The 139,442-nt window shown below is 51.4% G+C and overlaps 4 protein-coding genes across 6 annotated transcripts in view; all 4 read left to right on the top strand.

Moving 5' to 3' along the window:
* The window catches only part of LOC134506865 (lamin-A-like), a 40,545-nt gene extending 1,972 nt beyond the window's left edge, over positions 1–38,573 (top strand). The window contains exons 2-12 of the mRNA XM_063317232.1: positions 26,277–26,433; positions 27,581–27,706; positions 27,973–28,143; positions 28,465–28,590; positions 29,492–29,712; positions 30,221–30,434; positions 31,545–31,652; positions 31,858–31,977; positions 32,664–32,762; positions 35,271–35,519; positions 37,110–38,573. Of these exons, the coding sequence (XP_063173302.1) occupies positions 26,277–26,433; positions 27,581–27,706; positions 27,973–28,143; positions 28,465–28,590; positions 29,492–29,712; positions 30,221–30,434; positions 31,545–31,652; positions 31,858–31,977; positions 32,664–32,762; positions 35,271–35,519; positions 37,110–37,136 (1,618 nt within the window). The 3' untranslated portion in view covers positions 37,137–38,573. The remainder of the gene's footprint in view (positions 1–26,276; positions 26,434–27,580; positions 27,707–27,972; positions 28,144–28,464; positions 28,591–29,491; positions 29,713–30,220; positions 30,435–31,544; positions 31,653–31,857; positions 31,978–32,663; positions 32,763–35,270; positions 35,520–37,109) is intronic.
* A 14,361-nt stretch (positions 38,574–52,934) lies between these two features.
* Positions 52,935–113,636, top strand: SEMA4A (semaphorin 4A). Of its 3 annotated transcripts, none has more exons than XM_063317226.1 (15): positions 52,935–53,053; positions 81,852–82,018; positions 91,439–91,599; positions 93,768–93,830; positions 94,319–94,417; positions 99,333–99,444; positions 100,281–100,397; positions 100,629–100,768; positions 104,497–104,666; positions 104,830–104,980; positions 105,582–105,771; positions 107,068–107,183; positions 109,128–109,285; positions 111,815–111,933; positions 112,825–113,636. In XM_063317226.1, the coding sequence occupies exons 2-15, from the start codon at positions 81,922–81,924 to the stop codon at positions 113,499–113,501; spliced, it is 2,370 nt and encodes a 789-aa protein (XP_063173296.1). In that variant the 5' UTR covers positions 52,935–53,053; positions 81,852–81,921; the 3' UTR covers positions 113,502–113,636. The 3 variants fall into 3 exon arrangements, with proteins under 3 accessions (XP_063173296.1, XP_063173298.1, XP_063173297.1); XM_063317228.1 differs by lacking the exon at positions 52,935–53,053 and adding an exon at positions 68,338–68,696; XM_063317227.1 differs by lacking the exon at positions 52,935–53,053 and having other exon boundaries at positions 81,833–82,018.
* Positions 113,637–120,808: 7,172 nt separating this feature from the next.
* Positions 120,809–131,401, top strand: SLC25A44 (solute carrier family 25 member 44). The gene is made up of 4 exons (XM_063316634.1): positions 120,809–121,050; positions 122,899–123,531; positions 125,708–125,835; positions 128,043–131,401. The coding sequence occupies exons 1-4, from the start codon at positions 121,038–121,040 to the stop codon at positions 128,232–128,234; spliced, it is 966 nt and encodes a 321-aa protein (XP_063172704.1). The 5' UTR covers positions 120,809–121,037; the 3' UTR covers positions 128,235–131,401.
* PMF1 (polyamine modulated factor 1) lies at positions 130,114–139,009 on the top strand. Its single transcript, XM_063316732.1, has 6 exons — positions 130,114–130,123; positions 133,077–133,323; positions 134,798–134,903; positions 137,053–137,153; positions 137,491–137,686; positions 138,884–139,009. Exons 1-6 carry the CDS (start codon positions 130,114–130,116, stop codon positions 138,935–138,937), a joined length of 714 nt encoding a protein of 237 aa, XP_063172802.1. The 3' UTR covers positions 138,938–139,009.
* Positions 139,010–139,442: the final 433 nt, after the last annotated feature.

The following is a 139,442-nucleotide window of genomic DNA, read 5'->3' as shown; positions in this document are numbered from 1 at the left end:
ACAGGATCGGCAGCGTGCGTGGTCTCATTTAGAGCACAGGGTTCTATGTGGTTTGGGCTGCACAGTCCTCCCTGGTGGGTCTGTTGTGTTACATCGATTGGCCTACACTAGGGTTTCCCAAGCGTGACAGCTTTAAGAGGCTGGCTGGGGAATTCTGGGAGTTGGAGTCCACGCCCCTTAAAGTTGTCAAGGTTGGGAAACCCTGATCTACACCAGTGTGGGTCAGGAGAATGGAGCTGACTGTCCCAAACTGCACAAAGCCCCCCAAAACTTGGAACCTCATGTTGAGTGCGTGTGCATAAGATATAAAATTAGACCTGAGTTTAGGTGAGGTGGTAACATGCCTGACCTTAAATACCCTCCTGAGCGGTGGGTTGATTTGGGCTTCCCGCTTTCCGGTCTGATTCTCTGGGAGGTCTGGCTGCTGTAGCCCTTACCTGTTTACTCAGAAGGAAGCTCCGGCTGTTCGAGGGCGGTCTGCTCCTGAATGCTGGGTACTTAGCTGAGCTAACCCGGCTTCGTCTGTGAGATGGAATGGTAATATTAGCACGTCTAATCTGGGAAATGGGCGTGGAGGTCCTACAAGGACGCTGGACGTTGTTAGCGGTAGGTGTACTAATGGAGAGTTTGCAAATAAATCCACCCCAAATGCAACTTTCCTTTTTCTGCCCGGTCCTGCCAGTACGTTTGCGTGAAGCTCTGCCCGGGTGCTTGGAGATCTCTGATGCTTGTTGTACTGGGCGTGGTGCTGTTCATTCAGCATCCATAATTAATCATCCTGCCACATTATAGGTGGGCCACTATGCCATTTCCCTCCTCCCTCTGCCCCTGGCTGGGCGATGACACATTGGCTTTGGTATGCTTCTTCCAAGGCTGAGCCTGCTCCAGGCTCGCTTAGATAAAGTTCGAGGACTCGCTTGGCTGGCTGGACCACAAGGCACAGTTGAAGTTCTCCGTGGGCTGCTAAAGTGGATGAGCCTTTCGCGTTCTCGCAGTTGGCCATGCTTTGACAAAAACGCGTCTTGTAACTTTCTGTTGGGGGGGAGGTGACTCTGGCTTTTATGCATTTTGATGCTTTGCCTCAATGGGAGTGGAAAATGTATTTGGGGGGAAAAGTCCCATCCGGGTATGCCAGCGTGCCCCAGGTGGATGTGAGCTTTGCGGGGCAGACAAGGACGAGGCTCCAGACTAGCATATTTGTGCTGTAAACCCGGGGCGGGTCTCCCTCTCCCCTCCCCACATGTATTCCCACCCGGCAGGTTACTGTTTCTCTACTTTCTTTGGCTGAACGGTCAGCCATGTAAATGGACTTAAACAAATAATGAATAAATATGGCTGGGCTGCTTTCCAGCGGTCCTCAGCCCTGGACAGACATGGAAGTGCGAGTATTTGCATGAATTGGGCAGCACCTTTCCAGACGAACACATCTGATTAAAAGGCACGAAGCTTTCCTGAGCTGCGGCTGGCTGCCTCCGATGTGAAAAAGCTTCTGGCTCTTAATCAGATGCATTGGTCTGGAAAGGTGCAGCCGGACTCCTCCTGAGTTTTGGGTGTTGCACAGCTCCCCTCCTACAAAATATTTGCACATGAGTCAGCAAACGAGTAACTCATTGACGTCGGACGGCGAGTAGACATTCCAGGGGAAGAGAGGGATTGTGTGTGGGCGCAGCTGGGCCGGATCTCCAGCTCTGGGGCTGCCTGGGGAATACGAAGGCAAATGGAGGAAGGCGTTTTCCTGCTTCATGGTCCCCTTCTCTCCCTTTTGGTCATTGCGGAGTTGCCGGAGGTCCCACATATTTGGCTCAGAGCTGCACCGGGGTGCCTGGTGAGAGTCTGCCGCCTGGATGAGGCTGCAGGGATCCTTCCCGGCTTCCCCGTGGCATTCCTTGGGGACCACTAACCTTGCAGCCCTGTGGCTTTTATCTCAGTTCCCCAGGCTTGGTCGGGGACCTGCAAAGTGGTTATCTGCGTGGAGTGGCTGGTTTCCTCCTCCTGTTCTCTGTACAACCCCTTTTATTTAAAAGTCAACAAATGCTGACGTCTGGCGAGGGAGGGCTGCTCTGATGAGATTCTGGGAAACCAGCAGGCTTGGCTGAGGCCTGATCATGTGCCCTGCTTCTGATCCTTGGCGTTTTGCTCCCAGGGCTTCCCCGTTTGCTCTAACGACCCACGGGGAAGGAGATAGATGGAGCTGGTATTCACAGGAACATGCCATGCTGGGAGGAGCCCTCGCTGCCAATTTGGCTGGCATGGATTCTTCTCCGTAGTCTGGAACAGTCGCCCAAGCTAGGGAATAAGTCAGTGTTTTTGAACCTTGGCAACTGTACGATGTGTGGACTTCAACTCCCAGAATTCCCCAGCCAGCATGGGTATAAAGGCAACTCTTTGAGAAATCTGAAGCCCAAGTTATGGATTGTTATTCCAAGTCAGTTTGGGAACAAGCTAGCCTCTTGCAAACATCTTTGCAACTTGGCCATTCTCTTTCCACCTTTGATGGAGGTTCCTCCAGCTCCTTGCCATTTGCCCTCGCTTAAACCCGTCCCAGGCCGCAGTTAAACCCCTGGGTCACCAAATGCAAGCTTGCTGAGTACCCAGCTGGAATGTTTTGTATGTGTGTTTCTTCATTAGCAGCTTTTGGAAGTAACAGCTGCAGGCAGAGGCTTTGGGGAGGGGCACATGAAGATGGTTTCTCCCCTTTTATCTTTGCAAGCCATTTGCGGCCGGGCATTCTGGATTGCCCCTGCTATATCACTCACCCTGCAGTTCCTGCTGACGGTAGAAAGGTGGTGGGTGCAGCTCCCGGCAGGGGGGATGTGGAAGGCCAAGGGGTGCTCCATGGAGAGCTATTGGTTTGGGTGGCCAGAAGCCAGATACGCTGAGCAGAGCTGCAGGAACAGTCCTCCAGGCCTGGGGAATCTGCATTCCTCAGTGAGGAGAGAACTCGCTTTGCTTAGGCCAAAGATAGCCCTCCTAAGCTTACGTATTGCTGCTCAAAAGGGATTCTGAGCTTGCATCAAGGGCTAAAACTGTCGGCTCCATTCTTGAGGCCCTTCCAGAATTCCTCCTAGCCCAGGGCCCTGTTTCTGGGGGCTGCTCGGAAGATGCTTCCAGAAGCCATTAGCAGGGCAGGAGGGACCCCATTCAGCTCTCAGTAGCCCCACTTGGCTCAGGGGTTGTGTTTTCAGGATGTTTCAAACATTCAGCAGTCCTTAATTTTCACAGTGTGATCAAAGCATGTTGTCCTTCAACCATCTGGCGATGTCCTTTAGAAGGTGCCATCCGATTCCTGAAATAGCCACTTGGCCCTCCCTTTGTGCCAACCTCACCAAGGCAGAAGCCGAAACCCAAGAGGCGGTGCAGCCTGTGAGTGGCAAGGCTCGCCCAAGTTGCCAACTGGGTAGAGGGTGCTCTGCCTCACCCACGCTGAAGGGGAGGGCCTCCCCCTCCGCCCCAGCTCCCTTGAACGGGCCAATGGCAGCGGAGGGCTGCCCTGCAAGGTCTGGATTGGCTGTCCGGGCCTTGGTTTGGATTTGAACGGCAGAGGAAGCGCCAGGGAGGCCCGCTTCTGACTCACGGCCGCCGCCAGTGCCCACCACTCCCACAGAAGTGATTATTCCTAGTCTGTGATTCATGAGCTGCTGGTTCTTTCCAAGCCCATGGAGCTGCCAAGTGGGAAGGGGCAGAACTGAGGCTGGTGCCCACTCAGTGGGACGGGCTGCAGAGGAGGCCGCCCTGCGTTCCGTGGAAGAGCACTCCCTGCCTGATGGAGCTGTGCTGCTTGGGCCGGGAAATGCTCTCCTGAAGGTCCTGTTATTTTTAGCCTTTCTTCCCCAAGAGATCTGTGCTTTCCAAGATGTAATTTGCTTGAGTACAAAGCAAGATCTGGTGGTTTTCCATGATGGGGATCCCAGGCGAGCATCATTCCTTTGCCTCTCCGTAACAGCTCCAGGGTCCTCCTTAGCATTTCATTGCATGCTGGCCACAGAACCTCCTTGGGCCATCCCTGTCTACCTCCCTGCAGAGAGGGCAGTTGCAGTGGCAGTTATCTTCCCTGCTCTGGCCTTGGAAGTTTTGAAGTTGGTGCTGCGGCCGCAAACGTTTTCTTCAAACTTTTACAAGCTTTTGTTCTTGTGATGGGGACGGCTTTTGTGCTGCGTCTCCCAGGCAAACCACTGCTCCTCGCAAAACCGTGTGAAAGGTACATGGAAGAGGGCACTGCTTTCCAAGCAGAAAAGTACCAGGGCTTTGGAGGGCAGCACTGGTAAGTGACAGGTTGCCCCCTCCTCTGCTCGCCAAAGGTTTTTCTTCCCAATCCAGCCTTCCACAGAACCATGTTCACCTTTTAAGGACACACCTGCAATCCTGCAGGGGCAAAAGCAGCTGGGGTGGGACTGAGGCACGGCATGGGAGAAAGCGTAAGCGGCCCCCCACCCACAACACCTGGGATCCCTGTCTCCAGCAGGCTACCCTTCTCCTGCGGCTGCTTTGATGATTAAGCAAACGCTTTTATGTACGTTTCCTTGGTCTCAGGGCTGCTTGCGAACAAATGCATACTGTCACAAAATACACAGGGAAACACCAAGAGCAGGAAGCCACTGGCCAGCTAACTGCCAGGCAGCCTTGGCACCCTCAACGGAACCGCCCTGTGGAACCGCCAGGTCTTAAGAGCCTTCCTGCAGTCTGGGTTTTTTGCTGCTTGGGAAGTAGGGGGTCCAAAGTGTGGAGGACCCCCAGAGCAGTGTTTCCCAACCTTGGCCACTGTAAGAGGCGTGGACTTCAACTCGTGGCCAAGGTTGAGAAACACTGCCCTAGAGGGAACAGCATTAGGCCCCCAACCCCTCCCTCCCGTGCAGGGTGGGGAGCCTCGGCAAACTCTCCCAGCAGGCTTACCAAAACTTGGCCAAACCTCCAAGGGCGATGGTCCTCCGAGCATCCAGGAACTGGGCTGAGTAGACTTGAAGGTGGTCACCAGCCTTTGAACTGGACCCAGAAGCAGAGCAGGGCAGCAGCTGCAGCTTCAGGCTTTGCAATGTGTTGAGAGGAAACAAGCAGCTTCTTTCAGCTGTGCCGAAACCTAAGTGTAATATGTAGCGTGCCCCCAAGCCTTCAGCAGGAAGTGGGGACAACTCTGAGAGCGAGTGGATGCCAGGGAGAGAGGCGCACTTTGCTCAAGGGGTTCTTGCTTGCTTGGGTGGACCCTTGTTCCCTTTAATCCACTCCTCCTGCCGTTTCTCCTTGGATCCCAGACCACAACTGGGAACAGCTGATTCCTCGCCAGGGTTATGCTGGCTGCACATCTCAGCCAGAGAAAGGAGGTGGTGGATTTGGGTTTCGTGCCCCTCCCATTGTGAGCATGTTCATTTTAGGGGGGAACCTCTCTCAAGAGTGGGTCTTTAATTTAGCCAACAGATGTCTTTAATTCCTTAGCTCCAGAGCGGTCGTAGCTATTATCTTCCCAATCCCACGGCAACTTGGATCCAGCTCTGTGGGGCTCTTCAGTGCTTCTAAAAAAGCTCCACCATTCGTTGCAGTAGAATTCTTGTCTTCTCGGTCGTCCTTTTTCCTACATTGCTGTCCAGGAAGTTTTTCAGGTCTGGAAAATGAAGGCCTGTGGTGGGGTGGGGTGTATACACGCACGGGCACACACAGTGTAAGCTTTTCAAAACAAAGTTTTCCCAGGTGGCTTACAAAACACATTAGAACCACTATTAAAAACAGGCTAAACGGAGCCGTTAAAACTAAGGGACACGTGAGCAATGGCAAACCATCGGGCCTTGGACCGGATTCAGGAGAGACCCTTGGAATGTGCAGGACAGCCAATGTAACAGTTGTCTGCAGCAATTGTGCCATTTTTCAGGGTAGGGCAGCTGCCGCCGCCAGGGGCATCTGCAGCAGCTGCGTGGTCCTGGCAACAGAGGTGGTCCCTTGAACGAGTCGCAGGAAGGGTGGTGGTCCTGCTTCTGCCTCTTCTGAGCCCAACCTGAAGCATTGTGCAAGCCTAGCAAAAGCGCCTTTCCTGAGCTGGGTCCTGCAGATGGGGCGAGATATGGGTGCCCAGCATTTTGGGCAATGGGGCTGCACCACTGGAAGCTTGGAGGAATAGAAGGACCACTGGCCCCACAGCCTTCGCAGCATTTCTCCTGTTGGCCCTTGGTATTCCTGCTAGTAGAATTGGCATTTATGTTGGGGGTGGGTGGGAGAGCTGGGAAGCGATTCCCTTCCAGGTGCGGGGAGGGCCTTCTCCTCGGCTCTCTCCCACCCCGCTTTAGGCTCAGAAGGATGGGGATTCCAAAAAAATCTCTCCTTTTTGTAAACTGCCTTCCCTTCCAGCCACACTTGGTTTCAGAGAGAGACCAGACTGTCTTCCTCTCCCTCCTCAGCTGAACTGCTTTCTGAATTACGGGGCTTGACCTGTTTGGTTTGACTTCGCAGTTCCTCCTTGGCCTCCCCAGCTCCAGCCTTAATGGAGAAAAATGGGCTCAGCCTGGATTTCTGTGGGTGGATGGGGGGACAGGGGCCTGAAGGACAGACAGTGGGAGATGGAGGAACAATGCCTAGGAATGGATGGTCCCACTCCTAAGCAAGTTACGTTGGTTGTCAGTGTCTGGGTTCACATGATACGCTAAACCAGTGTTTCTCGACCTTGGCCACTTTAAGAGGCGTGGACTTCAACTCCCAGAATTCCCCAGCCAACAAGGAATTGAAGTCAACGCATCTTAAAGTTGACAAGGTTGAGGAACACTGCACTAAACCCCGCATCTGGGTTGGTGTGACACAGTGGCTTTCTTCACAGAACGTGTTTTGCCTGAACCAGGAAGCCACAGGACGATGCTTCAGCATTTTTGCCCTTCATTCCCCAGAATTTTTCCATCAGTGGTGGGAATTCACCGGAGACTTTCCGCCCCAATGGCTGCACAGGGAGCAGGGGAGAAACCTGCCTCTGACTTCCAGGAACAAGCTGCTGTCTCTGGACCTGGATCAGCCCATGCAAAGCCACAAACACCTGGGGGGCGGGGGGGTAGATTTTCAGTGCTGCTGCTGCTGAGTTTGCAAGAGGCAGGCTCTTCAGGCAGATACCGTGGTTTTTATGCGCTCTCTGTTCAAACGGCTTGTCTCAGCAGCTGGAGCCGTGCTCTCCAATACTCAGTGCCCAGAGACCCGAGCAGAGGGCAGGCCAGCGTTCGGCTGCAAGCTGGGAGAGAGATTGGGGGTGTTGGGGCACTGACCGGAGGCAGCAGGCCTCCTTTAAGCAATAGGAATGCGGCACGGCGGGGAGGGGATTCTGGGCATGCTCCCCAGGCTTGGAATTAAGGAGGGAGAGCGAAGGGTGGACCAGAGGGGGTGTTGGGGATGAGCCTTGGAAGGACAGTGTCCTTTCCTCCCCAGTAGCCTGGACAGGTGGAAGGCACTGGAGGGTGGGTGACCTTGGGCCAGTCACTCTCAGCCCAGCTCACCTCACAGGGTTGCTGTTGTGGGGGAAATAGGAAGGACTGTTAGGTATGTTCGCCGCCTTGAGTTATTTATAAAAACGATAAAGGCAGGATAGAAAATAAGTAAAATAATAACAACAACAACTGCCCGCCCTCTGGCCGCACAAGGGAGCCATGGCAAAGCCAAGAGGGAGGACTCTGACATGCACCATCACGCCCTCCCTTTGGTGCTGGCAGAGGGACTTGGGACCAGCTTCTGCTCCAGGGTGCCTCCCAACGGGCTCGTCTGCAGCTCCTGAAGTTCTGGGCCAGGTGTGGAAGTCCCACTTGGTTTTGCTGCCCAGTTCTGGGTCTCCTTGTGTTTGGTGACCGTCTGCTGCTGAAACAGGTTTTTCAAGTGCCGCTGGAAGCTCGGAGGAATTGCACCGAGATGGGGATCTGATCAGCTTGTGAGCAATAAAAATGAGCACGCAGGAGGGCTGTTTCCTCTTGCTAAAGAATTGCAGGCCGTGCCTTGTAAACACGCACAAACACTGTGGGAGGAGAGCTGCAGTTAGTCTGTGGCGGCCCTCAGTCAGGAATCTGGCAGCGTCTTTTCCGACTTGCATATTTTATTAAAAGGCATCAGCGTTTGCGAGGTGCAGCTTTTGCATCAAAAAAAGCTGCATGTTTCTTCCCCTTCCTCAACCGGCATGTCAGGGCAGAGATCTGGCTTGGGTTTCTCGGGGCTGAGCTGTTTTCCTACCTGCGGCGTCAGTCCAAGGGCCTTCTCCGCCTGCCAGCTTCTGTCTCTTGGGCTCCATTCAGGATGAGAGGGGGAGGCTGTGTGCGTGAGATAGATGCTCAACCTGTGGACCAGGACCTGGGGGGTGGGGCTCACTTCTCCATCGTGGGCATCTGATCAACAGGATGTGAGTCAAAGGAGCAAATGGACTCCTTGGCTGGAGGAAAGGGTGGCCGCTGCCTCCCGCTTCTAGCTGGTGGACTCGGGGGCGAGGAAATGGGTAGCCTGAGCCACAGCAGTTATGGGGCAAGAGGCTGATGCCAGGGACTTGGGCTGCCTGGCAGAGGCAGGGGGACATCCCTAACGCCCACCTTTGCCAGGGACGTCTGGAAATTGGGTCACTGCCATTAGCAGTCCTTGGTCTTGAACAGCTTCTACTTGCATCAAAGGGACCTAATGCGGGTGCCCTGCGTGCAGTAGTTCATTGGCGCCCCAAAGCCGTGAAATGTCTCCAGGGCGCTGAGTAGCGGAAAAGGAATATTTGTCCTCAGAGGAAGAGGGACTTTGTGGAAGCAAGTGGCCTATTTCCAGGATGGACTTACCCAATTTGGGGGGGGGGGGCGAGGCAACCTTACAGCATCCCATGGTGGGCAGTGTGGCACTTATCTGATATAACCCCCTTTCAGAAACCTGGCATTTGACTTTCACATTTTGCTTCCCCCCACCATCCCATGGAAGCAAACCCAGATGAAATTATCTGAACAAGGAGCAGGTTATAAATAAGTTAATTTGAAATAACGTGGGGCCTCCCTCCCAAAGGCAGCCCTTTTGGTAGCTTTGTCCCCCCACCGTTCTTTAAATTATCCTTGACCACAGTGTTGACATCTCTTCCCTACAACCCCCTCCCTTCCTGGGGGAGGGGCCAGTTCAAAGCTGCCCACCTGTCAGCACAACTGGTTCCTCTCCTCTGCATATTGCGGGGGGGGGGGGTTGCATTGTCTGGGCAGGAGCAACTGGCACATTGCACTTTTTCTTTCTGTCCTCCTTTGGAGGCCGAGATGGGGGGAAACATGAAACTAAGCCCGCCTTTGAAATTGACCCCCCATCCCGGTCTGGTCCCTCAGGTTCTTCAGTCCGGGCTGCGGTGGGTGGCTGCTGCAGGACTCTGTGCTAAATGGGGGGAGAAGAGGCCACCCATCATTGTCCTGGGAAGGGAGATGGGGGCATTGGTATGGGTTGCCAGGATCCACCTTGGATTGCCCCTTGAAAACAAGATGCTTTTTACGTGTGAGGGAGGGGCAGCCTACTGTTTTCCTGGCTAACCTCTCTGCCCCAGAGGTACGGAACAAGCTCATCCATCCAGCCAAGCAGATTGTGGTGGAGCTTCTGCTAAAAGGGGCTTCTAAATTAGAGGCTTATTAGACAAAATAAGGGCTAAAATAGGAGGCCAACAGCTGGTGGAGCAATCACTTGTAAATTTCGCGCTATAACACCCTTTCAAGTACTGATGCATGTATTTTCTTTAATAGGTAGGAAAAAAAGTAAACAGATTTTGCAGCTAAGGTTGCTAAAAAGAATTAAAAACCCGATCAAATTATTTTCTGTGGAAATAATCCAAATGTGCCAGTGGCAGAGTTTTTTCCTGCAGAATTGACGTAGCATTGCCAGCTGCTTTACCGTGGAGAAGGAGCTAATTTCCTGCTCATGGACTGCTGGAGTGTTTATGCTTTTTGGAAAACCAGATTTTTCCACAGCTCTGAAGAAAGGCAGGTTGGCAGCTTGGAGTCAGTCCTTCAGAGCTACCCTGGCGCAGCCAGCGAACAGAGGGTGAAAGTGCCCTGGAGCTGAGCTCGGATTGGTCTTTTCTCTGCAGCGATGTTAGGCCCCTCGGCTGGCCGCCGTTGCTTCAAAATCAGGCTTTGCTTCTTAAATGTAAGCAGCTTCTTCCCTCTACACCTCCCAGCGTAGGGTGGAAGGTTCCTGCAGCCTGCCAGGATGGGAATAATGGTGGCTGGGAATTCTGGGGATGGCTGTCCAAGGGGAGGCATTTATCGATGGAGCACTTGCTGTCTGGATGCCCAGAGTAGCCTGTCCTCGTCAGGATGACCTGCTCCTTGGCTTGCATGCGATCCCTGCTTACATCCAAAGCTTTCGTATATGGGGTTTTTGCAAAAATATACTGTGGCAGGTCTGCCCCCTTCTGTCTTTTCAGAAGTTTCCTTAAACTCGGTATCAAGTCAAAACAGGCGCCAAGCTGGAACCTGAGCTGAGAGCAGTGCAGGCAGAAAGTCTTGGCGACTGGGCTCCCCCACCCGAGTGTTCTGCAGCTCTGCTGCTGGCCAGGCTGGGGTTTTTGGTCTGAAACTTGCAAAAGTGGGTTCTCAAGGTTGATACTCTTGTCTAGCATGCATGCCCTAAGAATTACATGGAGCGGCTTAGTTGCTGGGTTTTTTCTACACTTCCGTTTCTAGTTCCTCAACCCCTGAATCCGACAGCTGGAATACATCGGACTGTTCCCAGGGAAATCAGTTTTGCAGGTGGAAAGATAGAGGAAGGCGCTGTGCCTTGAACCTCTGGCTGTTCCCCCTGCTGCTGGTTTAGCTCCTGGGGTCAACCACTGTGGCTGGAGGTAATGCAATATGTCATGGCCTAGATCAGCGTTTCTCAACCTTGGCAGCTTTAAGATGTGTGGGCTTCAACTCCCAGAATTCCCCAGCTATGCTGGTTGGGGAATTCTGGGAGTTGAAGTCCACACATCTTGAAGCTGCCAAGGTTGAGAAACACTCGCCTAGATGATATAACTTGCTAAGAGAATGACTGGGTTATTACAGGATCCTAGATCGCCTTGCTTCTTCTTCATCCTAGCCTGCCGGGCTGGGCAGATGTAGCCTAGTTCTTCAAACCTTGGCAGACACTAGGAGGTGAGGTGTTTCTGCGCTTTGCAGAAGCTGTGCAAAGCATGTGAAAGAGGCATGTTGCCTCCAAGTGTTAGCCAGCCTTTGGAAGGGCCCCGTGGCTGCTTCAAAGGCTGCTCCTGGCTGCCTGTGTGAGCCTGTGCGGGCAACTGGCAACCGTCTGCCACCCCCAGCATGTGCAGACAGCCGGGCGTAGCTTTTGAAGGAGCCAACGGGCGTTGGCAAAGGGTGCGGCTGCCTGGACATGTGGAGGAAGGTGCATTTGGGAGAGATTTTCTGAGTGCTTTGCGCCTTCTGATGATTAACCTCTTTCAAGTTTGAGAGAAGAGTCGAGAGATTGGCTGTTTGTTTGCCATGCTGAACAAACTGTAGTTTATTAAGCTAGGTGCTTGGTGTAACCGTACCCTGCAAACAGACAGTCTTTTAACAGATGATCTGAAGATTTAAATCGATGTTTCTGCTTGAGGCACATGTCTAGGAACTCAAAATATTAGAATGGACTATCCACCTACTGATTTAAGGGAATCGGGTTGTCCACCTTTCCCTTCAGTAACTAAAATGCAGCTGAGTTTTGAACGTTGGCAGTGAGTTCACTTATCTCCCTTTAATGGAAGTGGCTGGCAAGGAAGCACGTGGCCACTTGCTCGATGTGGCTTTGTCGTGCGGAGCTTGCAAGCAACAGGCCTGGAGATGAATGATGTGGACTGGGGGGAGGAAAGGACTCGGCGGCCCCCTTTCTTGCTCAGAGAATGTGGTGCAAGCCAAGTCTTGTGAAGAGCCGGGATCAAGCAGGAGATAGCAGCTGCCGGCCTCCAGAACCCACCCAGCAGGCCTGTTCTGTCCATCCCGTTGGCACAGACCAGCCCTTGACGTCAGCCACGGCCAGGAAGAAAACCCTGCTTTGTTTACTGGCTCCAGCAGGAGGTCTGCCCTGAATTCTTACACGGTGGCAAGATGCCCACTGCGCTCTGGCCCCCTGCCCACCCACCCACCCAGGAGAAGAGGCCCCCGGGGTGTTGTGTCACACTGCAGGGACGGACAGCTGTTTGGGATCTCCTGTGGAAGTGGGGAGAAGAAGGTGACCTTTCTCTCTCAGGAAAGAGCAGGGGTGTTGTGGGAGAACAGGGACTCTCAGTCACATGGCGTATTTGTGCGTCTGCCTTCTCCGAGCCTTTGCCAGGAGGCTCGGCCCACGCCCAGTTTCCTTGCAAGAGATCGGTGGCTGAGTCACTGCACTAAAAGTTTTTAAGCTGTCCAGAGGGAACGCTGTCTAAAATTACCTTTAACTTTGGCGCACAATCCAACTAATCCTTCCTCTTTTTGTGTTTCGCCTGCCAAGGGAGTTGGGTGGTTTGTTTAAGCCTGGAAGTGCCTTGAATACATCCCTAACGTTTTCAGAAAAGGGGCCAACAATCGTAGTTTGCTTCATTGCCCCAACCTTAGGCAGACCAAGTCTGAAACCTGTGCCGCCTCCCGCTTTTCCAGCTAAATTTATTTTTATTTTTATTTATTTATATTTCGAATTTTGTCACCGCCCATCTCACTCGAAGAGCAACTCCGGGCAGTTTACCATAAAACTAAAAACAAAAATTGCTGTGATGCAGGTTTTGTAACTTTTGCATCAAGGAAGACTTTTTATTCCTCCCCAAACCTTTTTTTTGTAATATGGGATAAAGAGTTCACACGACCTCTTCCAATGCTTGCTTTTTATTCTTGTTTATTTTTTGGAGCTCTAAGAGTTACACTATTCCCCTAAGATACATTTTGGCCTCTTTTCTTAGGACTGTTGCTATTTCCCCCAATAAAGAGATGATCAATCCTGGCTATGCAGCTTTTATGTAACCATTTTCAAAAAGGACCTCCTGGATTGAACTCAGGGTCAGTCCAGTCAACCCACCAAGCAGATCCTTTGTGGACTCCCTTCCCAGCCCTCTCTGATCTCTATCCTTGGGGTCTGGAATTCTAAGGTAGACTTCTGTGGAGTAGGAAGCTTCTGTTTTAATGCCTTAACCGTAGAATGTAGCACATTCAGAGGTGCCAGATTTGGATATGCGGTCTATAATGTTGGGTGCCATTTTTCTATGTTGCCTAATAGTCTTTAAGCTGTGTTTCTCAACCTCGGCAACTTGAAGATGGGTGGACTTCAACTCCCAGAATTCATAGCTGGCTGGGGAATTCTGGGAGTTGAAGTCCACTCATCTTCAAGTTGCCGAGGTTGAGAAACACTGCTTTAAAATATGTATCTGCATCTTTTGATCACTTGCCAGAAGGCATTCTGGGCGGTGCAGTATACCTTTTTCTGCACAGCTGGCAATCTTGGCAGCGGGCTCCTCCCCATCTCCTCCCACCCTTCGGTGGGCCTGCTGCAGCTCCCACCCCACAGACTGATTTCGTCAGGCCACTTTCTCCTCAGCTCGGAAAACGTTCTCCTGTCTCCGCAACGAAAAGCTAGCTCTCCCTGCAAATAACATTCCCAGGTTTTGTCCAGTGAGCCAAAATAATGGAAGTTGGGTTTTGTTGTGAGCCATCTGTTCAGACAAGGAGCCGACAATCCGCTGCTTCTGTCTGGGAGCCAGACGGATTTCGGCTGCGAAGGGTGTCGGTTGCAAAGCTCCTCCGAGGGGGGCAGAGAGCAGCTGTTCCTTCCTTCCAGCTGAACGGAAGGCTCCCTGGCCCTGAGGGACACGTGGGCCTTTCCCAGCACCGGGAAACCCAGATCCTTCCAGCTGGAGGGGTGGAAGTTTTCCGCCCTCCCCTGGACCACAGACGCCTGATTATACACGAGGCAGACTGTGCGATGTCCGATGTCTCCTACATGGAGGTTCTTTAAGGGCAGAGCATATGCTACTGGGTGAGCTTGCAAGGCCACTTCCCATGCACTGAAATATGGCCAGGGGTCAAAGAAATCTGGCCAAGGGAATGGGCCCTGGCATTGGAGAGAACCTGCATTTAGGAGGAAGACTAAATCAGGGCCCTGGGTCTGGAGTGGATGTAATTTGAGAAAGGAATATGCCTTTCGTGGTTGACGTCCCAGTCAGAGTAGCCGCCTGCCTTTCTCCACCTCCCGACGTCCGTCCTCGTGACTTGCTAAAGCCACGTTTCCAGAGCCCCAGTTCTGGAGGCCCGTGCTGCGTTTTCGGTTGGTCACTGACCCTACAGGAGAGGAAGGGCCCGCTTGGGGAACGAGGGAGCTGCCTGCTCCCTGAGATTAGAGGGAGAATCTTGCCCAGAAGATGCCCCCTCCTGGACCCCACCCGGGCCATCGGGAAGCAGCTATGCCCCAGTGGGCTGGAGGGGCAGAGGGCCCCCCCTTCGGAAAGGGAGCCCCTGGGTGTCCCGTTGGGTTGTGGGTGCTGAGCGCTGAGGCTTGAGCCATGGCCCCAAGCCGCTGGGTCTGCCACCGCAGCCTCCGTCTTTCCAGCAGCCGGGAGTTGGGCCGGGCTGGGGAGACTCTGCCCCTCCCTCCCCCGCAGGGCTTTCTGCCTTCTCCCATTTGCTTCAGCCCTCCGGAGCTTCCTGCAAGCTGGTGCAGGGGCTGCAGCTCCCTGGTTGCGCCCGGGCCTTGCCACCTCTTTTGCGGCCTGCGGTGGTGGCCTTGCGGCTTCCCAAGAGAAATTGTGAGACTTCGTGTTGGGCTTCCTGGATGCTCGGGCGGGGAGGGGCAGGCCTGAGGCTGAGCGCCCCGGAGCCCCTGCGGAGGGGTGCCAGGGTCACTTCTGCAGCCAGAAGAAAAGTCCGCTTGTGAGCTGCCCTCCGGGCATCTTTCCCAGGACAGCAGCTTCAGGGTCTCCTTCCAGCAGGGTGGGGGCGTGGGGCATCTGCACCCACTGCCAGGGGCAAAGTTTTTTCTCCCTAGAAGCCCCCCCAGGCACCCAGTGCAAAAGGCAGATGTTCTCACGTTCCTGCCAAATTGTGCCTGGCCCTCGCTGTTCTGCTCCCGGCCCCAGTTCACTGTCCCCAAAGCACCACTCCGTACAGTGGTGCGTACCAGTTTGTGCATCCTTTTGAATGTTCAACATTTCTGCATAAATATGCCCTGAAACGTGATCTGTTTCCCACACAAGTCCCTCCTCGGGGGGGGGAGGGGGGGAGATGGGTGGTGATAAAAATTTGATAAATAAATAAATGAACTAAATAAAGGGAACCCAAATGACTCCAAAACGTTGTACCTGTTCCTTTATTTATTGAGGAAGATGACCCAAGGCTACATATTTGCTGGGACTTGGCTGAGCAGGAGGAGGGCCTGTTCGGGGTGGTGACGGGGAGGCAGGGTCAGGCCCTGGTGCCGGCCAAAACACTGCTTATTTTTGGGTTTCTTTTCCTCCTTAATGCAATCTTGAATATCTTGTTTCCTGTATCTGGTCAGCTGGCAATGTCGTCACAGGCAGAAAGATGCATTTGTGGATGGAGAGTGCAGCTGCTGCTGCTGCTGCTGCAGGGAATGGCTGTGCCCGTAATCCGAAAGGGTAACCGAGCCAGTTGCAGCCCCGTTGCATTTGGGCAGGATAGGGAACCTGGGTTGCTGGCAGGGGCCCAACAAAACTAATGGAGACCAGGTGTTCCTAAGGGCCTCTTTCTAGATTACAAACGTCTGACCCCCGTCAGCCCATTTTTGATTTCCTGCATCAAAGGATCTTATAGCCCCTTGAAGACCAACCTGTTTACATTTGCTTGAATTCTGCATCCAATGACTGTGATCCACAAGGGATCACAGTTTTATTTAGATTTATGCAGATTCATTACAGCGTAAATTTATTTGTTTATGCAGATTTATTACTGCATTACTTGTGCAGTAATAAATCTGTTAATAAGGGGGCACAAGACTTTGTTACCTTTCTTGCAGTTAATTTTTGTGATAGAGGGAGATTCTGAAGATAATCCAGACATTTCTGCCGTTACAAACTCGAGGCTCTTCAGGTAAACATGAGAACAAAATTAAGACTGATTCCATGAAACTAATATTCAACGAATACATAATTGTACATTTATATTTTGTATATTTCATGGGCTTTAGAGTGTGTGTGTGTGTGTGTACACACACTGTAAACCAGTTGAAAAAACACCAATTTTCATTTTACAACTTTGAAATTAGACTGAGCCGTTTTATTGTGCATGCACGCAACAAAATATACCCAGAGCCGAGGACAAGCAAATTACTTACTCTAGCGAGACGCTTAAGCGGCCCCAGTTTCTGTTGGAGGATCTGGGTGGGGCACTCAGTGCCAACCAACTTAGGTTCTTGCCTTCAGGAAGAGCACTCCCTAGAAACGGAAGCAGGCCCATTTTGCTCCAACTTGCAAGGGGGTGGCGCTGGGCATGTTCGCTCCACGTTTCTTCCTGGCTGTTTGGGAATGGAATGGGTGAGTCAGAGGGCAATGGGGGCGGGGACTCCCCTTTTGCTTCCATCGTGCAGAACGCCCCACAGGATTTCTCCTGCCTGTGCCTTTCCTGCTTTCCCCAAAGCAGCCCAGCTGGTTCTCCCCCCCCCCTCTCCTTTTAACCCCTTTCATTTTGAATGAAAATGCAGCATGCTTGGTAATTCACCTGGCTGCAGGGATGCTCATGTCCCAGGCCAGCAAGTCGGGGTGGGGGGGGGATGGGTGGAGGAGGAGGGAGAACCCCACTTCCTGGCCCAGAGAGATGTTGCGTTTCACCCCGCACTTCTGGCTGTGTTGGAGCACTGGATAGGAGGAGATTTCTGGCTTACGATAGGACCAGTGCAACAGCGCGAGAGGCGCACAGGATTGGGAGGAAAACGAGAAAAGCATTACAGGTTGTCCTCGTTTAATAACCGCCATGGGGACTGGCCACTTGGTTGTTAAGCGAAGCGGTTGCTAAGTGAAATTGTGACTGTGTTTACAGTCTGACTTCAGCTTTCCTTTGCTTGACTGACCTACGAAGGTCATAAATGTGAGGATCGGTTGCAAAGTTTTTTTTATCACCGTTGTAACTGTGAATGGTTGCTAAATGAGGCAGTCGCTAAATGAGGACTACCTGTATGGAAGTAGTTGCAACTAACAGAAAGCAACAATTGCCCTGCATAGCAGGCTCAAAGCAGAGAGTGGGGGGTTGGGGCACAGTGCAAGAAATGCCACAAATTCTGCTCCTGGCAGAGTTGGCTTGCCACCCCCTTCCCCATCGGTTGAGATGTGCAGTTTACACAGTGTCTGTTGGGGGGGGTGTTACCTCCACATCCTGCCCCCCCTCCCCGATCCGTGGTTCTGGATCTCCAAGATGTCTCCGCCTTGCGGCTAGTGCGCCAAGCGACGGGCAAGGGATGTGCGCTCCTCGCCAAGGGCGCGCCAGAAAGCGACCCACGAGATTTGCGGGCTTTTCCAGGATAGCCGTGAGGGCACTTGAACTGGGTGTTGTGTTGAGCGGAGGCCGGCAGTGAATTGCTCGGCCTCAGGAAAGGAACCTTCTGATCGTCCGCGATCAGCCCTTCGGTACTGTAAGTTCTGAGCCAGCTTTTCACACTGGCAGGAAGGGAAGTCTCCTAAACCCAAAATAGGAAGTCATTTTTCCCACCTTCTTGAGAAGCCTCGTGACTTAAAAGCGAATGACTGTGAGATTCCACTTCCTTCTGCAAGTCCGGGGAGGAATCCCAGTTCTGGCAAAGCGGTGCAGGAGGGGAACTGCGGCTGTGGTTGCCGGAAATGCTTTTGAAGAAACGGCGTTGTGGGTCTCCTTGGCAATCCTTCTGTTTGGGTGGCTGCGTCTCGAGGCAAGCCGACCCAGCATCTCTACCTGGAAGAGAAGCTCTGCCTGAGGAGCGGGTCATGAGGACTAGAAACGCCTCCTTGCTTTTGCAACACAGAGCCCAAGATTCTCGGACTGGGCAGAACGGCTGCAAAGTTCTCACCTTGAAAAATAGATATCCCCAAGGCTGGCAGGTGCCCCTCTTCGCCTTTCAGTGCCAAGTGCCAGCAGCTGAAAGGCACAAAGGAAGAAAACTCGGTCCACGGGGAATGGGTGTGGGGGTTACTTTCAGATTAATCTTTCTAATACAGGTAGTCCTCCACTTATGACCACAACTGGGACTGGAATTTCTGCCGTAAGTCATTGTGGTTGTAAGTTGACTCACCACGTGACCAAACCCGATTTTACAACCGCTTTTACGATGGTTGTTAAGTGAATCCAGATTCCCCAACGGACCAGCAAACAAGGTCGCAAATTGCAATCACGTGACCGCAGGACACTGCAACCGGTCGTAAATGCAAGCCGGCTGCCAAGTGCCCAAATTGTAATCACGTGACAGTCATAAGTACGAGTACAGGTTGTAAAGCACTTTATCTGAGGCTGTTGTAACTTTAAACTGTCGTTAAACGATCGGCCGTAAGTCGAGGACTACCTGTAGTTCATCATGGTGATCTTAAATTTGTAACACTGAGTTTCATATCCATTTACATCTTATAAAGCCAGTGTAACATCAGAAACACGCATGCCCTCACACACATCGCAACTACTTGGCATGTACAAGCCTGTATAAGCATCATTCCTGACTTTTCCAGCTCTTGGACAGAGACTCAGGCATTGTCCATCCTCCCCTGCCAGTTTCAGTTGAGCTGTTTTCTGGCATTAATCTGTTTCAAGAACCACAAGCCTATGCATTAAATTGTAACACCAGCACCGCCTTTCCAAGTGACCAGAGATTTCCCCTGCCTAGCCTATCCCTGTTGCCAGAAGCTTCCCCGGTGAGCACCCCACTGGGGTCCCAGGGCTCGGTCCAGTATTTTGGTGAGGACGATGCCCAGCTGGCATCGTTCTAGGAGCTGAATGGCACCGGGCCTTCTCTTGCTTCCCTCCACTGTCTGTCAGATTCTCATGTTTGAGGCTACAGGGGCCAGGTACTCAGCGTAAGCCGGGCAAGGCAGCCTGGCTTCCTCCTCCATGCCCCAGTAAAGAATCCCTTGGCTGACGCTTGGCATAGTAGCCCTGGGTAGCCACTGGGGGGCTGTCTGGCTCCAGCTTCTAGCATTCTCAGGGGGCTTCGGGGTTTGAGCTGGCCCACTTGGCTGGGCCTCTTGCCTGCCCAGCAGCTTCCCTTTGGCATCTCTTGCTGGCTCTGCTGCCCAGCATTTCTGGGTGGGAAGTCCGGAGATGAGACCCCAGGAGCCTTATAGCTGGGCTGAGCGGGAGGAGGAAGATGGCTTTTTCGGGGCTGCCAGGCTGCAGCCTTCTGTCTTCAGCAAGCGCTTGGCTCAATGCGGAGACCCCCATCCGATTCCAGCCATCTCGGGCTCCCAGTGAAGAAGGTGATGCAGAGCTTGCTCTTCCCAGCCCGAGGAAGGCCACCGCTGGCCAGTCCCACCACTGCGTAGGGTCAGCCAAAAAGGGCAGCCTCGTCCGTTTAAGAAGGGATGGTGTTCTGTGCATGTTGGCGCATGGCTGGGCTGCCCAGCATGGCTGCGGCCTCTTCCTGGCTGTTCAAAGGCTGCGGTCCGCCCCGGTTTGCAGCCGTCCAGCCCCACAAGCCGCTCGGCCGTCCGGCTTCGTTCTCTTGCTCCACGTCAGCTGCTGAGCAGGCGCTGGCTTTAAGCAGCTGCAGTTTTAGCATCTGCTTGCATCTGTCTTGGCACGAAAAAGGAAGAAATGTAACGTAACCGAGTAATGGAGACTTGGATCAGAGCTCCGATAAACATTTGAATTTTCTCCTCCTTTGTCTGAGTTTTCCCTCTCCTTCCTAAATTAAAGGCAAATGAAACTTTTTTTTTAAGTTGAGGCCCCATTTCCCCTGCTTTTGGAGAAGGAATTTCCTGGGCTGCTTTGCTTTCTCTGAGTTGGCATGCTGCGTTTGATTTAACGGGGAGAGTTGGAAGGGGCCGTTCAGGCAACTGAGCCCACCCCCTGCTCCCTGCTGGATTCGCTGGACCCCGCTCCGTGGACCCCACCCTCTAAACAATTGGTTCTTAAAGCCTTGTCAAACGAGGTGGCGCCTGCCAGCCGAGAAAGCAGCTCCTGATTCCCGTCACGATGTGGACACTCCGTGGCCCCCGTAAGCCATTGCAACCGTCTTTTTTACAAGCCGGCCCACTCAGCAAACTCGCATCCGGTTTCACGATTTTTCCGTGTGTGTTGCTCCCAGGCGCACGATCCCTCATCCTGAGTTTAGCATTCCAGAGGGTTGTGCTCACTGATCCTTATTGATTTATCCGTACGTTTCATACTGCTGTACTTTTCACCACTCCAGGCAGTTGGCAGGATAAAAATAAAGCACTGAATATGCTTAATAACGGTATAAATGTGACCTGGTGCAATGTGGTGCCCCCTGGTGGTCAGTGTGGCTGAAAAATGCCACATTTATTTACTTATCTATCAGATTGATCACCACTCATCTCCCTCACAAGGAGGGACTCTGGGCGGTTCACAATAAGAACCTTCAACCACAATAAATATACAACAATATCAATGACATAAAAATATAAATATATTAAATATAATAAAATCCAGATGGCTAAGACATTCTCTCCATCCGCAAGCAAACAGGCCAATTCTATGGAGCTAACCATCCCCAGGACCTATTTTCTTTCCCGCCCCAGGCATGTTGACAGAGCCAGGTTTTTAATCTTTTTTTGGAAGTCCAAGAGCGAGGGGACCTGGCTCAACTCCGGGGGAAGAACATTCCAAAGGGCAGGTGCTGCTGCAGAGAAGGCACGCTTCCGCGATCCCACTAGATGAAACTCTTTAACAGATGGGATCTGTAGCATGCCCTCTCTGCATGCCCGGGTAGGACGGGTCAATGTAATGGGGACTAGATGGTCCCACAGGTAGCCTGGTCCCATGCCATGTAGGGCTTTAAAGGTCATAGCCAACACCTTGAATTGGACCCAGAAGCAGACAAGGTGTTATATGTGCCACCTTAGGGGCACCTAAAATTACCCATGAGGCTGCATTCTGGACCAGCTGTAGCTTCCAGATACTCTTCAAGGGTGGCCCCATGTAGAGTGCATTGCAGTAGTCTAAATGGGAGATAACCAGGGCATGAATGGCTGTTCGAAGGGTCTCTTGCTCCAGGAAGGGGCATAACTGGCGCACAACATGAAGTTGTGCAAAGGCCCTCCTGGTCACGGCTGCCACCTACTCTTCGAGCAGTAGTCATGAGTCCAGGACAACCCCCAAGTTTCACACCGGGTCTGTCTGGGGCAGTGCTACCCCATCCAGAACTAAAGATGACAATTTCCCAGAAATCGAGGTGCCATTAATCCACAGCCGCTCCGTCTTACCAGGGTTCAGCTGAAGCTTGTTGTTCCCCATCCAGGCCCCCACAGCCCCCAGGCACTCGGAGAGGGTGGTCACGGCATCACTTACTTCACCTGGGATGGAGATATAATTGACTATCATCTGCATATTGATGATACCTCATCCCATGGCGACAGATGATCTTGCCCAGTGGTTTCATGTAAATGTTAAAGAGGAGTGGAGAGAGAACTGAGCCCTGTGGCACCCCACAGAGTAGGGGGCACGGGGTGGATCTCTTGCTCCCTATTAACACCAACTGAGACCGATCCTGGAGGAAGGAGGGGAACCAGCGCAGAACCACGCCGCCCACCCCCAACTCCTTGAGTCGGTCCAGAAGGATACCATGGTTGATGGTATCGAAAGCCGCTGAGAGGTCAAGAAGAGCAAGGATGGATGCACTGCCTCCATCCCGCTCCCGCCAGAGGTCGTCCATAAGTGCGACCAATGCCGTTTCCGTCCCATAACCGGGCCTGAAACCTGACTGAAAGGGGTCTAGTTAATCCGTTTCATCCAGAATCCTCTGGAGCTGCCAAGCCACCACTTTCTCAACCACCTTCCCCAAAAAGGGGAGGTGGGAGACTGGGTGAAAATTGTCCGGTATAGTAGGGTCCAGCGATGGTTTCTTGAGGAGGGGGCGCACCAGCGCTTCCTTGAAAGCTGTTGGGAACACCCCCTCCCTCAAGGATGAATTCACCACTGCTTGGACCCAGCCACATGTAACCCCCCGAGCTGCTTTCACCAGCCAGGAGGGGCATGGATCTAATTGGCAAGTGGTGGCATTTACAGACCGAAGGATCCTGTCCACTTCCTCAGGTTCCACAGGATCGAACTGGTCCCAGATAACCTGGTAAGTACGTTCCCTGGGTATCTCCTCCGACTCTGTCTCACGCTCGGAGTCCAACTTGCAATTTTATCCTGCAGATGCCCAGCAAATTCCTCAGCACGGCCCTGGAGATGGATTTCTGAATCCCCTCTCCCCAAAAGGGATCGGGTAATCTTAAACAGGGTTGCCGGGTGGCATTCCACTGACGCAATAAGAGCGGAGAAATATTGGTGTTTCGCCGCTCTTACCGCCACAAGGTAGGCCTTAATTGTGGCTCTAGCTTGTGTTCGGTTGGATTCGGTCTTTGTCTTCCTCCAGCGGCGCTCTAGACGTCTCTTAACCCTCTTCAGAACCCTCAGCTCCTCCATAAACCACGGGGAGTGTCGGGTTTGGATGGACAAGAGAGGCCGCACAGGCGTGATCCTATTCCAGGCAGCAGCCAGGGCCTCCGCTGGACCATGCAGCAGATCCTCGGGTATAACCCCCAGCTCCCTCTGAAACCCAGCCGGGTCCATCAGTCGCCAGGGACGGACCAATCGAATGGGTCCAGCCTCCCTGCGGAGGGGGGTGGCATGAGAATCTCAAGGCCACCAGGGCGTGGTCTGACCATGACAATGGGGAAAGGTGTAGTTCTCCCCTCAGATCACATTGCCACTGCTCCGACAAGAAAACTAAATCCAGAGTGAGGCCACTGTCTTGAGTCGGGCCCAAAACAATTTGAGAGAGGCCCATGGCCGCCATGGTGGCCATGAACTCCCGAGCCGCTTCTGAGGCATGCCCCAGGGAAGGCAGATTGAAGTCCCTCAAGACCATAAGCCTGGGGAACTCCATCGCCAACCCCGAGATGGCCTTTAGCAGTTCAGGCAGGGAGGCTGCTACGCAGCAGGGAGGCTGGTACAATAGTAACGCTCCCAACTGCTCTCGGAACCCAACTTGAAAACCAGTCTCACGTACGGCCACTTGTGGAGCAGGGCCCCTGAAGGCCACAAGAAATTCCCGGATGACAACAGCCACCCCTCCCCCCCTGCCCTGAGGTCTCAGCTGGTGCCAAACTTGGTATCTCCGAAAGAGGAACCCCTCCTTCCATGCCCAGCCAGGTTTCGGTAATGCACGCCAGGTCTGCCCCCTCGTCCTCCACATATGAGGGGGGCCTTGTTAATTGACCTGGCGTTACAAAGCAGCAGCCAAAAGTCAGGGCAACCACAAGTCCGCTGTCCAGGGCCTGGGTTTGTGCACGGCGGGCCGGAACACGCCACAGGTAATAAACACCGGAGGCGTCTTCCTCGAAGGTGACCTGCCCTCCGGCTCCCGTCATATTGTCCCCTGCCCGTCACCACCTTAACGGCCTGCCCCACCCTAAAACCCCCAGAGTCTCTGAATCCATTGGCCTCCACTCCTGGACTCCCGAAAATACTGGTTGAAGACAGGGGTCCCTCCATTCACTCATGCAGCCTCACTCCCAATCAATCAGCCACAAGGCGATGGAGGGCCTGCCAGCGCACCAGTTCGCACTCTCGGCGCTGCCAGGGACCAACCACCGCCCATACATTCATTCACTGTGCCCCCCTCAACCTCTCCGGTTGGTCGGGGGGAGGGCACCCCAGCCGCTACTCCTCAACCCCCGTCTCTCACTCGGGGGGTGAGTGTTCTCTCCCTCCCCATCCAAACCTGTACTCCTCACGTCTCTCACCCCAAGAGGGACTGCACCATTCGCTAGGAGGGATACTCAGTGACTCCAAATATATAGCACCAGGACGGTTAACAAGGGATGGCCAGCTAGATTTCACTGTGGTCTTAATACCGCTGTTCCAAAGTCCTCTGAATGCAGTTAGTCGATCTCTCCCAGGAGAGACCTAAATTAAAGGCTCTTAAGGCCTGAGGTCTCAGTCCAGGGGCCACCCAGATTGTCCGTCGGATTGCAGTTCACTATTAAACCAGACCATCAGCCTGTTAAAACATGGGATTTCCACTGTGTAAAAATGGAGAAATCTCCCCCCTTCCAGAGATGGGGGGTGGGAGTCATGGAAGAACCCCATACGTGGGGGCATGACATAATGAAACATCTGTCTCACTCTGTTCTGAGAGCTTAGGGGGGGTGGACCGTGCATGCTATTTGGGGAAGTGCCCCTGTCTGCCATCTGCCCCCGAAGCCTGTTGGCACCAGATGGTTTTCCCTGCTGGGGCTCCCCTTAAGTCGAGTTGGGGTGCCCCTTGATGTGCTCCTCTGGACCTCCACCCCCTTAACCTCACGTGGGTGGGTATCCAGCGCAGCCCCCCTCAGGATGGATATGGATGGTGGGCAGATTCTGGCTAGGAGAGAGCTTGGCAAGCACATGGTGCCCAGCCATGATGAGCTTTAAAAGTTAAAACCAGCACCTTGAACTGGGCCTGGAAACCAGCCTCCGCGTAGCAGTCATGCTGACAAACCGGCTCGTCCTGAGAGCAGGCCGCTGTGTTTTGGACCTGTTTATTGTAGCTCTTTCATCAGTTTTACAGGCACTCCAGTTGCGGCCAACTCGGAGCAGCGCACGTTCCAAATTCTGTAAACTGGTTTAAAAACAACACAGTGAAAAAAAGAAATCAGCGGCAGGCATGGATTGCAGCTCCTGAGATCTTCAAGGGCAGCCCCATGTGAAGTGCCCTGCAGTGATCTAAAGACGGGGTGATGAGGGCGTGCGTCACTGCTGCAAAGGCCTCCTGCTCCTTAAAGGCCCTTCCTTTTTTACATCCATTGGCATGATTTCTTAGCTGATTATCACTGCCAGCGGCCGAGATGGGGCTGGCAGAGGGGCAGCACTTGGCCCAGGAAGGTTGGCAGCCGAGGGTGGGGCATTAACTGTCCCTCCACGTCTCGGCCCACTGCAGCCCTGGCCCTCACTTCGCAGAAGGTGTTTCTGAAATCCCGGTCCCTCGCCCTGAACTCGCCCTGAACTGCCGCTCTTGGCAGGCGTCTTTAGAGGAATCTCTCCTTTGCGGTCAGAAGCAGGCAAAGGGGCTGCCCGTTTCCTCTAGGTCAGCTCAGCACTTTGGGATGGCCAACGAACCTGGCTTCCCTTCAACACCTTAATTAGCTCTGCGCATTACGTGAGCATCCCTCTCTGAACTAAACTGGGTTGAGCAAAGGTTGCCTGTGCCGAGCCTGCTTTTGACCACTTTCTTCTCATTTCCGGTGAGGGACCCCACCGGACCCAGGTAACCAGCCCCACAGATTAAAGCTAGTCCCTCTCGATGGGTTGCTGAACGCTTCGCGCGTTAGATCCGAACCAATTTAAAGTTACTGCTCCTGCATGCCTGAACTTCTTTATGTCCAGGGATGGCATTCATTGCCTTACAGGTAGTCCTGGCTGAATGACCACAATTGGGACTGGAATTTTGGTTGCTAAGTGAAGCAGTCATTAAGTGAATCCAACCTGATTTTACATCCTTTTTGTGGTGGTGGTTAAGCGAATCACCATGGGCATTAAGTGAACCAAGTGGTTGTTAAGTGAATCATGTGGTCCCCATAGATTTTGCTTGCCAGAAGCCAGCTGGGAATGTTGAAAATGGCGATCACATGACCGTGGGATGCTGTGACGGTCATAAATGCAAACCGGTTGCCAAGTGCCCAAATCGTGATCATGTGACTGCGGGGACTCTGTGATGGTTGTAAGCATGAGGACCAGTTGTCAGTTTTTTCAGCACCGTCGTAAGTCTAAACCATCACTAAACGAATGGTTGTTAAGTGAGGACTACCTGTACAGCCGTGCTCCGCGTTTCGCCCGCAAGAGCCTGGGCAATGCCCAGGACAGCCAGACATGAGCTCCAGATTCCCAGAGAGTGACTCTATTTGCACGTGAGCTGGTTGGGTGAACTGGATCAATTGAGGTTACTCAGTCATAGCTGACCGAGCCACAGTTCGGTGAGATGTGTGAATGGAGTCATTCCCTTTACCCCGTGCCTGGGTTCGAATCTGGGTAATGTTCTGGGAGGAAGGTGCTCCGGAGTCCTGTTCCCATGGGCACCCTACATCCGTGTTGCCAACCTCTCCCAAAGTCCATCCTGTCTTCTGCTGAACCGGCTGCTCCTGCTGGTGGCCTCGGGAGCGATGGGCCACCGGGAACGTGGGTCTCTCCTCCTGACCAACCGCTGCGTCTCCCCCCCACCAGGAATGCCAAGAAGGAAGGAGACCTGCTGGCCGCCCAGGCCCGGCTGAAGGACGTGGAGGCCCTGCTGAACTCCAAGGAGGCCGCCCTCACCACCGCCCTGGGAGAGAAGCGCAACCTGGAGAATGAAGTCCGCGACCTCAGAGGCCAGCTGGCGAAGGTAGGCCAGGCGCCCTGGTCCCTGGGTGTCGGCCCTTGCATTTGATTGAATGGAGAGCAGTGGGAGGGGCTGTTCAGGCGACTGAGCCCACCCCCTGCTGCTGCTGGATTCACCCGACCCGACCCCGTGGACCCATGCTCTGCCCCGCTCTTGGGGGACCCTCGAGGGGGGAGGGTGGCTGTTCCATCTTCTGCGCCTCCGCCCTCTGTCTCCGGACTACGGGTCCCAAAATCCCCTGCCAGCACATTGGAGGAGGAATGCGTTTGCCGTGCTGAGGTAGACGATGCCTGTGATGTCAATGCCCCGGAGCTCGGAGCCCCTCTCGGAGCCCCCCTCTCGTGCAGCAGAGGAGGGGTCCCTCTGCTAGGAGGCCACCAGCCTGTCACCCCCCTGGCAATCCTTTGTGCGCCAACGCCTGTTCCTGGAGATTGCCAGCCAAGAGCCCAGACGTGGCAGGGCCAGGATGAGGCTCTTCTGCCTTATTGGGCTCCCAAACTGAAGGCAGCCTGGCGTTCAAGAGGGCTCCTGCTTCCAGTTTGTTTTGTTTTGTTTGTTAGTTTTTCTCCAACAATGGGTCAGTTGGGTGCCTTGATGATTTTTATTTGGCTACGCTTTATCTTTTTTATGACTTTTGATGACATAAATGTAATATGTGCTGTAAGGTCTAGAAGGACCACCAAGGCACTTCAGAGGTAGACTGCTCCTGGTCGCGGAGGTGCCGTCCCCTGCCATGAATTCAGCCCCTTAATCTTTTGGGTAACGCGGCTCAGGTGATCCCTCCTCGCTCGAGGGATGCCACGTTTGTCGCGATGGGAGACAAAGACATGTCTCCCGCTTCAGCAGATGCTGTCTCTGTGTCGGCCCTGTGTGAAGAAGAATGGAGCTGCCTCTCTCTCTCTCTCTGCGCTGCCCCCTGGAGCTATCTTAATTTTGCCGTCAGCCTAATTTTATCGTCCGTCCGTCTGCCCCCCTCCCTCCCCGCAAACTGGGTGGCGGCTGGAAATCTCACCTCTGCAGGAGCCGCCTGGGCCCAGCAGGTGGCGCCCGAGCCCACTGTTGGCCAGGCAGGGCTCCAGTGGGCAGGAACGTCCAGTTGGTGGCAGTTCCAAAGTGGCCCTTGTGTGTCCCCCCGTCTGTCCCCCTCCAGCTGGAAGTTGCCTTGGCTGACGTCAAGAAGCAGCTCCAGGACGAAATGCTGCGGCGGGTGGATGCGGAGAACAGGCTGCAGACCCTGAAGGAGGAGCTTGACTTCCAGAAGAGCATCTACAGCGAGGTGAGTCCCAGAACCCTGGACTCTTCCCCTTGGGAGGGACCTGGGAGGCCTTCTAGTCCAGCCCATCTCGGGCAGGAATCCTCGGCGTATCCGGGACGTTGGCTACTCAGCCTTGGCTCGGAAATGGCTCCGCTGCTTGGCACGTGGAGGAGCAGGGCCTGCTGGATCGGGGGGGGGGGGGTAGTACAGGGGGCTGGGTCGGTTGGGGGGCCTGCCTTCTTGCCGACCCCGGAGCCCCGGCTCAGCCGCTGCCCCACTTCCCGCAGGAGCTCCGCGAGACCAAACGCCGCCACGAGACCCGTTTGGTGGAGATCGACAATGGCCACCAGCGGGAGTTCGAGAGCAAGCTGGCAGATGCCCTGCAGGACCTCCGTGGCCAGCATGAGGCCCAGGTCAAGCACTACAAGGACGAGCTGGAGAAGACGTACGCAGCCAAGGTACCGCAGCCTGGGCGAGTGGACTCCCGCCCCCATCATCCCCACGCGGGCATGCTTCGGGTCTGCCCCCCCAGGGGTGTTCTGCTTTCCTCCCATTTAGATCCCCCAGATAAGCCCCCCCCCCACTCACCTGCAGCCTTTAAGGGGACTGCAGGCCTGGAAGGAGGGATGCTGCGACCGGCTCTGCGCCTTTTAAAGTTCAGCTCCTAACCTGGGGAAACGCCGCCTCTTTGATTCGCTGGGGCTGCGCTGGGCTTGGGGAAACTAAGCCAGACTCCCATCTCCCGACCTTGGTCTTGCTCACGGATTGAATCCCGGCAGCTGGAAAACGCCAAGCAGTCGGCTGAGAGGAACAGCAACATGGCCGGGGCGGCTCACGAGGAGCTTCAGCAGACCCGCATCCGCATCGACAGCTTGTCGGCCCAGCTCAGCCAGCTGCAGAAGCAGGTGAGGGCTGGGGAGGGGCCGCTGTTCTGCTGCCTGCTCGGCCTGCCGGTGGGTCTCTGGGTAACATTGTGGCACCACCAGCTGTGTGGAGGAATCGCTCCTTGAGCTCTGTACACACGGAGTGCCATCCAGGGTGCCTCAAGCACCCATTTCTGGGTCCCCCTTCCCTCTGTGAGGCCCCCGCTGTTCCCTCCCATTCCCGGGGGGGGGACAGCCCTATCTTGCGAGCCTTCCTGCATGTTAGTGGGCCAGGGGGCATCCTGTCTGGCTCCAGAGCCAGGGGGCCACATCCTCCGGGCCCTACTCGTAACATCTGGGGACAGATGCAGGGCGCATCTCTGGGGCAGCCCTCGCTGCATGGGGGGATTCTGCTTGCACTTAAATGTTACAGCACCCCAGCGTTTCTCTTTTCTTTCCCCAGTGCTCAGTGTTGAGGGTTGGGAGGAAAAGTTGAGGACTTTCAGGGGGTGATTTGCTTCTTTCTGGAGAGAGCGCGACCTGGCCTGTGCGTCAGACAGAGCCGTGTCTTGCTTACAGATTCCCACCACTGGGTTCACATTAATGGATTTAACCAATTGCATCCCAAAGCCTGCTGAGAACAGATTAGAAATCTGCTGCTTAGCGAGAAATGTCTCAGCTTCGCTGTAAAGGTTAGGAAGGCTCAGTGGAGTAAATCGTCGTACCGATTTCTGGGTAAAACGCAGAATTCACACGGCCCCAAAAGCCAGCGTGCAAACGGGACCCAGCCACTGCAGTCTGCCAGCCCCTCATTCACACATCATGCTGAGCTCGGGGCGAGGCGGGTTTGCCAGGGCCAACCATGTTGTGGAGCTCGGGAAGGGGGGTCACTTCCCCGGGCTTCCGGTCCAGGCCGCCCACCCCTTTGCTGACATCCTTCCAGCTGGCAGCCAAGGAGGCCAAGCTGCGTGACCTGGAGGACGCCCTGGGCCGGGAGCGCGAGACCAGCCGCCGCATCCTGGCGGACAAGGAGCGGGAGATGGCCGAGATGCGGGCCCGCATGCAGCAGCAGCTGGACGAGTACCAGGAGCTGCTGGACATCAAGCTGGCCCTGGACATGGAGATCAACGCCTATCGCAAGCTGCTGGAGGGCGAGGAGGAGAGGTGGGGGCGAACGGGACAGCCCAGCCTTTGCGGTTCCCTGCGGGGTACGGCCGGTGGGACCAAGCCAGGCGGACGTTTGCCTGGGGGGCCTTCACCAAGCAGGAGCTGGGGAGGGGGCGCCAGCCATGGGCAGTCCTGGGCACCTTCAGGCGAGGCCCTGAGCACCTGCTGAAAAAAGGCTGCCTATCTGTGGTTTCACTGTTTGGATTTAGATTGGATTTGGACAGATCTAGCATTTGTCCGGCTGCCTCTCTTTGGGGGGAGCATTTCCGGTGCCCCTTGGCTTCTAGGACGGTTGGCAGGCCCTCAGAGTGTGCCTCCCACTGCCAAAGTTCAGCTCGGCTTCGGCATTTCTCCTGGCACCGCTGGGACAGCTCTGCTCCTGTGGCAGGCGAAACGGGGGGCAGCCAGCCCTACGCAAAGGGAAGCTTTCTGTGTGCTGCGGGGAGCACGATGCACCCGTGGGGAGGCAGCCCCCCCATCAGTCACTTTGCCTCTCTTCCCCCAGGTTGCGCCTCTCCCCCAGCCCCTCCTCGCAGAAGAGCGGCACGCGGATCCGCGTGTCCCACTCCACCTCGCAGGGCTCTGCCAAGAAGAGGAAGCTGGAGGACGGCGAGAGCCGCACCAGCTTCTCTCATCACGCTCGGACCAGCGGCCGGGTGGCCGTGGAGGAGGTGGACCTGGAGGGCAAGTTCGTCCGGCTCAGGAACAAGTCCAACGAGGTGGGTGCCGGTCCCCGGAGGCAGCGTGTCCAGAAGTCCAGGGCAGAGAGGTCTGGCAGAAGCCGTTCAGCCCCTGGGGTAGGGTGGGGTGGGGGGAAGTAAACTCTTCCTGGGCCCAGCCGACCTTCAGAGCTGCGGGAGGCAGCCGCGTCCTTGTGGGGTGGGTCCACCCAGGCCCCACGGGCAGCCCCTGCGTCTTTTAACGCGGCCCCGTAAACGTCATTCAGGCCTGAAGGGATGCATACGAATGGAGAGCAGTTGTGCTAACAAAAACCAATTCTAAATAAAGATTATTTTTATTTATTTATTTATTTAAATTTATTGGCTGCCCCACTTTCATTTCCCAATGAAAGGGAACCCAGCGTAGCTTTTGCTCTGGCCTCACTGCTGCTTTTTAGAGCTGAGCAGAGGCCTGCTCTGCCACCCACCGGGAACATTGGAAAGGAGACAGCGTAGGCTCCTTCCAAACGCTTTGAGTTTGCAGTTGCAAGCCAGGATGGCTGGACTTTGGCTACAGTCCGAAGTACTTGGCAGGATCAGGGTTGTCTCCCCCCCTACGGAGAGCCGGCTGCGCTTCCTGGCTCCCCCCAACAAAGTCTCCCCAGCTTCTGGTCAACAGAGATGGAGAACTTGCAGGAGAAGCTGGGCTGATGTTCTTTGGGACCGGGACCAGTCTGGAGAAATTCTCTCCGTTTGACTTCAAGCTATTCTTTTTGGATTTTACGGATCTTTGACCAGTTTCCACAATTGTTGGCAGTGTTTTAAGCATCAGCCCCCAAATGCAGAGCTGCAGGCAGGTCTCTCCCAAAATGCACGGCCTTCGGGACACAAATGCCATAGTCTTTTGAGACATTCTCCCTGCAACAAAATGGTTGTAACTTGGAGTTGTGGATTCTGAGAAGTGCAAGGGCTTTTTTAAATTTATTTACTTTTCAAATTTTGTTACTGCCCATCTCCCCCAAAAGAGGGACTCTGGGCGGTTAGGGGTGGGCGAGGTGTTTTGGTCCCATGTATTTGTGGGGGCCAAATTGGGTCAGTCTGTGGAAAGCTCTGAATTGTGTTCCTTTTGCTGTGGACTCCTGCCACTGCCTCCCTTCTGTGCCTCCTCAGGACCAGTCACTGGGAAACTGGCAGATCAAGCGCCAGAATGGAGACGAGGCCCCCATCTGCTACCGGTTCCCCCCCAAGTTCACCTTGAAGGCCGGCCAGCTGGTGACGGTAAGCAGAGCGGTGGGCATTGCAGGGAGGAACGGTTGGGGTCCCGGGATGGGGGAAGTGGCAGGGGAGGCTGGACGCCAGGAGGGGGCCCTCCGCCCCTCTGGTGCCATGCCAGCTGTGGGGGGTACATGGGGCTGGGCAGGATCCTCTGTGGTGCTGATGTATCCTCTGCTTTTCCTCCCCCCCCCCCCTGCACCTTCTGAAGATCTGGGCTGCTGGCGCTGGGGTGACCCATAACCCACCCACGGACATGGTGTGGAAGAACCAGACTTCGTGGGGCTCCGGCGACAGCTTGCGCACTGCGCTCCTCACCTCCAGCGGAGAGGTAAGGCGGCCCAGCTTCAAGGGGGGGGTGGGGGTGGGGGGACCACGTGGCCACCGGTTTCCCACAAGGCTAGATGGAGCATTTCCTACCCGAAGGCCGCCATGGGGGTGGGGAACGGGGTCGACCTCGGCTTTGGGGAGGGGAAGGGCATTACGGGTGCTGCTCCCCCTGCCCCCCTCTCTGTTGTCCTTTTTCTTCATCGGATGGACGCGACCCCCCAATGGTTTTCTTTCCTGGGTGCGAAAGCATTTTTGGAAATAGAGACAATGCCTCGGGCTGGCCCCTGGCTCTGCAACCTTTTTGATTCCCGTTCAATTTGGAAGCAATTCAGAGCGGGTAAAAACAAATAAAGCCAGGGGCGGCATCCCTTGGGGATCCCCTCACGTTGAGCTCGACCCCTGGGGGCTCGGCGGATGCGTCCTGGCACTTTTTCTTGGGGCCAGCGTGGAAGAGGCCTTACCCGCCTGGGCACCTTCCCATGCAGTGGGCTGGGAGGGCACCGGTTGGGGAAGGGCACAGGGTGTAGCCCAGAGCTCTGCTTTCAGGTGGGCTGATGATGGCCCTGGGCAGAAGGCAAGAGCCCCCGTTCCTTCCTTTTTTCCCAGCCTGGCTACCCCCCACCCCAAATCATGCTGAGGTGAGGTTGGCCCCGGGCAAGTCCTCCGTTTCTTCTTCCCGCACTACAGGAGGTGGCCATGCGGAAGCTGGTGCGCACGGTCATTGTCAACGATGACGATGAAGAGGATGAGGACGAGGACGGCATCCACCACCGCCACCATCACCATGTGAGTTTGGGGGGGCACGGGGTGCCCTGAGGGAGGAGTATTAGGTCTGTTTGCCGCCTTGAGTTATTTATAAAAATAATAGAGGCGGATAGAAAATAGAAAATAAAAATATAAAAATGTCCTAACAGTCAGGAACCACGCTGAGACGAGGACTAAGTCTCTAGTGTTTTATTACTGCTACATTAGATAGAAAATCCTACCAAACTGAAGAAGCGTGGGAAAACCCAGACAGATAAACCCCAAAAGCCAAGGTGGGTCTGTTCTGGGTCTCTTTGAATGACAGCTCAAAGTCTCTAAACTACACATGCGTTTCCCCCCCTGGATAGGGGCCCCCTCCTGCTCACCATCCGTGCTCATGACAAAAAACTTGCTACTCTGGGGCTGAATTAAATGGGAGAACAAGCCGTATTCAACATCAGTTACAGATAGTCCTCAGCTTACGACTATTCATCTAGCAACTGTTCGAAGTTACGACAGTGCTGAAAAAAGTGAGGTCCTCGCACATACGACCATCGCAGCGTTCCTATGGTCACATGATCAATATTCAGGCACTTGGCAACCGGCTCGCACTTAGAACAGTTGCACTGTCCCGGGGTCACATGATCACCATTTGCAACCTGCCCAGCCGGCTTCTGACAAGCAAAGTCAATGGGGGAAGCCGGATCTGCTTAATGACTGTGGTAATTTGCTTATTGACCACAGTGGTTCACTTAATGACTGCGGCAAAAACGTCATAAAATCGGGCGCGACTCACTTAACCACTGCCTCACTTAGCAACAGAAGTTCCAGTCCCAATTGTGGTCGTAAGTCGAGGACTACCTGCATGGTGATTTTTGAAAATGCAAACAGCTTTATTGTGGGGGAGGACTCCCAACTGTAACTCTTTTCTGCCTTGTTACCTGTGGGAGAAACTCTTCCTCTGGTGCTGTCTGGATTTCTCCCCACGCACCGCTCGTGTTCGATCTCCCTTTATGGGTTCGTTTGTTACGAAGACCAGGAGTGCCTACGGAAGATAAAAAAGTCTAATGAGACCCCTCACTGAAAGCAAGCATTGGGGTGAAATAATCCTCGATTCTAAGGATTATTTTAGTTATCCTCAGGTATACAAACTGAAACTTTTACGTACCTCTTCCCGTTTTAAAGAAAATTGCAAAACCGTTTACCATAAAATTTCAAGCTGTACGTTCAAGAATTTGACAGAAGCCTACATTAAAATTTGAAAACAAAAAGTGAAATAAGCACCCAATAAACCGAAACTATAACGGGCAGCAGAAGCAGCAACGCAAAGAGTAAAATATCACCGCAGCGCAAACACTGTATTAAAAGGCCTGCAGAAATAAAAAGGATGGGGCCGGGGGGGCCTGACTGGGGGGGCATCCAGAGGTGGGCGTTAACTGGAGACGTCCTGCTCCCGCACGCCCCCCCCCCCCAGCAGACCCTCCGAAGGGGTTCGGAAAGCATCAGTGGGAACATACGGGAGGGGGGACGTGGCTTTTCCTGCTACGGGGGTCTCAAAACGTTGAACTGGTTTGGAAAGAAACTGGGAGCCAGTGAGGGTCGTAAAGGACCGGTATGATGCACTTGTGTTCTTTTGCCACAACATTTTTCCCAGTGGAAGTTTCCAAGCCCTCTTCCAAGAATTCAAGACTCATCGTTAGAAACATGTGTTTGCGGTTAGAAACTTATGCGTTTAATGCCGCGAGAAATGTATGGAAATGTGGATAGGCTGACAGTGCTGTGATTTGTTTGCCCCTGAAAAACTCACCACATGAGCCTTAGTTTAAAAATAACATCCGAATCAGATCTTCGGGCAAGCTTGGACCTCCCGGAGCAGGATTTGGATCAAGTCTGTTCTGTGGAAGCCATTTTTAAAAACTTTTGCTGAATCGTTTTTGCGAAAATGAGATTGTTTTGCCTCCGAATGCTTCTTGGCTGTTCGTTGTTCAGTGTATTTGATCCAAATCCTGTTGCTGCTTCTGGAATTACACAGGGATTGGAGAGTTTGGAGTAAAGGCATATCCCTTTGCATAGAAAATGGATGAAAATGATGACCCCTGGAATGGCAAAGTGGAATCTCCCCTCCTGCGAAAAGAATGGAGGGCCCCTTTAAAAAGCATGATCCAAAAATGAGATCAGAACAACAGACGTTTTTCCTTGGTGTATATCGGACACCTCAGACAACGTTGGAAATACAGCTTAGCATTCAACTGGTTAACGTGCTCACATTTAACGTGCTTGTAAATTTAACAAGCACAGTAAATACAAAAATGCGTTTAGCCTCCATTCCAGTTTAATCCTGCATTTTTGGAATAATTAAGTTTAGCACTTTTCAGCGCTGGGCTCTTTTTGAGAACGCCTCCGTCGGCTTCTGAGCCAGAGCAAGCCGGTGTGAACAGCGAAAGGGTCCTTGCGACACAGGCTGGTTTCTCCAGCGCCAGGTGCTGGTGGGGGGGGGGCTTCCTCTGGGCAGCCCAGGCTCTGCTCCTCACCGCCCGGCTTTTTTTCCAGAGCCACTGCAGCACCACCGGGGACCCGGGCGAGTACAACCTGCGTTCCCGCACGGTGCTGTGTGGCACCTGCGGGCAGCCTGCTGATAAGTCGGCCGGGGGCACAAATGCCGCAACCACCACCATGTCCTCCGGGTCCTCCTCCTCCAGCTTGACCATCACGCGCGGCTATCGTGCCAGCGGCACCAGCCTCGGGGAGAGCCTGCTGCCTCGCTCCTACATCCTGGGCAGCTCCAACCCGCGCCAGCAGGTCAGTGTGGGGGCCACCTGAGGAGGGGTGCAGGGGGGTCCTGGGCCTGGCAGGCCAGGAGGGCTGGCTTGTGGCAAAGAGCCTTGACTGTTTTTCTTTATGGACAATGGGCAGGTCAGGGCAGAAGGTACTCTGCAGACCACACCTTGTTTGTGGTGGGAGTCCTCAAACTGCAACTTGCCACCCCTCTCCTCCCCTTGCTTGTACAGCTGGTCCTCACTTAATTACCACAATTGGCATCAGAGTTTCGGTTGCTAAGCGACGCGGTTGTTAAGCAAATCTGACCAGATGTTACGACCATTTTTGCAGCAGTCGTTAAGTGAATCACATGGTCATTAAGTGAATGATGTGGTTCCCCATTGATTTTGCTTTCTGGAAGCTGGCTGGGAAGGTGTAAAATGGTGATCATGTGGCCACGGTGGTCATAAGTGTGAGGACCAGCCGCAAGTCATTTTTTCCAGTGCCGTTGTAAGTCCGTACTGTCGCTAAAAAAATGGTCATTAAGCAAGGACTACCTGTAGTATGTGACAGCAGGGGAGGTGTGCGTAAATGTGTGTTGGTGCGTTACGAATGCCTCCGGGCAGGCAGAGAGTTGACTGCAGGCATCCCTGAGCTTGGTGTGCCTCGCAACCCTTCCTGGCCTCTTCTGCGCTGCCCAAGGCTTCCTCAGCCAGTGCATTTTGGAAAGTGGGAGGATACCCACTGAAGAGGATATGCGGGGTGGGTTGAAAACCCCCAAATGTTGCATTTTGTGTCTGTAAAGCTCACCTGGGAGCAGCACCTCCAGTTGACCTTGTGTGCTTGTGTGTATGCATGCAAGCCCTGTTGGGTGGTTGTGTGAACAAGGAAGCGTAGAGTCTAGGTCAGTGTTTCTCAGCTGCGGGCACTTTAAGACGTGTGGACTTCAACTCCCAACATTCCCCAGCCAGCACGGGAAGTTGAGGGCCACACATCTTAAAGAGGCCAGGGCTGGGAAACACTGGGCTGGTATTGATTGTCACCCCTTGCTGAACTGCATTGCTTGAACAGGGGTCAGACTGCATCTTGCAGCTGGAAACTCCCCTGTGTCGGGGTCTGGCTAAAGCAGGTGGTCAGGGGTGGGGGGGCAGAGCCAGTCTGTGTAGGCAGCACACCACGTTCCCCCCCCCAGGCAAATGGAATTGGGGCTTCTCTGGGCCCATTCGGTGGCAGTGGCTGGGACACGCTTTGCCTAGGGAAGGCTGGTTGGGGGATATTTTATGCAGAAGATCCCTATTTTGCCCTCTAGAAAATTGTTTTAATTGTTCTTTCCCCTGCTCCTGTCTGGCACCGCTGAACATCAGGAGCTGGTGCAAATTTGGGCCGTTCTGTATGGACTTTGGGCGCAGAAAGGGGGCTGGGGAGGCTGTTTTTCCTCTGGGGGGGGAGGGAGGGAGGGAAGGAAGGAAGGAAGGAAGGAGAAAAGGAAAGAAAGAAGGAAGGAAGGAAAAGAAAGAAAGAAAGGAGGGAGGGAGGGAGGGAATGTGATACTGTTATTACTAGATATTTTGATTTTATCTGGCCTTAGGGCTGTAATGATTTGATTTGCTCTCTCTCTCTCTCCCCCCGCAGGGCCCTTCAAACTGCAGCATCATGTAATCTCCCAATGTCTCCCGCCACGCACTCACTGCCCGCTATACGAAGCTCTCTGTCCTTTACATGCGCAGAAAAAAAAAAGAGAAAAGAGGAAAAAAACATTTTTAAAGAAGTTATTTTCTACTGCAAGAATTTATACTTTATTATATATATCTCTATATCTATATATCTATATAAATACGCTAAAGATGCTTCAGGGTTTTTTAAGGGGGGGAAAAAGTCCTTTTTCTATAACAGAAGTTTAAAAGGAGCCCTGCCAAAGAGTTTAATTTACTATTGCCAAAAAAGAAGTCCTATAATTTTAATATTTCTTCCACTAAGGGGGAGCGTGCAAATGTGTGTGTGTGCACACGAGAGCGTCTTTGTGTGTGTAGATAGATTTCCTTGAATACCAAAGCTTAGGTCCCTCAGAGTTGAGACCCTCCAGGTTCCTCTTCTCCTTCTAGGTTGAGCTCTAATTTTTTTGCACTTACTGTCTCCCTGCGAGGAGCGTTGACCACTAACCAGCTACGGTTAACTACCGCCTCCCTCCCCAGCTGTCCGTGCACTTGCGACAAAGGTCCGACTCTTTCGAAGCGCTTCACGCAACGAGTTGACGCTTGTTTACATTCTGAGAGCGGGTGGGAGGCTTTTTCGTTCTTAACTCATTTCGGTTTGCAGTTATCGATGGGGATGTGCTGCGTTTAATCCAACGCCAGTCCAGTCCAGTCCAAACCAGGTTGCTTAATACCTGCAATGAAACACTTTAAGAGGTAGGAATTCGGGGATTCTTGAATTAAATTCCAAAACATCCTTAAATCAGGACCTGTTCTGATTCGGCCCCATTGCCCGCTGTTCAAAAAACCCAGGTTGTGTTTCTTGTAACATCCAGCTGGTTCCATATAGGATGCATGTGTACCTTTGAAACAAAATCTGATTTACTCTCCCCCCAAAAAGAAAAAAGCTTATATGTTGTCCAAGCCTATACACATGATGCCCCACTCAATAGTTTTAGGGGGAAGTTTACAGCCACTATTTGCTTCAAGGGACGTTTAGTAGAAAGCTGGGAAGCGCCTTGCTTTGAAAACGAGCATTTCCGGTCCCCCTCTGTGAGGAAAGGCAGCTGGCCTTTCGATGCTTCTGACCCGCTTTGCTTGGGCAGCTACGCTGACCTCCTGCTCAGCCCTACGGATGGCGTGCCGACGTCAGCCCTGAGGGGTAGGCTCTGTGCTCTTCTTTGTTGGCAAGTGCCTGTGCATGTCTAGAGTGCCTTGCAATGGTGGGGGACATGGAAGTGGCCTGGCAGAAGTGCCTGCGAAGGCTCCCTGGGTCTGGGAGGGAGGCAGGGGGGCGGGGGTCCTGGCTGCCTCAGGGCGACAGAGCTGTGACTTGAGAAAAGTGCCTTCAGCTCTTTGCTGGGATCAGCTGGGCTTTTAGCCAAAGCATCAACTCGGGGCGGGGGGGTGGGGTGGAGAGATGTGGGTCTTTGGTCCCCCAGCCCCTGCTTTGAGATAGAGCTGGTGCCCTTTGGCCTTGGGGAGGGAGGGAGGGATGGGTCAGGGCTTGGCCCAGCTACACTTTCTGAAACGGGCACTGCTCTGCTCTGCTCTGCTCTGCTCTGCTCTGCTCCACCAGGAGGGCCCTTCCACACCTTCTCCTGGGCTTGGAGCAGAGACCAGGGACCCAGTTTGGTGCCTTAAGGCTCAGGCTGAGTTGGGAAAACGCAGTTCTTCTCTTTGGTCTGGGACTGGAAGTACTGTTTAAGGCAGCCTTCTTCATTCTGACGCGCCCCAGTTCTTGACTTCCAGTTGGCCTCCTGGCGGGAAGCCCTGATCCATGTATCTGGGGCATCTGCCTGGGAAGGCTGGCCCACGGCATCTCCCCCACCCCAGAAGATCTGGTTCCATTGATGGGATCCCCACATTGATACAAAAGGCCAAGAAGGGAAGCCTGGGGAACCCCCTACTCGGTCCCTTCAAAGGGGCTGTTCTGGGCCCTTCCCATTGGGGAATTTGCCGAACTGGAAAACCTCTTGGGGAAACCTTGGCTTCTTACGAAGCAGAGCAGCATTTTTCAACCTTGGCCACTTTAAGAGGTGTGGACTTCAGCTCCCGGAATTCCCCAGCCAGTCTTGCTGGCTGGGGAATTCTGGGAGTTGAAGTCCACACCTCTTAAAGCGGCCAAGGTTGAGAAACAGCAGAGGATCGATAATCTTCCTAATTTGACCAGTTGCTGCTTTGCCTCCGGACACGTAAAGTGGCTCCGAGGGAAAGGAGGAAGGCCTGGAGACCCTCGCAGAGGGGCACCCCCAGGGATGCTGCGTCTTCCCTGCTTGGCCTCCAGGTGTGCTCCACGCGCCTGGAGGGGGCCAAACCCGAGAACCTCCCCCAGGCTGTCCTGTCAAGAAAGCAAGTTGGCCCAGAGTAGACGGTTCTTCGTCCCCAAAGTGGGAAGTGGCCATGAATCTTGGGCTTCTGCTTTTCCATCACATGGGGTCTCCCCTGCCCACCTTGGGGCAGCTCCTCCTCCGCCATTCATCTCTGTTTTGTGCCTAGAGAGAGGGGCCCTTTTGAAAACTCTTCCAAGGGGCACCAAAGCAGAGTTGGGGACCCTCCCTTTAATGGGACAGCAAACTGGCCTTTAAATTGGGGGGGGGGAGGAGGGGAAGGTGCAAAAGCAAAGACTAAACCAGCAAGCCACTTGGCTCCTGCCTGGTGCAGATGCTTGCGGGGGCGGGGGGGGGTCTTCTCCACCAGGAGCTGCTGCAGCTGGAAACAAGCCCTTGTCGCTGTCCCCCCCACTGTCCTCCGGCCTCTCCCCGTCCTTCAGGGATGGTCCTTCCTTCGGAGGAGCTGCTACCTTCCCCCGTTGCACTGTTCCTTTGGGGTGCTGTCGGGTGGGTCTGCCAAGGCCTGCTTTGCTGATCGTATGGCAATTGTGCAGTATTTCTGTATTTTCTTAAACCAATACACTTACCAAAAAAAGACGTCTGTTGTGTTTCTTGGACCCGCGACGTGCGTGAGCTTGGTGGCCGGGGTCCACTTGTTACGAATCGCTGGGCTTGGGGTTAGCACGGGGTCTGAGCCCAGACTCGGCCTCCATGGGGTGTGTTTCACGGGCCCTGGGGTTCTGCCCACACTCCACATGGTGCCCCACATGGTGGGTGGGTGGGCACTCTCGTCTTTGAGTCCGAGTTGCAAAACCTCACCAGTTCGGATGCTGTGAGATGGCGACGGATCCTGTCCCTAGAAAACCGCCTTTGGTGTGGAGTTGAGGCAACGCTGTCCTTCAGAGGGTGGAGGAACTCCAAGACCTGACACGATCAGCAGGGAAGATGTGGACCGCATCCCCACGCACACCAGCCCTGGTGCCGAGGCGGCCTGTTGGTTGAGCAGTGCCAGGCTGCCACTGAAGCTGGTTGAGGTGATCCGGTGGGAAGACGCCCTCCCCCCCACGTGGACCCTCTGCTCACCTGGAGGAGGAACCCGAGGGAGGTCGGCGACGTGCTGGGCCCCAGGTGGCCTGTCTCCTTCCATCTGCCATGCTTCCGCTGCTGTGGCTGCAGAAACTGCAGAGCCTCCCACCAGCCATGGGTTTCCGTTCTGTCTGGCAGGAATGGGGGTCTTCCATGAAGATGCGCTTCTTCGGGACCTTCCCTGCCCCTTCCCACTGAGGGGCCCCTCTCTCCTCGCAAGGGGGACCCGTGGCCCTCCCTGCTCCTCAGCCGCTTCGCCGCCGCTGCCCTGAAGGCTTCCCCTGTCTGTCCTCTTCTCCCCCCAGCCCTGCCCCCTTGGAAAGAGGGCAGTTTGGCCGGGAGAGCAAGAAGGGAGAGGCTGCGCAGGGGGTGGGGGGGCAGCAGTTTTTGAGGCAGGTCCTCGAGGGTGGGAGGGAGGTCCTCAGCCAAGGAAGTGGGGGGACGAGGTCGGGGGAAGCGGCCGGGGAACGCTGGAGGGTTTGATCTGAGGGGAACCCGGGATTCCCAAAGCGGTAAGTCGGGGGAGAGGAGGGGAGGGAGTCCTTGGTTTTCAGCTGAGCGTGATTGGACACACACTGGGGGCTTAACCTGGAGCACTGATAAAAGGCGCTCCTGTTCCTGAAGGAGATGCCAAAGGCAAAATGGCAAACAATCCAGCGAGGGGAAAATGCCGAAAGTGCCCGCGTGGCTCCCCTAAGAGATCTGGGAGTGAAAAAGGGAACACAGAAATGGGAAGTCCAGACAAGTAGCTGGAGCTGTCGAGTCTGTGTCAGAAAAGCGAAAGCTCGGAGTGGTTGGGCAAGAATGCTCAGAATAAAAAAAAGGACTCTCTAGATGTATTCAAAATAAAAATAGTGGATGTATAGCTATTTAATGAAGTCAGCAAAACATTGACAGTTATCAACAGGAAAAGCAGATCTATTCAGCCCCCATTTTGGTCCAGTCTCACCAACAAAACTTCCACGAAGAAACTGAAAAACAGGATTACATGTAGTCCTCACTTAACAACCACAATTGGGAACAGAATTTTGGTTGCTAAGTGAAGTAGTCATTAAGTGAATTTGACCTGATTTTATGACTTTTGTGGCAGTCATTAAGTGAATCATAGTGTTAAGTAACCCATGTGGTCGTTAAGCGAATCATGCAGTTCCCCATTGATTTTGTTTGCCAGAAGCTGGCTGGGAAGGTCAAAAATGGTGACCATGGGAAGCTGCGATGGTCATAAATGTGAACTGGTTGCCAAGTGCCCAAATTGTGATTACGTGACAGGGGGGATGCTGTGATGCTCATAAGTGTGAGGACCAGTCGCAAGTAGTTTTTTCCAGCACCATTGTAAATCCGAACCCTCGCTGAACAAATGGTTGTTAACCGAGGACTACCTGCAAAGTTAATCTCGACTAGTAAGGTAGCCCTGTCAATCTCGAAACACAGTCAGGGCTCCTCTACGGATGAGACGAGCTGCATCTAAGACACAGAAGGGTGGTCCCGGGGTCTGGCCGACCCCGCACGGGTCCTCTTTGAGAACTTACGGAGAAGAGCTGGAGGGTCAGGATCTTGCCAAACTGGCATCTCATTTTCTCATCAGATTGTGGGAGTGTTGCAGGTGCTGATTGATTATGTGCCATTTCGTTGTTTTCGACCTGTAGAGACCACACAGCTAGATTTTCTCCCCGATGGTCTCCGCCCAGCCTGGTCTGCAGATACACCTTGACTTTATCAAAGCCTTTGACGAAGTACCCCACGACGGGCTGATCAGCAAGCTAGTGAGGCGTGGAAGGACACGTCAGAGGCTCAAAAACTGAACTCCGTATTTATCGGAGGTTCCACATCAAGTGGGAGAGGTACGGGGCGTGATGCAAAAGCGATTCAGTCCTAGGCTCCCCTTTCAACAACTTTATTAATGATGGTGGAAATGCAGATGACTCCAGTAGGGTAGCTAATACGCTAGAAGACAAAAATAAAACAGTCCTGGCAAGTTGGAAAAAAGTGGCTAAAAGTAACATAATGAGATTCAGCAGAGGCAAAGGACAAGGTTCTTTGCCAGAAGCATCAAGGATGTGGTCCAAAACGTCAAGATGGTGGCCCCGATGGTGCAAAGTGAAACTCGGCCGTTTGTTATGTGCAATGCCATCTTGATGTTTTTGAACACACCTTGTGGACGCCCGACTAGGGATTGGTGGTTTCACAACTGGGCTAATAATCAAACTAATGAGAGGTGCACATTTCCTGTAGATTCTCTGGCTGTATTTTCCAGGGAAAGGAAAACTTCTGAATCTTCCAATCACAGAAATTATTGTCGCCACTAAAAACAATAAAGAGATCCATGATTTTGATGTAATATGTATTCTTTCTCTTCTGAATTAATTTCCCCAGGGTTTCCAAATGTTTAAAAGGCACTTGGGTGCAGCCTGTGATTATCGTACACAATAGTGTTTGTCGAACTTGGCAACTTTAGGACGTGTGGACTTCAACTCCCAGAATTCCCCAGCCAGCAGTGCAAACCAGCTAAGAATTATGGGGCGAGTTTCTGCTGATTTTTCGGAAAAGAGAATTAGAGAGTTAGGGCATTGCATCCCCAGTAGCCTTGATGCACACCCCCTGCTCACAACTTCCTCCATGTTTCCAGCCCACCCTTTCAGGGCTCTTAGTGGGGGGGGGGTTTTTTCAAAAAAAGTGTTTCTACCTACAAAAAGTATTTGCCCACCTCACTCCCTAGGCTAGCTGTTAGGGGAGAGCACTTACTTGCTGTAGAGATGAAGCAGGGATTCGTACAATTTCTTAATGTCTTTATTTGGTTTGCTTATAGATTGCTCAACCAACATGGATCTGTTGCATTTCCAAAAAATGCAGTGTAGTTTCTGGCAATTGATGAAACGTGTATTTGGGGGCAAAGGCTGTACACAAAAGCATATAATTAAGAGATTGTACCAAATGTATTATGTAAAAACCACTCTTTGCAAAAACGGAGTATGCTGCAAAATGCCAGCGACTAATGCAGAAGTGAAGACGTGTGCACAAAAGTCCGTACATATTTTAGGGCAACCTGTAACAAATTCTCACTGAACCTGACCTTCACAGCAAGGAGAAACGCAAGTGCTGGAGAGCTCTTTCGATCAGGCAGAATGAGGGTTCAGGGAGGGGCAATAATGCCCAGCTCCCCCCGGCCCCCCACAATTGCTCTTCATTTCAAGAAAGTCTGAATTTGCAAAGGGCCTCCTGGGTATTTACCACTTGTGGCCACGAGAGGTCAGGAGCTCCCTGGTCTGGATCCTGTGGGGTGGGGGGTGACGTGGCCCAGCTCATCTGGAGGGAACAGCTGGAGGAGGAAAGGATGGCAAATTTCCAAGGATGGAAACTGAACTTCCCAGCTTTCCCCAAGACCTCCCCGAATCACCTGATGTGCGAAGCTCCGGCTGCAGACTCGGCGCGAATTTATTCCCCAATTCCTGGTCAGGAGCATTTGCCTGCCCCACCACCTGCCTGACCTCTACCCCCCCTCCTAAAAGCGAGCGAGCCCACAAGTGCTGCCTACGGAGAGTCCCAATTTCTCCTGACGTTTAGGGGTGGGGGGCAGAAAAGTGCAATTCCCTTCCTTTCTTGGTCCAGGATACTTCTCTCCACAGCACAGTTTACCTGTGGAACTCTCCGCCACCAGTTTTGGGGCGGGTGGAGTTGGGGGTGCAACTTCGGACTCGCCCCTGTGCGCGGCCGCGACGCTCGAGTCGCGAAAGCGGCCTCTGGAGCGCTGCGCTTCCTCCGCGCGCCCGTCCTCGGCGGTCCGAGGTAGCCGCGGGCGCTCCGGGCTGGGCTGGGCCGGGCCTGCGGCGGGGCGGGGAGGGGGGCGCAGGCGGAGCGGGGCAGCGGCGGGAGCCGAGTTTGCGCTGCTGCGTCGCCCCGTCCGCGGTTCGGATCGCGGTTCGGTGCAACTTCGGATCGCGGGGCGACCTTGCCCGCGTGTCTCCGCCCGGGCCTCCGAGCGCCGCCGCGGAAGCCAGTCGCTCCCTCCGGAGCGGGCTCGGGCCGCTGACCGCCCGCCCCTCGAGCCGGGCGCCCCCCCAGCCTGGCCGGCGCCGCCGGGAAGGGTCTCCACGCGGCCCTCGGATCCCGCGCAGCGGCGCTATTCGACCCGAGCAGCTGGAGGGCGCACTCCGCCCCCTCTCCGCCAGCCCTGGCCGGAGGGTCACGCGGGGGCGGGCGCCGAGCGGCTCCCGGGGTGCGGCGATAGGCGGCCGGCGCGCGGCTGGTGCCGGCCTTGCAAGCAGCCGCGGGGGCGGAGGGGGGGCGGGCGGCGGGCGGCGCTCTGCCCGGCCCGGCCCGGCCCGGCGAACGGCAGCCCGGCAAGGGGCGGCGGAGGAGCAGCAGCCGCGCCAGTCGCGCAACTCGCCTGCCGGCAGCCCGCCAGGTCACCCAGGTGGGTGGGCGCCGCGGGACGGGAGGCGGGGGCGCGCGGGGCCGCGGAAGGGGTAAGGCCGTGCTCGGCCGCGGGGAAAGGAGCGCGGGAGCCCCTCCCCCGGGATGGTGGCGCAGCTTGAAGGGGTCCGCCGGCGGGGGGCGGGGCGGGAGGCTCTCCGTGGCCCCAAGGACGGGCGCGCACGCCCCCCACCCCCGACCCGGTGCGAGAGCGGCCCTGCCCGGCCGGGGGGATTCGGTTTGGCCGGTTGGGGGTTCCTAACTTCGGAGCGGAGCCAGCTGAGGCGGGGGAGGGGAGCCTCCGGCTCTCCGGGGAGGGCTGCGCGTCGTGGGTGGGTGGGGGTGTAAAAGCTCTCAGCAGACTTTGGGGCTCAGCCTCCCACGTGAATGCCTTGAGCGGGTGTCGGATCTGTCTGCGGGAAGAGCCTGCTGGAGTTACGGGGCGCCCTGCGGGTGCAGCCGCCCCCGGGGCCTTTCGGCGGAGGCCTCGGCCGTTTCTTGCAGTTTCGGGGTGTCTTTCGAGGTGGGGAGTCGCCCTGGAAAGTCCACTCAGAGCAGCTCAAGGCCTGAGCACAGGAGCCCCAGGCGTGGTAAGCCGCAGTCCTTGGTAATCCCCGAGAGAGGTTGGCACAGCAGATCCGTGTCCCGCAGGTGCAGCTTTCCTCTTGCAAGGGTGAGGTGGGGGGGAGGAAGAGAGAGGCTGGCAGGGATCCGGAGACAGGATCCCGGGAGAGCAGGAGAAGAGGTGTGTGGGGGAGAGGGGGGAGGTGACTTAACTCAAAACTGGGCAGCATCGCTGGGCTGGTGTATTCTTTCAACGGGCACTTGTGGCAGGTTTGCCACTTTTCTGCTGTTCTGGCCAGAACATCTTCCTGTCCGAGACCCAGACCCAGATTTGTGGGAGGAGGAAGAGGGAAATGGACTTGCAGAACAATGCAGAGTTCTGGCCACTTTTAAGCAACAGCTGCCCAGCCCTCTTGCAGATCCAGAGAGTTAATTTTACTTTTTATGTGTAGAAATGATCTACCGCCTCAGCCCTCACGGACTCTGGGCAGTTTGCCCTGCATTTTTATTTTTAATATGGTGAAAGGGAAACATGCAGAGGAATCATATTGATTGCAGTTCCTTAATGTAAGTTAAATTCACATACTGAATGCAGATCAGCTGTGCCCTGCTGGACCAGACCCTCTAGTCCTGTGTCCGTTCTCACAGTGGCCACCCAACTGCCCAAGGAAGCCCACCACAGGAAGAAGCAGGGTCCCCCCACCGCAGACAGCTGGCAACCGGGTAGCCCTTTGCTATGGCAAGGGCGGTTAATGCGTGGGATCAGGATACTCACTTTTTGTTAATAAATACTCTGTATGTGTCAGACCTGAGCCGAGGCCCTAGGGAGATTCTGGGAGCCCAGACCTTGCTGCCGTCAAGCCCCAGGGTGGGCGGTAGCCAAGCGCCCGTCCTGCCACAGAGCCACCGCTCCCTCGCATCGTGCGGCCGCTTCTCTCGTGGAAACGCAGCTACAAGGACACGTTCAAAGCAGAGGTATCAACGGAGGCTTGCAGAAAACAGAAAACGTAAATCTGGGTGACGCCACAGAGCTCTGACAGGTTGAGACTCGTTGGCTGGTTGCGTCGCACGACTGTAGATGCTGAAGGGAAGAAGTGGGCTAGACGTGCAGAAATTAGGGACCCTCTCCTGGTCAAGGGGGTAGAAGAGGAGGAGGAGGAGGAGGATGGAGAGAGAGGTGAACTATGGTGAGATGTTGCAGAGATGTTCAATCTGCACATCGACTGCAGGGGATTTCGTGGTTTGCAGAAATTAACTGGAGGGAAGGAAGAGCTTGCGAGGGAAATCGGAAAACACGGAGCAAAGACATTTGGGCCTTGGCTGTTCTCTGGAACATCTGGCCTGGCCTGCCTTCTTGGCTGCAGCCGTGTTTCCTCTTCCCCCGCTGCTGCTCCCCGCCGGCTCCCTTCCCTGAATGTGGCTTCAAAGCCTGCAACCCTTGGGGGGGGGGCGTGCCCAGGCAGGATTCCTGCACCCCTCGGGGGCCCTAAAGGAGGGGGGGCGCTAGCCGTTCCTTCTTGGGCTTCCCAGGAAACAGCACTTGGCAAGAGAGCCCAGATTTTGCAATGTTTTCCCTTAAGCTTTGCCTGTTGAAGAATTTCAGTGATGACCAGGAAGCAACTGTTGAGATGGAATACAGAACAACTGAATAGTTCAGAACGAGGGAAAAAGTGCGCCCCGGTTGCATCTTGTCCACTGATTTATTTAACGTATACGCACACTGTATGATCACAAATGCTGGACTAGAAGAAGTGGAAACTGGAATTAAAAGTGCTGGGGGAAACATTCACCGCCTCAGCGGTGCCGAGGAGCCCATTTTGAGGGCTGGAAGTGAGGAAGGCTTCAGGAAACTGGTTGAAGGGGGAAGAAGGGAGTGCAAACTCCACCTGCTGATATATATATAGGGGCGGGGGGGGGAGAGCGCAACAGGCAGTACCAACTCAACGCGAGGAGATGGAGAAGTCGCAGAAGCATCAGACCACAGATGGTGACGGCCGGGTGGAAGCGCAACGCCTGCTCTTTGGGAGAAGACCGAAACAGACCGTCGTGGAGCAGAGACGTCGCTCCGCCGCTGAGGGGCTTCTTGCCCAGACCGTGGTTCTCCCGCTTGCAGAGGGAGACCCCGAAGGGCGGGCTGCAAGGAAGGCCGGAGGAAGACCGACGGACGCTTCTGAGCCGGGTGCTGGAGGGAGGACGTGGCTGAGAAGGCCCTGGACCGCCGGGAGAGCCGCTCCTTCGACAGCAGGCGCAGGAGAACCAGGCTGCTCACTGGAAGCCCCCGGAAGGAAGCCCCAGCTCGGAGATTTGGGGCATCCCCAGAAGTCGCTGGAGGAGAGCGCCGAGGGCTGAGAGAGGGCAAGGCAGCTGGACCCTGAGGACGCGGCAGGAGTTCACAAAAACTCGAGGAACCTGGGACTGATAGACCGTCCTGGAGAGAAAATGTGCATCAGGTCACAGAGAGTCAAAGAGCTGGAAATGACTGAATTCATTGCTGCCTTCCCTCCAGTGTAATCAGTGGGAGCTGTGGGAGTCCAGAGTAGGCGGAGCATATTTTTCCATGCCCTCTTTCTGCCAGCTGCTGCTTCTGCCTTCTCTCTCCATCATTCCCTGCCCAGAGGCTATCAGGGAAGTAAGATTGCCAGCGTGAATTCTTGGGAGGGCTTTGCTGTTTGCTGCAGGCCACTTGAAGAGGCCCACCCTGGTGCCCGCCCACTTCCCCTCCTCTTTTCCCTGTTTATTGGGGCATTACCAGCCCTGTTTTCGGGTCAGCTCTGGTTGCATTTGCACAAAGCGCTTAATCTGGTGGGCAAACTAAGCACGTTTTCTTGGTTGGCACAATGTGAAGTTAGTATTTCCTGGGTTTGGTGCATAGACCCCGCCTCCAGACTGAATCAAGGAATGGAGCCTAGAATGTTGCAGAGGCCCTTCGACTAGGACGGTCCGCTGACCCACTGGCCCGTGTGGTGTGAATTGTCCCCGTCCTGAAGGTCCCTTGCATGCTTGACTTGGGAGAAACCTCCGTGGTTCTCCATGTTCGCACGTGGCCTCCACGTGCCTGCCCACCCTCAGGTTCACTGAAGGGTCTGTTGTAACAGCAGAGAGTGTGCAGATTAACAGGCAGCCCTCCTGTAAATTGAGTGCAGGGGGCTCCGGGGAGTTCAGGAGAAGAGAGCATCAAGGAAGGGATACAGGGAGATTCAGAGGATCACTTTTGGCTTAAATTGAGTTAAAGGGCCCCTTTAGGTTTAAATTAAATTGCCAGGAAAGGCTGCAACTCTGTCTGGATCCTACCATTTCAGGCTACAGTAAAGGAAATGCAAACTCGGTGCCCGTGAAGCCTCCATCTCAGGATGAATGGCGTTCCCTCAGGCTGATGCGTTGCCCAACATTACCCAGATGTCTGTTTTCCATCTGCAGCTAATTTGCTCGCACGAGGGAATTAATCCTCCGTCACAGGAGCCATGCTGTTCAGCCCAGAGCGATGCAGCTCAGAGATGGGCTGATGCTCTCCGGGATCAGCTGGGCCTAAGAATGGAAGGTCCCTTTCGTTGGAATGACCTCCTTTCGGTTCAGAATCTTCTTCTTCCTTTCCCTTTTTTTCTTTCTGGCGTCTGCTCCCCAATCTTTCTTGAGAGGCTGCTTCTCAGCAAGGCAAAATGGAGAGTCAGAGGCAAAGTGAAGGAAGGGCTGAACACGGTGGCCTTGCAGGGCTGCTCGGCCGGGAGGAGGAGGTGGCTGGGAGGCTCTTGGTGAAGAATAGCTGATACAGGTAGTCCTCTTACAACCATTTCTTTAACGACCGTTTGAAGTTATGACAGCGCTGGAAAACATGACTTATAACCAGTCCTCACTCTTACAACATCACAGCGTCCCCACGGTCACATAATCAAAATTCAGGGGCTTGGCAGCTGGCGTGTATTTATGATGGTTGCAGCGTTCCAGGGTCATGTGATTGCCATATGTGACCTTCCCGGGGGGCTTCTGACAAGCAAAGTCAATCGGGGAAGCCAGATTTCCTTAATGGTTGCGTGATTCACTTAATGACCGCAGTGATTTGCTTAGCGACCATGGCAAAAAAGTTTGTAAAATCAGGTGTGGCTCACTTAATGACTGCATCGCTTAGCGATGGAAGTTCCAGTCCCAGTTGTGGTCATAAATCAACGACTACCTGTAGAGCAATGTTTTTCAATGTCTGAGAATCCCCCAGCTGGGGACATCCTCCTCCTGTCCAAATTCAGGGCCCTGGATACAAGCTGCCTGTGGAAAAATACAGTCCTTGCACACAGAACCTGGTCAGGAGCGGGAGAGGAGATCTAGCATGGTGTTACCCTGGCAAGATTTACTTTCTCTCTGCAAAGAATCTTTTTGCAGCCTTTCTTCAAGCGTGATGCCCCCGGTAAGGGAGGAGCATTTGAGAATTGGGGGCTTTCCTTGCTGTAGAAGGGGACGAGATTTTGAGTTTTCCTGCCATTTACGACTGCCCCTGGGAAGGAGAGCGAGGACATACATCAAGCAGATCACTTTCAGATCACTTTCCGTGGGTTTCCTACTTACTTCTAGGAGCTTACCGGGCGGCGCTGGCTTCCTGGGGTGCTTTGCGTTCCTCATTAGAAGCCCAAGGGTGCGGCTCCCGTGAAATGTTGCTGGCTGGAAGACTTTGGCTACACTTCATGTGCTTTGCATGTTGAAGCTCCGGCCTTCTCCTGAGGCTCGGGGGATTTACCCATCATGGCTGAACGGAAAGGCCTTGCTCCACACTTGCTGTGGTTGTGGGTGTACGTTCGCTCTTTCCCCCTGTCTATCTTGTGAATTCATGGGCATCACGGTTGACTAATTTGGGACTTCCATCTCACTGCAACCCGGTCCAAATTTACATAGATAATTGGGTTAATGATCCTTAGCCAGAAATTATTCTACGTTATCCTCAATTTGCTGATGAATCTCTCTTGAGTTTCTCTTGGTTGTGCTGTTGGGGGGGGAGTTTTTCCTGGTTGAAATTAGGAAGTCTGCACTGTATTTCCTTCTCTGTTTTTGATCTCATGCCTGCCCTTTTTTTGCATTCCTGTTTCCTTTCTGCGCTCTGTGCAGTGTTGCTTACCCCTAAAGCGGGGAGGGTGGTGGAGATGTAGGGGTGTGTGGGAATGCAAAAACAGCTCGCAGGAGGCTGTGATGCCAGGAGGTGTCCCGGGCAGCCTAACGGAAGGGTGGTGGAGAGAAGTGTGCACAGTGAAGATGGCCTTTGCACACCCACTGAACACCATGCCACCTTCTCACTAAGGAAGTGCAAGAACAGTAGGGCCACCCATGCGAATGTCTCTGAAATTCTCTTTTCCTTGGAAAGCAAGTTTGAAAGGGTTCAACTTTCATTCATCAGACTGAATGAAGATGGTTAGGAAAAAAGGTTGGGGGGATTTGGGGCACGGCACGTAATCCTATGAAATAACCACCATTCAGAGCTAGCCAGCACCCCATACTGCCAGGGTTCACAGATAGTGATGCGTTAGGACAGTGATCCTCAACCTGGACCGCTTTAAGATGGGTGGTCTTCAACTCCCAGAATTCCCCAGCCAGCCAGGTGAATAAGTGATGGTTGGCTGAGAGTGGAGGCTTCATGACATCACTGCTCTGTTCCTCATTGGCCAGTCAGGCCCCAGGAGGTTGGTTGCGCTGCTTCAGCCAATCAGTGCTTGGGTGACGTGTCCTCCACTGGCAGGCTCGGCCATTCCTTCTCAAGGGGCTGCTCTTTCTCTTCAGCTCTTTTTCTTGGAGGACTGGAGAGGCCAAACATGGTTGTCCAACACAGCTGAGTCAGTGGGACCAGTTTAACCTTGTGCATCTTAGTCTGCTGTGGTTGCATAGAACCCCTGGCTCCTGTGGCATGTCAACACCTGCCCCAGTGCAGCTTCTTGCGGAGGGAGCCTTGCTCTGACTGCGAGCCAGCAGAAATCTTCCTGGCACCCCCGTGGATGTTGGTTGTTGGAGGCCAAAGGGTCTGCTTGGAGGAAGGGGCTCTCTGGCCAGATTCTCAATGCAGTAGCCAAAAAATACCAGACTTGCATTACTCTGGACTACAAAGAGCCAGGGGGAGGTGTTTTGCCCACCAACATGGCAGAATATTAGCAAGTCGGAGGGAGGACTAGATCCACCCCCTCTGGGTTCCTTTGCCTGAGAAAATCTGACGTTATTTTTCCCAGCCTCCCTTGGCACAGCCCAGACTCAGGTGAAGCCCATGAATGAGAAGAGGATCTTTCAGGTAGCTAGAATACAAGGAACATTGGCCTGGTTAGCCAGTATGCTAATGTGCGTTTATTCGGGATTTATAGAAGAAATCATCGTGGCTGGATTGTGGTGTGTTTGGTTTGGCTTGACCCTGCAATATGGACCTATTCATTAGCTTGCTGACTTCCTAGGGGAGAGAGGGGGGGCGAGAGAGAGAGGGAGATCCTATCTATCCATCTATCCCATCCCATCCATCTATCCTATGCACCTATCTTCCTGTCCTGTCCTGTCCTGTCCTCTCTCTGTCTATCTGCCTATCTAGCCTGCCGATAGATAGATAGATAGATAGATAGATAGATAGATAGATCCATCCATCCATCCATCCATCCATCCATCCATCCATCCATCCATCCTGTCTATATCTCTATCTCTGTATCTGTGTCTATCTACCTGTCTGTCCTGTCTATCTGTCTCTGTCTGTCTGTCTGTCTATCATCATTGATTTCAACTGCATCTGTTTTATCCCTATTTTGATGTTACTGATTTTTAAAAGGGGGGGGGGCGGCATATGAAACATAATGCCAAGAGATGAAATGGGTAATTGGAGGTATTCTTACATGCACAGGTCCTCCCTGCGCCTCCCGTCCGGATGGAAAGGGTCTGTATTTGGTTCTAGGATCTAAATTGTCCATGTTTTCTTCCTTACCGAACCTACATTTGGGACGGGTAGAAGATCATTGACTCAGCGGGATGGTTTGCATAATTCCCGGCATGTTGAAAGCCGGAGTTTCCTTGAGGAGATGCTGTCTGTCACGCTGGCTGGAGAGAACATCTGGCAGCCAGCCGATGTGGCGTGAGGGAGGCGAGTGAAGAATTAACGAGTGTGCCTCTCCGCGTCTTCCCAGTGGCGAGGCGACGAGGCCCTTGTTGGGGAGGAGCATCCCTTGCTGTTTTCTGCTTGATGCCACATCTGGACGGGGGACGGGAGATCGCTGGCACGCCGTTTCTGCCCGATCAGGAGCAGGAGTCTGGACCACGGCTGGAGGTAAACCGTCGCTATGGCAACCCCAGGATGTGCACTCAGCATAACTAGTGGGGCTGGTGACTCAGGGATGGGCTTTGACGGAGGGATTTTCCTTTGCAGGGCTGTCGAGAGGGAGCCAGTCGGTCGCTTTCCTCGTAGCCCCAGGAGATGTTTGTGGCTGGCCAGGAGACTCCGCTGTCGCACCCCCGCCACAATCAGCCGAGCATCTGGATCCCCCTCAGCCACCAGGTACAGCTCCTCTGTCTCCTTTTTAAATAGTTTTGTGGAACAATGGAAGGAATTTGCCTGGATGTGTTTTAGGAGAGGCATTGGAGGCAGACAAGGAGGATAAGAATAATTCTCTCTTTCTGTTCGGAAGGGTTTTCCCAGCCAAAAACCTTTGTCAACATAAAGTCTGGTTCCTTGGCATTTCCGACACCGGCGGAGCTTTATAAATGAATGAGTTACAAAAGCCCAAACGGCAGGAATGTAAATGCACGTGCTTCTTTCCCCCATAAGGGAGTTTCCCCACATGCTAGTTCGGCTCTGCATGTGAAATTAAGCATTTAGAAGATATCCCTGAAGCTCTTGTGTGTTTTTGGGGTGGATCCTTGGCGGGGTGGGCTGTCGGGTTCACACTTGGGTAGCCAGAGCTGAATTTGGAGTGGGGGGATGAAGGAAGAGGTGAGGAACCGTCTCATTTGGTAAAAATCCAGGTGGTGGTGGTGGTGGTGGTACAGCAGGACAGGGATGGCTAATGAAATGCAGTGGTGCAACAGGGTGCCTTCTCCCCAAATTTGGTGAAAAGCATTTGGTCTTCAGACTGTCTGATCTCAGCAGCCACATCAGCCACGGAGAGCCGGAGGGCAGTGTAGGAATTGTGGGGAAACAAGTGTGTTCTGGCTCAAGCGCAGGAGCTTCTGGCTGGCTGGGAGATGAAGCAGAGGTGGGGGCACAGGTGGGGGAGGGCTGCATTGGTGTCTTGAGAAGCCAAGAGCTTCAGTCCAGAGGCCCAAGGAGGCAGGGGAGGGAGGGAGGCTGCCCCGAGGCAGGGTGAAGTGGGTGAGGGCCAGACCGGATGGGTCTGGGGTCAAGTGGTCCAGATGTTGAACACTAATTAGCCAGAAAGGAAAGAAAGAAGGGAGAGGGTTGGGGTAGGCGAGCTGATGAAGTAACATAAACCCAGAGTCCCTGTGGACATTCTCTTGAACGCCTGGGTCGTTCCTCCCCACCCCACCCCTTTGCAATCAGGTCCTCCTTCTCTTCAGATCTCTCTGTGGCCCTGATCGTTGGTCCTGTCCAAGAGACAGTCTGCTGGCCAGATTCCAGAAGCTTCCAGGTGCCCGTAGGGTCAGCGGTCAGAAACCACAGTGGCCGGCCCTTGTAGAAAGCGCTTTCTGGCCTCCTTGATGGGGCTGTTGCTGGTCACCTTTGGCAGCGTGTTTTGGGGACTGAACTTTGATGTTCCTGTGGCTGGGAGGGCTGGCGAAAGGGCTTGCTGCCCGTTCGGACCGGTCAGCTGCTGCAGGCACCCAAAGGCTTTCCCCTGCGTCTGCTGTTGCGTGTGCCACAAGAGGCTAGACTTCGCTTTGCCAGTTTCATTTTTCCTCTGGGACAGGCTGAATTCTTGTCTGTCTCTTGTGCGGGGATCTCATCATCTCTGCCCTCTCTCAGGAGATTTTTGTTTCGCTGTGATGACTGCGTATGATAGATAATTTGTGTATGTTATAAACAGCACCTATGTCAAACACACAAGGCTCTCCACAAATGCTAACCTTCCCCCACCTGGCACCTTCTAGAAGTGCTGGACTACAAATCCCATCATAGAACGTCAGCAGTTCTGAGTCTGCAAGGTATCACCCCGTGTTTTGTTATTTCTGCCGGAACAGTCAAATCTTTGAAACCCAAACCTTTGCAGATGTGGCTTAAATGCCAGGCATATTTATTCTTGCTTCCCCCATTTTGCCTTTTACTTTCTTTTTTAAATCAGCTTTTCGAGGACCTGTCCCTGCTACTTAAAGTGTTTTCCTTCCATCTTTGAGACAGCAGAATACTAGCACTAAATTTGTGGCCCCCTGATCTATTGTCTCTTCCGATTCACTGCTGAAAGGTGCTGTCTTGACTTTGTGTGTTCAGCATGAGATAAGCAAAGCAGTTGGTTGAGTCCTCCAGCTTTGTTATCCATCCTTTCCTGCACGTCCCCAGCTGTGGGAAGAAGTCTGCACCAGACATGGCGCTGCAGCAGGAACGGGACGGGCTGCCTTCTTGTGACCTTCCTTCTACAGAGCATTCTCGTAGACTCTTAGGGTTGCGAGGGACCTTAGAGGTCTTCTCATCCAACCCCCTGTTCAGGGCAGGAGTTTTCGTTCCATCCCAGACAAACAGATGCCCAACTTTTGTTTGAAAACCTCCTGTGATGGACCCCACAACGCCAGGTGGCAGGCTCTTTCACCACTTAATAGTTCTAAGGGGCAAGAAATTCCTCCTTATTTCAAATTTGGGTCTCCAAAGCTTCCACCCATCGGTTCTTGTCCTGCCTGTGGATGCTATCAACAGCCTTCTCCCTGGGACAGCCCTTCAAGGATTGGAAGGCTGGAATCAGGTCTCCCCTTCGCTTCCTCATCTTGAGGCTAAACTTGCCCAGTTCTTTTAGCCATTGTTCCTGGAATTTAGCCCCCAAGCCTCTCATCATCTTCGTTGCTCTTCTCTGCACTTTTCCCAGTTCTTCAGTATCCTCCTCAAATTGTGATGACCAAAACGGGATACAGTATTCCAGGTGTGGTTTGACCAGTGCCGGGTAGAGCTGTTATTCTTGACATTATCTATCTATCTATCTATCTATCTATCTATCTATCTATCTATCTATCTATCTATCTATTTTTTTATTTTTTTATTTTTTACTTATTTATTTATTTTTTATCGACAGCTCAAGGTGGCGAACATACCTAATACTCCTTCCCCCTCCTATTTTTTATTTTATTTATTTATTGCTTGATAAATAAATAAATAAATGAATGAATGAATCCATCTGCTAGTGGGACCATCCATCCCACATTGTCCCATTTTATCAAGGAGGAGGCTCTGGTCAACTCTGTCAGACGCCTTATGGGAGTCTAGGTGCACCACGTCCACCTAGCCACTTTGTCCAAAAAGGCAGGGAGGTTTGCCTGGCACAGCCTGTTTTTAACAACCCCATGCTGGCTTCTGGTAATCACCTTGTTCCTGTCTAAGTGCTTTCAGACCCACTGCTTGGTGATCCTCTCGGGGGGTTTCCCAGGAACTGAAGTCAAGCTGATTGGTCTGTAGTTTCCTGGGTCTACTTTCCCCCCTTTCTAAAATATAGGAAGAATATTGCTCTTTTCCAATCTTCTGACACTTCCCCTGTATTCCAGGAGTTCTCAAAGATTGCAGTCTGTTGTAATTCTGTTGTAACCTAAGTAGGAAAAAAAGAGAAAAGGACAGAACTGTGGGCATCACATAGGGAAGTGAGCCAACTGATTTCTCCCATCTTCCTTTCCTTTCTTTATAGAGGCAACTAACGCCAGACTCGTTCCTGCTCTGTTAGGGAAGTGGCAGGGGGTGGGGGTGTCCCGCCATTCATTCCAGTCTTATCTATTTCAGCCTTGCGCTAAAAGGGTCAAGGCACTTACGGGGTTGCTGGATGAGCGATTCCCATTGCACAATTCTGAGAGAGCACCGTTTCTTCGCCAGTGGCTTCAAACCCAGCCCCCCCAGATGTAAAACAGTGATAACTACAAATCTTGTGCTAGATAGGCAGATGTGTGCTTGTGGCTGGGAACTCTGCATGCCACCGCTGGAGGGACCCAAAAGAAACCCCCGTAACTAAAATTGCAGCTCTGTGATACTTGTGCAGATCTGGTGATCACTGGTTCAGCACTGCTCCACCTGCCCTTTGGGGGGGACAGAGGCAGAATGGGGGTAGGTGAGAAGGGCTGTGCCTCCCTCAGCCCCGAAGAGTAGACTCACTTGATCCCACCCACTAGTGCTGTCCTGACATCACCCCCGTTGTAATGGGTGGCAAAGTGGATCAGGTTTTACACACCTTGCCCCTGGATGTTATGACAGCCTAAGTGGGAAAACACAACTTTAACCCCGGCACTGCTGAGGATGACTTGAGCCTGTCTCATTCAGGGGCTGGGGTGGGATGAAGGCAACAGTAGTGGGTCTCAGCAGGAAGAAGACTCGCCAGGACATATTTCTTAGGAACCCGTGGGGACGTGGGTCTGATGGAACAGCTTTGAAAGGGACAGCTGTGTTACCTTGTTGCAGACTGCTCTATTAATGAATACTTCTTTGAAAAAAATGAAATTGTTCCCAAGCTATATGTCTAATTCAGTTACTCCCTTAATCAGTATTTGGGATTTAAAAAATAATTAACAATCCTAAATAGAAATGAGGTTTAGAGTATGTGTATTTCCAAGCATGCTGGCTGGGGAATTCTGGGAGTTGAAGTCCACACAGCTTAAAGGCTGAAAAAAAAAACTGTGCTCGTCTAAGCCACTTCCTGCTTTGCACAGCATCCTCTGCTAAGCTAAAATGGGGTTGGGTTACATAAACCATTAAGAACTTAAGTCAGAAAAGGTTTGATTTTTGGGGAGGCGGTATGTCATGTGAAGACAGTGGCTGTGCTTCACTAAACCAGGTGTTGGGATCTAGCATGTTGTGTGAACCCAGGCTCTGTCAGTCAAGTCACCTTTGGGGTTGGTATTTGCAAAACCATCTCCAGAATCCTGGTAATGCGGAAGGCAGAAGCTTTGAACGGATCGTCTTCGTTAGCCTGAGATACGACGGGGCCTTTAATTTCCTCCCCTGTGGCAAAGTTCCAGGACGAACAATAGCTGCCTTTGTACAGGCCCTGTTTCTCAGCCAACGGCAAAAAGCAGACTGTGAAATCTGCTGGGCTAACCTAGTTTTCCTGCATTGCTACAAGGGACTTTCTGTCTCTGTTCTGGGGCTCCTCAAGTCCCTCCCTCCAGCGCATCGTGTACCCGATTGGGACAATGTGCCCAGCGAGGCACATCCGTGTTGAGGAAGGCAAGAGTGGCCAAGAGGATTGGATCCCTGCCAAAGCATGGAGGGGCAAAAGAGCAGAATTTCTACTTTCCTTTTTCCCTTTTCCCTTGTTTCCTTTTCCCTTTTTTTGCCTGGGTGACCGGAATCTTTTATATAATTTTTATTAAAAGGTTTTTTTAAAAAGGAAGGTAAAAACGAATACAAACGAATATAAAGTAAGAAAAAGAAATCAAAGAGAAAGTTAAAAGTGCAAGAAAGAAAGAACATTTAAAAGAAAAATAGAAAAGAAAGAAAAAAGATATGAAGAAGTGGCTTTTCCGGTCTTCTTTACAGCAGTTATAAGTATAATTATAAATTTACCGCTTACTCTGTGGTTACAACCGAGCTCTCTTCTTTCTATCATCTATCCTGTCTAAGCATCAAAGCCATAAATCATGTTCGTTTTTTTCTGTTTTATGCAAAAAGTCCATAAGGGGTTTCCAGTCAGCAATAAACATGATCTAAGAGGTCAGTTTGGCCATCTCAGCGAGTTCCATCATCTTCACCAGCCATTCCCCCATTGTGGTATCGTTGAATCTTTCCATCTTTGTGCATGCAATAATCTCGCTGCGGTTATCAGGTACAAAAACAAAGTTCCATACCATTTTTCCAACTGTTTGTCCATCAATCCCAAAAGAAGAACCTCTGATCTCAATTGTATATTAATCTTTAAAATCTTCTGAATCGTGTATGTATTTGAATCCAGAATTTTCTAGCCTTTTCACACATCCACCAAACATGATAGAGTGTCCCTTCTTGTTGTTCATATTTCCAACCTAAATCTGAAGTGCCTTTATACATTCTAGACAATTTCTCTGCTGACATATACCAATGGCACATCATTTTATAAAAAATCACTTTAGGATCATAACATCGTGTTAATTTCAGTCCTTTCAGCCACATGTTTTCCCATAGTTCCATCTGTATATTATAACCAAAATTTTAGCCCACTTTATCATACATTCTTTGACCTGTTCTTCTTCTGTTTCAAATTTCAATAAAAGTTTATACATTTTAGCAATTACGTGTTCATTTGTACACAATTTTATTTCAAACTCAGTCTTACCATGTTCAGAACCATAATCTTTTTTTGTCTACTTTAAATCTTTCTAATAACTGTAAATTAAGAAAACCACTGGCAACTATATCCCCCTGCCACCAGTTCTTCTCTTGATTTTATTTTACATCCTCCTTGACAAAATTCTAGTATCTCGTGATAAGTTAGCCATTTCTGTTGCCTATTAGTTCTCAGCTATAAAATGCTTCTTGTGCCGAGATCCACAAAGGTGTTTTCGGGCATTTAACCTGGGTTTGTATCTATTCCATGTTCTCTATATGGCACATCGAACATAATTTTTAAAATCCACATTCACCTTGACTTTATTGTACCACAAATATCCATGCCACCCAAATCTCAGTCTGTGTCCTTCTAACTCCAAGAGCCTTCTACTGTATTTCTCAGCAACACCCACTCTTTCATCCAACCAAACAGCAAGACGCAAAATACAATTTCATATCAGATAAGCCCAATCTTCCTCTTTCCTTTGCATCTTGTAAGACCTTATATTTAACTCATGGTTTTTTCCCCTGCCACCCAAATTTAGATATTGGGGGAGATGGGCAGCGATAGAAATTTGAAATACAAACAAACAAATAAATAAATAAATCCTTCTGCCGCTGTTTAAATGGTGCATCAGTTGTCAAAACAGGCATTGTCTGAAACAAAAACATCATTCTAGGCAAGATATTCATTTTTATCGCAGAAATTCTCCCCAGCAATGACAGTTGTAGTTTCTCTCATTTTAACATATCTCTTTAAACTTCATTATCTTAACATAGTTATTTTGAAATGACATACAGTCCATATTTGTCATAGTGATACCCAGATATTTTACCTTCTTCTCAACCTTAAAGGACATAAAATATTTGATTTATAAAAATTTGGGTAAAGAATTTATTTCAGCAGGAACAGAAAAAAGAGAAGAAAATTTAATTAATTAATTAATTAATTTCTATAACTGCCCATCTCAACAAGTGACTCTGGAGTTGTTTTGTATATAAATCCCCAACTAAAACCAGAACTAAAACCAGACTGATGAGCATGGTAGATTTGTTGGGGTGGAAGTTAATTTGCATGGGACTAAGACTTTGAAACTGGGAATTATGACCCAAATGAAGCCAAAGTATTGTCTTATGGAGAGATTAATAGGTTTCTCTTAAGAAAATTGGTGTTTGATGGGGGATTCGAATGGAGTGACCTCCCCACAACTGGACAGAACTTCTGAGAAAAATATTAAAATCATTCAAGGCAAATTACCAAAAGTTTTCTTTTATTTGATGGACAATTTAGGGCTGGCTGATATATGGAGTGAAAAAAAAAAGGCAATTCAAAAGAATATACCTACTTTTCTGAAAGACATAGATCCTTTTCAAGGATTTCAAGGATCCTTTTCAAGATTTCAAAGAACTTGGCTACTAAGGTTTCTAAAGTAGAGATATTATCAAAGGCTTTTTTGGATCATAATCCTGTGAGTTTGGTTTATAAAAGAAAATCGAATTCTTTTAGATGGAGACTAAACAAAAAGATGCTACAGAAAGAAGCATTAGTGAAAGATTGTGAAAAAATTAAAAGATGTTTTTGAAAATAATTTAGGTAAAGGAACTGATTTAAGAATGGTCTGGGATGCAAGCAAAGATTTTATTAGAGGTAATTTATACAACATAATAGTGAACTTAAAAGAAAAGTCAAGAGAAAACATAAGCTATTTTGGATGAAATAAAGAGAAAAGAAGAAGAATTAAAGAAATTTCCAGATAAGCATTTCTCAACAAATTAAGCTTACGACAATTATGTTAACAGTAAGCGAAATGGAAATAAAAATCAATTGTGTAAAGCAAAAAAAAATTGAGTTTGCAAATAAACCAGGAAATGGCTAACATATAAATTACCAAAAGAAAAGAAAATGATAATTGAAATTACAAGGGGGAGATACTGTGTTAACGGATAACATGGCCATACAAAAAAGCATTTCATCAATATTATTCCAATTTGTATAAAGGAACCGACATCTCTCTGGAGATAGAATATAGATGAAACAAAAGTTACCGAGGATTACAGAGGAACAGAGAAAGGTTTTGAATGGACCTATAACAATAACGGAAATTTCTGAAGCTATAAAAAAGATTTAACTAGGAAAGGTGCCTGGACCAGATGGAGGTTCTTATTATAAATGTTTTGAGGATGAACTTTTACAACCTTTACAAAACACGATGAACTCTATCCTACAGGGAGGAAAGATGCCAGAGAGCTGGAAAGAGGCCAAATAGCATTAATACCTAAAGAGGGACAAGATTTGACTAACAAGAAACTGCAGGCCGATATCATTATTGAGTAATGACTACAAGTTGTTCCCAATGATTCTAGCTGATAGACTGAAAATAATTTTGCACTAATTTATTCATGAAGCTCAGTGTGGGTTTCTACCTAAAAGACAGTTAAGGGACAATGTTAGAAATGGGTTGGACATTTTGGAATATTTGGAGCAACAAAATAAAAAAACCAGCTGCATTGATTTTCTTAGATGTGGAGAAGGCCTTGGACAATTTGAACTGGGCTTTTCTGTTCAAGGTTTTGGAAGAAATGAATTTTGGAGAGAACTTTGTAAAAAGGGTAAGATCGATTTACACTTCAGAGAAAGAAGAAATAATGGTTAATGGAGATCCAACAAAGTCCTGTGAGATACAGAAAGGAACAAGGCGGGGATGCCCACTGTCTCCTCTCTCGTTTATTTTGGTTCTTGAAATACTGAATAGAGGTGTAAGACAAGATGAGAGGATTGTGGGAGTAAAGATTAAAAAATAAACTTGTAAGTTAAGTTTCTTGAGGGACCGCCTCTTCCCCACTACATCAGCCCGCCCCACCCGATCCTCGAGAGAGGGAGGGCATGTTGCGGACCCCGTCCGTAAGAGAATTCCACCTGGCGGGGTCTGGGAAACGGGCCTTCTCCGCAGTGGCCCCCGCCCTCTGGAACATCCTCCCCCCGGAGGTGGGGCAGGCCCCTTCGCTCCTGACCTTCTGGAAGGCCCTGAAGACCTGGTTCTGCTGTCTCGCCTGGGGCGGGACAGCGGGCAACCATGCTTGGCGGTGGCTGGCACCCTAGAGTCCCTCCCACCAGCTTGGAATTTTATACCCTCTTGGATGTTATATTTATTTATTACATTTTATAATAATTGTAATGTGCCTGATTTTTATGAGATTTTAACGTTTATGACCGTAGTTTGATTTTATTGTAAACCGCCTGGAGTCCCTCTTTTGGGGGAGATGGGCGGTAATTAAATTGGAATAATAAATAAAATAAAATAAAATAAATAGATAAATAAGGGCTTTTGCAGATGACTTGGTGTTGGTTCTGGAAAATCCTTTAAAGCAAATTGAAATAATAATTGGCAAATTAAAGGAATTTGGTGCATTAGCAGGTTTCAAGATTAATAAACAGAAGAAGAAGATGCTAACAAAAATATGAAAACAGAAGATCAAACAGAATTGATGAAGAAAACCGGAATCTACTTCTCTGCCTTCAGTGGGATGCCTCTGAATAATGCTTCTGAAATTATCGTCCTCTGGATTTCCCCTGGGATTTTTGAAGTTTACACTCCTGCTACAATTTTCTCTTCTGTGCAAGAAGTCAAGGAACTGAAAATGGCAGCAAACCACTCATGCTTTGGATCTGGAATTAATTTGAAAAATCTTCCAAGTCAAATCAGGATCCAAGAGGCCTGGAATGTGGAGTGGGAGGAATGGTTGGGGAATTTGGCTGACCTCTATCCATTTGGGCACCCCCACATTCCTCCCTCTCTCCCTTCCTCTCTTTAAAGTGCATTGCATGGCTAAGAGTTACAAGCGTACAATACAGTCATTTCTTAAAAGTGTGTGCACACACACAAACATGTAGTCCCAGATAGGCTGTTGCAGGAGAGAGTCCGAGGTGTGCATGGACCTTTACAAGGCCATCTCAGGTGCCAGCCTGTTGACTTTCTGGCCTCTTGACTTTCTGGCCTGCTAGCACTCCATGGCTTGGGGTCCCAGTTTAGCTCTGTTTACTTCCCGACATTCACTTGCAGTTTATTCCTTATCAGGCTGTTATTATTAGCTCTTTGGGACATTTTTAGAGAAGAGGGAGATGGACATACAACGTGGAGTTAAATTAACAAATGTGTTGCTTCTTCCCAAGTGTCTCTGGGAACTGTGCTTCCCGGGTAGGTAAGAAAATAAGATTTACTGAAGTAAATCCACAGCTGAACCTGAATTCCCTCCCAAAATCCATGCCATGATAAAAGAAAGGTATACAAATCGTCAGACAGGTCTGGCTCTAATTTCAGAAGTGGTGATGGGCTTACTCCTGAGGCTTCCAGGCTTTTACCCGGATGACAAAGGAGGTGTGTGGTGCTCCTGACAAATCCGTGATGGTAGAAATATGCCCTGCGTGCAGAAAATGAGTTCACATCCTTCTGGCTTGCTGGATTTCTGTGTGAAGGGAGGGTGGGATATTGTAAACGCTTTCTGGGCTGTGGGGGAGAAATGGGCAGGACCGTCCTCCAAGGCACCTCGAGGCCAGTGGATACCACAGGTTGGGGCAGCCGAGAAACAGGCCTGGAAGGCAGACTTGAGAGCCCAAAGGCCTGTCTTGCCTCCAGCGCAGAGCACACCCCAGCCGTTTTCATTTAATTTGCTTATCCGCTGGGCACAAACAAAGGAGCGGCTTGCAGCGCCAGCGGGCAAAGAAACTCCTGATTGTTTGCAAAGGGAGGGGAGCTTAAGAAATAAAAAGGCAGAAATGAGAGCCTCGTGACAAAAAGAATTCCAACTTTGACAAATCCCAAGAGATTTGCAAGGATGCCAAACCTGAGTTGGTGAGTTGGTGGATGGGGTGAAACGCCCTAGTTGACATTTCAGATATATATATATTTTTAACACTCTATTTACCAAAAAAATGCCTCTGGGTCCCACACAGCCCCCCTGGCTGCGGTCCAAGCTTAGTTTGGAAGACTTCCTTTGTGCCCCCCCCCAAAAAGACAGGGGAAAGCTGGAATGGTCAGCGGCACCCACGAGGAAGGAAGGTGAGCAATCTCACTAATTGTCTGCCTTCCCAGGTGAACCAGACAGGAAACACGGCCAGATGAGCTAATTCTACTTGATTGTAAGGCTACATTGACAGAACCTTGCAAGTCGGAAAGTACAAATCCCGCCATCTCCTTTGCAGCCCGAGAAATTAGGAAGGGCCCCTTCTGAGCCTCTTTCTCCTTCCATTATGCAGCTGCAGGCTGTGCCCTCTCTTATCTGACCGTTCCTAGGCAGCATCTCTTGGCCTGTCTCCCAAGCTCTTTCCCACATACCATTACGCCAGTGGGACTTCTGAATATATACCCACCAGAGCAGCCGGTTTGGAACTGGCAAGCCTGGCCCCCCGTGCATGCAAGGCAGAGGAGCTGAGCGGCCTCTCCTGCAGCCTGGCAGGGATGGAGGCTTTGCCTTGCAGCTGCGGGAAGCTTTGAATCATCCTTTGAACTGAATGCCGGTAGATTCAGAGTGCCAAGGAGCTTGGAATCCCCTTGGAGACATTGGCCTTAGGTGCTTGGCTCCCAAGTGTCATCCGCTTGGAAGTATAGCCGTCTTAGGAAATCCCTTTTGGATTTCCACCCCTTCCTCCCCTTTGGCCACAGGATTGGCCTAGTGCTTGATCCAGACCGCGTTTACTGTGGCCCCTGATCAGTGGATTCCCCCGCTGCCTTACCTTTCTTTGAAATGTGGCCGCACTGTCTGAAGCACGGTTACCGAAGCAGAAGACAACTCTTCCCTCCTCCCGCAGAGTCCTCTCCCCATCAGCTGCAGGAATGTAGCTGAATCTCTGTGGATTTCAGGCAGAGCTCCAGAAGGACAGGAAACAGGCCGTCTGGGTGGCTTGGCTGTCTCTGGGTAGATCCAGGCGGCCGGGCTGGTGCTTCGGAGCATCTGGATAAAGCCTGCAGCAGTCACCCCGGGGCACGTGGACCTGGGCCCTGCAGCATCTTCTCCAGTTACCCCTTCTGCAAGCTGTGCTGGTGAACATTGGGGTGTGCATGATACGCCCTGGTTGTGACCTGGCATTGCGCATGACAGGGTACTGACTGCTTGGCGACTTTCTGCATCCTCCGTGTTTTAAAAGCCAGAAGTGTGTGTGTTCTTTTGGATCAAGATGTGCAAGGGAAAATGAAAGCATTCTATAAATAGTAACCAAACATTCAACATGCATTGCAGTGGTTTGAATGTGTGAAATGGCAGATTTTTGTCATGGGTGGTGTTTCTATGGGTCAGCACATGAGTATGGGAAACTGGATTCAACGGTCAGCCTTCCCAGGTAGACCAGACAGGAAACAGGACCAGGTGAGCTAATTCTACTTTATTGAAAGGCTGCATTGACAGAATCTTGCAAGTCTGACAGTACAAATCTCCCCCATCCCCTCTACAACCCAAGAAACTAGGGAGGGTCCCTTCTGAGCCTCTTGCCCTGGCTATTATGCAGCTGTGGGCTAAGCCCTCTCTTATCTGTCCATTCCCTAGGCAGCATCTCTTCGCCCTGCCTCTTAGGGTCTTTCCCACATGCCATTGCAGCATCCCTCACCTGCTCTAACGCGGGGTGTGCTGTTGCCTGTTTGCCCCCCATGTTCGGTCCTCCCTAGCAGGCCCACCAGAGTGGGCTGTTTTGCCGTCTGTCAAGTTGCCTGAGAGACTGCTAGCCCTCCAGTCGGTCGGGCTTTAGTGCTGTTCTGAAAGAGCGCTAAGCCCAAGTCCAAACATAGGCCAGCCACAGGCTGTGGACAAAGAGGATGCTTTGAGAAGAGCCCTTGGCCCATGCTTGGACATTGCCTGGCGGAGTTGGGGACGCTTCGCCACGTGCCCTCCTCCACCCCGTGACCGTCAGCCAGGCCGACAGGCACGGAGAAGGGGTCTGGGGGGAAACAGGAGGGAGCAGCCAGTGACAGAGGAGTGCTGCCCTCAAGCCATGCTGCGGGAGGTTGGAGTGCTGCGCTGAGCCCAGTTCTGCCCTCGTGGCCAGGAAGAGGTCGTTGGGAGCAAAATGGCACTGCCCTCATACCCAATTTAAAGAAAACAGGAAAAAGCACCCTTGCGTGAAGCTCCTGGTTGGCAGAAGCAGAAAACCTGTACTGCGTCCAAAGGTTACTGGCCAGCAAGAGGCAGCTGGCAGAGCCTGGCTACCTCTCCCATTTCAGTTGACCTTCTGGGCAGCAGAGGACAAAGCGGGCCACTGCATCGTAGGCCCACCTAAGGCCCGAGCCAGGGAGGCCAGCTGTGCCCCGGCCGGAATGTCCCCTGAGGGCAGTTCCCAGTGGCCGGGCAGGAGATGTGCCTGCAGCCCCGTGAGGAGCTCCTGAGGCCGGGTCTCGGCGGTTCCTTCTCCTGGCCACATCCTCAGCCGCATCGCCCACGAAGTAGGCAGTATCCGTCGGGAGAAGGTGGTGGGAAACGCTGTTTTAAGACCCGAGCAGTTGAACAGGACTCTAAGCTGCCTGAGCAGTGGGCCGGGCATGAGATGAGAGCAGCCCCACGAGGGCTTGGCGTCAAGCCCGTTCCCAGGACACGTTCAGGCCACGGCTCGGGAGGGCTCCTTTCCGAGAACCGGGCCCTGCTCTTTCCCTGCTGCTGCTGCTGCTGCTGCTGCTGCTGATGTCACAGACGAGCTGAGCATCAGAGGGGCTTGGTAACCCGGGGCAGAGCTGGGCTTGCTGAAAAGGAGGCATCGCGGGGGAAGGGGCTCCTGGCTTTTGAGCAAAGGGCGGGGAGAGGAGGAAGCCGGCCTGAGCTGGGGGTGGCTAAAGGACGGGTGAGTCCTTGGCACAGCCAGGAGGGCTCACGTCAGAACCGAGCAGCTTCTGCCTTGGAGGCTGGCCTGCCCCAACCCAGTGCCCTCCAGCTGGGGGGACGACAGCCTGGGCAGCCCTTCCAGCCCATTAGTGCTTTCTGCTTTTCAAATCCCTGCCCCTGCCCCTGGCCAGGACCCCTGGGCCTGGTTGGCATTTTCTGTTTGGTTGAAAATACTTGTCTTTGTTATCTTGGAGAGCATCGGCCTTCTGAGAACGCCTCTTTGTGGGAAAGTGGCTGGTAAATCCCCAGACACACAAGTGAGGCGGGGAGGGCAGGCTCCGGGCGGGGGGAGGGGGCTGCCTGTCCCCAGGCCCCTCTCTGAAGCTCCCCCCGGAGGGACCAGACCAGGTGAACTCCTGTCCGTAAAGCATGGGGCTCTCCCTTAATTGCAACGCCCTTCCTTTGGGAGCAAACGTGACTTTCGGTTAGTTCGTTTTTATTTTTCTAACCGATGGGACTTAAAAAAACAAAGACAAATGAGAAAAATGAAAACGGAGATGAAAAAGAAGCGTCCTTCTCTCTTGCAGATTGCGTTGAGGTGTTTTCGTGTTGTCTTGCATGACCTTGTCCTCGCTCAACATTGCTAGAGCCAGATGAACTGAGTTTAGGAGGTGAGTAAGCGGGGCGGGGGGAGCGGGAGGTCCTCGTCTTCTCATTTTGGAGCAAAGGAGTGAAATGAAAGGACAGCCAACACTTCCTGTTCTCATTCTCATGGGGAGACACAAAGTGGAGCAACTTAAAAGGATGCATAGGCTTTTTTTTTTTAATACATTAAGCATTTTACAGGTAGTCCTTGACTTACAACCATTCATTTAGCAACAACTTGAAGTTGTGACAGCACTGAACAAAGGGACTTATGACCAGTCCTCACACTTACAACTAACGCAGCGCCCCTGCGGTCACATGGTCAAAATTCAGACGCTTGGCGACTGTCATGTATTTATGACAGCTGCAGCGTCCCGGGGTCACCTGATTGCCATTTGCAATCTTCCCAACCGGCCTTGACAAGCAAAGTCAACGGGGTGGCTGGATTCGCATAACAACCATGTGATTCACTTAGTGGCTGTGGTGATTTGCTTAACGACTGTAGCAAAAAAGATTGTAAAACTGGGCATGACTTACTTAACAACCGCCTTGCTTAGCGACTGAAGTTCCGGTCCCAGTTGTGGTTGTAAGTTGAGGACTGACTGTGTAGTTTTTCAGATCTCCCCTGATGAAGCGGATGTGAAGGGTGATGCTTGTATGAATGTAAGATTAGTCAGCCCTTCAGGATGAATGTGTTTCCCTTGTTGGGTTCTTTATTCTCAGTCATCTCTTTCGCTGGGAGGGCGTTGGTCCAGGCTCCGTCCTTTGCCTCCGTCTGCCCAGACATTAAACGGGGCGCTTTGGCTTCTCTGGCTGGGCGAGGCTGCCCTTAAAGGCACAGGATATGGAGGGGGCAAGCAGGAGGTCCGGGGACGTGCCTTCTCCTGTGGGGCTCTAGGGAAAGACCTGGACCTGGGAGTCGGCGTGCCCAGCCCTCTTCGCTCTCCCAGCCTCTCCTCTGCAGCCCGGGAGAGCCGTGGAGCTGCCTGGGCCCCCCTCCTGAGCGGGGCGCAGAGTTGACTGGCAGCCGAGAGAAAGCCTGGACGTGCCAGGACTCGCTGCGTGTTGCTTCACCGTGGAGAGAGAGAGCAAGGAGGCGGGGTGGACTCCTGGGTTTCCTGGCTCTGAGCGAGCGGCAGCCTGCTTGTCCCGGGGGGCGCTCTGCCATCCAGGCAGCTTGGGGCAGAGAGGCCAGGGAGCCCGCCTGCGTTGGCCGGAGGGGCTTGGGCGCCACTTGGCTCTGGCCCCATCTCCGAGGAGACCCCTGAGGGGCATTCCCTGCGCACCTCGGAAAGATGCCCCCAAAGCCAGAAAGGTAAGGCTTCCTCCTGTGGGCGTGGGATGGAGGGTGGAACCTTGGGATGGTCCCAGTGGGATGTTGTGGGGCGGGGGGGGGCTTTCAATCTGACGTGAAGGGGGATTTGAGCAGGAAAGGATAATGTGTCCCTGGGAACCGATCCCCAGCTCAAGACGGGGGTTGCTTTGTCCCCCTTTCTCGTTTTTGTGACTCTTTCAAGTTCACTCTGTTGCCCGGGATGACTTTTTGTACGAGAGCTGTGTGTATTTTTGGGCCCGTGGCTTTATGTAATTCTGTCTAGTGGACCTAGGTTTTGCAGAGTTTCCCTGGAGACGGTGCATTTTGTACTTTGCTTTCATGTATTTCTGAGTGTGATTTTCCCTCGACATATATTATTTATTGCTGCGAACAGCATTACAGAATCTAGAGAACTGTTAAGTTTTCAAAGAGAGAGATTCAAAATCATGGCCTGTTGACTTCTCCTGGCAAAGAGAGATTGAGATGGTGGGGCTTTGACCTGTCCTGGAAGATGCTGGGTCTTCTCACATTCTAAAGTTTCTCTGGCCTCCTTCCTTCCTCAGGAACGTGGCTGGTGGTTGGGCTGAATTGAACATATCTGGTGTTCTGGTGAACACATGCCCGCCTCTCCTTTCCGGTAACTTAAATCCATTCCTAGAATCATGGAATGTCAGCTTTGGAAGAGATCCTTTGGAGATCCTTCAGTGCGGTGTTTCTCAACCCTGGCCACTTTAAGAGGTGTGGACTTCAACTCCCAGAATTCCCCATTCCCCCATGGCTGTTATGAATTTTGTTCCTGAAGTCCATCAGAAATTTACTTGCAGTTGGGATCAAGAGAGAACTGGTCTTCTTTAAGGTGACATCTCTTCTAATATTGGAAAGGTGTGATCAATAAGCTTTCCTCAAGGATAAATATGTCCAGTTTATTCAGTCTCTCCTTGTAAGACTTAGTTCGAAGTCCCTTAGTTTGAAGTTCCCCTTTTCTGAACCCACTCCAATTTCTCTCAATACTTCTAAAAATGCAAGGAGCGGAACTCAAGAGAGTACTTAAGGTGGAGTTTGACTAAAGCAGAATCAAGCGGAATAATTACTTCCTGTGGTTTGGGAATGATACTTCTTTTGAGGTAGCCTAAAACTGCATTTGCCTTCTTGGTGGCCTCATCACACTACTGGCTCACATTCGTCTGGCAGTCAACTATTAGTCCAAGATCTTTTTCAGCAGCCCCATTATCAAGCCATGAATGCCCCATCCTGGCCTTGCCTACGTGAAGAAGTTTGCGCATGTCTCAGTTGTGCTTAATTCCTATATTATGTCCCATTCCTCCACCCTATCAGGATCGCTTTGAATTCTACTTCAGTCTTCTCGTGCATTAGCTCTCTCCGTTTAGTCATCTGCAGATCTGATAAGCATTTCGCCACCTCTTCATCCAAGTCATTCCTAAAAACACTGCAGAGTAGAGGGGTCTATGACCGAACTATTTGACATCTGACTCGGTGCCTCTGATCCTGCCTGACGTGGAGCCATTCACGAACATGATTTGAATGCAATTTTCAAGGCAGCTCTCCATTTACTTAATTATTAATTCAGTCCACACTGAATTAGCTTATTACTCAGAATGTCATGGGATACTTTGCTGAAATTGGGGCATATGATGTCTACAGCAAAGTAGAAAGCTAGATATGTCTGCGGCAGTTCCACAATCAGTACAAGAAGTTGTTTGTTGTTCATTCGTTCAGTCGCTTCCGACTCTTCGTGACTTCATGGACCACCCCACGCCAGAGCTTCCTGTCGGTCGTCAACACCCCCAGCTCCCCCAGGGACGAGTCCGTCCCCTCCAGAATATCATCCGTCCACCTTGCCCTTGGTCGGCCCCTCTTCCTTTTGCCCTCCACTCTCCCTAGCATCAGCATCTTCTCCAGGGTGTCCTGTCTTCTCATTCTGTGGCCAAAGTATTTCAGTTTTGCCTTTAATATCGTTCCCTCAAGTGAGCAGTCTGGCTTTATTTCCTGGAGGATGGACTGGTTTGATCTTCTTCCAGTCCAAGGCACTCTCAGAATTTTCCTCCAACAGGAAGTTACCCAGTCAGAAACAAAATCAGGTTAAGTTGGCAAGACTTCTTCAAAAATCCATGCTGGCTTCTGGTAACTATTGCACAGCTTTCAAGTTAGGGTCTGTTCTAAAATTCTCCCGGGTGTCCGGGTCTGACAGAGTGGCTTGAAAACAAGGGCGCTTGCTCTCCAGCAATCAGAAGGGGTATGGCAGCACCACTCCAGGGCATCTCAAAGGGGTCTTCCTCGCAGCCCCGCTGATATGCAGACAGGAGAAACTGGTGAATGGAACCAAGGAGCAGGAAAAAAGGAAGAAGGACAGAGGAAGAATGAAAACCACTCACCCGTCTGTTCCTTCTTCCCCACTCAGTGATGCCTCCTGCCCGTCCCACTCCACAAGGGCTTGGCTCTGCCCAGAGTTGGGGAGCGGGGTGGCTGTGGGAGACGACGCGAGAAGGCTTTAGGCATGCGTGGGACCTCCGCCTCCCTGGGTGGAATTGTACTTCCCACGTCAGCTAATTGAAGGCAAGAGAGAGCAGGTGGATCAGCCCCTGTCTCAATTCCAAAGGCAAAGAAAGTCAAAATCATGCCACTCCCAAAGCTATAAATAATCCCTCACCCCCCCTGAGGAGAGCCAGCATCTGAGCATGAAGTCTTTTTAAGTGGGGAGGGTAAAAAAGAAAAAGGGATCTGCTTCCTGCTGGAAATATAGGAATAAGGGTTTGGCCAGGAGATCTTCAGTTCCCTAAGATGCAATTCCTCTGGCCTGGAGATTTAAATCCATTCCCTGACCACGTTTCTCTCAATAAAATAATTCAGTTAGGCCTGCCATTCTACTTTCCACAATCTCCTGGTGGATTTGTTTTGTTGGAGAGGCGGAACCGAAAGAGGAGTTGGGGACCTCTGCCTTTTCTCTGCTACCTGCTAGCATTTTGCCTTCTTCGCTAAGCAGCCAGGATGCCCGTTCTTTTCTCTTTGAGCATTTCAGAAGAAGCCCTTCTGGCATCCTTTGGTGGCCTCTTCCTTCCACTTCCCGCACATCCCTCCCACAGTCCCGTTGCGACCTTGGCTTTTCTCCTGGCCTCTGTTTTTTCTCGCTCATCAGAACGGTCTGCTGTTCTGTTTTTAGTAAGCTCTTATTTGTGAACTCCCATTTGTCTTGAATTCTTTTCGCCTCCCCTGCCTTGGGATCCTCCTTATCATTGCTTTGAGTTCATTAAACCTGTTTTTTGAAAGTCCAAGATACGCATTTGATGACATTCAGTTTCAGTTTCTCCAAAAATCGAGAACGGCAGCATGCCACAGCCACTTTCGTCCTGTTGTGCTCCTGTGACTTTCATGTCTTCATCTGAATCTTCCCGTTGATTAGCTCAAGTGAAGGAGAGATTATCCTTCTGTACGTTTCCTAAAGGAGAAAGTTGTCAAGAAGACGGCCTCTGAGCAGAGCCAGGGTAATTAAAGTTCCCCATCACTGTGACTTCCTGCCTCACTGAAAGGCCTGCAGCTTGCCTTAGGAAGACCACCGTCTGCACCTCCTCCTTGGCTGGCTGGGTGAGAGCAGACACCAACAGCCGTGTTGCCTTTATGTGTTCCTCCATTTATTTTAATCCAGATGCTGTCCATCACATTGCCAAGCTCGCTCTTTTGGATTTCTGGGCAAAAATGGGTGTTCTTACCCGAGATTGCAACTCCTCCCTTTCTGTTGCTTCTGTTCCTTTTGGACAATTGGGTCCTTCAGCTGTTATATTCCCATCCTGGGAGTCATCCCACCAGGTCTCCGTTTTACCTCTGAAGTCGTATTTGCCTTTTCTGCTAAGAGCTTGAAGCTCATGTTTATTTCCGCCCTCCGAGCATTGCTATACAGAGCATGAAGCTCATGAGCTTGATGAGCCAGTAATATTTCTGTTTTGCCTTTGAGGGATTTAAGAGGCCCTATTTTAGCCACACACCGATTTCTACAGTGCAGAAAGCTTTATTTGAGGCCCTTACTTCAGGATTTTAGCCTCTAACCCCATAGGATTCCACTTAAACCCTCCTAGTGAAACTCACCATGCTTTCTTTAGTCAAAGACCTTTTATACCAGTCCTTGTGATACTAGATACTAGACAACCTGTGACCTGCTGGGTCATCGTTTCAGAGATATTTCTTTACCAGATTCCTCAATGCTTCTAATGTACTGGAAAAGTCCTTAAAAATTCAGGGAGATATTCAGCAATGCTTCTGTCTTGAAAACAGCCCATGTCATTCATACTGAACCGTGTAGCACAGTCAAACATCAGGAGTTGACCATAGGAAATGTTTTACGACGTTTTGTATTATGTCATAAAATGTTTTATAAAATTTGCCAGATTTCAGTTCCATGGGAGCCATGGGTCCTGGATTATGGACGCATTCTGTAAGTTAGCCCATTTGAGTGCCTTGGTTCAAACCCTGTGGGTCCATGACGCACTGTTTTGCCCTGTTAAAGGTTACAAACAAACAAACAGACAAGAGAGTTTTAGTAGCATATAGATAAAGGTGATCTGCTCCTTCTGCCCACTTGCTTGACATGAGGGCTGGGGTGGGCCACACACTGGTCAAAGGCAGCCCTCCACCCCCAAAAAGTGGTTCCTTGGTGGCTTGATGGTGCTATGCAAAAAATAAATATTGATAACATGTAAGAAAAAGAACTCTTGGTGAAGCAGATGCAATCCCTAACTTTCTCTGCCCAGTTTCACTGGCTTCCTGACTTTCCCATCCGAGCGCTGCATCTGGAGCCAAGGAAAGAGGGATTGTTTGCATTTCCCCTCCGGAGCCATGGACCATTCCCAGCCCTAATGTGCCATTCTAAAAGAAATTTCTTCGGAAGTGGGCTTTGTTGTGATCCTTGGGAGTTAGGTGCCAGCAAACGCCATTGCAGTCAGGCTGAATTTCTCCTTTTCCAGGGGGTGCAGCCCGCCCAGGAAGTTCAAGGTGTCCCAGATTCCTGGGGAATGCAGGTGTGATCTTGTGCACCTGGGGACCTCTTAGACCCAGTTTAGACCCTTGCTAACCATGCTGCCAGCCACAAGCCTAGTTTGCCCCCCCACCTTCCTACATGCCTTTTCTCAGAGACTCCTCCATTTCAGTCCATCTGTGTGGTAGTTTTGCGATCGCTCGACAGATGGCTCGAAAATATGGGGAGCTTTGGTTTCCACCTGTCTCTGTGCTTAACTCTTGCTGTGTGGATCCTCCAGAAATGCCAAACGAGACACCCACACCTGCTGCGCTGTCTGCTGTTGGAAAGGGGTGCGGGGATCCTGTTCCCTGCACGAGGGCTGCATGGATTTTGTGTGTAAGGGGGGCTTCCTTGGAGTAAAGGTTTGGGGTACCTTAAAATCTCAGCTTTGTCCCTCCTGTTCCACTCCCCTGCTGCTCTTCAATGTCTTTAGATCAGTGTGTCTCAACCTTGGCCCCTTTAAGACGTGTGGACTTCAATTCCCAGAATTCCCCAGCCAGCACAGCTGGCTGGGGAATTCTGGGAATTGAAGTCCACACGTCTTAAAGGGGCCAAGGTTGAGACACACTGCTTTAGACAGGCATCTTGATACCTGTAAAGATTACAGATGACAACTCTCACAAGACCCAGCCATCATGAGATTGTGGGATTTGCAGTGCAAAGCCTCCAGAGAGCACCCGGTTTTTCCAGACTGGAAATAGTTCGGAGCAGTTCCTTCCTTAGGGTTCCCCCCCAACCTTTGTTTCCCTTTCGGCTCATCGCCCCCGCCTCTTCTGGATCCGCCCTTGGTGAACTTCAGGCTACAGAAAGTCGGGATCACAAGGTGGACGATCCGAGCTGGCAGAAGCCGCCGGGTGGTTAACTTCCAGCGTCCTCCGTGCAAGCACGCCTTTGTTAACGCAGCAGGCAGACAGGCCGTGCAACAGGATTCTGAGCAACGCCAGCGAGGTCACAAGGGTGGGGGCCGAGGAAACATGCCTGAGAAAGAAATCGGCCCAGGAGGGGCTGGGAGGCTCATCCTGGCTCATGAACAACGGAGGCCGAAGGGTTCCCTCTTCAGCAAGCGCATCGCGGAGTCGCTGGGCTGGCAGGGAGCAGGACAGCCCAAACCGGGTTTCGCAGTGACTCGTTCTCTGCGTCAGGCAGATCCTGCCAAAAGGCTGATAGTGGGGAGAGGCCACCAGCAGTCAGCGGAGGAGTCGCGTGGGTGAACGCGGGACTAGGACACAGGCGTTTGAAGCCAGAAGGAGGAGCGCTGTGGCTCAGGACGTCTGGGCTTGGTCCCTGGACACGGAGCCCTCCAAGGAAGCAGGATCGGCCCAGATCCAGCCGTGCAAGCAGGGTTGGCAGGAGGACCGCGGTGGCGAGAGGGCGGCGCAGGGCCTGGAGGGCACTGCCTGTCTGCCCAAGAGTAGAGGGGTGTAGGGCTCCGCCCAGCCTTGCTGGATTGCTGCAGAGTGCTTTCGTGGGGCAACCCTGGAGATGTCCCACCGGTTGCAGCTGGCTGGGAAGTGGTGCCCGGGGGAGCCCTCATCTCACCTGCCTGCTGAGTGGGGAGACCTGGCTGCCAGCTGCTCCCTGGGGCCCGTTGAAAGTTATTTACAGGTTCTGAACTGTCAGAGCTGCTTGGCGGCGGAAACAGCGGTGCGGAGAAGCGATGGCTCCCGTTCTGTGGAGGTGCTCCGCTAGGCAGCCATGGATTAGGATCCCTTCACTGAATAGGAGGGTGGTCTGGATGACCTCAGGAATCCCTTCCCAGTCTAGGCTCCTGAGATTCTCCTTGGTGGAGCGCCATCTCTTGCACTCTCTGCTCCGTCTTCTGCAGTCCTTAACAGGGTACCTTTCGCAGGATATGTTTAATGTTGATCAGCAGCTGATTCTCCTTATTTTCTGCATCAGTCTGCTGGCCCCTCTTTCTTACTCTTAGGAGGGGCTGGACACGCACCTTCCCAACTTATTTTTATCAGCACCAGCTTTGTCCTAGCGGAATACAGTTTTGTAAGCTGCCTGGATTGGGTTGGCACATCAGTCCTGAATAACTCAGTCCTCTAAATAGTGAGGCCCATCTGCCAGCGGAAGAGCCAGGCTCAGAAGCCACGGGATTTTTCTGCCCTGGAACTTTTGAATTCTCTTCCGACTCGGTGGTTTATGACGGTCACAAAAGACGTGTGGCAGCTGCAGGCACTTTATGAAGTGCTTTGCATGTGTGTGCAAACTTTGGCAATAGAAAACAGTGCCGTGAACGTTCTCAGAAACCTTAGTGCCACTTTGGAAACCAGCCCACGTAATTAGGACCTCCCACAGTCTGCAGGGGGCTCACCCCGCGCTGCCAGCTTTTCAGCAGGATTTCTGCTGTGGCTTTCACGTCAGCTGAAATGCCAGCAAGCCCAGGAAGTGGGGAGGACGGCCTTTGCTGGCTCTTATCGGCCTGTTGTGTGCGCCTTCTGAGACTGGTGCCAGGAACACCCAGAAGGGGAGGGACAGACATCTGCTTCCGCCTGTCATACCGCAGGTGAGGTGGGAGAGAGAGGGATGTGTGATGCTTAGCACATCTCGCAGCTTACAGAGTTTGGTTTCCTGTTCTGAGGCAGAAATAGAAGAGCTGTTGCAAGGATTAAAGCAAACACAGTATAAAGAAGAAGAAAAATGGTCAACAGAAATACTTCTGAGACTATTAATTGGGGTACAGGTAGTCCTCACTTAACGACCACAATTGGGACCAGCATTTCACTTGTTAGGTAGTGATCATTAAGTGAATCTGCCCTGATTTTATGACCTTTTTTGCAGTGGTCGTTAAGCAAATCATTGTGGTCATTAAGTGAACCATGTGGTCGTTAAGCGTATCACACAGTTCCCCATTGATTTTGCTTGCCGGAAGCTGGCTGGGGAGGTCGAAAATGGTGATCACATGACAGCAGGACGCTGCAATGGTTGTAAATGTGAACCGGTTGCTAAGTGCCCAGATCATGATCACGTGACTGCAGTGATGCTGCAACGATCATAAGTGTGAGAACTGGTTGTAAGTCCGAACCGTCACTAAACAAATGGTTGTTAAGTGAGGACTACCTGTATTTTTTATGCCTGTGAATTTCAGATAGGTAGCTGGGCTGAGATCAAGCTATAGGTCTCTTGTGCATCTACAAAGATTTTATAAAAGAGCAATAAAAAGCAATTATGGTTTGTTGGTCCATGGGGGGAAAAATCCAAAATTCACAGTTAAGTAATCCCTTTAGAGCCAGCCAAAATGGCACAAAGGAGCAAACTTTCATGTTCTCCAGAACTCTTGAAAAGGCTGTTACAAAAAAGCAGAGAATGAGGAAGAAGCAAGACATAAGACCAGGTGTTTCAGCCGAAGACCGGATGGTTAAAGACTGAGCCCCCTTTCATGCCAGCTGCTTATCTGTGCTGCATTCCCAGCGAAGTGAAGGAACCACGGTCACCGCCGTGTCTCTGGGCTCTTTAAAGAGTGAGCCTTTTTTCCTTGCTGAACAAAAATTACAGAGGCGAGGAGGGGGAAATCAAGGCAGGGGTGGAAGCCGACTCAGTCCGTGGGCCATGGGTCCCCACTCTGCCTTTCATTGTAGACCAAACTCACCAGCTTCCTGGCCAGATAGGATAAGAGGAAATATTTGACAGAGAGAGGGGCTGAATTCACACCATATTTTCATTTTTATTTTTTTAGATTTTTTTTTTATCCTGCCTTTATTATTTTTATAAATAACTCAAGGCGGGGAACATACCTAATATTAAGAGATCTCAGTTGGGCGTTCCCATGATGCGTTATGCTTCACATAATGGCCTGGTTTCGTACCATGGTAAACCAAGGATGACTCAACTCCATTTTAATTTAGTATTAGTGTGTTGTATGAACCCAGCCAACATATACAAGGTTGTTTGTATAATGTGGACTGGGACTCTGTCAAGGGAGTGCAATGCAGAACAGTGTTGAACTTGAGGGAGGCAATTTGGAATGCACAGGCTCATGGAATCACAGAACCACAGGGTTGGAAGAGACCTTAGGGGCCCTAGTCCACCCCCTCCCCTAATCCTCAGACCCTTCCAGGAAAACCTCTGGTGATGGAGCACCCACAACTCCAAGGGGCAGCTGTTGCACTCCTTAATAGCTCTCACAATCAGGAAATCATTCATTATTTCAAGTTTGGTCTTCCATCCCCTTGTCTGAATCATTTATGAAAATGTTGAAGAGCACTGGGCTGAGGACAGAACCTTGATGAGCTTGCACGCCCTACTGCTTGATGATCTTCCCTAGGATTTTCCCAGGAACTGATGTCAAGCTGATTGGTCTGTAGTTTCCTGGCTTCTCTTTTTCCAAGATAGGAAGGAAGTTGCTCTTCTCCAATCTTCTGGTACTTCCCCTGTTGGTGGTTCTGAGAACATGTCTGCCAGTTTAGCACTCTGGGACAGTGTTCCTCAACCTCAGCAACTTTAAGATGGATGGACTTTAACTCCCAGAATTCTAGGATTTCTCTTGAAGTCGACCCATCTTAAAGTTGCTGAGGTTGAGAAACACTGGATGTAACCCTGGCGACTTGAATTAATCCAAAGCAGCTGGACAGATGCAGACATTCAGCAGCTCAACCTTCTCCCTGTTTTCTACCACCATCTTATGATCTGCTACTAGCAAAGTGACCGTTCCCTTGGCTTTCCTCTTGTTCTGACACACTCTACCCAAAGAGCCTTTATTGTTATTTTTGTTGTGCTTGTTGCAAGCCACAACTCATTTTGAGCCTTAGCCTTCCTGACCTCATCCCTACAGATCTGAGCTGTTTCCGGACAGCTCTGCTTCTGTTATGTTCCCCCACGTTCCGTTTTTTAAACTGATCCGTTTTGTTTCTCTGTTTATCAGAAAGCTCCTTCTGAAACCTCTTAGATCTTCCCCTGGCTGCAGAGTGACTCCCGGTTGATGTCAAGGCAGTTGAAGTTTGCCAGTGCCCTAGTGGTGTGTTTCCTGAGAACCTCGGCCATCTCATTTGCAAGGATCTCATCTATATCTCTCCTAAGTGGGAAGAAGCAGCTCCTCATGCCAAAGGCCGGCAAGAAGGGAGTTAGGGTTGAGATTGCATTTTATTGTTGAGATTGCAACCTACCAAGTGTCTCACGGTTGTGTGTGTGAGGGGTGTTAGATGATAGATAGATAGATAGATAGATAGATAGATAGATAGATAGATAGATAGATAGATAGATAGAGGAATGAATGAATGAATGAATGAATGAATGAATGAATGAATGAATGAATGAATGAATGACTTTTTCCGTGATCTTCCATGACTCAGGAACTTCTGTACCGCCAGCAGTCATCTTCTTGCCATCTTCTCCTTCTACAACCCTAACTCCCTTCTGGCCGGCCTTTGGCATGTTGGAGCTGCTTCTTCCCACTTAGGAGAGACTCTGCGTACGTGAAAAGCTTTACCTGTTTTCTTCCAGCCATTTCCTAGTCTCAGGTTACCCATACACTGTATAAGTCTGGGAGAGGTATGCCAGGATGGCAGGCAGTGTTCGCCTGCTCCATTCTGTCACGCAGGAGATCCCACCTGTGAGCATCTCATGGCTGAGAGAGATTCTGGAGAAAGGTGCCCACGTGGAGTAGACAGACCGGTATGAACAGAAGGCAACTTCGCAAGTGCATGACTGAGCACAGTCTTGGTACACAGAAGGCCCAGAGTTCAGACACTGCACAGTTGCAGTTTCACCCTTGGTGGTCATGAATTTCTATATAGGTGTAATCATTTCCTACCTGTTACGCCATCCACCTTTCCTTTCTGTTTAGTCTCTTGACAGATTATATCCTTCCGGGACTCTGTGTAATTCCAGTCATGAGCTCCATCCCATCAGGTTTCAGTAAGACCAACCATGTCATATTTGTTGACCTTTACCAGGACTTCAAGGTCTCCCTGTTTGTTCCCCGTTTGTAGTTTCGTATTGCCTTTTGGGGTCTGCTGGGTGTCCTGCTGAGCACCTCTTCCTTTCCGTGACTTCCTTCCTTGTTGCCAGGTGTGCTGCCTTGTTCCTTTCTACGCCCCTGCAAACTCACTGCTTGATGAATTAGCAGCCGTCCCTGCCGAATCTCACAGACTGCAAGGCCCTGAATGAAAAGGGAGTAGGGACCATCTCACATGTACTGCTTCACTGTAAATTTTACAGGGATATCAGGTCAATCTGCATTTTGCCCCTAATAGATAAATTCCCTGAGTATCCAGATAATTTTTACGTGAACTATTTACTTCAGGATCTAACCCCATACATTACGTGCCTTGATTCAGAACAGCTTTCCACGATCCTAGGTTCTTGCAAGTTGTTTTTCATCCAACTGACATATCCAAGGGCCCTCCCTGCCTATCGTCTAGTCAAATGTTTCTCAGACTTGGCCACTTGAAGATGTGTGGACTTCAACTCCCAGAATTCCAGTACGGTTGCCAAATTCTGTGTTGCTGCAATGAAAATAAGACAAAACCAGACAAAGAAATAACTTCCTATTTTAAAAAGTACAGTACTTTTAAATCTGAAATATCTTAACTAATAAATTGTCAGGGGATATATGTTTTTACTTTTATTTTATAATTCCTAATGTCCTAGGCTCACACCACCAACGTAATAAATGCATTAATATAGTAATAGCAGAGTCAACGCTATATTATTATGTGATATATCTTATTAGTCAGTAGTATATTATTGTATGTTTTGTTTTACTTTGCTTTTCTCCTTTAAAATTTTGCTGGTCATTGACTGAATAAATATGATTTGATTTGATTTGAATGATCTGCAAGTCAAGGCATGAAATTAACTTAACTGGGGTGCAGGTTTTGTATCTGTGGCAGATGTCAAAGCAGGACCGCTGGGTGGGTGCAGACTCTCACGAGGGGGTGCTGTTGTGCGTGCTGGGCTGGGCTGGACTTTGGAATGGCTAAAGAGGAAAAGGCCGGATGACAGACCAGCTCAGATGATGAGTCAGACTAAGCCACTGTTTCTCAAACTTGGCCACTTGAAGATGTGTGGACTTCAGCTCCCAGAATTCCCCCAGCCAGCCATGCTGGCTGGGGAATTCTGGGAGTTGAAGTCCACACATCTTCAAGTGGCCAAGTCTGAGAAACATTTGACTAGATGATAGGCAGGGAGGGCCCTTGGATATGTCAGCTGGATGAAAAACAACTGGCAAGAACCTAGGATCGTGGAAAGCTGTTCTGAATCAAGGCAGACGCTCAATTTTCTCCTCGCCAGTCAGCAGCTCTCCATAGATCCAGAGTCGGAAGAGAGCTTAGAGGGCGTCTAGCCCAAGCTGCTACACACTGCAAGGGCTGTGGTGCTTCAGGGAACACCTGCATCCCTGCAGCTGGCCTTTCCCACCCTGCCCGGGCATTCTGCCTGCAAACGGGCAATACGCTGGGGAAGGGCCAGGTGAATTTCCCCCCTCACCTTCTGGATTTGTATCTTCTCTTCACACTCCTTCCAACTTAAAAGCAAGCATGCCTAAAATGAATTTTGGAATTCGTAAAATCCCTCCCTCTCCTAATTTTTCTCCTCCTACCAAGCTGATGGCCCTCAAGGGATTGTGTGCATTGGTGAAAGAGCGCGTTTCCACCCCGCCCAAGCAGTTTTCAGTCATCACCCCATGTTGCACCCTGGCTGCCAGAAGCCCATGGTGCAGTCCCCACCTCTCTTTTGGTGTAAAATCCGTCCATTGTGATAGGTTTTGTTCCAAAGACGTTCAGAGGCTTGAGAGGGGGAGACTGGTGTTGTGAGCCGTTTGGCCAAAAGCTGTGGCGGGTAAACCGGAATGCGATGACTCTTGTGCAGATGCGTTCTGTCTGAGGTCAGCTCCAGGGAGCAGAGCAAGCAGGAAAGAGCTTGCAAGCCTCTGCCCCTGCAGGCTGGTTTCGGCCTCTGTCCTCAGGGCGACTCTGTCCTCAGAGCCCACGAGCAGCGCTCCTCCTTCCCCGCTGATGAAAGAAGCTCATGAAAAACCACGAGGAAGAACCAACCGGCATAACCCAACGGCTAAAACAGATTGTCTCACCCACTTCTGCTCCAGACAAGAGCAGAAGTGCCCCAGTTGCCAGAGGGCTCTTCTTCTAACATCCCTTTTCTCTTCCTCCTCCTCCATTTCTTGACAGCTGCCCAGTTAGGACCAGCGCCCCTCGGTCTGCATTCACCGCCTCAGCGACAGGCTGCTGTTAACCAACCATGAAGCCCGGCCAGTTTCCCCACTTCTTTGGATGCGTTCTGATGGTGGCAGTCACCGTGGGCAGCAACCTGAGGCCAAGGCTGAGCTTTCAGAGAGGTAAGGAGCCGGGGGGGAGGGTGCCCGGGGAAATCATCCGTCGGAGGGGACGAGGAGCAGGAAGGGCAACAGCGTGTTGCAGAAATGGGTGCTGAGAGCAGGGCTCCTGTGCCCTGAGCCCTCGTGGTCCACCTTCATTATTCAAAGGGTTTTACCCGGCATCTCACTACAGAGTGTGGCAACGCTGTTTGCACAGCTGGTGGTGTAACGGCAAAGGTGTTGGACTAGGACAGGAAAGACTGGGTTTCAAGCCCACTCTCTGCCTTCAGAGCTCCTCTGATGACTCTGGGCCAGTGGCTTAGGGGATAAAATTAAGGGAGACCTCAAGGTGGGATGTCCATCTGGCAAATCGATTCATTCTAAGATAAAGCGAGAGAAAAACAGCTGAAAAACAAACGAGAACAGGTTAAACCAGAGCGGCTTTTAAGACTGGCTTAAAAGGGGCTTATTGCCAATCCGGTGGTCCTCCTGTTTAAGATTTGTAACCCCATCGGGTTCTTCTTGGACCTGCAGCCAGCCGGCTCTGCCCTCCGTGGTTCTCTTGTCCTGGTTTAGAGACAGTCCAGATGCCTGGGGGTAGTATGGGGGAACAAGGGACATTGCTGAGGCTCACGCGCTTATCACAGTATTTGTCTGGCATCCCCCATTTGACTTTTCTTGCTAATGCTCCCCGGTGCCCTCTGCCTTCTCCTGGATAAAGCATGGGTCTCTCTCTCCTGGCAGCAACGGCTGTTGGAGCCAGGAGCAGAGGACCAGAAGTTGTCCTGCTGAAGCGATCATGCAGGTGTGGGGTTGGGTTCTAGACATCTGCCTGCAAACATCTGTCTTTGCAGGGCCCAGAGAGCACTTCTTCCCCATTCCATCTCTTCTCCTGCTTTTAACATTCAGAGGGTCTGAAAGAATCTCTCCCAGGCCCCAGTTTCAGCCACCGAGTCACGGTGACCCTGGCAAGCTCCTTCAGCCCGCTTGGAAGGCGGGTGGGGACAGTTTTTGTCTGCCCAGAGACATCCGTGGGCTGAGATAGGGAAATAAGGGCACCGTCTGCCCAGCTTTCCCTTTGGGTTTGGTTTTCCAGCCATTTTTGTGTGAAGATTGGGGGTAGGAATGCCAGGGAAGGGAAGAGGAGGAGGACCTGCAACAACTGATGGGCATTCCCTGGGTGCAAAACAATGCCACCCAGGTCTGTTTAAGTCCTTTGAAATCACTGACAAGGTCCACTCATGGTACTAAAGCGATTTATTTTATTTTATTTATTTTCTATCCCACCTTTATTATTTTTAGATTTAGGTTTGGGCTTGTGTAAATCCACCTAATTGTGGCTTCTAAATCGTTCTTTTTGGTTTAGCCCATTGTATGAGCCCAAGCCAGTTATTTCAAACCATGGTTTGTGTCACAGCATCTGGTGGTAATCCAGACTATGACCATTTATTTGGCCATCAGCCAATGATTTAGCACAGCATACAAACTCAACCAATCTTGGTTTATTGATTAATTACATTTATTTTCTATCCCGCCTTTATTATTCTTACAAATAACTCAAGGCGGCAAACATCCCTAACTCTCCTTCCTCTTCCTGTTTTCCCCATAACAACAACCCTGTGAGGTGGGTTGGGCTGAGAGAGAGCGACTGGGCCAAGGTCACCCAGCTGGCTTTCATGCCCAAGGCGGGACTAGAACTCACAGTCTCTGGTTTCTAGCCCGTTGCCTTAACCACTAGACCAAACTGGCTCACTCTTACTTATTTATACCTACATAGTGTGAACCTAGCCTGTTTCAAGTTTCAGGCCCAGAGCCGGAGTCATAACACTCAGGACCTAACCTGGCTCTGTTCACACCACGCACCCTGCCAGGTCAGTAACAGACCCAGCCTCTGCATTTGGGCAGCATTAACCTTGGGTTGGTTTTTGTGGGTGTAGATGCTGTTTAGTGTGGTTTACGTCAAGCTTCAGTGTATGACTCAAACCTAGAAAAGGTAACCAGCTTGATTCTCTCACACACTTTGCCCTTTGGTGCATCTGCATCTGTGAATCCATGCAGATTTCTTAGCGCTTCAGTGCTGCGACTGCCATAAATGTGTCTTTTTGTGTTGATTTATGTATAGTTTCACAACTGCTTTGAAGGGAGTTTCCTAAAGGGGGAGCGATATGGCTTCACCATAGTTTGTGTTAACTGGGGGTCGCAGGGGGGGTCTGCCCCGCATGTGGAGTTGTAAACCCCGACTTAGAAAGCACGGTGGCGTGGTGGGAGTCGGCTGACCTGGCAGGTCTGTGGAAGGAGGACTTTCCCGTCCCTCTTCCCTGCCCGGAGCGCCAACAGAACTGAGCCCGGTGCTTCTGAAGACGGAAGAGGCCCTGGCAGCCTGTTCCGGACTGGGGGCCTTGCAGGGCTCTGGCAATTGGCACATCCGGGGCAGGCCCGGCCCTCTCTCTGGCCTCAGCTGCTTTCACACCCTCACACAGCTCTACGCCGTCTTGTGTGCCGCGTAAGCCCAGAAGGGCCTGTCTGCCCCGTGGGTGGGGAGCGGGACCTATTTTAGTTGGTTACCAAGGCCCACAAAGATAGTTTGGACTTGAGTGAGCCCTGGTTTGCACACCAGACCAAGCCACAGTTTGCAAAAAACATTTCTCCTTCTTCTCCCCTTCCCCGCCCGGAGCACATGCCGTTTCTCAGGCCTCGGTCAGACCAGGATGTCAATACCTGGGGCAGCTGTTCAGGTCTCTGGAAGCTGCAGGCGAAGCAGGCTGAAACGGAGCCTGAGCGATGGTTTGCCCACTGAGACTCTCAGGGGGTTCCACCGGGTTGGTGCTGCCCCGGAGGGAGCAGGTCTGCGGCTGGGCAGGTGGCTCTTGCTGAATACTGGTAGTCCTTGACCTACGGCCACAATTGGGACCGGAATTTCCGTTGGAAGTCTTTGCGGTCATAAGTCGACTCACCACATGGCCGGATCTGATTTTACGGCCATTTTGGCGACGGTCGTTAAGCAAATCCAGCTCCCCCCGTGGACGTCACTGATTGTGATCTCATGACCTTAGGACACTGCAGCTGGTCATAAATGTGAGCCGGTTGCCAAGTGTCCCAATTGCAGTCGCGTGACCGCGGTGTGGTACTACAGTCGTTAAGTGTGAGGATAGGTCGCAAAGCCTTTTTCCGAGGCCATCGTAACTTTGAAACTTCGTTAAACAAACGGTCGTAAGGCGAGGACTACCTGTTGGCAGGTGGAGACCTGGGCCAGGAGGGGCTTTCTCCAGCTTCGGCTGGTGCGCCAGTGGCAGGCCTCCCCAGATCTCAGGGTTCTTGCAACTGTCTCATGCCCTCAGTGCTGTGTGACTAAACTACTGCAAAATGGTCTACATGGGGCTTCCTTCGGAGCTCACCTGGAAACCGCAGCTGGTGTGAAATGTGGTGGTGTGGTACTGGTGGGCATGATCTGCTGTCAGCACATTACAGGGGTGCTGCAGGCCCAGCAGTGGTTACCAGTAGCTTTAGGTGTGGTTCAAAGTGCAGATCTTGGCCTACGAAGCCAAGTAGAGCTTTGCACCCAGATACCTGCAGGACCGCCTTCTCCTGCCTGAATCGGCTGTCAAGGGCATTCTTCCCTGGAGAAGCCTGTAATTATACACCTCTAGGGAGACAAGGGGAGTGGGGACTGGGAGCTTCTATTTCTCAGATCCTTTCCAGCCCTGTGCAGCAGCCTCCTTAGATTTAGGTCTACAGGAAGTCCTTGCTTAACAATTGGAGTTTCGGTCGCTAAGCGATGCGGTTGTTAAGTGAATCTGGCCCAATTTTATGACCATTTTGTGGCAGTTGTTAAGTGAATCACATGTCATTAAGCGAAGCACACGGTTCCCCATTGATTTTGCTTGCCAGAAGTTGGCCGGGAAGGTCGAAAATAGCAATCACGTGACCATGGGACACTGCAACGGTTGTAAGTGCGAGGACAGTTGCAAATTGGGTTTTAGTGCCATCCAAACCATTGCTAAATGAATGGTCACTAAGCAAGGACTACCTGTTCTGAAGATGAAGCTTTCCCAAATAGTCTTTGGCTGAATAGTGCGTTGTTTCCTTCTTAAATCATTTCACTTTGAATTGCTTACATTGATTTGATACTGTTTTATTTATTTTTCATTACTACTGTTATAATTTATCCTTGTAATGTTGTGACTTTGATTAGTTGTTTTATTTATTTATATTATTATATGGTGGGCCTCTTAGCTGCCCTGGATGTTTTTGTTGATTGTTTTGTAAACTGTAGCGAGTCTCTGTTACTTCAGTAGCATCTTTGTCGAATGAATCAATAAACAATAAGCCAAAACTCAGCGATATCGGGTGAAAGGCGCGTGGGGCTCGTTAAGGGCTTGCTATTTTCATCACCCGCAGGAACGATGAAGCCGTATTTAAGGTCAATCTGAATATTTAGGCGCCTTTCAAGACCGTGAGACCTCCTTAACCACGTCTCCTGCAGCAGGTTAGAGCATGTTGGACTGTAAAATGAGAAGTGAGAAATCTCTTTTTTTTTTTGAGGCCCTTTTCTGAAAATGAGGGGAGAGATCGCACCAGAAAATCACACTGAAGTGATTGAAGTTGGCGTGCCCAGCCAGCACCAGCACCTTTCCCGCCATTTCACTCTTCTGGAGAAGCATCAGAGCTCCGCAGTGTTTGCTGATCATTACACAGTCCTCTGGGCCGAGCCTTGAATCAGAGACCCCCTTTTTTGATAGCTGTTGCCATATTTTCAGCATCCACCCAGCATATCTACAAAGGAGGGGGGGAGGAAATGGTTCATGCACAGCTCTCCTGTGTGCCGAACACCTGTTCTCAGGTGGGGTGTGCCCAAATGGAAAGCGGCACATTTGGTCCAGACGCAGAACGAAACGGGGCTGTAGAGATAAAATTGTTCTGGGCCGAGAGAGCCATGCCAGGACATGGGATGCAGCTGGGGGGGACTCGGAAGGGAAAGGGCTGGGAAGGCTGCAAGTGGCACGTGGGCGAGGGATGTGTCACACTTGGGAGCAGCCGAGAGGAAGGGAGGAGAGGAGGCAGGGTGGCACGCGCCAGCTTTGCCCAACCAGCCGAAAAAAATCATTCCAGGCTTTTTTTTTTGCCGAAACTCACAACAGTCAAAACAGCCTGGCCCATCCAGAATAGTTTGGCAGAACTTCTAAAACTGCCTTGACTTCGGGTTCAAAACAACACACACTTTCTCTTTCTGGCACACGGCCTACTAGGAAGTGAATCCTATCGGAGCCCTTGGGAACTCAGAGGTGACGCATCCTGGGAAGGGTTTGAGATTCTTACCAGAACTTCCATCTAGAACTGAAAAAGAGAAAACTGTTTTTGATAATTGCCTTCTACTGTATGCTGTTTTCGAACGCTGTGGACAAAGTGTTTGGCTTTTGAAGGTTCACACCGTATTTCGTAGCTGTTCTGTTTTGCCTGCCAGTTGACTGAAACTATCATTACAGGTTCAGTGAAAAAAATCCTCAAAATCTAGTTCTCGGTTCCTGGCCCCGTGTGCCGGTGGGTTGTGTGGATTGGCTGAAGAGCGCCCATCGTCGGAGGGAATTCAGCGTCTTGAGTTTTTACATTTCTTGTGTGCTCTGCAGAAGTTGCAGGCCCCTTTAACGAAGGGCGCAGGCGTTGGGGCGTTCTTGCTGGGATATCTGTTGAAGCAGAGAGCGCAGCTACGGTTTTGAAAAGGGAACACGGTTTTGTACAAGCAAGGCGCTTCACTTCACTCCTTTAAGCAGCTTTGGAAAATAAAACACTTTTGAGAAGAAGCAGCTGTTGTTTAAATGAAACCGTGATGATTTGCTGGCTTCAGGTGACCGTCAGGCTAGCAAAAGTGGCCCCGCTTACCCAGCACTAACCCCGTATCAGCCCTTCTTGTTCTGCCTGCTGCCGGTTGCCCCCCCCCCCCGCCCAGTCGGGGGACAAGAGAGGTCTGTGGCTGTGCCCGCCTTTGCAAGGCATGCCTGGGAATCTGTGCCTAGCTCTTTGCTTCCTTTTCCTTCTGGCCTCCCCCATCCCCTCTCTCAATGCAGACGCTCAGCCTGGTGGGCATCGGGGATCCCCTGGGCAGGTTTCAGCCAATCCAGGACGGTTAGCAGGAGTGTGTGCAGCTGTCTGTTGGCAGGCATTAATTGAAACTAAGCACCCTTCCGAAATTCTCCATGCTGAGAAATTAGCTCATGATGGGACTTGATTTCCAGCTCTGAATTCTTGTAAAGTGTTCCTTCAAGTCTCTCTTCCCCATCATTCATATCTTCCCTTTTCCCCTCAAATGGTACAGGTGGTCCTCAACTTATGACCACAATTGGGACCGGAACTTCTGTCACTAAGTGAGGTGGTCATTAAGTGAGTCGCACCTGATTTTATGACCTTTTTGCTGTGGTTGTTAAGTGAATCACTGCAGTTGTTAGGTAAATCACGTGGTTAAGTGAATCTGGCCTCCCCCGTTGACTGCTTGTCAGAAGCTGGCTGGGAAGGTTGCAAATGGCAATCATGACCTTGGGACGCTGCAACCGTCCCCATGCTGGCTGGGGAATTCTGGGAGTTGAAGTCCATGCGTCTTAAAGTCCCTGAGGTTGATAAACATTGCCCAAAGGACTCTGAGTAGCCTCTCTTTCCCATCCACTGGCCTAACTACTGCTGAAATTCAAAACACATGCAATATTTACAGAAAATAAAACAGATTAGAAGGGTCTGCCTCACAAGCTTAAGGGCTGCAGTACAATACTGCCGTAGTCCCAGTCATCAATTCCTTGTGTTCAAGTGGAAATTAATAAACCCAGCCAGTTGCAGGGGCTTTTGGATCCAAGTCCCTTTGGTGCCACCCCAGTGCTGGCCCTGCTGCCTGCCAGGCCAGCCTTGCCACCCACCCCGGGCTCCTGGGTGGGTGGGTGCAAGAGAAGGGGTGCCCCAGGCCACATCTCAGGGTTAACTGCAGGCACCTCTTCTGAAGCTTGCAAAGGGCAGGGGATAAAAGCAAGGCATTTAGGCTGAGCTGCAGTTAAGAGGCAGAGTCTTAATTATAGGAAATGGTTCTCTTCCAGGATGCGTGGCTTTAAAAGGAACTGTCAAGTTCGCAGGGCTTAATCAAATTCTATTTCCTTCCTCAGGCTGGAGCGATTAAGCCTTGGAAGAAGTTGTGGTGATGACCTGTCCCGTTTTCTTTTCACTGGCTTCCTGCTTTTGAAGATGAGATGCAGACAGGGTCACTTCTGCTGTTTCCCCCAACAAGAAGAGGGTGGTGGGGAGGAGGCCCGAGTGACAGAGGGATAACCAAGGGCTTCCTGTCTTCTTTCATTTAACTCGTTGCCTGAAAAAAACCTAATAGATCCAGCTGGAAAATTCTCTACCTTTATTCAGCAGCACGACATTCAAAATAGCATCAACTCTGTGCTCTGATTGCTTTGTTTGGTGATTGAATGTTTTAACGATAGAAGAGGAATGGGTTTTCGACCCCGGCACGTGTTACGGCAGGATCTGTGTATTGATTTTAGGAACCACGCTACCGTTTCTAATCTTCATACACTGTCCAGCGTCACCTTTGTCTGAGACAATTATATTGTACAGTTGTATTTGTTATAATTGTATATGCAAATAATCAGTTATTTGATGCTTTCAAATGTTCAAGGAAGCATTTCACCTGATGGGTGTGTTCTCACAACAGACTCAACCAGGTTAGTGAAGGACCTAGAGATTGCATTCACACAGCATCTCTGGTGAGATTTTCTCTGGTTTAGCATGCTGTACAGGTAGTCTTCCGCTTACAGTTGGGACCAGAACTTCTGTCACTAAGCGAGGCAGCTGTTAAGTGAGTTGCCTGATCTTACGAACTTTTTTGCTGGGGTCGTTAAGTGAATCGTGTGGTCGTTAAGTGAATCCAGCTTCTCCCGTCAACTTTGCTTGTTGGAAGCCAGCTGGGAGGGTTGCAAATGGTGATCACATGACCCTGGGATGCTGCGACTGTCGTAAATACATGCCAGTTGCCAAGCACCTGAATTTTGATCAAGTGACCGCGGGAACATTGTGATGGTCTTAAGTGCGAGGACCAGTCGTAACTCGCTTTTTCAGTGCCGTTGTAACTTTGGACAGTCACTAAATGAATGAGTCGAGGACATCCTGTATGCTAGCCTGGCCTTTTGATTAATTTACTATTCAGTCTAGTGTCCAAACCATGAAATGAGTTCATTTAGTAAGTAGGTGCGGGTGTGTTATGTGAATGCAGTCATGTGGTGAAAGCACTAGAAAGAGGTTCAAGGTAATGAAAGAGAATCCTTCAGAGCAGATTGAAGAGTATGGGATGGGGTAGAATGGATGTCAGGATCCCAAAGGTTAGCAACCCCAGCAACAAAACAATTCACATCCTGGGTTCCAGATGCTTTAATTCTCAGAATCTTTTGCACTTGGTGGATCCCAGCGAGGCTCGGGTAGGAAAGGAAAGGAAAGGAAAGGAAAGGAAAGGAAAGGAAAAGGGGGTTCGTCAGTCCAGAAAAGTGTCTACCCCAGCCTTACATCATCTACATTTAAAGTTAACACCGATGCCCCCAATGCATTGCCAGCCAGCGCCTCTCGCCTGGGGGTTATGTGACACCTTCAGACCAGCTGAAGTTTCTGAATCATGTTCAAAGGCAGTCCCCCAAAGGGCCTTTGTGGTAGGCCAGTTTGGAGATGGTTAACAGATGGAGAAACAAAATGGGTCCCTTTTTCAACCTTGGCCACTTTAAGATGTGTGGGCTTCAACTCCCAGAATTCCTCAGCCAGCATGGCTGGCTGGGGAATTCTGGGAGTTGAAGCCCACACATCTTAAAGTGACCAACTTTGGAAAACACCGAGCTAAACTCACAGCACTGAGAGATGCTCAAAAACACAGGCGGGGACATAATCCATCTTTATTATTCTGGTTGGGTGACCCCTTTTGAGCAAGTGCTCAGTTCTGTCTTTCGTGCTACGTTCTCCCCCCCCCCACCCACCTTTTAGCCTTTATTTTTGGGTCATTTTCTTCATTTCTCTCTTTTGGCCACTTGCGACTTTCTAGGCCTTGGTCCGAGCACCACGTTTTAACCTTGAGAGCCAGTGGTATGTCACCCACTCATGGCCCAGTTGAAATTTCTGATATTTTTTTCTGAAGCTGCTCCCAGATTTGGCAGCTGCTTAATTCCAGGCTGTGCAGGACACCAGGCTTTGTGCATCCTATGAAGGGGCGTGCTCCAAAATGGGTGGAATCAGGACCCAAGGTGGGCCTCAGTTTGAGAGGCGCATGGGGTTTGGGGAGAAGAAACGGATGCCCCTACCTCACTCAAGTTGCCCTGAACCGGCCAAGCTGCACGAAGCAGGCTACCTCCAAAGGGTCTGGCATGAGGTCCATGGCCACCACGTTTGCGTCATGTCTCCTCCAAGGATTTCTTCTTCTTTCAGGGGACCCCAGCCGTGAGGTCAGCTCCTTCAGCCAGAGGGGCGTTCTCAACTATGACACTTTCCTCTTGAGTCCGGACAGTGCGACTCTGTACGTGGGAGGAAGGGATGCCATCCTCGCCCTCGATATCAGCAGCCCCCCCTCCATCAGGCTGAAGGGGGAGGTGAGTGGAAACTGGGAACTTGGAGGGGGGGAACCAGGAGGTTCCTGGTGAGGGCACGTGTCAGCCTTCCCAGGTGGACCAGACAGGAGACATGGCCAGATGAGCTAATTCTACTTTATTGTAAGGCTACATTGACAGAATCTTGCAAGTCTGAACGGACAATTCTACCCCCATCCCCTTTACCTCCCAGGAAACTAGGGAGGGTCCCTTCTGAGCCTCTTTCTCCATCCATTATGCAGCTGTGGGCTAAGCTCCCTCTTATCTGACCATTCCCCAGGCAGTGTCTCTTCACCTGGTCTCCCATGGTCTTTCCCACATGCCATTACAGCATGCAAACTGGGAAGAGGCCCCAGTCTTCTGCTTGGATACAGTTTCCCCTTTTGCTTTTGGGGAGGGGAGGGGAGGAGAGAAGACCCTGCTTTTCTGGAATGTGCCTCTGTTTCTCCTTAATTCCTCCCTTCCCATGGCCACATGTGTTCAAGGGCATCTGCCTTCTTCAGCCAGCAGCCTTGTTGACTGAGGCTTTGGGGAGTTGCTGTCCCAACATCTGGATGGAGAAAGATGGTCCTAGACAATAACAGGCTGAACGGTGGATCTCGTTTGGGGATGACTGCTGAGCAGCAGACGGGAAGGCCTCAGGGCTGCATCTGTGCTGCCTCCCCCTCCTTCCCTGGGAGCCTTGAGTAAACCTTCCTGCGCTGCCCATATCTCCTTTCATCTCATTCATTTACCAACTGAAACTTACAATCTGCCATCTTAGGGCTTTTCTTCAGTTGAAAGTGGAACTGCTCTGTCTGGCTTACATCCTGTTTCAGAAAGGAACCAAGATATCCAGCTGCCACATTTACAATTTGGTAGAGAAAAGCTTTTGCCCAGCTGCCTTTGGGGTATTTGAACTAAACCGTTATAGTTCACGTGTTGGCCTCAGTCATGGTTTGTTTTAACCATGGGTACTCAGTTGAACCAGTCTTGGCTGGGTTTCTGCATTGTGGCAAACCATAAGCCTTTATTTATAAACCGCAACATCTGGGTCCGCACAGCATGGCGCTTTAACCCAGCCACTTTCCTGTCCAGTACCAGTTTCCAGAATAGGGAACTGGGTTAATAACATCACCAGAAGAGTTCCTTTTCTACTTTTTAGACTAAAGCATGTTCTACAGACATAATAATATTGAGCGGTCCAGCCCAGATCCTGTTTCAGGCCATGTGGACACGCACAGCATTAGCTGGCAGAGGGTTTCTTCTGAGCTTAAATACTACGGACAGTGGCAGGCAGGGCGGTGCCTGTGAGCTCCTGCAAACTCCCCAGCAAAGTTGTAAGGCTGTCTGCATGCGCTTCAGCAAGCAGAGTTGAAAGCAGTGGGCGAGAGCTTTGCCAGGTTCCAGCCCCAAAGATCTAAGTGTTGTGGGAAGGTCGTCAGCGGGTCTGGGTTCAGAGTTTCAGGAGCGAGCGAGTCCAGGGTTCAAGGAGTTCAGGTAGCATGGTCGTTCCCCATGAAGGTCCTGCTGCTGCTTGTGGCTCTTAAGTAGACCTCCACCTGGTGGGGTTCAATCAGTGCTGGTAACCCCCTCAGTGCCTCAACTCTGCTCCGCAAAAGGGTGGTGCACCTGGGGCAGTTCCTCTGACTCACCCTCATCCACTGGGGGCATGGCTGCTCTTGGCGCTTGCTGACCAGGTCAGCCTCCTGCCCCACTTGATGTCATGGCGTGTGGGAGTGGCCTCGGGAGACAGGAGAGGAGCTGCAGACTGGACAATGGTCGGGTAAGAGGCAGCTGAGCCCCCAGAAGGAAGAGGGGTGTGGGAAGCGTCTCAGAAGGGACCCTCCCTCGTTTTCTGGAGAGTAAAAGGAGAGGAGGGGAGAAATACTGCCAGTCTTGCAAGACGCTGTTAATCTAACCGTAAACCAAGGCAGAGCTGATGTTCATTGTTCTGCTCCTGCTCTGGACTACCCCGAAGAGCGAACTCTCAGCCTCCGAGGCTTGCGTTCCTCCTGCGTATCCAGAGCAGGCTGCCCAAAACCTCCAAGCTCATTCTCATCACCTGCCTGAAGTCAGGACTACCTCTGTCATCGATGAGGGAGAAAACAAACGCTCCACTTTCGCTTTCCGCCTCCTTCCCCATTTCTCAAAAAACCCACATCGGGCCTCCTATCCTCTCCCCGTGCTAGATACCGTGGAGCCCCACCCCAGTGAAAAAGAGGGAGTGCGTCTTCAAGAAAAAGAGTAACGAGGTAAGCGGGCTGGGGGGGCCTCCATCTCCCTGCTTAGGCCGCATTCGCCCAAGAAGCTTCACTTGCAGATTACATGGGTTCATCCGGCAGACTGAGCCGTGAACTGACCAGTAGGCTCAGCTGCAACACCCCCCCTCCCAAAAACCCTTTACCATGGTAAATGCTAAGGTTAGCGTCAGCTGCAGTTCACCTGCATGTGTGTTGTGGATCGCCTCTCCTTCGTCAGGGCCCCTTGAGGCGTTTGCTCGTCTTCAGGGTGTCGGGTTCATAGCCAGTCACTTGGCAACGCAGAGACTTGGTGTTGAGGTCTCGTCCCGTGTTTTTCATCCCTGGCAACTTGGAGATGTGTGGACTTCACTCCCAGGGTTCCCCAGCCGGCCCTCTGGCACAGTCGCTGCTGCTTCACCGCCTCCTCTAGCGGGTGGGTGTGCTGCGCAAAACGTAAATGGGAATTGAATTGCCCCCCCCCCCCAATTCTTTTCCTGCAGACGGAATGCTTCAACTTCATCCGCATCCTGGTTCAGCTGAACGAGAGCCATCTTTATACGTGTGGGACCTATGCGTTCAGCCCCACATGCGCCTATGTCGTGAGTGCCTTTCCTCATCTCTGCACCTCCCTGAAGCAGTTTAACGAATCAATTAACTTACAAAGGTGGTCCCTAATTAATCACAAAGCTCTTAATTTTTTTCACATAGAAGTACAGGTGGTCTTTGACCTACGGCCATTCATGTAACGATGGTCTGAAGTTACGACAGCCTTGGAATGGGTGCTTTCCAAGCACTTCTGAGTGTCGCAAAGTGTCACACCCCCTCCATGGCCACACAACCGCATTTCAGGCCCTTGGCAACCGGCTTGCATTTACGACCGGTTGCAGCATCCCGCAGTCACGTGATTGTGTTTTGCAACTTTTCTTCTGGCAAAAAACACCCATTGGGGAAGCTGGATCCTCTTAACAACTGCAGTGATTTGCTTAATGAACTGTGATTTGCTGAACGGCCGCCATAAAAATGGTCATAAAATTGGCTCTGGTCACATGGTGACTTGACTTACGACCACAATGACTTAACAATGGAAATTCCAGTCCTGATTGTGGTCGTAAGTCGAGGACTACCTGTACTTACAAATCCAGAGTGGAAGGAAGACAAATTCACTTCTCTTTGTGGAGAAGGCCTCCTCTTTTACCCCACAAAAAATTTTCCCAAATGCTGTGTCCTGGGACACCGTTGAAATGCAAGAAATGCTGTTTAGATGATTGTTTTATTGAAATGCTTGGATTTGCATCCCTCCAGTATAACTGATTGAGCAGGAGCACAAATGAGTTTGATGCCTGGATGGAGGAGCAAAGTTTGAAAGCAGGCTTAGTTCAGGGCAGGAGTGTCTGCCTCGGTGGCCGAGGACTGCCCTTGGCCTTCAACTGGCATGCCAAGGGCTTTGTTTTAGGGTGGCACCAGGGTCAAGATGTGGGGGAGCCCAGCCTCCCAGGTGGGGACTGATGGTGGGCTATATGTCCCTGCGAGCCGCTCTGCGATGGAGTTGCCAGCTGGGAGCCAGCCAGTGTTACACAAGCTCCCAGGTTCGGCTTAAGGCCACTCACTTGCACACTCACAGCCTGTTGAGCACACGGACCTTGTCAGCCCCCCTGGCTTTCTGCCTGGTTTTCCAGAGAGGTGAGGCTCCAGCAGGCAAGACACACAGCCCTGGTCAACAGCTGGGAAATAATTAGGGACACCCACAAATAACTTCCAACCGAACACTGAGGCACGACAGGTTCTTTGAAATACACGGAGACCCAGTGAATTTAAAATTTGACTGCTTGCAGTGTACATTTGCTCTCTCTCTCTCTCTCTCTCACACACACACACACACACACACACTTACCCATGTCCTCCCAACTAGGCTGCCAGGCACTAGCAAGAGGGAAGGAAGCCACCACGTCTGGATCCAAAGACGACTCAAGGAGTGGGCAGGCTTTGGGATGCCTTTTATCCCCAAAAGTCCTTGTTTTGTTGATTCACAAGTTTGGTAGCTGTAGATGGGATGGGGGGGTCGGTTCATGTGCTCAGGCCCAACTTCCTTTGTCTGGTTCAGGTGACATTTTTCCTTTGTCTCCTTAAGGATTTGCTTTCTTCTTATCTACCTCCCTGAAGGGATCTTTTAGACAAGTTTCCTGGCTTTTGTCCTCTCTGTGTACATGTCTGCTCATCTTTAGGTAATGGCAGCTTCAGCCTAGTCTCACACCAGGAGCCAGTTTCTGGCTGATGAAAACCTCTCCGGAGACAGAGTTCTTTGGGATTGCCCACTTGTGCTCTGGAAATGCTGCTCCTTGTGAGGAGACCGCAGGAATTGAATTTCTTGTGGTTGGTCGGGAATGGAGTGGCTTGGGAGCGGAGGGATTTACAACGCTCCCTTAACCGCTGTGCAGCCTTAATGGACATTTGACTGGCAAAAGCCTCACTTTCTTAAACACTTTTGGACTTAATTACTTTAATTACTTAATTACTTTACAACCTAAGATGTATATTCCAAATGGCAGTGAAGATCAAAGTCTCTTGGTGAGGGTCTTCTTTTTGAAACTAAGAAGAGGGGAAAAAAAACCCACTATTTTAAAGGGTTTTAATTTAAAAGCAAAAAGCTTAACAAGATTGTGATCCAAGAAAGTTTTAAATGGATAAAGGGGACAGTGATTTTGAAAAACAGAAGAAATATTTTTTTCTGACAGAAGTGACTTTGAAAATAGCAAAATTAATTAGACTAACAGACCAGATCTTCACGGGAATGCTGACTGTTTATTTTTAAGGACAGTAGATAACTGGTGGATTTTACAAAATAAGAAGATAAGGGTAGTATGAGCTACACTGGGAGACTGTAACTTTGGAGAGCTAATTGGGACTAAGAGAGAAAAACAAAACAAAAAAAGAGAAGTCCGCTTTTTACTTTCACCAAAGTAATCAACATACTGCCACTTTCTCACAGTGGAAACCACAAGAAAAGCTGCTAAATTAGGAGGAGGACACGGGGGTTCACTAGAATAACTTACAGATAAGGGCATTTCACCAGATTTATTGCAGAAAATGTTTGAAGAATTTGGCAAAAACACGCTTGCAACGGTTAAAAAGGAAACGGAAGAAGGATTGGCAGGATTAAAAAAAAGATGTGAAAGAAGAAGTTAAAAAGATTGAAGAATCTGTAGGGCGACTGGCTGCAGATTTAAAACAAATTACTGACAAATGGGAAGTTCCGGAAAGTAAGACAGAAGTTATAAATAGAGAAAGATCTGGACAGTTTGGCACTACTGGAACTGAGAGAAAAAGGATTTTGTAAGCCACCCGGAGTCACCATGTGTGAGTTGGGCGGTCATATAAATTCATTCATTCATTCATTCAATCAATCAATCAATCAATCAATTCATTCATTTTCATTCATTCATTCATTCATTCATTCAATCAATCAATCAATCAATCAATAAAGTAAATAAAGTTTGCTTAAGATTTACAGCAATTCCAGGACGACATGGAGAAGATATCAGAGAAAAGATTGTCAGGTCTCTGTCTACTTTCCTGGATTGGGAGGAAGATGAGACTGATAAGGTCTCAATATGCATTTTGCGAAATTAAGAAATGTTACAAAGGACATCCTTGTGTACTTTGTCAGGAAGAAGACAAGACAAGAGACTAAGTTTTACAGCAGCATTCTAACACTAGATTGAGGATTGATAATACAGATGTAGTTGTACATAAGGAAATCCCAATTAGAATACCGTGCAAGTATTTTTTTCCTGACAGACGAACTTAAACAGAAGAAAATTCCATTTAGATGGGATAAGTTGGAATGGATGATTTTGTTTTTAAACAATAGGGATTCAGATCGAACTCTGCAGAAAGCAAGGAAGTTTTTGGAAAAATTTAAGAGTTTTATGGTATGGAGCAAAGTAGGACAGAATTTGAAGTACAGCTGTGCACTGATGATGAACATGTAATTGCTAAAATGTATAAATTTTTGTTCAGTTTGAAACAGAGGAAGAACAGGTTATGTATGATAAAGTAGGCTAAGAATTTTGGTTATAATATACAGGGGGATCAGTGGGAAAATACGTGGTTAAAAGGGTTGAAATGTACATTGTGCGATGATCTCGAAGAGAATTTTTATAAAATGATGTATTGTTGGTATGTGACGCCAGAGAAATTATCTAGAATCTATAAAGGAACTTCAAATGTATGTTGGAAATGTGAACAACATGAAGGGGCATTTTGTCATGCTTGGTGGACATGTAAAAAAGCTAAAAAAAATTGGATCCAGATACATGCTTCGATACAGAGGATTTTAAAGGTTAATATTCAGTTGAAGCCAGAACATTAGTCCTAAAAGGATGAACAGAAAAAAAGCCATGGAAATTATTTCAGTGTGTGGCTGCTGTGGCAAGATGGGAAGACTCGGCACTACCCACTGCGGAGGGATCTTTGGTGAAACTGACAGATCTTGCTGAGAGGGATGGACTTCTCTGATTAAATGCTATCGGCATTTGTTGGTGACTGGAAACCTCTTACTGGCTTTTTGCACAAAAACGAACTTGTGATTTATGGTTTTGATGGTTAGACAGGACAGATTATAGAAAGAGGAGAGCCACGATGTAACTTTAAAGAGAGGGGTTAACATGTAATTGTACTTACAACTGCCGTGAAGAATATTGGAAGTCACCTCTTTGTATCTTTGTCCTTTCTTTGCTACTTTTCTTCAATTTCTTTTCTTTTCTTGTGCTTTTTACTTCCTCTTTGATTTCTCTTTTTCTTTTTTCTTCCTTACTTTATATTAGTTCGTATGAGTTTTTAATCTTTTTTAAAAGTTTCAATAAAAATCATAAAAAATCATATAAAACTGTTTAAAAGTTTCAATAAAAATCGTATTAAAGAGTTGTTTAATTAACCTTGGTACAATTAGTTCAGTGCAATTAAAAGGATTATTCCCCATGGATTTCATGGTGTCCCTTCTGTCCCTCCAAGGTTACAATGTGGTTGCAACATCTGGAGGTCACATCTAAGAATTTGGGAAGGGGGGACGTGCAGCACTGGAGCCTCGGATTTTGCACCCACAGCTGAGAGACCGGGCTCTCAGCCGAGCAACTCTCAGCGGGGACCTTCCCTGCTCCACAGGAAGCGAAAGACGAGTCACTGTCCCATCCTCGGTCTCCTGACCAGTCGTTTGAGCCGTTGGGCTATTCTCCGAGTGGTTTGCCATCTTAATACAACCAAATTCATGTGGCTGAGTGGTCTCGGATGAGGAGATCCAGGTTCAAAGATTGCCCAGTGCGTGATTTTGAGCAGTTCCCTCAAGATTATGCAGTGGACAGTCTCCCTCACCCCACTCCTGTTTTAGGCTCATCTGTCTTGCAGGTTGGTTGTGAAAATTTAAAAAAAAAAAAATGAAGTACATATGGGAAGGCCCCCGCCTGCCTTCTGTTTTTTGGAGATTTTTCTTCACCTCCTTTCCTTTCTTTGCCTTGCCAGGATGTGGAGAATTTCACTCTGGTGGCGGATGGAAGAGGCCAGCCCCTCCTTCAGGAAGGCAAGGGGCTCTGCCCGTTCGACCCTCGGCACCAGAACACAGCAATCGTTGTGGGTGAGCTGGAGTGGGGATCTGTGGGGGCGGGCAGGGGGTTCCATTCCTCACACGTCCACATAGGAAGACAAGATGGAAGCGTGGGAATGTTTATGCAACAGCCCAGTTTTTATGAAGGCTGCACCAGGAGTTGCATTAATCGTCCGAAACAGGGGAATTGGTCTTCGGCTCCCCAAATCTGGGAGTTGTATCCTGGGAGGCACCATTGTGGGAAGGCTGCCGTTTCATAAGTTGGCTCGGCAAGACTTTGCGCCACAGGGTGCTGTGGCATCAACCCAAGCGTGTGCCGTAGAGAAGAGGCATCTGCGCCTGGCCTGTTCAGGTTGCCGTGGGGGAACTGTGAACTCTCAAATTCCTGGACCAAGCAGGTCCTTATCGCAAGCCACGGCAGGCAGAGATGTTCACAAGCCTTTGAGATCAGCTGCCAAGGCATAAATGGGGCAGGGGGTGGGGAGAGGAGGGGACCTTGCCATTATGATCAGTCCTAAGATGGAACCAGCTTCCTTGGTTTGGAGGCCTCCAATAATGTCCCAACATGTTTTAATAGCTTATTTTATCAGCTGCTGTTTTATAACTCTGTTGTTTGTCCCCATCGTTATTTATAATTATTTACTGTCCATTTCATATGCTTCTACCTATTATTTCTCTAAGGAACATACTCGTGTGTTTCATTTGCAAGTTTTGTTACCTTCTACGGAACACGCTTTTGTTTCTGAAAGCCGCCTTGCTCGCGTTCAGATGAATGCCTTCAGGGAAGCTTTGTGGTGACAGAAAGGGGCAAAGGGTTTGCGGGGAGCAGGCAGCACCACCTTGTGTTCTGCTTCCTCCCCACCCAGATGGCGAACTTTACACAGGCACCATGAACAACTTCCAGGGGAACGAGCCGGTCATCTCTCGGGCCCTGGGCAGTCGGACACTGTTGAAGACCGACAGCTTCCTTTCCTGGCTGCACGGTGAGAGCAGCAGCAGGGCAGCAGGGAAGGGAGGGGGGTCTTAGCCCTTCCCACAATTTCCTCCATCCATTGGGGACCGGCTGTTGCCTTGGCAACCAAGACATGGTGGGTACCAGGAAAAATGCATCTCCTAAGCAACGGAGATGTTGCTCCTGTGGGGGTCCAAGCCGGTGTGTGTGTGCGTGAAGGCGATGAGAGCAGTGAGAATCTGACTCCCTGCTTTTTGTACAGATGATGCTGTGTTTGTGGCCTCTTTCAACATCCCAGGACCCCCCGATGATGAAAAGATCTATTTCTTCTTTGAAGAGACGGCAAAGGAATTTGATTTCTTTGAGAAACTGACCGTGTCCAGGGTAGCTTGCGTCTGCAAGGTGAGACGTTTCCACAGTCAAAGGCACGTTTGAGCCACACTGTGGGCAGGTGCGGAGAGGGTTTCCCGGCTGGAAGCAGCAGCTGAGATTAAGGCTGGAACCAAATGCACCACCAGGAAAAGAAAAAGCGTTTTTATGTTATAAATAAATGCGGTAGAACTGTACAGGTAGTCCTTGCTTAATGGACACAATTGGGACCGGAATTTCAGTCGCTAAGCGATGCATCATGTGACCAGACCCGATTTTATGACCATTTTTACAGTGGTGGTTAAGCAAATCACAGTGGCCATTAAGCAAATCGCAGTGGTCGTTCAGCAAATCAGTGGTTCCCTATTGATTTGGCTTGTCGGAAGTTGGCTGGGAAGGTTGCAGATCGTGATCATGTGACCGCAGGACACTGCATCCAGCCGTAAACGTGAGCTGGTTGCCAGGCGCCCAAATCACGATCACGTGACCACAGGGGTGGTGCGATGGTCGTAACTTCGAGGACAGGTTGTAAGTAATTTTGTTTAGTCTTCTTGTATCTCCGGACCATTGTTAAACGAATGGTCCTTAAGCAGAGACTACCTGTATAGGAGGCAGCAAGATTTTTTTTTTCTAGTTTTCTAACAATACTAGAAAGGTGTATCATCCCAAGGAAGTACATCTTCAGGAAGGACAGAATTAATCTGGAAAATCCACTATCAAGTAAGATAGTTTTGCAGTCGTGCCTGTAAAAGAAAGATTTGGCCAATGGACCTGGAGACAAGATGGTTAAATTTGGGCTGCACGGTGCGGTGCTATAGTCCGCTGGCTTTGCAAAGAGGGCTGGTGAACCCTTCTGCCTCATCCTGGAGGGGAGTGCCTGGCGGGGTCCTCTGAATCGTAAAAAAGATGCTGTGTAGCACCAGGTCGAGGAGAAAGCCGCAGGACAGGGGGCTTCAAGCTTTTTTGGGTCAGGGACCCTGTTAGATAAAAAAAAAGATTCCGGAACTCCTGATCAAGAGGCGAAGCTCTAGCGACAGAAAATTTGCAGGGTTTTCTCCTGTAGTCTCTCATGGAACTCTGGATTGCATAGAAGACAGTTTGAAAAACCCCGGTTCCGTGGATGTCTGCACAGGGCAGGGGGTGAGACTAAACGAACTAGCAGGTTCCTTCTAGAGACATGCAGCTGAGGATCCAAAGCGGAAAAGCTGGTTCGGAGGACTTGTGGCCCCCCCACTCAGTGCACCTGTTGGCACCTGCCTGAAGAAGCCTGCCTTTTCGGGGGCTGCCCTGTTAGCCGTTCGATCCCAGGAAAATATTCTTTGGAGTGAAGGAAGCATTAAGGACGCTCATCCTTTCCCGTTCACGCCTTCTGGTGGGGCGTGTAAAGTGTACAAAGCGTGGCATCTTGTGGACCTGGGACACCGGCCACCTTAGCAGCTGTGACTGTCCTGTGGCACCACGTTCCTCTGTGGCCTGCTCTGCTTTTGGGAAGCTGTAAAAACTGCCCTTTTGGCAGGCTGGGGGTGGTGGTTTGTTGTTTATTCGTTTAGTCGCTTCCGACTCTTCGTGACTTCAGGGACCAGCCCACGCCAGAGCTTCCTGTCGGTCGTCAACGCCCCCAGCTCCCCCAGGGACGGGTCCGTCACCACTAGAATATCATCCATCCACCTTGCCCTTGGTCGGCCCCTCTTCCTTTTGCCCTCCACTCTCCCTAGCATCAGCACCTTCTCCAGGGTGTCCTGTCTTCTCATTTTGTGGCCAAAGTATTTCAGTTTTGCCTTTAATATCGTTCCCTCAAGTGAGCAGTCTGGCTTTATTTCCTGGAGGATGGACTGGTTTGATCTTCTTGCAGTCCGAGGCACTCTCAGAATTTTCCTCCAACACCACAGTTCAAAAGCATCGATCTTCCTTCGCTCAGCCTTCCTTATGATCCGGCTCTCGCAGCCATATGTTACTACGGGGAACACCATTGCTTTAACTATGCGGACCTTTGTTGTCAATGTGATGTCTCTGCTCTTAACTATTTTATCGAGATTGGTCATTGCTCTTCTCCCAAGGATTAAGCGTCTTCTGATTTCCTGACTGCAGTCAGCATCCACAGTAATCTTCGCACCTAGAAATACAAAGTCTTTCACTGCTTCTACATTTTCTCCCTCTATTTGCCAGTTATCAATCAAGCCGGTTGCCATAATCTTGGTTTTTTTGAGGTTTAGCTGCAAGCCAGCTTTTGCACTTTCTTCTTTCACCTTCATCATAAGGCTCCTCAGTTCCTCTTCGCTTTCAGCCATCAAAGTGGTATCATCTGCATATCTGAGATTGTTAATGTTTCCTCCAGCGATTTTAACTCCAGCCTTGGATTCCTCAAGCCCAGCATGTCTCATGAAGTGTTCTGCATACAAGTTGAATAGGTAGGGTGAGAGGATACAACCCTGCCGTACTCCTTTCCCAATCTTAAACCAGTCCGTTGTTCCGTGGTCTGTTCTTACTGTTGCTACTTGGTCGTTATACAGGAGGCATACAAGATGACTTGGTATCCGCATACCACTAAGAACTTGCCACAATTTGTTATGGTCCACACAGTCAAAGGCTTTAGAATAGTCAGTAAAACAGAAATAGATGTTTTTCTGAAACTCCTTGGCTTTTTCCGTTATCCAGCGGATATTGGCAATTTGGTCCCTAGTTCCTCTGCCTTTTCTAAACCCAGCTTGTACATCTGGCAATTCTCACTCCACGAATTGCTGAAGTCTACCTTGCAGGATCTTGAGCATTACGTTACTGGCATGTGAAATGAGTGCCACTGTTCGATAGTTTGAACATTCTTTCGTGTTTCCCTTTTTTGGTATGGGGATATAAGTTGATTTTTTCCAATCTGATGGCCATTCTTGTGTTTTCCAAATTTGGGGGTGGTGGGGAGGGAGATAATTTGGCCCTGATTATGGCTGTGTGGGTTTCCTCCCCCAGGTGCTGCGCTGATTTTTGCTAATTGGCTATTGCTGTCCTCTTGATTATTTTTATTCTGTCATTTTAACCCTAATATGTAAGCCTCCCATACGGGGACTTGAGGCAGAAACAAGATTAAATACAAAAACAGACAAATTCTAAGACTATGAATTCGTAAAAATAAGGTCTTAAAAGCTAGTCCAAAATCTTTTGAGCGACGATGTGAAGAGCCTTGGTGAGCCAAACGGTGGGTCGGCTGGTCTTGCTGAGCCATTGCTGGTCAACTGGTGGGTGGGCCGTGAAGTCAGTGGCCTGGGAGGAGACCTCTGGCCGATGAGCCTGGTTTGGGGCAGTTGCTGTCTTCCCTAAGACCAGCTGATGGGGCTGGGAGCTGAGGGGCACCCTACCCTTAAGTAGGCTGCTTCTCCTGCTGTGAAGGTCCAGCAGAAGGCAGAGAGGACTGGGTTCACACAGGGGTTTATCTGTCTGGGTTTTTCCCACGCTGCTTCAGTTTGTTAGGATTCTGTCTTATGTAGCAGCAATAAACACTAGAGACCTCCTCCTCGTCTCAGCGTGATTCCTGACTGTTAGGACACTAAGCCTGGGTAGGCGCAGACGAGGCCTGAGTTCGCGCTGCATGTCCTGCTCAAACCGGCAAAGTCTACTCTTGGCTTAAGGCGATGGCTTCATGCACACGAGATGCCAAGACCATACCCTGAACCACCAACCGCCCAACTCCATTCCAGCCCTGCCGTGTTGTGTGAACCCAGCCAAGGCTCGCCTGGCTCACCAGCCGGTCTTCGCTTTCTCTTTCTCCGCAGAACGATGTCGGGGGGGACAAGGTGCTCCAGAAGAAGTGGACCACCTTCCTGAAGGCGCAGCTCTCTTGCAGCCAGCAAGGGCAGTTCCCGCACACCGTCGTCCAGCACGTCTTCGCTGTCCCGCAGCCGAGCGGCGGCACCCTGTTCTACGGGGTCTTCGCTTCTCAGTGGTAAGGGGCTGGCCTTGTGGCACAGAAGGCTGGGTTGACCGGCGAGGGGGCCGAGATGGCCCTCGGCACCCGGGCTTGATTCTGCAGCCCGCCCGACAAAGGACAGGAGGGGTGCAGAACGCGCCGGGTCACGGGGTGCAGCTGGCCTGTCCGCTCCCCACAGGCAGGCCGGGAACTTCGGCAGCTCAGCAGTCTGTGCCTTCAGCCTGGGCGCCATCCAGAAGGCCTTCGACGGGAAATACAAAGAGCTGAACAAGGACTGCTCCCGGTGGATGACCTACAGCGGCCCGGCCATGGACCCCCGGCCTGGCAGCGTGAGTGTCCCCCTGCGTCTTGGGGCTCTGCTTGCAAACGGGGGGCCGGCAGGGGATGAGCAGCAAAGTTCTGGAGCAGCCTGGGTGGGAGGGGAGATGTGGCAAATTGGGACCTGCTCCCGTCCTTCTGGAGAACAGCAAAATTGAGCTGTAGGTAGTCCTCGACTTATGACCATTCATTGAGCGACCGTTCAAAGTTACGATGGCACTGAAAAAAGTGACTTGCGACTGGTCCTTACACTTACAACCATCACAGGGTGATCAAAATTCCCCATGGTCACGTGATCAAAATTCGGGCACTTGGCAACTGGCTCGCGCTTACAACAGTTGCAGCGTCCCAGGATCATGTGAATGCTGTTCATGACCTTCCCAGCCAGCTTCCAACAAGGAAAATCAATGGGGGAAGCCAGATTCACTTAATGACCACACGATTTGCATAATGAACATGGCAAAAAGGTCGTAAAATTGAGCATGGTCACATGATGCCTCACTTAATGGCCACATTGCTTAGTGACCGAGGTTCTGGTGCAATTGTGGTCGTAAGTTGAGGACTACCTGTATAGGACTTCCTCCTGACTTTTCCAAACGTCTTTCCCCCCAGTGTTCTGTTGGCCCCTCTTCAGATAAAGCCCTCACCTTCATGAAGGACCACTTCTTGATGGACGAGAAGGTTGCCCCAGTCAATAACCGGCCTCTGCTGGTGAAGGACAACGTGAAATACACCCGTATTGCAGTTCACCAAACCCAGAAGGCCTCTGGGGCTCCCTGCACCGTCCTGTTTCTGGGGACAGGTAAGGCTCCGCCCACCCGCATCAAACGCTGAACAGTGTTTTGAACCACGCCCCTTTGGGACAAGAGCCGTGGTGGGTTGGGGGTTTTTTTGGCATTTTTTTAATCAACTAAATCCAAAAAAAGCAAAAAAGAACACACAAAATTATAAAAGAAGAATAAAGAAAATTAAAAAAGAAACAAACACATGGGGTATATATTCACATACGTACATATACAAAATTCAATGAACGGAAGCCGTAATTCATTACACCATCTGTAGCTAAACCTCGCTGATCAATTCTGCAGGCCACTGAATAGCTGGAGCCTTTGCCTTTCCAGTGCTGAACAAGGTCTCTTAGCTGAAAGTAAGGTACAGAAAATCTGATGTCCCAGTGTCAACTCCCGCGTGATAGCAATAAACCTCAAGAGTGTGAAATCTGAAAATACTGAATCTCGAAGTGGGGTTAATGCATGCAGTCACTTCTTTCCCCACTGGCCCAGGTCATCCAGGGGGCTTCTGTGGCAGAGGATGGTCTTGACATTTGGCCTTCCAGCCCTAATCTGACCCTGAAGCTGTAGCACACGGGCTTCTAATCAAACATCACCAAACAGACCTTGTTAATGACCATTTGTTTAGTGACGGTTCAGACTTACGATGGTGCTGGAAAGACTGACATACTACTGGTCCTCGCGCTTACGACCGTTGCAGCATCCCACAGTCACGTGATCCCCATTTTCGGCCTTCTTAGCTGGCTTCCAGCAAGCAAAATCAATGGGGAACCGTGTGACTCGTTTAACAACCACACGGCTCGCTTAATGACCACAGTGATTTGCTTAACGACTGCTGCAAAAAAGGTCATAAAATTGGGTCGGATTCACTTAATGACCGCTTGGCTTAGCAACTGAAATTCTGGTCCCAATTGTGGGCGTTAAGCGAGGACTACCTGTACTAGACCAGGGTGGGCAAGCTGCCACACGTGGCCCTTGGCTTCACGAGTTTGAGGGCCAGGGATGGTTTGAGTTCCCTTGATTTACCCTTTCGCAAAGCCCGCTCCCTGTGGGGAAGAGAGAGAAGGGGCCAGGAAGAGGAAGGAAAATGTGTCCCTTGAGAAGGGAAATGGGAGCCCCGCCCACCATTCTCTGCTCAGGACTCACCCGCTGCTTGTTTTTGGAAGATCCTCCCCCGCCCGCCCCGCACCCAAGTGCTGCTTTTGCTCTCAACATTTGGCCCAAACCGCCGGATTGGGGCAGGCGGAGCAGGAGCCCCCCCCCCGCCCTCCAGCGGGCGGCTCACAATCCCTGCTTTGCCCCTGCAGACAAAGGCTTCCTGCACAAGGTGGTGGTGGTCGGCCACGAGGCCCACATCGTTGAGGAGGTCCAGCTGTTCAAGGAGCCGGAGCCCGTCCAGAACCTGCTCCTTGTCCCCGAGAAGGTGGGTCCTTGGGCGGGGGGCGCGTGGTCAGCCGGGGTTGGCAGCTTTTCGTAATTTGTGGGAGGGGAGGCTCTTCCGGGGCCCCTTTTCCTGGCCCAGGAGTCCCAGTCAGGAAAAAGGGGAGACGAGCGGCTGGCTGGGGCACGGCCCCCCACCGGCCTCTGAGACGGCGCTGCGGCAATGGGGTGGCGGGATTTTTTGCTTTCTTTTTTCTAACCCCAAAATGCACCCCTCCGCTTCACCCCAAACGGTAATGGAACATTGAAGGGTGCAGGACCAAGGATGGATCCTTGCGGCACCCGCTTCGGGCCTCTCAGCCGATTAGCACTTTTGCCTTCGATGGTCACTCTTTATGTGTGATTTTCAAAGCAACGAAGTCATCTACTTCGAGGTTCTCGACTGGATTCCCTGGAGCAGGGTTTCTCAACCTTGGCAGCTTGAAGATGGGTGGACTTCAACTCCCAGAATTCCCCAGCCAGCAAAGCTTATGTGAATAAATTCTGGGAGTTGAAGTCCACCCATCTTCAAGCTGCCAAGGTCGAGAAACACTGCTTTAGGAGGTAATGGATCCACCTTTGCAGAGATGTTTAAAGAGAAGCTACATGGATGCTTGGGAAGTGGGTTCCATCAGTGGGCAAGGAGTTGGATGCGCTGACCTCCAAGGTCCCTTCCAAGCCTTAAATTCCCCGATTCTTTGACTTGCGAGGTGTTGGCACTCAGGTTGTTTCCAAGATGCTTGCAGACCGATCTCCTGAGGATCTGCTCTACAACCTTCCCAGATACTGCTGTCAGACTGACCGCTCTGCGGTTCGCCGGATCTTTCTGTCCTGTCTCCAGACCATGCTGAACATTTTCTGGATCATGTCGTCCCAAGGGGACAATTCCAGCAAAAGTGAAAGAGGTGGTCAGGGGGTGGTTTGGCTCCCAAACAGCTGTATTTCCTCTGGGATACCTGAAATCAGCTCTGGTTTGGGGGATTTAGTTCCAGAAGCCATGCTACTGCCCTGGAACGGCGTGGTCCAGAGGGGAGACAGGATGTTCGGGATTCCTCTGGAATGTTTTTTTCCTGGTCTCCAGCTTCAGTCTCGTCCCTTCATCCTGTTCCTCACACTTTCCCGGTGGAACACAGGCTTTTTCACCCGGGACGGCTGAGCCAAAATAAGAACAGAGAGTCTCTGCCTTGTTTTGCTCCCTCTTAGCCTTTTGAAATCTCCCTGGAGCAGCTGCGACACCGATTCTTTTCTTTTCCTTTTATTGGGAGAGTAATTACTCCTTTGCGAGCCCCAGCCCATTCCGAGCTCTTGCTTCCCCCGTCCTCTGATTTTTCTCCCCACTGGCATCAGTTGCTGGAATTGTTTCTTTTGTTTCCGATGGGAAACCCGCAGGAAATCACTCCACCAAAATTTCAGCCATGAGAGGGTCTGCGGGGTGGGGGTGGCTCTCTCCATCCTAGCAGAAGGCTTCCGGGCTGTGCCCCGCTCGGCCAAAGCTGTGCAGGGGGGTGGCCCCCACATGCAGCCCCGCAGCAGTTGTTGACTCAAGGCCCTTGAGCGCCAGAACAGGCCCAGAAACACAGCCGCCCACTGCTGCCAACACAGTGGCATGGAACAGAAGATTGCTGCTTTACAGAAGAGGGACGCTAAAAAACACTAGCCTGCTCTTCTGCCAATTCTCTCTCGTTTTGTTTTATCGCTTATTTCTTCAGCCCCTCAAAGAGGCCTTCAGACTGAGGTTTGTGTAACATGCAGACTCATTTAAACGTATCTGAATTCATGAGATAAAATGTGGGTAATTTTCTCTCTCTTTTTTGTAACTTTGAAGGCAAATGGCTATACTTCATAGCAGGGAATTTAAGTTACTGATTTCCTGGAGGGAGGGAGGTTCTGTTTTTGCCCGAATGGATTTTCCTCTTCCTGAAGAGTGATGCCTGGCATCTCTTCCTAGGGGACTCTGTACGTGGGTTATTCTGAAGGCGTTTTGCAAGTCCCGGTGGCCAACTGCAGTGTGTATACCACCTGTGCCAACTGCCTGCTAGCGCGTGACCCGTACTGTGCCTGGGACAGGCACTCCTGCAGAGCTGTTTGGGAGGACCCCCAAAATAGGTGAGTTGTGGCGGGATGGCAGCCCCAGCCTGTGAGGGAGGGGAGGGCGGCGGGGCTGCAGTTCATCGTGCCTGGACCTACAGGCTTACCAAGGATCATGTGTGATTTGGGCCTGCTGGATTTCCTTGTCCTTGAACCTGCTGGGTAGTGGAGATCATGACTGGAGAATGTCCTCACTTGTAGAAGTTAGTGGCTGGCCCTTGCCTGGCAGGGGGAACATGCCAGGTCTCTCTCGCTAGCCATGCATGTAATTTATTTTACTGGGTTTTTTTAAATCCGTTCCATCGTTTCTGGTTCCCGGAGACCGCCTGGACAGGTCCCTGCAGTTTCCTTGGCAAGGTTTTTCAGACGTGGCCTGCCCTCGCCTCCTTCCTACGGCTGAGAGAGCACAACTGGCCCAGGGTCACCCAGCTGGCTTTGTGCCTAAGGCCGGACTAGAACTCACATCCCCGGTTTTTGGCCCAGTGCCTTCACCACTACGTCAAACTGGCTGTTTTACTGATAGTAATTACTTATGGAATGCATAGCTTGCCTTTTCGTTCATGGGGCATGATCCCTACAACAATAACCCCATAAGGTGGGTTAGGCTAAGAGAGCGAATAGCCCAGTCGTCCAGTAAGCAGCTTAGCCAAGTGGGAGCGCGGACCTCTAACGTCCCAAGCTGACACCTTTGCTGATAGAAGACACATAAGAAGGCTAGTGACAAAAAAGACACAAAGCCGGTCCTCACGTCCACTTGCCCCAGCACAGAAATGGCCCGCTGACCACTGACCCTTTTGAAAGGCCTTTGCCTCATCCACGGTCCACTGTGTTAAAATTTGTCCTTGGTGTTCTGGTTTTGTGTTTCCCCTTTTCTTCCAACATAAGTCTTGCTGTACAAGCCACCTGCAGTGCCTCGTTCACGGTGTTAGTGACGCACCAGGGTCACGCTCCGCGGTTATGCTCAGGTCCAGTTGGTCGCATAATGTGCAGCCCCTACTTGAGTGGCATGTTTTGCACCAATGGGAGTATCTACGTCCTCGCGAAGGGCAGCCCTTGGTATTGCAGGAGTCAATTAGTGCCCCCCCCCCGAATAGCTGCACCTTCATCTGTTGCCACATAAGGGTAACAGGCCTATGTGATCCATTCACTACACGAAAAAATGGCATTGTTTGCCTGGCTGTGCATGTCTCTAGTGGGGAAGAAGTTATTCTAGCCACGAAACCTCCTCCTAAAGGTAAAGGTAAAGGTTTCCCTTGATGTTAAGTCCAGTCGTGTCCGACTCTAGGGGGCAGTGCTCATCTCCGTCTCAAAGCCGAAGAGCCAGCGTTTGTCTGTAGACACTTCCTCCGTGGTCATGTGGCCGGCATGACTAAACAGAACACCGTTACCTGCCCACCAAAGCGGTGCCTATTAATCGACTCACATTGGCATGTTTTTGAATGCTAGGTGAGCAGGAGCTGGGACGAGCAACGGGAGCTCACCCCGTCACGCGGATTCAAACCGCCGACCTTCCGATCGGCAGCTCAGCAGCTCAGCGGTTTAACCCGCAGCGCCACCGCGCCCCTTAACCTCCTCCTAGAACCCCCCTAATTTGAGACACAATCAGAGAACCTCGTGCCAGGAGCTTAAAAGAACAGCAGGGCACAAATCTTGGACTTGGACACACCCCTGGGCTCAAACACTCTGGCCGTGTGGCTATGACGTGTCTTCCTCCTGAAGCGCCCAGCCTTCTTTTCAGTAATGGGAAGTTCTGAGATGTGAAAAATCAGCTGCGGTTGGAGAACATGTATTTGTTAAGCACTCCAGCGCTTGCCCACTCTCTCTCTGCTTTAGGCTACCCAATAATTGGAAATCTTCCTCATGACTCTTAACTTCCACGTGCAACCAGCTGCCACAAGATATGGCCACCGCCACTAATTTTAGGTAGCCAGAGTCACACAGGACCCTCAATCTATCCCCTGCTACCCCCCATCACACCAAAACATGATGAATAAATTTATACAGGAACAAACAAACAAACAGAACCTCTCCCCCACCCCCCCAAAGGCAAGGCTGCCGAAGCGCCCTCCCCGGGTCTTCCTGGAGCTTCTCAGCCCTCTTCCATTCGGGAGTCTTCGCCTGATGGAACCGGCTTAAAACGGCTATCTGGATTTTGGGCAGTTTTGCAGCTTTGGCAGGGATGCCGGCCAAGCGTTCAGGCTGCGCGGTAGCAGTCGCCAGGGCCCTCAGCTGGCGAAGCCCCTTATTTTCTCACAAGACTCCGTTATTAGCCCACTTCACTAAAAGCAGTTTCAGCCTCCCTGGAGTCGATTTCCTGGGCTGGTCTACCTCGTGGGGCTGACAGACAGGCTTGGGCAGGTGCAATCTGGAAAATGGCGGGGATGCTGCCTCCATGCCAGGATAGGGGAAAGCTTAAGGCTGCACTGTCCGTTCAAGCTCTCTGCAGGACTGGCAAAGCGCTGCCCGCTCACGGCTGGCGGGTCGTGCGGAGGAGCCCCGCACTGACCCAGCAGGGCCACTTTCACCATCTCCGTGTCTCCCTCCCAGGAGCGACTGGCTGCAGGACGTTGCGCAGGGGAAGGCAGAGGCCGCATGCCAGCGCAGCAGCAGGAAGGGACAAGCCGGGCCACGGTCGAGGAACAACTCCGATGGGGTCTGGCTAAAAGGTCGAGTACAGTCAGTGGGAGTTGAGGGGTCGTTTTGCGCGCTGAGGCTGCCCGAGTGCTGTGCCATGAGGCCCCGAAGAATCTGCTCCCGTGTCTCTTGGGAAGAGCCGGGGATGGGCCTGGGGGGGAATATCTGGCCTCAAGGCCAAGGCACTTGCTCTTTTCTCCCTTTTAAAAATGGGAAAGCATGTCTCACTCTGTTTTTATAAGTTCCCTTTTTATCTCATTATTACAGCTACAGCAGGAAGGCCCCCAGACCTCTCTCTCCACCTTTGGGAGGGGGGGGCCTGTTGCTTGAGTGTTAACCCCCCAGGCGGTAGAGCCACAAGGCATTTTCTGAAGCTGTGGCCTTTCGCACAACCCGCTGAAATGGGTCCACACAGCGAGTAGCTGCATAAAAAAGGCTATAGGTAGTCTTCGCTTAACAGCCATTCATTTAGTGATGGCTCAGACTTAGGACAGTGCTGAAAAAAACGACTTACGACCCATCCTCGCCCTTATGACTCTCACAGTGTCCCCATGGTCACAGGTTCACAATTCAGGCGCTTGGCAACTGGATTACATTTACAACCGTCACAGCATCCCACGGTCACACGATTGCCATTTTTGACCTTCCCAGCCGGCTTCCAGCAAGCAAAATCAATGGGGAACCGTGAGATTTACTTAATGACCATGTGGTCTGCTTAATGACTGCAGTGATCCACTTAATGACAGATGCAAAAAAGGTCATAAAATTGGGTTGGTTCCACTTAACGACTGCTTTGCTTAGCAGTTGAACTTCTGGTCCCAGTTGTGGTTGTTAAGCGAGGGCCACCTGTAGTTCTGACCCTTGCATCAGGGAAACGTTTGGGAGTGTGTCACAGCTTCTTCCTCCACTCTCCTCCCCTGCAGTGTTGACCCGTCCGCTGAATTCCGTTGTGAGGCTGCCCTGCCCTGCGGCGTCTGCACTGGCCAACTATTCCTGGAGGTACCCAGAGGGGAGCCCGCTGCTGCTGGAGGGGCTGGTCGCCCGGGACAGCTCCGGCCTGCTTGTGTTCGTGCAGAGCCGCACCCTGGGCAAGTATGAGTGCTGGGCCAGCGAGAACGGCTACCAGCACCGGGTGGCCTGGTACGACGTGCGCAGCGGCCTCTCCCTGGCCGGAGCTGGCAGCACCAAGGCGGGCCCGGAGCAGCAGGTGGCGCCAGTGTTGGAGTGGCGCTCCTATTGGGCCCAGTTTGTGACCATGACGGTGCTTCTCTCTGTGACGCTGGCCGTGGCAGTGGCCTTGGCATTCTTCTCCTACCACAACAAGTTGAAGGCCAGGAGCAAGGTGCAGGGCTGTAGTGCCCCTGAATCGAGCAGGACCGCGGGGCAGGAGAAGGTCCCCCTCAACGGCAGCCAGAGCCCCCCAGGGGGCCGGGAGTGCCAGGCGCAGGGCCCAGCCCAGGAAGCCGCCGACGAGGCCAAGTCCTGCTGTGTCCAGGTGGAAGGCGACGCTCAAGACGTCGACACCGACAACAACCGCCTGACCTGCCGCCTGGTGAACGGGGATGGCACCCGGGTGGCTGCCGACGTGGAGGGAATCTAGCCCAGCTTCACTGGGGGCATCCTCACGGGCACTCGAGTGGGGACGAAAGGCCTCACATGATTGTAGCGCAGCTCCAAAACACTGCTAGGAGACGCCTGGTTATCTCCGGTGTCCGTCTTTAAACGTTCTTTCTCAGTTGTGTTTTGTGCGACGCTGCAGAAGCCGCGAAGCTGAAGCCGGGGATCTGGACAGACTCCTGCCGCCCCCGCGTCCCGGGCTTCTGCCTCCGCCTCCTCCGCAGCAGCTCCGTCTCCATCTGCTTCCTCGTAGCCGAATCTGCAAATATTGGCAGAAGCCGGAGGGAAAACAAGCCTCGTCTTTGGAGCTTCCTGGTCTGGAGATGCAGGGGGCTGTGCCGCTTGGCCTGCCCGGTCGATGGCCTCCGTGCTCAGATGCCCAGGAGGGACGAGGCAGCTCCAGAGAGGATTGGCTGCCCAGGAGCAGACGCCGCCACCTCCACCTGGTCTCCAGGAGTTGTGAGCTGCGCTTCTTTCTCTGGGGCAGTTGAGCCTGACGGGGGAGGGGGGAGGCGTCGTCCCCTTCAGCCAGCCTTTCTCCTCTGCACACTGCGAGAACCGCTGGATGGCTCTTTTGACAAAAGGCCTGTTTGTAGCGGCAGCAGACTGTCACAATGCTGGTCCAAGAAAACCCACGTCTGTGCTTTGCTGGGTTGGTTTCCATCCTCCGTCTTGCCGTCACGTTCTGCATTTCGTTAAGTGGTTATACTTTTTGGCAGGGAGGCAAAAGCAGCAGCTATGCAAGGTCCAACTCTGTGCCCCTGCCCACCGCTCCCCTGGCGGTGTGGCGTGCCCCCCCTTTGGCTTCACACACAACCTTAGCAGCCGTCAAGATTAGAGCAATGTTCCTCCGCCTGGGCCACTTGAAGATGGGTGGACTTCAACTCCCAGAATTCCCCAGCCAGCCATGCTGGCTGGGGAATTCTGGGAGTTGAAGTCCACCCATCTTCAAGTTGCCGAGGTTGAGAAACCCTGGTAGATGCTGCTGTTTCTAATGGTTGCAGCTGCTGCCCTCTAGAGAACAAAACAGCAACTGCACCCCGCCAGCTACCTTGGTCCCTGCACAGCATTGGACAATTTGACTGCTGTGTCCCCACCAAGGGCATGCAAAACGTGTTGTTTCTGGTGTTTATAAGCCACATACCTTGTTGTGGGTTTCCATTAAGTATTATTTCAATGGGAGGCCACCTCAGGTTGCAGAATTGGTGGGAAGACCTCTTAATGCTGAAGGCTGTTTCACACAGTGTTCTGCCAAAAAAACTGGGTTTGTGGTTCTCCGGGGCCTTGCAAGGAGGACTGCAAAAGTCTGCCTTTGTACAAAACGGCTTGTATCTCGTCTGCTTAAAAGACCTACCCTGAAAAATGTGAGGTGTGAAGAGGACCGAATTGCAAAAGGTACAATGGCTGCCCCAGGTCCTTGGTAAACACTTGGTGTGTGCATGTGTGTGTATGTGTTTCTCCAGTCTTGGTGTGCAAGAGAGTGATGTTTTTAATTGTGTTGGAGCAGCATGTCTCCCCAAAAGAACAAAGTTGGCGCTCACTTTCAGCTAAAAGAAATGATCCATATATCACCGGCCTGTTTGCCACCCTTTCGTTGTGAACAATTTTGAGAGGAAGGAAGAACATCTGGAAAGTTTTTTAAAAAGGGTCAAAGTGTACACAGAAGGGAAGGGATTCGGGGAAGGGGGGCGCAAGCTTCTCCCTTTACCCAGCCTTTCAAGAAAGGGCAGCTTGGGCAAAATTGCAAAACTGAGCAGGGAACAATCTCCTGGTTGCAGCGAGGTGCTGGATTTTAGCCTGCAGATGTATAAACATCACGGGTGTTTAAAAATAGAAGGTGGCAGGTTCTTCTCCTGTCCCTGCAGTGGCCAGGCTGCAGCCAGTTGAAAGATCCTGGTGGCGTGTTGTGGGCTGGAAAAGGAAAAGACCGTCCCGGTGAGCTGAAAATAGTTTGCTCAGTGCAGGACCATTGCACTTTTATCGCACGGTGGTTTCTGATCAAAGGCCTGGAAGACGTTGGACGTGCAAAATCCTCCACGGCTCTTTGCCCAGAGAAGGAGGAGCGGCTGCACTACGAGCAGGGCTCTTCAGTCAGACTATCGGTAGCGTTTTAAAAAAAATGCTCATTTTCAGCTTCATTTCACCCCTTCATGGAAAGACATACCTGTTCACTCGTGACTGGCTGTTCGTTGCAGTGTTGTTCCTAGCCTTTTTTTTCCCCTAAAAGAAAGAAAAGATGTAAATCATTGTGTTTATACAAACTATTTTTATTAAAAAGTGTTGTGTGGTTGTCCAACGGCTACTTGTGGGGTTCTTGTCTCGGAAGCGTTGCTGCTCTTAGAGGTTCAGCGGAGGCAGAAGAGCTTTTCCCACAGAATTGCCATTTAAAATCCAGGATGGCCGTCCTTTCCGATGCCTCAGGGTGGGACGGGGACGGGGCGGGGCGGGGCGGGGGGGGGAGAATCCCTGATTTCCCAGCATTTGCAAAGGAAAATAAGCCAGCCGGAAATCAGCCTCAAATCACCCTAAAGTGGCTCCAGGAGGACAGGATTGGCCAAGGAAGGCGGCTCCTTGCCCCACAAGCTCCGCCCCTGGAACTCGGTGGGCGGGGCTTCTGCAACTGAGGGAGGGGCGTGTTTTGCAGGCTTCTCGTGCCAACGTTCTCTCTGCGTGGTCTCTCTCTCTCTCTTGCCCAAGCAGCAGGAAAGGATGCCATGAAGTATTTCTTCATTTACTTCTATCCCATGTTTACTTTTTGCTGAACTCAAGGCAGCTCCCCCCTCCCCTTTCCCCAACAACCCTGAGGTGGGTTGGGCTGAGAGAGGGGGACTGGCCCAAAGATACCCCAGCCTTCCATGCCTCTTGATACCCTAACCCCCCTCCTCCCCCCATTATATATTGGAGAGGATTTACTTGGGGTTGGATGATCTCACGGTAGCCCTTTGCCAGCCTGCCAGTCTCCTAGGCTCTCGGCTGCGCATGCGCGGCGTCCCCGCCATTCCCTCCCAGTGGGCATGTTCCACGAGGGGGAAGAGTCGAGAAATCCCCACGCGTAGAAATGGGGAGGATTCAAACCCCATATTGCAGACGGGGATGATGGGCGCGGTAGTCCAGCGTGGGGAGAAAGAGCTCCCCCCCCCCCCCCCGTCTTTGCCGTACGGTGATCCCCGGCCCGTTTGCCCGGCGTCCCTCCGGGGAGCCCTGTGCCCTCCCGAGGATGGCCGCCTCCCGGGCCGCTTTCTCTCCTGCGAGCCCGGAAGTGGCCGCGCCGCTCCGGTCTCCCCGTATAAGTCTATGCGAAGGCTCGTGCGGCCTGCGCGCCGGAAGTGCGCTCTCCTTCCGCCGGCCATCTCCGTCCAGGGCAGCCGAGCCATGCGGCGCGGCGCGGGGAAGCCGGGCGGGAGCGCGGTTGCCCGGCTCTAAGGTGGCGGCGGCGGCGGCGGCGGCGGCGGCGAGGAGGAGCGGGAGGACGGCGGCCGCGGCCCCGCAGCGCGCGCGGAGCCCGGAGCCCGCCCGCTCGCGCAGGCCGGCCCGGAGGGAGAGCGGCGCCTCGAGGGAGGTGAGTGGCCGGCGCCGGGAGGGGCCCCGCGGACGCCCGGCCTGCGCGGGGGCCCGGCGGCCTGGCGGGGCGGCGGGCGCTGCTGCCCGGGAGGCGGGCGGGGAGCCCCGAGCCGCTTGACCCGGTCGTCGGCACGTGTCTCCGGCGCTCGCGTCACGTGCCGAGCCCCGAATGGCGGCGGGCCGGTGGGGAGGCCGGGCGGCCGGTTGGAGCCCCGTCCCCGCGGCCTTCTGCCCCGCGGCTGTATGTGCCCCGGTTGCAGTCGGGTTGTCCTGAACCTGGGGTGTCTCTAGCGCGGTTTCCTGGGCTCCTTGGTGAGCCCAGCCTCACCACGGGCGGCCTTGGCCTTTCCCGCAACTTGGGGTCCCTTTTGGCGGACGCGCGGGTGGAGAGGAATGATCCCCCCGGATCAGAGCCGCGGGGGCAAAGCCGCTTAAACCGGGAAACGCGCTGGAATCAGGACAGCGTTTCTCACCTTGGCTGCTAGGAGAGGGGTGTGGACTTCAACTCCCAGAATTCCACAGCCAGCAGAGCTGGCTGGGGAATTCTGGGAGTTGAAGTCCACCCCTCCCCCAGCGGCCAAGGTGAGAAACGCTGAATTAGAGGCGTGGGCTGGTTTTCCAGTGGCTTGCTGCAGTTCCTCTTCTGTGCTGGCGAAATCTCGCCCGTCTCCCCTCCTGTCCAGTTCTGGACGCCTCCCAGTCCTTGGCCGTTTCCTCCCCTGGAGCACAAAAGGCCCGGCCCCGTTGGCCAAAGAAGCATGTCGGGGAAAAGGAGCCGCTTCTATAATCTTCTCTTGAGGAACAAGGTGTCCTTTAAGAAAATACTGGATCTGTTCTTTCAAACTTAGGCGGCGATGCCTACACACACACACACACATACACTCTCTCTTTCTCTCTCCCTCCCTCCACAGAAGGGAAGAGGCGCATGCTCATGTAAGGCAAGACTTAAAATCAGGCAGTTCTGTAAAACAGTAAGTTACTGGGAAGGAGAAGGAGGAAACGTTGTAAGGGTGGCTCGGACAGTCGGTTCGGAAAGAGCAGAGAGAGCCCCTGGGCAGCGTGGGTCTGCTGTTTGTTTGTTTGTGAGGTTATAAACTGCCTCACCCAGGAAGACGCTAAGCAGCGCACTAAAGCAGCCAGGGCAATGTAATAATGATAATATGCAGGAAGAGGAATATGATGTATAGCTTTTGGTCAAAAGCTGTAATTAATACACTACTCCCAACTCTGTAGCACTCCAGTCCCAGAGGGAAGAGGCAAGTTTTTACAACTGGAAGGTGGGTGGGCACTACCCTCGCCTGGGGGAGCAAGCTGTTCTCGTGGAGGGCAGCCCCCACCGCAAATGCCCACTTTTGGGGCCCTCCCGTCACAGCTCTCGATAGGAGGAGACCTTCCCCAGCAGGCTCTCTGTCCTCGGACTGGGCGAGCAAAAACTATGCCAGATGTGTGATGGTGAAGGCCCCCGTGCCCTGGGCCAGATAGGCTCTGTTGCGTTTGGAAACAAACGGGGAGCAGATGTGACTCCTGCAGCGGTGAGGTTACGTGGCCGTAATGAGGCCAGGATAGGGGCCACTGCCCTCTCAGCTGCTGAATTTTCTGGGTGGTCTTCAAGGACAGCCCAGTGTAGGGCAAATTTCAGCAATCCATAGGGGAGATGGTAAGCTCTGAGCAGCCGTCTTCGGTGCCCCCTACCCTAGGTCAGGCACATCTGCCTAAGTTGGGCAAAGCTCTCCAGCTGCTGTTTCATATCAGGAGCTGAGAGTCCAGGAGGACCCCCAGGTTGTAGACCTGCTCTACAACCAAGCAAGACAAGGATGATATGCTACCTTCATTCATTTCTCCTCACAGGTCATCCATGAGAGTGACCAGTGCAGTTCATCCCCTGCCTGACTGCCATGAATGCAGATGACCCATTTTTGATAGGGCTGTCTCTAGCTGTTGACCCACCACTTTCTCCACCACCTTCCTCACAAGGGAGCTTGGATGTAAGGCAACATGCGTCCAATATAAGCTGATCCAAGGCAGACCTCTGACGCCTCTTTGGATCCTGTCCGCCTGCAGCAGCTGTAGGTGGATTTGGCCACAAAATGATCGGCCGGATGATCACGGCTTGCGCTGGTTGGTTCTTCTGGACCATTTCCCCAAAGAAGGTAGTGAGTTGCCTTGAGCAGAGCAGCTGACTGGCCTTTGCAGATGCCATGAAGGTGGGAAGTAATTTCTCTTCACCACCCCTCTTGCCACAGGGCTGAGCTTGTACCTGTGTCCAGTCATACTTTTCATCTTCCACCAGCATAAACATTTATTCACCCATTTGATTTCTGGAGTGAGTCAGAGAAGAAAGGAGTTGCCCAGCATAGGCGGGCACAGAGAAGCTGTCAAGGAGCATTCTTAGTCTAGTGCCTGCCAGCTTCTGTGTTCCAGAAACCACACAGGCGTTCAGCAGAAGCTGCCCTTCCTTAAGTGTGGTCAGGAATCCCTCGGATCCACCAGGCCTGAGTTGGGCCAGCAGAGTGAGCACGCCGTCCTTGTGGAGGCTAGTGACACCAGCCGTCCCCATATCATCGTGAGGAAGTGAGCAGTCCACAGTGAGGGACTGACGGAAATGTCCCTCCAACGCACCGCATTTCATCTGATCCAGGGTAAAAGCCAGGCTTGTTGTGTGGCCAGTTCTGTGAGTCAGGTCCATGAAGACCCAGGAGAAGCCCGTGTCTGTTGGGGTGGCCACGAATTCTGAAGCCACCTCTGACTCCAGGTTAGGGAGGGTGAAATCGCAGCCAGGGTGTATCCACAGCCGCCCCCGCAGCGAGATCGACTGAGTAGGGATGCTGCCGTGCAGCTGGAGGGACAAGGGGGTTGAGTTATCCACTTACTTCTTGAGTTAGCCACTACGTTGAGTATTTTTTTTCTGAACACATTTGATTTTCCCGTATGTGAAAAGGTCCAGAGAGATGCTGTTGTGGAGCAGAGTATTTCATGCACCCGAAATCTCTGGCATCTCTTGAGTAGCAGAGCTGCGAGCTGCAGATAATGTTAGGGCACACTCACCTCAATGCCTGATTCACGATCAGGCCGTAAGTTGAATCCAGTACCCTTGGGGGATGAGGGGAAGGTCCTGGACCAGGGACAGATCACCTGCTTTGCACGTACAAAGTTTCACATCAATCCCAGCATTTCTCACTAAAGGAGCTGCTTGAGAAGGTTTGTGGAGAACTGATAGTTGACAGAACTGGGCTGAGTATCAGTTCAACTGCCTCTGAACATTGCATGGTGCACACTCTTTCCTGATCAAAGACACAACCGGAAAAGACTGCAGAAGTTTCCTTATCTCACTCACAGGATATCCCATATGCCCTTCTGTTTGCTTTTGAGCCTTGGACAGAAATCTCTGGAGGACATGTGGGTAGGGATGACCTTGGTCTGGCCAGTGGAGCAGGTGCTGGAAATAGCGGAACATGGTGTGAAATTGCAGAGCGAGACTTCTTTTGCAGATACCTGGAGATTTCACTTAAACGACAACATTTCTCAACCTCAGGAATTTAAACATAAGAGGTTATGCATGCGTACAAATTCATCATGCCATTCTCTGTCAGAGTAAGCAGTATTAGAGTTAATAGCATGAAGAGTTAATAGTAGCAAGTAATATAGCTAGGAAGGGATGGAGCAGTGTTTCTCGACCTTGACAAGTCTAAGATGTGTGGACTTCCAGAATTCCCCCGCCAGCATGAGTTGCCAAGGTTGAGAAATGCTGGGTTAGAAAGTGGGGAGAATAGGAAGCAGGGTGAGACTCTGAGGACCATGCTCTCTGCTCCCATTAACAGTCAAAATACAATCTACACCCTTACCTTGCAGGAAGGTGATGTCTTGAAAGGAAGAAACTGCAAGGTTGACCAGGAATAAGAAGCCAGGATGAGGAAGATCACTTCATTACGCAGTAATTCCACAGATCTTCTCCCACTGCATGTTCACTGAAGGTACTGCTTAGCCTCCCGTTGGGGAGCGTTTTATCCAAGATGTTGGCCTCAGGAGTGAACGTGGCCTCTGTTTATACCTGCCTAACCTTAGCTCCCCAAACTCTGACTGACCAGCAGTTTTTGATGTGTCTGTTTGCATCGGAGTGTTTAGTACATCTTGTGAGAGGTTCCGTTACCGATGCCGCGTGGAGCACCAGAGTGTAACTGTGTTGGACAGGACAAGGGTCACCGTGGAGCAGGGAGGATCGGGGAGGCCAGGCTGGGAGGGAGGATCTGGCGTCAAGGCTACTGGGACTTCTTTCCAACATTTACGGCAGTGCCTACTCCTCATTTTCGACTCTGTTTCTGAAACAAAGGAACTCGCTATAGCTAAATCAGAGCATTTTGGAACTCCTGACTGTTTTTGATTTGCAATAAGAGATTCTGGTGGCAGAATTCACTAGCTTTTTTTTTCAATGCAAAACGCTACAGGTAGTCCTCACCAACCATTCATTCAGCGACTGTTCGTAGTTACGGCGGTGTTGAAAAAATAACTTTATGGCCTTTTAATGATCATTTACGACCTTCGCAGTGTCCCTCAGTCATGTGATCGCCATTGCAGACAATGTGCATTGTCCTGTATCTGACCTGTGGGTTTTTATTTTCCCCCCGCCCCCTTGAAGAGCAGAGAGATTGGAGAGGAAAGGATCGCAAGAGCATAAGCTGCTTGCTCTTCTACACATCAAAAGCAATGTGATCACGCTGGCAGTGGGAAAGGGTCAGGCAAAGGAGAGATTACCTACAGAAATGGCCTGCTTTTTTCCTCTCCCCCTCTCACAGAGTGGAGAGATTGGAGACGAAGGGATTTCAAGAGAGTCGACTGTTTGCGAAGTGTGCCCGTGGCTCTCAGCCCTGGGCTGCGGTGCAATCGCATTACTTTCAAAACTGAATAGTCTTGTCTCTTTCCAGCTGGAAAGCACAGTCATGTGGTTTCCTACTTAGGACTGCTTCACTTAGTGGTGCAGTTGCTGGTGCCAATTAGGGTCGTTAAGCGAGGACTACCTGTAATTGAAATTAACTGTCCCATCATTACCCCTGTTCAGATCTTGTTCCACCAAATCAGAAGATGTGAAATGGGCCACAGGCTTGCGTGATGCTTTCTTCTTCCCTCGATTTCCAGGTTTCCTCAGGCGTTGGAACCCTCCCCTTGCTGAACTGCAATTCCAGCCCCCTCCTCCTCTCGCTCTGTGAGCCGGAGCTGCTGAGAGTTGTCGTTCAGCCTCTCGGAGGACCCCAGGTGTCCCACCCCTGAAAGAGCATCCAAGGGGTACCCAAGAGTGTCCTTTGGGGCACCAGCAATGAAGTTTCATTAAAAAAGCAAATCTTAACTCAAGTTTATAAGAGTAATGAATTTTGCAAAGTTTACAAAGGCTTGGAGGAGGACCCTTTTGTCCATTTCCAGAAGCTATCGTGGTTAATTGGATAAACCACAATTGTCTGGATTCACACGATACACTGGGCCAAAAACCAAGCAAATCCCATTATGGCTTGGCTTAATATGTGAAATGAAGCGAGCCCGTTCCATAAAAATCAGAACTGGCATTGTCAGGACTTACGGAGAATTGATAAATCGCAATGAGCTTCCCAAGATTTCTTCATTGGGTGGTAGCCCCACGCGAAGCTTCTCTGAGGGCTTGGGAGTCACTCTGCGGACCGTGGCCTTTCGCAGCCACGCAGCTGGGGGCTCTGCTTGAGCGGCCTCTGAGGCCAGGCCCGCCGTGGGGCCACAGGCAGGCGTGGCCAGCCCAGTCTCAGTCGCAGAGATGCTGGGTGAGTGGAGAAGCTCACTTCCCCCTTGCTCCTTTGCAGGCCTCCCAGCCATGGAGGACAAGCGCAACATCCAGATCATTGAGTGGGAGCACCTGGACAAGAAGAAGTTCTACGTCTTTGGGGTGTGCATGACCATGATGATCCGCATCAGCGTGTACCCTTTCACGCTCATACGGACGCGGCTGCAGGTCCAGAGGGGGAAGAGTCTCTACAACGGGACCTTTGACGCCTTTGTCAAGATCCTGCGGGCAGAAGGGGCGGCGGGGCTCTATCGGGGCTTCCTGGTCAACACGTTCACCCTCATCTCCGGGCAGTGCTACGTGACGACCTACGAGCTCACCCGCAAGTACGTCTCACAGTACAGCCACAGCAACACCATCAAGTCCCTGGTGGCCGGCGGCTCGGCCTCCCTCGTCGCCCAGAGCATCACGGTGCCCATCGACGTGGTCTCCCAGCACCTGATGATGCAGCGGCTGGGCGAGAGCATGGGCCGCTTCCGAGTGCAGGCCCACGAAGGCAAGCGGTTCCCCGTCTTCGGCCAGACGCGAGACATCATCACGCAGATCTTCAAGGCCGACGGGCTGAGGGGCTTCTACCGGGGCTACGTGGCCTCCCTCCTTACGTACATTCCCAACAGCGCCGCCTGGTGGCCCTTCTACCACTTCTATGCAGGTAGGAGAAAGCGGAGCTCCCGTTTCCTGGTGCAGCGCTCAGCCCGGCCCCTCGGAAGGGGGGTCTGCGCTGGGCTGCTTCAGAGGCACGTGGATGCTGGGGGAGGGTGCTGTGTTCTGCAAGGGTTCTGCATCAGAAGGGAACAGGCTTTCCTTTGGGACGGAGAATCGAGGACCGCAAGACTGATGAGAATAGGATTGAAGCCGGTCCTCCTCCCAGTAGACCCCCCAACACATGAGAATGGGGAGGACATGCACAGCTGACCCGCAGCAGAATCCCAGCATCTCGAGTGCCGGTCCACGTAGAGGGCAGTGGCGGAATCTGCAGGACTCAGAAAAGGAGGACGAGGCTCATGCCTGAGTCTCCCTTGACAGGACGCTTGTACTCCTTTTTTGCTCTCCAACCGGTATCTCCATCTTTGGTTTTTTTCTTACACCTTCCCATAAATAATCTTTTCTCCCCTGGGGGGTATGAGCTATCTAGAAAATAATGAACAAAACCAGGTACTTTTGCATAGCCTGCTGCCTAATCCTAACTACAGCTAGTCCTCACTTAATGACCACTTGGTCAGTAACTGTTCAAACTTACAGCGGTGCTGCACAAGCGGTACTTACGGCTGGTCCTCGTCGTTGCGGCTGTCGCAGTGTCCCTGCGGTCACGTGATCACGGTCTGGTCGCTTGGCAACCAGCTTGCAGTTACAGTGCTGCAGCATCCCTCAGTCACGCGACCGCCATTTGTGACCTTCACTGCCAGCTTCTGACAAGCAAAGTCAGTGGGCTTAACGACGGCGCGGGATTCGCTTAATGACAGCAGCAGGAATTGCTGGAACTGCCGTTGCTAAGTGATGCAGTCACATGACATGCTTTGATTCCAGTTACCGTTGTTAAGCAAGGGCTACGTGTAACTATCTTCCTTATTTGGCCTCTCAAAATGGGTCTCCCAGTTTTGTGATGGGGAGAGTTCTCCTGGGATAGCTCATCAGTTCCGTCTCAGGTAGTAACAGTGTCCCGTAAAGATCCTTGCCAGAGTCTTTGAAGAACTTTCCAACATACTTTGAGAGCTAGTTTGGTGTAGTGCTTAAAGGGGTGGACTAGGAGCATGAAGGCCCACCCGGGTTCTGCCCCCCACCAGCCCTGGAAGCTCCCTGGGGGACTTTGGGTGCTTCACTGGGAAGGTGCTGGACTGGAAGTGGGGAGGCCCGAAAGCCAGCTGGGTAACCTAGGCCAGTCACTCACTCGCTCTCAGCCCTGGGAGGAAGGTGCAATTATTAAAGGCCATCGTGGGGTCCGGTTGGCTAAAAAGCAGAGCATGACTGAAACAATCATACTATGGTGTGTCAGTTTAAAATGTCATTTGTGTGACATTTATGAATGCATCTGGTGGAGCATGCTTGCCAGGGACAGCTCTCACCTCCTGCAAGCTTACAGCTGTCGTTTGAAGCGCCTTTCGCTTGCAATAGGCAACCTCAAATGTACCTTTAGAGGAATACACCAATACAAAAACTGCAGGGGCTGTGCCCTCCCCTTCCCAAGCCCTGTGTGGCAGAGGTGACGGGCTGGTGGCAGGGCCTGCTGCGTCCTCGGAGGTAGAGCCCGTCCTCTGGAAGGAAGGAAGCCAGCCAGCCAGTTCTAGGAGGCACGGATTGGCAGCCCCCGCTGCCAGCTCTTTGCTTCCTTCGGTCCCAGCCCATCAGATTCACCAGAGATCTTCCTCACCACCTCCGTTGCATTTGTGCATGCGTGTGTGAAGTTGGGCTGTGACATCCCAGTACAGTCTGCCTCCAATATAAAAGATGACAGAGGATCCTGCTCAAATAAGGGGGCAGTGCAGACTTAGCAGTATTGGTTCATACCCACCACATGGAAGGAATTTCGGGAACTAGAAAGTCCTGGTATTCGTTCTGGAATGTTGTTTATAAAAGTGGTGTTTGACTGCCTTCAGATGGGTTGGAAACCCCTCTCTGCTGTCACGCATGCTCTCTTGAGCCCCAGCATGTCTGGAGGGTTCCAGGTTGGGGAGATGCTGTGGAACAACCCTTCTGGGTTTCCCCAAGAACCCACGCTCTTTAACACTGGATTCCCCCCGTGGATGCTTCCAGTCCAGAAGCATTCTTCTCCAGCAGCCTTTGAGCACGGGAACCACCCCGCGTGACCTGGTTTTCATGCCTCTTTCCAGAACAGCTTTCCAGCCTGACCCCCAAGGACTGCCCCCACCTGCTCCTCCAAGCCATCTCCGGGCCGATGGCGGCTGCCACTGCCTCCACCCTCACCAACCCTATGGACGTCATCCGGGCTCGAGTGCAGGTAAGAGTCTCCTTGGCCCGAACCGGCTACCTGGAACAAGGGCCATGGCTGCCCTGCATGGTGGTCTGGAACCTGCCCTGCCCCCTGAGGGGGGTGCAGTGCCTTTGACTGGCTTCTGAGGTCAGCAGGCAGGCCTTGCCCTCCCCCCTTCGGAGCAGCTCAGAGCTTTGCCTTCCTCTCCCCCACCCTCCTCTGGTCAGCAGGCGAAGTGGGGCTGCGTCCTGGGCCAGTTTCCATCTTGTGGCTTGCAGCTCTGCTTGTAACAGTTTGGGAGCTGAAGCCCAGTACTCCTGGAGGACATTGGCTTGGGGAAGCTGTTTGTATCATTTTGTGTCAGTTGTGTCCAGCTCAGTGGCCCTCACGGGTTCTGACCATCGCAGTATGTATACATGTATAGGTAGTCCTCACTTAACAACCACAATAGGGACAGAAAAATTTGTTAAGTGGTGAGGTCGTTAAGTGAGTCACCATGAGACTGGACCCAATTTTACAACCATTTTTATGATGGTCATTAAGCAAATGGACCCATGGACCTTTTTTGCTGGAAACCGGCAAAAAAGGTCGCAAATTGTGATCACGTGACTACAGGATGCTGCGACTGGTCATAAATGCGACCCAGCTGCCAAGTGCCCAAATTGCAATCATGTGACTCCAGGGGTGGTGCGACGGTCGTAAGTGCGAATAAGGCTGTAAAGCACTTTTTCCAAGGCTGTTGTGACTTTGGACCGTCGTTAAATGAACAGTCATTATGCAAGGATTAGCTATATACGTATGGAGAGGGAGAGGACTGAATGGCCCTAGAGCAGCGTTTCTCAGCCTTGGCAACTTTAAGATGCGTGGACTCCAACTCCCAGAATTCACTGTTAAGCAGTGAGAACAGTCTGTCCAGAAGAGAGCTCTTTTCAAACGGGGTGTGTGTGTGTGTGTGTGTGTGGCCACCGGTCAGGGATAATCCAGTGGATTCCGGCACTGAGCAGGCATTGGCTTTGATGTCCCTCCCGGTCATCCGTTCTGTGATTGTGTGTTGTTTTGCTGAGGTGTACAAACAGTAGCAAGCTTTGTGTTTCAAGAACTTTTCATCGGGCAAGATTAGGGACCTGCAACCTCTTCAGATTTGGGGCATTTTCCCCTCACTCCCAAAAGCTCATTAAATCTTTAAATCTCACAAGATCTTGGGGATCCCCCCCCCCCCCATCATGTGAGAACATCAAATATCCTGAGATGTGGCAATCTCATGCAATTCTGGCCATTTAACTCAGCGTGTTGGCAGGTCAGTTATGGGGACCGAAGGATGACCCTGTAGCCAGCCTGGGGGCAGGAGGGCTGAAAGTCCAGGTGGAGGGAAACCTATAACTGGTGCAAAAGCCCTGTCTGCACCAGGCAACAATTTTCAGCAGAGCGTTAGGCTGGGTGGGTGAGTGAATTGGACCCTCCTGTGAGGCAGAAAAAGATGCTGGGTGTTCCCCCAGAGCTTGCCGGGGGAACAAAATGTAAGCAGATGATCCAGCAGCCTTTCATTTTTCAAAAGGATAAATCCCAGTTATTAGAATTGAAACTCACTCTATTCTGAGCTCAGATCATTTGGTAGATGGAAGACAGTGCGGTGTCGTACCCATAACTGCCAAATATGGGGAATGTGGGGAGTTTGGTGTTTCTCTTCGTTTGGCTTTTAAGAGTTGAGGAATGAGAATTCTGGATGGAGAACGACGAGATGGAATTCTGCTGTTAGAATAACTTGGCTTTTAAAACTCACGGTTTCTTCAGCATAGAGGTAGTCCTCTCTTAACAACCACAATTGGGACCGGGATTTTGGTTGCTAAGTGAAGTGGTCATTAAGCGAATCCGACCCGATTTTACAATCTTTTTTGCGGCAGTCATTAAGTGAACTACATGGTTGTTAAGCTGGGAAGGTTGAAAATGGTGATCACGTGACCACGGGAAGCTGCATTGGTCATAAATGCGAACCAGTTGCCAAGCACCCAAATCATGATTACGGGGACACTGTGACAGTCATAAGCATGAGGACAGGTTGCAAGTAGTTTTTTTCCAGCACCGTTGTAAGTCTGCACCATCACTAAACAAATGGTTGTTAAGCAAGGACTACCTGTAAAAGGTGTTCATTTTGAGGTTTGGGTCCTGGATGGTCCAGAACCAGGATTTCTGTCCCTCCAAATCTCAGGAGTGGGGTTTGTTCTTTCTCTCTCCAGGTGGGTGGCAAGAGTTCCATCATCCTGACCTTCAAGCAGTTGATAGCTGAAGAGGGCCCGTGGGGCCTAACGAAAGGCCTTTCTGCTCGCATCATCTCGGCCACCCCCTCCACCATCGTCATCGTGGTCGGGTACGAGACACTGAAGAAACTGAGCTTGCGCCCAGAGCTGGTGGACTCCCGACATTGGTAGGGAAACGGGGAGAGACTTTTGTTTCTGGAATCTCTTGGACCATCGGCATGGTTGAGAAGTCACCAAAACCCAGGAACGTTTTCTGGCAAGGCATTACTGGAGGATACATGCGAATGATTCTGCTTCCAAACAACCGTCCTGACCCGGTATTAATCTAGTCCCATAGTGGGATGGCTGCGTGTCGCGAGGAAGGACTTCCTGTGAGTCAAAGCTGGCATGTCTCCTAGTCCCCCTTTTAATTTTTACTTTTAAGAAAGATGTCAGTTGACGCAAAGTGGTATTTTCCTCCCCCAAATAAGATTTGGATTTTTCTTATTTTGCCAGAATTCCTACATGGGGAGGATAATTTTGCTCACATTCTGCTGCTTGGAGGTAGCGCCGGGCACCGCTACACACACACACACTGGATCACAGTAATGCAGTCCAGAAAACCCTTAGCCTTCTGATGCTTCTGAAAGTTTTTTTTTTAAGCTGAACGTCTCAGGGGAGGAGGGAACGTACCAAACACCAGGAGTTATTTTTATAGCCTCTGCTTTCACAATTTGATGTGATCTGTACATAGAGATTTCTTCTTATTTTGTATGAGCTTGGAAGCTGTCTTTCCAATCTTCCTTACCTGAAGAGTAGGATCTTTGTTCATATGTTTCTAACGTGTCAGCGGTGATTTAAGGGAAGTCCCCTTCGAGTCTGCACAGTTGTGGTGCCCAGCTGCATTTGTGTGTGCGTGATCTTCTGGGCAGGGGAATTAAAGCCTGCCCGAGGAGAGAGGCACACTTTATTTCATGGACTTCACAAATGTGAGCGTACACAGAAGTAATCAGATCCCTGCTGTAATAGTCTCCTCCTCACCTTGTATGCACAAAGAAACGTGATTGTTGTTCATTGGAGGGGCTTCGTTTGAAAGGCAGGGCTGAAAAACTTGGCTGAAAAATCTAGTATAATGCTTTTTTTGATCTCTGTATAAGTATGACTGTCTGAATCACTGAATGAGTATTTCATTAATGTGCAGGGCAGGAGGCTGGAAGGAAGGAACTGGTCAGTTTTTGTTGGGAAGAGAAAGAGGTCATTTGAACCCTAATTCTGATGTAGGAGCCAGTTCTGCCTTGGACCAGGCCAGTTCAGGGTCCCGATTCCAGCCTAAACTTGTTCAACGGATGGGAAAGTGGGAGGCAGCCTTTTCCGGGGTTTGGCATTTTTCGACTTTGTCCTCCTGTCTTGTCACCGTTTTTCTACTGCGACTCTGGGGCTGATTTTGCGTATTCTTCCCTGAGCCCCAAGCGCTTCTGTAAACCTTAGAAGACAGAGGCTGCAACAATAGGCTGGTGAGTAAATTCACTTGCTTTAAAATGGAGTATTTGGTGGTGGTGATGGGGCAGGGCAGGAGGGCTTGGAAGCAATACTGGTGAGGTATTATTCTCTGCCCTTTGGGGGAGCTTTTCTTCAGCAAGCGGTATTAACGTCGATCAGCGTTTACTTCTGCCCTGGTCGGGGGCTGCAATCAGACCTCCAAATCCTTAAACCTGGGCAACTTTAAAATGCCCAGGGAATGCTGGGAGTTGAAGTCTGCATACCTTAAAGTTGCCCAGGTTGGGAAACTCTGCCCTAAACGGTCCTTCTAGGTAGACAAAACATATATTGTGGAGCACATATCCAGCACGCCAAAGCTACTTCCAGGCCACTCCACCCAAGATGTCTTACGGAAGCTGCCCCCTCCCCAAATTGAAGCAGGTACCTTTGGCTCTCTTTCACCTAAAGCAGTGTTTCTCAGCCTCAGCAACTTTAAGATGTGTGGACTTCAACCCCCAGCTGGCTGGGGAATTCTGGGAGTTGAAGTCCATGCATCTCAAAGTTGCGAAGGTTGAAAACACTGACCCAAAGGATGGTGGGAGGTAAGTCCTAGAGAGAGAGACTGTTGGCAGTTTCACCTATTGTGTAGGACTAGGGAATTGGGTGTGGGGGTAAATGCTCCTTGAAGTACACCCCTCACAGGCCCCAACTCAGCCCTCAGTTGAAGCAAACTTGGACCTGCACATTTTTCAGTCCTTACTTGCTTTGCCCAGCCTAGATTTCTTCTGGATCTCTAAGATTTATCTGCATTAGTTTATTTTCAATGGAAAAACAGTTCTCCATATGTGCCCCATCTGCAGTGTGAATGGTGCAGCTCAGGTATGTGGTTCCAGCTCAGCCTTGGTGACAGCGTCTGGGCTGGTGATGGCCTTTGGTGGCTGCGGGTGGGTGGTGTTCTGGGAGGGCAAAGGAGATCCCCACCCTCCACTGAGGACCTCGCAATTCTCCTACCACGCAGTTGCACCATAGTCAGGAACTCCTGGGAGCAAGACCAAGCCACCCGTCTTCAAGTAAATTGGGTTGAATGTAAAGTGAAAAAAAACGAAAGCAGAAAACTCGGTTGAGCTGTTGAAAAAGAATCTCTCTGGTGTTACGGGCTGGACTTTTAAAAATTCTGTTTTGCTGAAAACAAGATTGTGAGCTGAGGAAGCACGGGCTGCCTGTAGGGTTGACCTAGAAGGCTCCCTGCAAAACAAAATGGCCAAAGCAGCTTGGGAGAACCGGTGGAGGGGGTGGGTTAGCTGCCTGGCCCCCCTTGAAGCCCTGTTGTGAATGGTGGTGAAAACGCTTGTCACCTTAGTAAGGGAGATTGTGGAACGCCACCTATCCTGCCTCCTGGCTAAATAGCCTGCAAAGGGTTAACCTGTACATCTGATTCTATTCCAAGCATAGCTTTTAATCACTGAACTTCTGAGCGGAGACCTCATTCCATTCTTTATCTAGACATAACCTTCTTTCTCTTATGCAACGGTACTCTGAATTAATAGGTTTCTGGTGCAAGTTATTGAGAATCTTTAGGGGGCTGAACCGTTCCCAGGGAGCTGCAATTACTACCTGAACAAACGCCACAGAGATGCATTTTGAGAATGGGGGGGTGGGGGGTGGACAGGGGAATCGGGCCAATAGGAAGCCTTCAGCAGCCACCTAAAATAAGGGTTCTTCGGTGGTCCAGATGAGAGTTAATTCCAAGGGGTCTCTAATTTTGGTGCCTGCCGTTTCAATATGGAGTTTTGAATGTATTTGTGTACATTAAAGCTGGTTTCAATTTTGCACTGTAAGAAGTCTTTAAAGTCTAATTAAAGTTTTTATTATTTATTTGACCTTTTGGTGGAAGGATTTCGTTTTTGCTGACAGGAAGAAGCCATGGAGTTCTGTGCCCAACAGAGCTGGAACACGTGGCTCTAAAGCAGGGTGGCCCCAGGCTGTCCCCACCCAGGGACCACTTGAGAAGGTGAGGCTCACGGGGGCCATTCGCAAAATGGCATCAGGAGTGAGGGGAACCCGTGTTCAGAAGAATGAACGAACGTTGATTTTAAGAAAAGAGAACATCTTGTCACTATTTCTAACTAACGTGGAAAGGAAACCAGAGCAGGTGATCCCAAGACTACAGACACAAATAATATGAAAAAGTAGATTTTGTTGCACTTCGCATCTTTACCCTTTTTGTCTAGCGATGGAGAGCCATTTCCTTATCGGAAAGGGAAATGCTCAGGCATAGCGCACGGATCAGTCTCAGCCCCCCATGCGTTTTGAGTGGAATTTTACCCATTCTCTCACAGCCACTTTTTACAAGACACAGCGACCCGTCTTGCACCTTCTGTGGTGGCCGTTCAGTGTCTGGGCCACAGACTTCCACGCACTTTGACATTTAGCAATTTCCCCTCCCATTGATGGAATTGAGGTTGACTTCCGATTGAGGTTTTAATCAATGACAACACAAACGCGCTGGTTAAAACTACTGGCTGTTAAATCCATTTGTTTTAGGCTGTTTTCCTGCCTCTTTAATTCTGGGCCTGGTGTGGAAGGGGAAGCCCCTTTGAAAGTATGTTGATCCCCAGCAGTCAGCCCAGACTCAGCCTGGCGACCACCATGTCTTGCACTTCCGCTTCCATCATCCCTGGCCATAAGCAGTGGTGGTGCTGATGGGCCTCGTCCTGAACATCTGGAGAGCAAAATGTTGTGGAGCAGCTACTCTCACAGCATTTTCAACACTTGTTTTCATGCATGTAGCAGGCCAGAACATGTTCCTATAGCGGCTAAGGGAATCTCCCTACTTTTGCAAGGTGCGGTGTAGGTAAACCTCTATTCACGATCAGAGGTTCTCTGATAGTACTGGGACCCCCACATGATAAATGAAGTTATGCAAGCCCCTCACTGATACAACAAGTGGGAGATCCTGAATGTGCCAGGGCATTGCATGTAACTCCTAGCTGGTAAGTATGTGGGCACCAGCATGCCGGCTTGCAAAGGATCCTCCTTTGTATCAAATAGAGCAAGGATGCTTGAGGCAAAACGGCCTGGGTGACACTGGCAGAATGGTGCCTTTGCTGAGTATCCGTGACATTAAGGGAAGAGGGAAATGGCATTGATGAATGAGTTGCCTGCCCCTTGAGGTGGCCTGGGATCAGGCTTCTCAGCTTGAAGGCCGGTGGACCTCAGCGCCCGCAGTGCCCCGGCGGCCCAGGTTGGGAAAGGCTGGTCCAGCGACCTCGCTGCTTTTCGGGGGGGGGGGGGCACCCTCCACCTGCTTTCCTTGCCTGCCTTCAGGGGCGCCCGCAGACCCCGGCGGCCCCGCGGCCTGGGAACCCGCTTTGCTCTCAAAGCTCGCCCTTGCTTGGATGGCTGCTGCTTCCCGTCCTCCGCTTTGCACCCTCCCGTTCCCCGCTTTGCGTCCCTTCGCCCCCCGCGTCCCCCGCTTTGCGTCGCCGGCAGCGATCCCCTGCGGGAGACACCTTCCAGCCCGGCCGTGACGTCGCGCACCCCGGCTTCCCCGAGGCGCGAGGCCGCCCGCTCGCGCGCAGCTGCCGCCAATCAGGAACCGCGCGGGCGCCGCTGGGCGGGGCCTCGCCGGGTTTGGATCCGCTGCTTTTGGCGGGCCGAAGATGGCGGCGGCGGCGAAGGGGGTGGAGGCGGGTCGCGCGCCGGGCGCGTCGTCCGTGGCGGCCCCTCAGGGGAGCCTCGGCCGCGAGCAGATCCTGGACTTCGTGGTCAGCCACTTCCTGCGGACGCTGGACACCGGCGGGTGAGCGGGCCGGGCGGGAGGATCGGCTCAGACGCTCTCCTGAAGTTCGCCCAACTTGGAGATGTGCGGACTTCAGCTCCCAGAATTCCTCAGCCAGCAAAGCTGGCTGAGGAATTCTGGGAGTTGAAGTCCGCACATCTCCAAGCGGCCAAGTTTGAAAGAAACTGGTGTGGAGGAGGAGGAGGAGGAGGATGAAGATATGCTTATCCCGTTTTCCTTTTTTTGTCAGACTGGCTCTCGGTTTGCGGGGCGGCAGGTCTACGGGCGTCACTGGCCTGCTGCTCCCTGCGAGAACCTGCCTCAGGTCGGGCGGCCCGGGTGGGAAGCGAGGGCGGCCCTCGGCAGCCGCGCGTGGACCGGGCGGGCGGTCTGCCCAGCCCCGCCGCCCCGCCTCTTCCCGACCCAGATCCTCCGGCCGCCTCGCCCGGGGCTCCCCGGAGCGGTCAGCTGGGGGGCCATTAACGGACGGACGGTCGGTCGGTTGGGCTGCATAAGTCCTTTGGGGCCCCTGGTCCCGACGGCCAGGCGGCCTGACCAGGGCCGGAGGGTCAGCCGCCAGCGAGCGCGGCCTCGAGTTGCCTCTCGTGGCTGGCCGCGCAGCCGGACGCTTGGACCGGATCTGGCGTTTTTGTCCACCTGTCGAGCCCTTCCCAAGGGCCTGGGAAAGGCAGGCGTTGCCTGGCGGCGTTAAAGGTACTGCGCAGGGTGTCAGCGGCTCCAAGCAAAGCCGCCTTTTGCAGCTGACTGGGGGTGACTTTGCCAGCGCCGACGCCGTCCAAGGGTGCTCCAGATGTTTTGGAATTGCACCCGAGGCACCTATTGCTATCTTTGCTTTCTTTTGCCGCAGTCGTCCTACTTCTATCTGCAGGTCTTCATAGTTTGTGATTTATTATTATTATTATTATTATTAGTCGTCGTAGTAGTACTATTAGTCAAAGTAGTATTTATTAAATTGCTTTCATATAATAAATGTTTGGGGGTCGATGAAGAGTTTGAAGCTTCACAAAGGGTCCGACCAGCTGAAGATTTTGGGGACCCCTGGTCTAGCCACCCCGGGCATCGGATGAAGTGATCTGCGTTTCACAAAAGCATGTGCCTTTTAACAAAGTGTGTTATTTGGAAAAGGTGCCACCAGAGTAGATGTGGGTGACCCCCAAACAACTTTGGTTACCAGAAAACAAAAGGGGTTGCCCCATCTTCAGCAAGGCTATCATCTACAGCAGTGTTTGGCAACTTTAAGATGGGTGGACTTCAACTCCCACGATTCCCCAACCAGCCAGGCTGACTGGGGAATTCTGGGAGTTGAAGTCCACCCACGTTCTCAACCTTGGCAACTTTGAGAAACACTGGTCTACAGAATGGGTCTGTATATGAGAAAGGCAGAAGGGATGTTGGCCACCTTCTAGGGACCCTTCTGAAAATGGGTGTTTCGCATCTTATAACCTGATCGGCAGCTTTCCGTTTCTGCCTGCAGGTGTCGTCTTTTCACCAAGTGCTACAGCCGCCTCTACAAAGCACAGCCCGAATTCACAAAATGTGTTTATAATCAGTTCATCTCCCATCTGCAAAACTCAGTACTGGTAAGAGCCCAGAACATGCACAGTCTCCTTTTCTTTGATCAAAGCAGCTGGCAGTTGTTACTGAGAAGCACGGGCTCTCGGTTTGCAAAAATAGTAAAGAAGGTTATTTCAGTAATTACATGCCCTGTTCCCAAAGCAGTTGGCAATAATCACAGCATCATAAGAACTGGAAGAAGTAATCTGATCACACCCCTGCAAAATGAAAGATTTCCTTAAAATGTTTCAGACTTCCAGTGAAGAGGAACATAACCCTTCATGAGGCCACCTGTTCCGCTGGTTGACAGCTTTTACTATCCAGGAGTTCCTCTTAATATCTAACCTGAATCTTTCCCTACAATTTCAACCCATCATTTCTGCTTTTGCCCTCTAGGACAGTGTTTCTCAACCTTGGCCTCTTGAAGATGTGTGGACTTCCACTCCCAGAATTCCCCAGCCAGCCTTCAAGTGGCCAAGGTTGAGAAACACTGCTGTCCATTCCTTCCTCTGTCATAGACAAACATATTTTAGAAAGGGAGATTCTAGGTGTTTGGTCTTTACTAATGATGGTGTTAATCTTCCAGATTTTCAGAAATATAACTCGGCTTATATTTTAGTATCAATATTATATTGGATTTTTTTTTTTTACAAATTGCCACTATGGGCTAATTTGGAAAGCAATTTTACTTACCCATTTGAATCATGGCAGCTCATAGGTACAGAGTTTATCAGGAGTAATTTAGTGTTTCCAACTTTGCCAGCAGTAAGACGTATTTGGGCCCTATTAAGTGATTGGTTTAAATTTGATATGGAACCTCATGAATGCTTAAATCTTAACAACTCTACTCTTAAAATTGGTGGTAAAAGTTTTTACTGGAAAGAATGGATGCAAAGGGGTATAATTACACCAGATCAATTATTGTTCAAAGATTACTTTAAATCTTTCAGCAAGAACAAACAGCTTTTTTTTTTACCATCAGTTCAGTTAAAACATGCTTTGACAGCTTAATACAGATCTAGCACTTTAGCAACTTCTGAGGTACCTGATACGTTATTAATGCTGAAGACTTCAATTTTAGAATCTAAACCAATTTCTTCTTTTGTCAAAAGTTAAAGGAAGTGTTCAAAACATCAGTTACAAATATACAAGCATCTTGGAATCAAGAACTGGAAATTCCAGTCCTTTCAAACCAATGGACTCAAGTCTTGAAGAATATTAAGTTTATATCCTGTGATTTCAAAGTTGAAATTAATCCACCAAAACATTGTTTTTCATATTTATTGGACACAATCTAGAATGTTTTGTAAAGGATGGACTAATGATTATTTGTGTTGGCACTGCAAGAAATTTGAGGGCACTTCAACTCGTATTTTATGGCCATGTTCTTCTTTATGTTCCTTTTGGAATAATGTTATACGATATGCTGACAGAACTATTGGGAAAACTTTGGTTTTTAAAGGCAGGCATATCAAATTAAATTATATACCAGCTACTTGGAACTTAACATGATCTGAGCAAAGATGATTTTTTTTTTTTGTGCTCTAGGAATAGCAGAAAGAATAATCCTTCTGAGATGGAAAAATACTATAATGCCAGATATAAAGAACTGGATTTTAGAGATCTAGCAACTTCTGAGAAAATTGTGTATTCTGTCAATCAGAAAATGTAACATTATCTCTCCCTTCGGAAAAAAAAATTATTAGACGGGCTTGGTGAATATTGAAAGCTTATTTTCCCCTCTCAAAGATTTATTAAATCAGGTGACCTTGGAACATATAACTTGGAGGCTCACAGGTACTGCTTCACCTGTGCTTTGCCCGCCCGCCCTTCTCTTTGAGATACAAGCCCTCCCTTTATTAGCATTTCCTAAATTGCTCAAAACTGAGTTACAGAAAAGCATTTGAGTTTTTCATCCCTGTCATTCATTCATTCATTCATTCATTCGTTCATTCGTTCATTGGTTTTAATTTTTATTATTTTTGTGGCGTTTATTGTATTTTGTTCTCTGTGTGTTTTATTGCCATGTTACTAATATTTCCCTGTGTGCATTTTTGTGTACTGGATGGCCGCGTTAGCCACCGGGGTCGTTTGATCGCAGTGGGTTGCAAGTCCGCCCATCTTAAAGTGGCCAAGGTTGACAAACGCAGGACTAGACAGTCTCTGTTTCCACAGGAAGAGATTCAGGCGCTCAAGCAGGAAGGAAATCTACTGGTGCTTTTTGAGTCACTGGATAAGCTTGAGAAAGGAGTGAAGGACAAGGACACGTGTGCATGGTAGGCTCCGTCTGCGTCTGCCGGCCTTCTCGCGATCGGGCCGTCCAGCCCAGCCTCTGTGTGGGCTGCGATCTCTTTCCCCAGCGTCGAGGAAGTAGCCCCTTCTTGCTGCCCTCTGTTCCTGGGACCTGGGCAGGAGGCGATAGGCCCCGGGGCCAGTTTGGTTGCAGCTTAACCGCGGAGGCCTGACCCTGCTGCAAAATGCTGCGCGGGAGCTCCTGTGGTGCCATGGTGGCCTCCCGCCGCATGGCGTTTCCTCCCAGGAGAGCCGAGGGCCTCGGGGCAGGGCAGTCTGCCCCCAGGCCACTCCTGACGCCCGCGTTGCCTCTGAATCCAGGCGCCCGAGCGGAATCCCGGAGGAAGATGCCCGCGGGGTCGTCACGCCCTACCTTCTGAAGCAGCGCAGGTTCCTCCAGAAAGCCCTGCAGGAGAAGCAGGAGGGCAACGGCCGGCTGGGCGCCGCTGTGGTGGCCGGTCGGGAGAGGATCGCGGAGCTGCAGGAGCAGATCCGGAAGCGGAAGGACGAGTGGCAGGTCAGTGCAGAGCCAGGCAACGCGCAAGGGACGTGGCCGAGCTCTCATGGCAGATTAAAAAGGGAGCCTTGGAATACGGCCAGGTGAACAGCCGTCCCAAAGTGGGGAAGAAGAAGAATCAAACTGTTTGCTGAACAGAAAAGATTTTGTAGCATTCCGAGTAGCCAGAGAAGAGGCCACCCTGACCTCAAAGGAGGCTTACAGGCAGTCCTCACTTAACAACCATTTGTTTAGTGATGGTTCAGACTTACAACAGTGTTGAAAAAACCAACTTACAGCCAGTACTCACACTTATGACCATTGCAGTGTCCCTGTGGTCACGTGATCACGATTTGAGCGCTTGGCGCTTGTCTGCATTTATTTATTTAATTTCTATAGCCACCCATCTCAGCAAGTGACTCTTGGTGCCTTACAATCATAAAAACCATAAAACAGTTAAAATAATTTATCCCATGGTTATGTGATTCCCATTTTTGACCTTCCTGGCAAGCAAAATCAGTGGGGAACAGTGTGATTCACTTAGCGACCACATGGCTCGCTTAACAACTGCAGTGATTCCCTTAATGGCCACCACAAAAAAAGGTTGTAAAATCGGGTCGGATTTGCTTAATGACCGCTTCGCTTAGCAACCAAAATTCCGGTCTCAATTGTGGTCATTAAGCGAGGGCTACCTGTATATCCCCAGAAAAGTGCTCTGGCCCCCTTGTACTTGGGCCTGCAGAGGCAGCCGGACGCAAACAGAAAGCTCAATAGGTCTTGGGGCCTTTCACAGCCCAAGATGGCAGTTCTTCAAGCAGGGCTTCGTAGGGGAGAACCTCAGGCTGAACCTGGGAGGTCCCTGTAAGACAGTGCAAGCTGAGTGAAACGAGAAGACCCCTGCGCCGTGATAACCCTGTTCCCCACAGACGCTCTAGAGCAGGGTTTCTCGACCTCAGCGACTTGGAGGTGGGTGGACTTCAGCTCCCAGAAGTCCCCGTGTGGGCTGGGGAATTCTGGGCGCTGAAGTCTACCTGTCTTAAATAAGCCACCAAGGTCAATGAACCAATCTAGCCCAGGATTCCCCAGCCAGCAGAATTCTGGGAGTTGGTGTCCACCCACCTTAAAGCTGCTGAGGTCGAGAAACCCTGCCGTAGAGTTAGGGAGGCTTATGCAAAGGCTGCTCTAGCAGTGGTCTTACATCTTCTGCCCCCCTTTCAGGGAATTGCTACCGACGGCCGAAAGATGATGGAGACCTTTGATGAGCTTCCCTGAGAAGGCCTGGCCCGACTGCTGTTTGTGGGCAGGGCCTGACCCACCTGGGGGAGGACGCGGGAGAGCCGCAGGGGAGCCGCCTGGCCTCCGGTGGTTTCCGATGGCGGATTTCCAGAGTGGCCAGTCTGCAGAAGACAGCGGCTCCCTGCTGGCCTGGCTATGGGGCAGAGAGCAGGGGCTGGGTGTGGGGTGCCATGTGACCATGTACTTATTCTTATTAAAACATTACAACTCCTGCCCTGTGTGTCTTTAACTCACAATAGTAATTCTGCAAGCCCTTTGGTTTCACAGCCATGGCCTTGCGCAAACACAGCCATAGGGTAGCCAAATAACACAACCGGATAATGCCTGGTTGCCTTGGATATACTATGGAACACCTTCTTGGAATTTGGGAATTACATCTAGGTTCCTGCTGGAGGGGGAGTTCTGGGAGTTGAAGTCTCAACGTTGCCAAGGTTGGAAAACACTGGACGAGACGGTCTCCGAGACCCCTTCCGTTCCGGGA

The sequence above is a fragment of the Candoia aspera genome, chromosome 17 (genome assembly GCF_035149785.1).
Source record: "Candoia aspera isolate rCanAsp1 chromosome 17, rCanAsp1.hap2, whole genome shotgun sequence".
NCBI lineage: Eukaryota > Metazoa > Chordata > Lepidosauria > Squamata > Boidae > Candoia > Candoia aspera.
Note: the sequence above shows the minus strand (reverse complement) of the source record. Positions and strands in the feature narration are given on the sequence as shown.

What these genes read in the sequence shown, in the direction of transcription:
- SLC25A44 (XM_063316634.1), top strand. An exon ending in CTTCTACCACTTCTATGCAG is followed by an intron (nt 123,532 to 125,707) that starts GTAGGAGAAAGC and finishes GCCTCTTTCCAG; the next exon opens with AACAGCTTTCCAGCCTGACC. An exon ending in TCATCCGGGCTCGAGTGCAG is followed by an intron (nt 125,836 to 128,042) that starts GTAAGAGTCTCC and finishes TTCTCTCTCCAG; the next exon opens with GTGGGTGGCAAGAGTTCCAT.
- SEMA4A (XM_063317226.1), top strand. Translation starts at nt 81,922, where the DNA reads ATGAAGCCCGGCCAGTTTCCCCACTTCTTTGGATGCGTTCTGATGGTG. An exon ending in AAGGCTGAGCTTTCAGAGAG is followed by an intron (nt 82,019 to 91,438) that starts GTAAGGAGCCGG and finishes TTCTTCTTTCAG; the next exon opens with GGGACCCCAGCCGTGAGGTC. An exon ending in TGCTCCTTGTCCCCGAGAAG is followed by an intron (nt 107,184 to 109,127) that starts GTGGGTCCTTGG and finishes ATCTCTTCCTAG; the next exon opens with GGGACTCTGTACGTGGGTTA.
- PMF1 (XM_063316732.1), top strand. An exon ending in ATCTGCAAAACTCAGTACTG is followed by an intron (nt 134,904 to 137,052) that starts GTAAGAGCCCAG and finishes CTGTTTCCACAG; the next exon opens with GAAGAGATTCAGGCGCTCAA. An exon ending in GACAAGGACACGTGTGCATG is followed by an intron (nt 137,154 to 137,490) that starts GTAGGCTCCGTC and finishes CTCTGAATCCAG; the next exon opens with GCGCCCGAGCGGAATCCCGG.